Consider the following 111,044-nt stretch of genomic DNA (forward strand, 5'->3'; position numbering starts at 1 on the left):
GATAACTGACCTTTTGGGCCATTTATTGTTTTTCTCTCCCTGTGCTTTAAATCCCTGGTTTTCAGTTCACTAATAAAGAGTGAGCCCGTGAAACCCTAGGTCCTCCCATCCTGAACCCCAATAAAAGCAGAACCTTAGGTCCATGCTTGCCCCTGTATCCCCCCACCTCCACAACCTTGTTATGTGGCCCTGTGTGTGCTGTGTCATTTTTAGGTCCTGTAAACGATAAACCTTTATTTTTTCAAAGTTTCTTGATGGTTATTGCCCAAGGGCTCCTTGCAATCACAGTAAGAACCACAAGCCTGGTTCAACCCGAACATTGGTTATTGAAAGACTATGACTAACACACATTAATAACCTCATGGAGGGGTTTTGAGAGGATTAAAAAAGCTACTAATGTACAGTGTGAAGAAAAATGCCAACCTGGGTATCCAAGTGCTAAAATACATTAGTTAAAAACGGACCTCTCCCCCTGTAGAGGGCAGCATCTGGTTTTAGTCCCCCCACCCCGCCCTGGAAAGATGGCGGTAAACCTCAGAGAGAAGGCGCCAGCCCAGTTTGGCACTGAGAATAAAGAATCAGTGGCCAACAGGGAACCTCCACAGCGACTGGACAGTTCAGCCGAGTCCTGCGTGTCAGCACGGTGCCCAGTGAAGGGGGAAGGGGAATGGGCAGTGCATGCCTGGGCTCTTGCTTCACACCACAGGGACGCCCGCTCTCATCACTGTCGCACAGAAATGTGGAGGGGCTGCGCCTTTCTTCAGGGTGACCGCACCACCCAACAGAACTTTCTCTGATGATGGGAATGTTCTGTATCCGGCCTTTCCAATACTGAGCACTGGAAATGGGGCTAGTGCAGGTGAGGGACAAGCATTTACTTTTAATCTTTTAAAAAAGTAGGCTCTACACTAATGTGGGGGCTAGAAGTCACGGTCCTGAGATCAAGAGTCACATGCTCTACCGATGGATCCAGCCAGGCGTCCCTACTTTTATTTAAAGTACTTTTAAATAGCTTGGGCTGGGGCGTGACTGCGGTGATGGCTAGACACGAACATCTCTGGGGTAACTGGAGAAGTAAATTGTACTGGACGGATGTGGAATCGGGTGGGGATTTGGAAACTAGGGAAGAGCCAGTGTAGACCCAAGAAGGCCACCTGGGTTTCTGGCTGGAGCCACTGGGTGGAAGGGTGCCATTCATGAAAGAGGAAGAAGGGTGGTGAAGGGACAGAGTTCTGGGCAAGGAATGAGCAGCTCTGTTACGGACATCTTAAGCTGTGTTCATGAATACAGCCAAATCTGGTTTGGGCCACGCTGGCCTTTTAACCTCTGGTCTGATCCACATAAATCTCATTTCCTTATTTCCAAATTATAGGAAGATTAAGTATAGTAGGAAAATTCCACATAAAATTCCTATCTGACCGACACATTTTATCTAGAAGATCTTTTAAAGTCTTTGGAAAGTTTGCATAGTTTAAGTCTTAGGAGCAATTTTACAAAGAGAACTCAGCTACGCAGGCAAGTTCTGTAACATCGCGTTCATAACGGTATTAGTTACCACCAGAGAACATCATTTGGGAATATTTCTGTGGGATAAAACTTTAATCGCAAAGTCTAATTAGGGTCTTTCCAGGCTGTGCGATCCCATGTAACAGCCACTAGCTACCTGTGGCTACCTAAATGTAAATTAATGCAAACTGAATTACAAACTCTATCCCTCAGTCACACTGGCTCTACTTCAAGTGCTCAGCGGCCCTATGTGGCTGGCTGGTGGCCACCATATTGGACAAGGCAAATACAGAACATTCCGACCATCACAGCAAGTTTTATTGGGTAGCATGGAAGAAAAAGCCTCGGTGAGTCACTGGGACAGATGGAGGACAGTGTGGCTAGGGCACATGGATGTGGAGAGTAGTAAGAGGGGAGGCTGGAGAACAGAGAGGCCACAGCAGGTGGGCTGTGGGAGCAGACTGGGTTTCGTTTTAGGGCAGGGAGAGGCTGGGAGGGATTTACCTGCAGCAGCAGGAAGACGAGCCACTTACTATGCAAGTGGGAAGCAAGAGTACCATCTGGGGTTAGCAATACAGCCAAGGGAAAGGGGGGCACTGGGGGACAGGGTTTTGTAGGAAGGACAGGAGAGCTGCCTCGCTAATGGACTGCGTTGGGCCTTGAGGAAAAGGGCCGGATCCTGGGTGACATTTGTGGACTAACCCGTGGTCCCCTCTGACACGTTTCAAATTCTCTAGTGGGTAAAGGGACTTTAAAGCCAACAACTAGAAGGCAAATGAGTTACCTGAAGGACCTCTATTGGCAATAGCTGTAGAATCAGTGACCCAAAACGCATGTACACGATTAGACCGACCTGCAGGGTGTTGGGAGCACAGCCTCTCACTCGCATCTGACCTGCGTAGAGATGACCTCGAATGTGAGATTTCCAGTTCTTCATCACGGAGGTGGAGGGGGACAAGGTGGAGGGTATCACACACCTATCAGGAAGGGCCTAACTTGATGCCGTGAAAGCAAAAGGGTAAGTGTAGCTAACGAGACAAAAACGAAACAGATAAACATAACAGTCTTGTTTCCTCAGAAGGGTCAAAAGATTTTGATACGAAATTTTAAGGATAAAAGCAAACCAAATTCTGGTTTTTAAGAAAGGGATTTATGTTCTATAAAAAAAAAAACTTTAGACAGAGAATAACTTGTACGATGGAACTCTGGTTGATTTTTAGGTATAATTTTTCAATTTAATAGCAGAGGTGAGAATGTGAAATATCATGATATAAAAGTGCATTCCAAATTCTTGTGACAAGAGCCCTCAAAGCCGGGAACAGGAGCCCCAGAGGTTAAGAGCCTCTTGGTGACCACACAAAATTGCACATAACACAGTTCAGACCACGGTCAACTTGGCCCAAGAGTTCTGGTACTTGGGGCAGGAGATGGAATGTTTTCCCAAAACATCTTGGAAATTACAGAAGTTAGCATGTCAGTATTTCTTTTTTTTTTTTTTTAATTTTTAACGTTTATTTATTTTTGAGATAGAGACAGAGCACAAGTTGGGGAGGGGCAGAGAGAAAGGGAGACACAGAATCTAAAACAGGCTTCAGGCTCTGAGCTGTCAGCACAGAGCCCGATGTGGGGCTCGAACCCGTGGACCGCAAGATCATGACCTGAGCTGAAGTCGGACGCTTAACCGACTGAACCACCCAGGCGCCCCATCATGTCAGTATTTCTGATGATGTGATAATCACCTTACTTGAAGGAGGGGAACCTGGGCTGTTGAAATAAAAATGGAAAGGGAGGCATATGAGGTTGGTAAACCAGGTTTCAAGAAAGATACCTTCCAATTCTGAGGGTCAGACATATTGTTGCATTTTAGAAAAGCCAGCTAATTTATTTGGACCATTTCCCCCAACTGAAAAACATGTATCCCATGATTCAAAATCTTAAAGGGCTCGTAACAGAGTGAAGGAAAGTCTTTGATAAAAATGAAGAAGTTTGGCTTTGAGAAAATAAGCAAAAAGGGGAGAACAGTTAAAATCCTATGCATTTCCACTTTAACCCCTGCAAATGCCATCCTGCTGTGCAATCCCGCAGAGCATCTCTGAAGGACCACTTTTGTGGTTTCAAAGTCTGCAGGTCGACCAGTTTGCTCAACCAGCATGAAGCTGAGAGTACAAAGAAAAGGGACAAATACATGGGGACTTTGCGTAGTGCCGTGTGACATATCTGCAGAGTTTCGGGAAGAGCCCTCGGACTGAATCTTTGGTCCCAGAGAAGGAGATGGGGCAAGGCCTGCCCTGGGCTGAGCGAGGACCACGGCTTCACCAGCTCCATGTCTTGGAAGAGTCATTCCCCGCCCAGAGCCTCACCTCCCTCCCCTGCGAAATGAGGACAGACACCCTCCGTGAGTGCGATGCTGGCGTCAGGAGAAAACTGACCTGTGAATGCCAAATCTGTTCATGAGATGGGGTGTGCCTGACGACGCAGACCCTTATTCCCTCCCCTCCTGGTGGCCATCAGATGAGACGAGAACGGGAGGCACGCTCAGTGGCTGTTGTGAAGCCCATGTCAGCGTGCGGACCGGCGTGTGTCCAAAGGGCAAGTCACCTCGATCAAACTAACAGCCGTGTTCTACCGAGCGGGGCACATAACTGCTGTGTCTGCATCACTAAGGTCAAGCACCGATGCCTGAGGCCCTGGCGTGCCAGCCCTTACATGAGATTTCAAGACAAGGAGTAAATAGCATGAAGTAGCAAACCGTTTCTCATCTGGAAATGGCAACAATGAACCCACTTTACTCACTGTCGTTTATGCTGTCTTGGAAAAAAAAAAGAAAAAAGAATCAGTCATTTTCTGAATGTTCTTATACCTGAAAGTGAAACTAGCTTGCAGAATAAAAACATACATGATCCAGTGTCAAAAACCGGTGATTGATAGAAACCACCCCGCATTTATTTTTTCCAACACAGAGGAAAAAAAAAAACACACGAAACAAAACATCGTTCTGTAATCCAGTGTTTGGGTCACTGGCAGATATGGCATCATTCACAATAGACAGATGTCCCTGGTGGGGAGTGCTGTGGTCCACAGTGACGGCCCACAAACGGCCCATCTTCAAATAAAATGGGGGTCGCACACGTGAAGGTCATGTGAGGGGAAAACAAGATGTCCTATCGCAATGGCACATGAAGGAGGTCTTCGAAAAATACCCAAATTTCTAAAAGGAATGGAGACGCTCCCGTTCTAGGATTGGTTTTGTTCCTTTTAATGCCTGATTTTTCGTTTGGGAAGTAAACTTTTTTGCTGTGAGGAAGGAGCCGATTGACGCTTGTGAGTGGAGGCCAGCAAGGCCACTGGCCACTGGGCACACTCTCCTGCCCTGATGTGGAGCTTTCTTCCCCGACAAACCCTCTTCCGTGATTTTTGTTATGGTTCAAAAAAGTAAAGAAAATGATTTCAAGTATTTCAATTTCTATCAAAAATTGGTATCAAAAGTAATAAAGGACCTAGTTTCTTTATAATTCCACGTTTTACAAAATAACTTAGGAAGCAAGAGGTCCGGCCCTTTACTTGTATAAATAACACAGCGTGACTAGAGTTTCTTAAGACAACGTGGAGAGGAGTCAGTGTTTAGCACCTCGATCATTGATCTTAACGTTGGGAACATCTCTGACACGGACGGGAGACTCTTATAAGAAGGTGAAATACTGCAAAAGAGAAACAAAGAAGGACTGTGAAAATTAACACAATGTCACCCAAGACGGCAAAGCTTGTATTTATTCCTATAGTAGTAGTACTCTCTTTCCAACAACTGCGCATGTGTAACGTCAGAGGAGCTGTGGACGGAATGGATGGTTCTAGAGTAGTGGGCTGGGATACCCATTGGCTCCCGGAACAAGCTGCTTGCAAAGTTTAGCCAGGATCTTCGGGAAGGAAAATTAAACTGTGACGTGCGCATGACTGTGTTACAAACATGTCCCGTCGCTGTGTGTGCTAGACTTGAATCAGAGACACAGGGCCCAGGGCGGCCTCGACCCTTATTGGCAAGGGTGCTTTCTCCAGCCCCTGCTCATGTCAGTAGCAACAGGCCAGTCTCCTTAACTCAGAATCACCCTGAGCACAGGAGGAGATCAGGAACGCCAAGGGCGCCTGCACATGGGAGGTAGTTGTTTATTCATTCCTTAAAGAACTGTTGAAGCCTTAGCATCGTGAACCCGTGGAAGGGATGGAAGCCAGATCTCTGCCCTTATGGTCCTCTTGCTAAAACACGTGGGAACTAGTAATCCTGAAGCGAGAAGGGCCTGGAACGAGGTGAGACGGTTCGCAGTGATCGTTAGAAAGCTAATAAAATACTTCGAAATTGAACAAGAGTGCACCACAGACGTGGATTTCTCTGAAAAAGAGCGCAAATTATCCAGCAATTTTTTGAGCGGCTGCTAGGTCTGATAGACGGGCAAGGCAAAACTGGAGGTGGTCATGACGTCAAAGACACGGAGAAGGAGCAAAAATAAGTGAGGTCAAACAGTGAGACGTGCTTGTTCTGTATGAACTACTCAAGCACCTAGGAGGTTCATTTTCATGCCAAATTTCCCAGAAACAAGAACCGGGAAAGGCAGGAGTGTGCGGGACTCCTCGCGGTAGTGCCGGAGGTGACGTCCGGTTAGCATTCCCGAGTACTGACTAACCACTCACACGTATTCCTCGCCTACGTTACAATGGAAAGCCGCCTTCTCGGAATCTAAACGCAGTCCAAATGTGGCTGACCAGGCAAAGTGCTCCCACTCAGAGCAAGTCTGAAATGGGTCTAGCTCACAGTCTTCAACCCCCTCCTGAAGACTGAATCTAGGTGTTTGGGATGAACCGGCAATTAGCCAAGAGAGACGGATATCTGGTTACATAAAGAAGACATTTGTAACTTTTCTTTCACCACCAGCTTCCTTGCCTTTTTGTCTGCGGACTCCCCCTTTCAGGGGTCTTACACAACCCCTTGCAACGTGGGTTACATTACACGCAGAGCGAGAACTCACAAAAGGGAGCATGGCTCCAGGCTCATACAGCTCCAAGAGAAGGACATCCCCTCCCCGCCCTGTAGAGGTAACATCCTTTCGTTGACCCCCAAGTAGTTACCTTTTCAGGTTCATCCAGCTTTTGGCTATTTTGCTAAAGGCTTCTGAGCCAGGGGCTGTCATAGCTTCAAAGTCAACTAACTGAAAAAGAAGGAAGTTGAGGAATGGCATTAGTACGGAGGAGAAAGGCTCATGGGGAGATCTGCTTACCTCCCGTACCGTACCGCCCAGACCCAGCCAGCACCTGCCCTTCCAGCCTCAACGCACCTTCCCTTTGGGAATTTTTCCTGCTACTTCTTTTCCACTTGCCATCAATGCTCCCACGATCACGGAGTAAGCTATGACACTGTTTAAACAAAGAACAGGTACCGGTCAGTCCCAGGCTACAAACAGGTATCGTGTGAAAGCTCACCGTGGATTTTCCACCATAAAAGGTGAAATTTTATTTAAGACTTCTTTAGAAATTAAACGTAAAAATATTTCATCTTAGGGGCACCTGGGTCGGGCTCTGTGCTGGAAGGGTGGAGTCTGCTTGACATTCTCTCCCTCTCTCTGCCTCTCCCCTGCTCACTCTCTGTTTCTCTCTCAAAATTAGTAAGTAAATTAAAAAAAAAATTTTTTTTAATTTTCTCTTAAAAGTATTTACTAATTTACTCTAATAAAAATAACTTATAGATTCAGAATTTTAAGAGTAAATGTGACCCAGAATGTTCTTTTTGTTTTTCAATACTTTTTTTTTGTTTTTTTGTTTTTTTTTTGTTTTTTTTTAATGTTTTATTTATTTCTAGGAGAGAGAGAGAGAGAGAGACAGCGTGAGCAGGGGAGGATCAGAGAGAGAGGGAGTCACAGACTGAAACAGGCTCCAGGCTCTGAGCTGGCAGTCAGCACAGAGCCTGACGCGGGGCTCGAACCGTGAGATCATGACCTAAGCGAAAGTCGGACGCTTAACCAAGCCACCCAGGCGCCCCAATACTTTTTTTTTTTGAAAGAGAGAACAAAAGGAAGAGGGCAGAGAGAGGGAGACAGAGAATCTCAAGCAGGCTCCACACTGTCAGCATAGAGCCTGCTGCAGGGCTCGAACCCATGAGCTGTGAGATCATGACCTGAGACAAAATCAAGAGTCGTTCAACCGAGCCACCCAGGCACCCCCAGAATATTCTTTTTCTGAGGAAAAAGTATTTCTTTTAATTATCAGGTTTCTTCCCACCTGGCTTTTCTATTCTGAAATAATGAATTAGGAGATGTGCCTGCTGCGATTTCTAGCAACTGCACCAGCCATGGCTTTTAAAATGTATATCTACAATACACTTTGTAATACACACATATTAATCTTATTGTTTAAGCACTGAAACCTCTGACCCCCAAAGAAGAAAAGCAGAACACATTCTCAGATTGTGCTAACAGCCTGCTTGGAAAATTGATGCGTTATATACATTTCCTTCCTGGCATGTGACAGCCTCACACTTGCTTCTGGCATATTTAGTACACACCGAGCGCATGTGCCCCTGTGCAAGGCGCCCTGGGCGAAGATAACCAGGACAAGGCTCTTGCCTCCAAGAGCGAGCAGCTGGGCTGGGGACACAGCACGAGAACTGCAGAGAAGGCCTCCATGTGCAGAGACTGAGGCCCAGGGGTCACCCACGGGGATGACCCCATGTAGGTCAAGGGCATGCCTGCAGGCTGCACCTTCAAGGCTGGGGCGGGGCAGAGGGGCAGAGAAGAAGGAATGGAACTGGCTGGTGCGGAGGGAGAGCACGTGTGGGCGTGAAGGTGTGAGGCATGGTGGGGGGGCGGCGTGCTGGACACGGCAGCGGGAGGACCACCGAAAAGCTCGGCAGGGCGGTAAAAGGGCAGATGAAGGAGGGCGGTGAGGAGGCTGCGGCAAACCAGGAGCGGACAGGACAGGCACCGTGAACGACCCTGAGTTTGCACCGGAGCCGCGAGGTGTCAGGAACTGGTGTGGAGATGCTGAATCACTGTATTGTTCACCTGAAACCAGGGTAACACTGTAGGTTGTCTGTACTGGAATTAAAAAAAAAAAAAAAAAAAAGAACTGGGGCAGAGAGGGGAAGGTGAAAAGTCTGGAAGCTGGGTGACTAGTCAGAAAGGTACGGGTGATGAGGGTCAGAACTGTGGCAGTAGCTGCGAGCAGAGAGGACAGACCCCATAGAATAAGGGACCTAACACATGCAGGCTCGCACAGCAAGAGCGCAGGTGATTTCAGCCGTATGTCACTCCCTTCCGGTGTCACCATGAACCAGCAGAGCCGCTGTGAGGACAAAAGGGAAAATGCCGAGTATCCGAGTGGAGCCTGTGTAAGTGACTGATAAAAGGGGACAGGTCTGGGGGCGCCTGGGGGGCTCAGTCAGTTAAGTGTCCAACTTCAGCTCAGGTCATGATCTCACAGTTCATGAGTTCCAGCCCCACATCGGGCTCTGTGCTGAGAGCTCGGAGCCTGGAGCCTGCTTCGGATTCTGTGTCTCCTCCTCTCTCTGTCCCCTCCCCCTCCACTTGCGCTGTGTCGCTCTCAAAATAAATAAACATTTAAAAAAGGGGGGGTGGGCGTGGGCACAGCACACACGCAGTGCACACACTGATAACATACGCTGAGGTCACAGTATTTACACTCCTGGTTTGTTTCCTTGCCTTCTCACACAACAAGACTTACTTCCACGTTTAGGAGACCTCTACTTTTAAAGCAGCAAAGATAGGAACATTCAGGTATAGTGTTTTAGCCAACACATCTTAAGTTCAAGAATGTGCCAGCAACAGCACATGCCTCTTCCACAGTCTACTACTGCACAGAGAATATATAAAAAACTCTGTAGACTCATCCTTCATTTTAATGACACCTGAAAAGCTCCTGATGGATTCATAAGTAGTACGAATTCGTTCACAAAAATAATAGTAGTATGGAAGGGTTAGTAGTCCAATGTATAAAACGGATGGACAAGAAGAGGGAGAAAGGGGAGAAGAAGGAAGGGTAACAGTCTGGGCAAATATCAGAAGTTAAAATGCAGTGAGTACAATGCATGCACATGGTAGGCCTTCAGTACATTTGCACTGAATGAGTGAATCTAACCTGTGAGACTTTTTTTAAAGATTTTTTAAAGTTTATTTATTTCGAGAGAGAGAGAGACAAAGAATGAGCAGGGGAGGGGCAGAAAGAGAGGAAGACACAGAATCCTCCCATCCAAGTACTAACCAGGCCCAACCCTGATTAGCTTCCGAGATCAGATGAGATCGGGCGCATTCAGGGTGGTATGGCCACAGACAGGGAGACACAGAATCCTAAGCAGGCTCTGCACTGTAAGCGCAAAGCCCCACGCAGGGCTCGAACTCAGGAACCATGAGATCATGACCTGAGCTGAGATCGAGTCAGACGCTAAACCAACTGAGCCACCCAGATGACCCCCTAACCTGGGTGAAAACTTAAGCAGACTATCTTAGAACAATCTTTCATAATTCTTTTGATGATGTGATAGATCAAGGAGATAATATCTGGGTAGATTTTGGAAAAAAACAAAAGGGAGTTTCTTGCCATTGCCTGGGGTATTTTTGTGCCCACCGTCACAAGCAGCACAAGCAAAAAAGAATATGTTTTTCAATGTAAAAACTTTTATTAAAAAATTTTTTAATTATAGGGTGTCACTCACCTGGATCCTCGAGAGAGTGGCATTAAATTATAAAAGTAATAAACTAAGGATAAGATTAAGTTGCAAACAGCATCGGCTTCCTAGAAAAAAAAAAAAAAGACACACGCTCGTGAATTTAAATACTAGGTTATAGACTAGTTTTTACAAGGCGACAAGACATAAGAATCATTCACGTCAAGGAAAGGATTATTTCATGCCTTCCTACAGGATCTGACTTTCACATTCTTGGATACTTTATACTCTTTGCTACTGCTTTTTCTTTCTTTCTTTTTTAAGTTTTTAAGTTTATTTATTTTGAGTGTGTGTGTGTGTGTGTGTGTGTGTGTGTGAACATGGGAGGGGGAGAAAGAGGGAGAGAGAATCCCAAGCAGGGTCCGTGATGTCAGTGCGGAGCCTGACATGGGGCTCAAATTCATGAACTGCGAGATCATGACCTGAGCCGAACCAAGAGTCAGGCGCTTAACTGACCGAGCCACCCAGGCGCCCACTGCCAATGTTTCCTCACGAAAGGGTATGTACACGGTTTGGTTTAGAGCAATAGTTTCTGGGCTGTTTTTAAATCTGAAACCTTTTCTGATAAACATAAAAATCTCAGCCTCCTTTAATGTTACTTGAAATGCCAAAATATATATTAAGATGAAAACAAAACAAAGTGCTTATTAATACTGAAGATGGTTTCTCCAGATAAGTGCACCCTCTGCGCTGAGATTTAGGCGATAAACACGCTTAATTACGTCAAAACCCGGAGGCTTCACTGTAGGTATGAACTGATTAGATGCACGAGAAATGAACGGACTTCCCAAGGACCACGGGCATCCACTCCAGAATGTGGACCAGGTGCATACAATACTCTCAGCACAGTGGTGGCTGCTGTCACCAAGGGGACAGGCCGCATCCTGCGTCCCAGGAGACCTCTCGAGTTGGGGTGGGGCCCGGAGGGAAGACGTCACAGACCAGGAAAGGCCCACCGAGTCCGGCAAGGGCCACTGTCACTATGGACCAACTTGTTCACTTCAGTCCTGAGAAAGCCCAGACTTACAGTAACTGTAGAAATGTATCATTGCTCTTCCTCAGTTAGCATCATTACTAAATACAGGAATTGTTTCTGTAAGAATATTAAAAAGAAGTATTTATAGGTCGTCAATGAAAACCAATCTCAAGCATAAGGGGCATAATACCAAAGAAAGGTTAGAGGCTTTGAAAAAGTTACAAAGGGCGGAGCCTGGGTGGCTCGGTCGGTTAAGTGTCCCACTTGGACTCAGGTCATGATTGTACAGTTCGTGGGTTCGAGCCCTGCATTGGGCTCTGTGCTGACAGCCCAGAGCCTGGAGCCTGCTTCGGATTCTGTGTCTCCCTCTCTCTCTGCCCTTCCCCAACTCATGCTCTTTCTTTCTGTCTCAAAAAAATAAACATGAAAAATTTTTTTTAAAAAAAGGTTACAAAGGAATCCTGGGACACATGGATAAAACGGAAAAAAACGAAGACCTACCCCAAATTCCGATGAAAGGATGAGTACTTTTCCTTTTGCTGTTAGATCTTTATAAAGCGCATCTATTTCAGCATGATATAATTGTGTCCTTTCTTCTGTGGTTTGTGTTTCCACAGAAAACAGTATGTTGCCAACCCTAAAAATACAACAGTATGTGTCAGAGGCGCCTATTATCTATACAATTCAAAGAGCCAAACACAGAAAGTAAAAAAAAAAAAAAAAAAAAAAAGGAAGGAACCAGTGTGCCAATGTGGCACAAGACATATCTGAGAGTGTATCCTACCTGTCCAACTACAGACAGATTGAGGTATGTTCTGTAAGCATGTGATTTTTTCATAAAATACAGTATTTTGTTCAGTCTAACCATGGGCACACATAAAGGAGCTTAAACTAAGATGGAAGGAAACAACCACACACAGTAAAAATGATTGTATGGCAAATATTTTCTCAGACAGCCAGCCTATTATGACTGAAGATTAGGGGCCAGAACTGTGTGTAGAAGTTCAAGGACTCCATGGTGTCTTTTCAAGCTTTTGCTGCATGCCTGGCTGCACGGCAGGTGCTACAGAGGACAGAAATTTGATGCAACTGGCATTTATTATATAAATAAATAGTTCTTAGATCTTGTAAAGAGGAACGCAGCACAGCTGCTGCATTTACTGGGAAAGGGGCAGAGCCCTGAGGCGGTGAATTATGACCATATGCAGGGCAATCACATAGACATCAGGCTTCAAAAGAGGGAGATTAGGTCTAATTTGGAAGACATGGATGAAAACAGGAAATGCTTCATGGAGGAAGGGGCTTGAATTTGAAAATCAGGACGGGAGTGACAGAGGCTCAGAAGCAGGGGGTGGGAGGTGACTGCAGGGAACAAGCAGCCTAGCTGAATCAGCGGCACAGTTCAAGCAGGAAACGTTGCTCGTTGCTCGAGGCCACATTATGAAAGGCCTCTCACGCCTAGCAGGGGAGCAGGCCATGGAGGGTCTGCACTGGGGAGCTACCAGGAGACAGGGGATGGAGATACCAGTCTTGAGTCTATCTGAGGTGCTGGAGCCCAGAGTGAGAAGTAAATCAATGCGGTAAAAGAACTAAGGAAAGGAGGCCACATTTCTGGTGGGGTGGTGGTGGAGGGGGGGGACCTCATGTGCTCTTTCACACAGCCATTCCGTTTCCGCCTGGAGATTTCATCTGAGGAGATATCTATCTCATGAGTGGGTGGAAAGGCAGGAGAGTGATTCTTGCATTAAGAGCAAACCCTGGAATTCCTTCTGGGGAGGGGAGTGTGATATTTATTGGGAAAGAACTGTGATAAGGGGTTTGGGGTAGATCGAGACTCAAGGATATGGAAAAGACACACTCTGGAAGTTGCTAAATGGGTGTTTGCTCACGAAGACCTGTGCAGGTTTTGACACGGAACCCGACAAAGAGGCTGTGTTGGGTTTGCGACTAAAAGCGATGAGAAAGCAGGAGCCAAGAAGCAGAGGAAGGAAGGTCATAGCCCCATAGCTGAGCTGGCAGAAATCATGCCAGAAGTCTCCATGCAGAAAGCATGGAGGCTTGCAGGCTAAGCAGCTAAGGGATGTGTGCTGTGGGGGAGGGCACGTGGGGCGATGCACCCAAAATTCAAGGGATATGGAGGCTCCTATGTGATGCTTAGAGTTCAGATATAATTAAGACTGGTTAATGACAATGGACACTGCAGTGCTATTTATAAAGTGAAAAATGAGAAATACTCTAAATGGTCAGCAACAAAAAATTAGTAAGAAAACTCAAAAAGATCCACAAGATGGAATCCTGTGCAATCATTACAAATGCTTGTAAGAATATGAGAAAGTGTTCACAATACGGTAATGCTAAGGGTAGAAAAGAAACAGGTTATAAAACAATGTGAAGTACAATCTCAGTTTTTTAAAGAAAACAACCTAATGATCGAAAATCTTACAATGGCCTTCCATCTGCCAATCTCTCATCTTTCTTCATTTTATTACGAAGCGTGTTGCCCACAAGGAACTTTAAGAACCCAGAAGAATGCTTTCCACAAACCACATTAGACGTTACACTTAATATCTAGAAAGTTGTTAGATCCAGCACAGTCAGAATATCTGCTGGCGTAATATTCTAAAAGCCGTGTTAAAAACATAACTGTTACAGCTGCACACTAGAACTTGATAATTCTTATTTCAGGATAAAGCAAAAGTCTGGTAGGTCTGACCTCCCATGTGGCAATATCAGACACACGTGCACTTTCTGACACCAGCCCGCCTTTACACCCACACTTAGGAAGCATACATACTTGTCTCCTGTAATCGTGATTGTGAATCCATCGTATTCCTTCCCTTGATCTTTGAGGCTGGGAACTTTTGTGTTCACGGTGAACCCATCCTTCGTTTTAGTATTAAACTGCTTTCAGGGAAAACAAATTCACATTACTAGGGTATAACTCATTGGAACCCCCTAACTGCTATTCTGGAGCATTGACTCTGACTTCCATGGTTTTTTTTTTTTTAAGTTTATTTATTTACTTATTAGAGAGAGAGAGACAGTGTAAGCAGGGGAGGGGCAGAGAGAGGAGAGAGAATCCCAAGCAGGCTTGGTGCTGTCAGTGCAGAGCCTGATGCGAGGCTCGAATTTATGAACCATGAGATCATGACCTGAGCTGAAACCAAGAGTCAGATGCTTAACCTACTAGCCACCCAGGCACCCCCCACCCCCGGATTACCATGTTTTTAGGAAAGGCCACAGAAGTTCCTGACGCAAGAGACCGTGACCACACACACCTCTCCAGTGACCGAGGATGCCTCTGCCAGTCCCCACGGCCCCACACAAAGCCCAGGGCCAAGCTGCACTGCATAGGACCCCACGAGAGATTCTGTCATTAGAACAGAAAGATGCTTCCCAGATTCAGTTTTTTAGTGTTGCCAACTTTTTTGTTCAGACTGATAGGGAACCAAGGATAAAATAAGAGGAGGCTGTGCTTCACATAAGCCACTACTGGGGGAAAGGTTGTCTAAAATAGGCATACCCAGCAGGTGGTCACCGGTGGTCCAGAGAAGGACCATGGACAAACCGACATGAGGCCCAGGTGATCAGAGCCAGCACTGGGAACGGGAACAGGAATTCTCCCATGAAGAGAGGGCTTTTATTTATTTTTAAGTTTATTTATTTTGAGAAAGCGAGTGTGTGCACTTGAGCAGGGCGGGGCAGAGAGAGACCGAGAGAGAGAATCCCAAGCAGACTCTGTGCTCAGTGCAGAGCCAGGTGTGGGGCTCCATCTCACAGGTGGGGAGATCATGACCTGAGCCAAAATCAAGAGTCAGACGCTGAACCAAATGAGCCACCCAGGCACCCCAAGAATGGGCTTTTAGGGAAGAAGTGTGTTAACATTCACTTCCCAAGGAAGATACAGTAACAGCACTGTACTGCATTTATGGATAAAATAGCCACATACGTGGTCTCATGCAGTTCAAACCCATGTTGTTCAAGGGCCAACTATACTTTAACTTGGTTTGTCACTGAAAGTAGATTTCAGCAGAAGCTGTCAGGGCCTGATGTCGTACCAAGCACTGTAGAACCAAAGGGATTTTATATACTTCTATGCGTGCCCTTAAAAATGCCATATGCCCACCATCCCGGGTGAAAGCTGTGTGTCCAGGGCGGCAGTGGAATGGTCACTTCCAGACCACAGTTAGACAGGCAGGGCCCTTGCACCGGGAGGCTGGCGCCGGGGGGCGAGGCATGGCCTCTCGGCTGCAGCCTGAGTAGCTGAGGCTTGGAGGAGTCCACTAAGCGTTTCTTTTTAAACAAAGAGATACACATAATGTTAAAATCCTGCTAAGTTGATTTGGTATTCTTCCCAAAAGAGTAAACTGAAAAGCCTAAAGTACCAACAAGAAAGAGGAAGATTAAAAACTAAGACATGCGCCTGTTTTCTTTCCCTACAGGACATCCCAGCAGCCCTCAGTGGAGCGGTTCTGCCCTCTGGGGGGCATCTGGGGAATTTATGGGAGAGTCTGGTGGCTACAGCATGGGGGTGGTGGGGAGGCTACCACTGGAACTTAGCGGCGGGGGGGGGGGGGGGGGGGGGGGGGGGGGGGGGGGGAGGCTAAGAACACTAGATGTCCCTCAGTTTAGGGGACAGTCATATGTTATGCACGACTGCCCATGTCCCACTGGACTTTCACATAGATGACTAACCTGTTTATAATTTAATGATTACTGCATGGCTCAGTCGGTAAAGTGCTGGACTTTGGCTCAGGTCATTATCTTGTGGTCTGAGTTCGAGTTCTGCATCGGTATCTGTGCTAACAGCTCAGGGCCTGGAGCCTGCTTCAGACTCTGTGTCTCCCTCTCTCTCTGCCCCTCCCCAACTCTCGCGTGCATGCGCACTCTCTCTCAAAAATAAAATAAACATTTGGGGTGCCTGGGTGGCTCAGTCATTTAAGCGTCCGACTTCAGCTTGGGTCATGATCTCACAGGTCTTGGGTTCGAGCCCGTGTCGGGCTCTGTGCTGACAGCTAGCTCAGAGCCTGGAGCCTGTTTCAGTCTGTGTCTCCCTCTGTCTCTGCCCCTCCCCTGCTCATGCTCTGTCTCTCTCTCTGAAATAAATAAACATCAAAAAAATTTTAAATAAACATTAAAACATTTTTTAATAATAATACAATATTTACTTGAGCCTAGAACCAGACTCCATTTCACACTTAGACACTAAATATTTGTTACATAGTTTTGAATCCATACTGAATTTTCCATGAATGCAAATAGCACACCCAACTGAGGAAAGAGGGTATTAGGCACTGTTTGGAAGTTTACCATTTCAGAAAAACTATGTCACCAGCAACAGTGTAGGTCATGATATTGGAGTTAGCAAATAACACTGATGTGGGATTGCATTCGTAGCCACCATGTTCATCACTTTACCCGCACATGTAAGCGACCGACTACTTCTTCCTGATTCTTGTGAAGACATGCCTGACTCTGACATCCTAAAACACACGCTATTCTATTACAAATGGTTTCCCCTTTACACCTCCTTTGTGGCACTACGTTGACCTTTAAAAAAAAATTTTTAGGAAGGTGTGATCTACTCTCTATGAATCATTTGAATGCAGTGAAGAAGGCATTTAAACATGGTTGCTGGTTACTAAATTAATATTAGAGTACCTTTTTTTAAAGTTTATTTTCAGAGAGAGAGACAGAGAGAGGCAGAGGGAAAAAAGAGAGAGAGAGAATCCGAAGCAGGCTCCAAACTATTAGTGAGGAGTATAGGAGCCTGACGTGGGGCTTGATCCCGCAAACTATGAGGTCATGACCTGAGATGAAATCAAGAGTCGGACGCTTAGAAGACTGAGCCACCCAGGCACCCCGATACTACTGTAGCTTGGAGAAGGTAGGGAACCACTGCATCAGTTCATCAGGCACTTGCAAGAACCCCTGAAATTAGGTCTGGCCAGAATTATTGCTCTTAGCAGACAAGAGCCTGGGGCTTAGTGGAAGAGATGAATGTGGACCCTGGTGTACAGAGTATTAGCTCACTGCTTTGTTCATGACCTGATCCTTCCTGCTCATTCCTTAGAGATGGATAAGGTCAGAGGGCACCTGGGTGGCTCAGTTGGGTGAACATCTGACTTCAGCTCAGGTCATGATATCATGGTTCATGGACATGAGCCCCATGTTGGGCTCTATGCTGTCATGGTGGAACCTGCTTCGAATCCTCTGTCCTCCTCTCTCACTGCCCCTCCCCTCTCACACTCTCTCTCACAAAAATAAACATTAAAAAAAAGAAAGAAAGAAATAGAGGGGCACCTAGATGGCTTAGTCAGTAAAGCACTGGACTCTATTTCTGCTCGGGTCATGATCTCACAGTGCCTGAGTTCAAGCCTGGCATTGGGCTCCACTCTGGTGACATGGAGACTGCTTGGGATTTCTCTCTCTCTCTCTCTCTCTCTCTCTCTCTCCCCCCCTCCCCCATTCACTCTCTGTCTCTCTCTCTCAAAATAATAAACTTAGAAAAAAAAAAGAAATGGATACATTCTGGATCCATATCAAATGGATACATATCAATTTCTTAAATTTTATCTGATGTACATCAAGCCTCTCTACTATAGCTACAAGGAGAACACAGTTTTACATTAAAGTTCGAACCATTAATTGAAAAACAAATCCACCTTCTGTTGCCAAATTTTTGAGTAGTTATATTCTGGGGTAGAGAATATGTTCGTAGAATTGTAACTTCTTAATAGATTACACTTTTAAACAATGATTTCTGGCCCCTTAAGTATACTTCATTTTGAATTACAATGTTCTGATAGTGACGTTGCTACACGCACATTATCTTTTCGTTAGCATTTGCCTGGTATACGGTTCTCCCTGTAAACAGCATAGAGCTGGCCTTTAAAAACCCAATCCCAGATCCTCCGTCTTTCACTAAGGGGATCATGTTGACTTGTCACTGCCATTACATACATTTCCTACCCCACCCTATTTTTTTTATCCCCCTCTTTTTCTAAGCTTTGAGTTGAATTGACTTTGTTATCTTTATGCCATTTCCCAACATTCTACAGGTTTAGATGATATGGTCACATCTCTGTTGTTTCACTGTTGGCCTTTAAATGTTTAGTATGGATATTTAAACATGTATTTTTCTGTCAGTATCATGGGTCAGTCAGTGATTATATTGTCTCACTGAAAAAAACAAACCTTAGTAACAGTTTTACTCTCTTTCTCTACTTTCTTTAATCTCTAATGTTGACAGGATCTAGTATTTTAATTTCAGACATACATGTTTTTAAACATCAGGTGTTACCAATCCATTTCATTGGTTTATTTGTTTACCATGATTTCTTACATCTCATGTTTTCTTCTCTCTTGGGCTTATTTTATGAGAGTATAGATGCCCTTCAATCATTTTGACAAAGAAAATCTATGCTTGATGAAATTCCTAAATAACTGTATGTTTGAAACAGTTCTTATCTTAGCCTCACACCTGAACACTGATAGGTTCAAATAAATTTCCCTTTGTTGTCTTCTAGAATCTACTACTGCTGGAAGAAAGTCAAGCATCAGCGAAATTCTCCTTCTTTAGTTTTTTGTTTGTCTGTTTCTTTACTGGAAGCTTGAGGATGTTCTTTTTACTCTTTGTGTGTTAAAATGTATATAACATAAAATTTACCACTTTAACCATTTGTCAATGAATAGATCAATGGCATTAAGAACATTCTGACCTCATCAAGATAAATAGCTTCTGCACAGTGAAGGGAACAATCAGCAAAACTAAAAGGCAACCGCCAGAATGGGAGAAGATATTTGCAAACAACATATTGGCTAAAGGGTTAGTATCCAAAATCTATAAAGAACTTATCAAACTCAACTTATCAAATTCAACAAATAATCCAGTGAAGAAACAGGCAAAAGACATGAATAGACACTTTTCCAAAGACATCCAGATAGCTAATGGACACATGAAAAAATGTTCATCACTCATCATCAGGCAAATACAAATCAAAACCACAAGGAGATACCACCTCACACCCGTCAGAATGGCTAACATCAACAGCTCAGGCAACAACAGATGTTGGCGAGGATGCGGAGAAAGAGGAACCCTTTTGCACTGCGGGTGGGAATGCAAACTGGTGCGGCCACTCGACAACAGCATGGAGGTTCCTCAAAAAATTAAAAATAGAGCTACCCTATGACCCAGCAATTGCACTACTAGTGGAATGTTACTCGGCGAACAAAAAGAATGAAATCTTGCCATTTGCAATGATGTGAATGGAGCTGGACTGTATTATGCTAAGTGAAATGAGTAAGCCAGAGAAAGACAAATATCATATGACTTCACTCACACGTGGAATTTAAGATGAACATAAGGGAAGGGAAGCAAAAATAATATAAAAACAGAGTGGGAGGCAAACCATAAGAGATTTCTAAATATAAAGAACAAACCGAGGGTTGCTGGAGGGGTGTTGGGTGGGGACGGGCTAAGTGGGGGATGGGCATTAAGGAGGGCACTGGTGATAGGCACTGGGTGTTACATGTAAGTGATGAATCACTAAATTCTATTCCTGAAGTCATTATTACTCTATATGTTAACTAACTTGGATTTAAATAAAATAATAATAATAAAAGAAACCAACATTCACATTGTTCACCACCAACCATCCACAGAACTTCTTTCATCATCCCGAATAGAAACCCTGTCCCTGTTAAACATTAAGTCTCCATTCTACCTTCCTCCCCCAACCCCTGGCAACCACCTTCCTACTTTCTGTCTCTATGAACTTGACTACTCTACACACCTCACAGAAGTGGAATCACAGGGTATTTGTCCTTTTGCGACCGGTTTATTTCACTCTGCATGAGGTCCTCAAGCTTCATCCATGGTGTAGCCTGTGTCAGAATTTCCTTCCTTCTTCAGGCTGAATAATACCCCATCATGTGGCCATGCCACATGTTATTTGTCCATTCACCTGTTAATGGACACTTGGGTTGCTTCCGTCTCTTGGCTACTGTGAACAATGCCACCATCAACATGGGGATACAAATATCTGTTTGAGTGCCTGCTTTCAATTCTTTTGAATATACGCCTAGAAGTGGAGTTTTGGGGTCTTATGGTAATTCTATGTCTAATTTTTTATCTTTATTTTTTTGAGAAGGGGCAAAGAGCAGGGGCAGGGGGAGAGAGAGGGAGAGAGAGGGAGAGAGAAAGACAGCGAGAGAGAGAGAGAATCCTAAGCAGGCTCCATATTCAGCGTGGCAATTATGACTGGAGCCAAAATCAAGAATCAGACTCTCAACTGACTGAGCCACCCAGGCGCCCCTCTACATCTAATTTCTTTGAGGAACTCTCTTTAATCTTAAAGTCCCCAAATTTTATCAGAATGTGTCTAGGTGTCAATATTGAGCATCATGCTGAACATCTAGGAGGCCCTACAATGATCTTTTCATCTCTCCACAAGCTGTCTTTCTATTATTTTGTTGACTAACTAGTCTGTGTCTTTATCTTTCACCTTTCTTCTCTCCTTTCTGATTTCTACTAGATAGGTCCATTCTTCATCTTCTGTGTTCATCATCTCTCTTATTTTATATTCCTTTGTCCTTGAATACTATATTCTGGGAGAATTTATTGATTTGATTTTCCAGCTCACATATATTTGATATTCAACTGTCTTTAATCTGCAAGTCTAACTAGCTGAGGTTTTTTTTTTTTTAATTCATGAGAATTCTATTTCTTTTTTATTGCTACTATCTACCTACCTATCTATCTATCATAAGATACTGGCTCAAGTCTCTTATACATACAAGTATGTATGTTTTATTGAGGTAACAATAAACTTGACACGTGTAATTTGATGCATTTTGACAAATATATCCACCCATGTATATCCACTATTCCAGTCAAGATATAGTGTAGTTTCATCATTCTGGAAAGTTTCCTCCTACTCCTTTCAGGGAAACCTCACTCCGCAGAAGCCATCACTGTTCTATTATTTCCCTAGACCAATGAAACTTCTTATAAATGAAATCATACTCTTTTTATGTGACTTCCTTTGCCCCACACAATGTTTCTAAGGTTCACCCCTGTTGCTGTGTGTTAGCAGTACCCCTTCTCCGTATTATTACTGGGCAGTGTTCCATCTCTGGCCTCCCCTGAGAAACGACAACCGACCCTGGGAAGCCCTCCTGATCTGGAAGACAGCCTGAGCACTGGACACAGGAAAAGCTGAGCACTGGCACACAGACCTCAGGCCATATGCAAAACTCAGTAGTGGCTTCTCTGACACCACTGACTTTCGCAACCTCCAGTTTTCGTTTGGTTCTCTGTACAGCTTCCATGTTCCTGCTCAGATCCTTCATCATTGTGCTCATTTTTTTCTTTAAGTCCTCAAACATGTTTATGAAGCAAAGACTTTAAAAGAGTTAATTGCAACTTCTGGGTCTCCTGGGGTCTGTTCCTGTGAACTGGTTTTGTTTTTCTGGGTTATGGGTCACGTTCTCCTGCTTCTTCATTTATCTAATAATTAAGAAGTCTAGATTACGGTTCCTTCCTTTAAAAGGTGTTGAGTTTTGTTTTGGCAGGCAGGCCAATCACTAGCAGATCCACTTAATCCTTTTAGGTTTGGTTTTATTCTCTGTTAGGGCGATCTATTTAGAAATTGTCCTTCAGGGCACCTGGGTGGCTCAGTCGGTTAAGCATCCAACTTGGGCTCAGGTCATGATCTCGCGGTTTGTGGGTACGAGCACCGCGTGGGGCTCTGTGCTGACGGCTTAGAGCCTGGAGTGTGCTTCGGATTCTGTGTCTCCCTCTCTCTCTGCCTCTCCCCCTGCTCGTACAGCTGTTTCTCTCTCAGGAAATGAATAAATGGAAGGAAGGGAGGGAGGAAGGAAGGGAGGAAGGGAGGAAGGGAGGAAGGAAGGAATTGCCTTTTGCCCTGGAAAGTGGACCTCATTCCAGGTGGTCTTATACCTACAGTGTGTCCTTTCTGGGGTTGTGAGTAAATAAATGCCCAAGGTGCTCGCAGGGTCCCTCCATTCTGGCAAGGCCACAACCCCAAAGCCTCAGTGGAGTAAAACCACTGACAGCTCCGTTCGGCTCTCACGCCCGCAGCAGCCACGGTCTGCGGGGCCTCTCAGAGTCTACTGCGTGCACGGAGCCCAGCTCTAATCCAAGTGTGACGAGGAACTCGAGGAAGTCGCAGGCTGACCTGTGGGTGCTCCTCGCCTTGAGCGGCATCCTCCCCTTCTGTCCTCTGCCCTGAAACTCCAGCCACGTTGGCAGACCCCCACTCCAATCTCTGCCTCTTTCGCTCGGCAGGACCACCACACTCTGTTTAGGCTCCACATACATGGTGGTTTAGTAAATAATCCCAGGTAGGACTCTGGGGTGAACACAGAGCTCACCTAAAGGGTTTCCCGTTTCTCAAAACTCACAGTCTTGTGACACACTTGAAGACAGTGGCCTTGTACTTTGTTGAGTTTTATAACTTATGGTGTGGGAAAGCGGTCAAGTGTCAGGTACTCCACTGTGGACAGAAGCAGAATTCAACAGTGTATACTTTTAAGTGTCCTTCCGTTTCCTAGATCAACTGCTTCCTCACAGATTTGTTTTTATGTTTGAGACTGATGCCTGTGTTTTAGGTGATTTGGGTTATTATTCAGAGTGTGTTTACATTAGTGTTTTCAGGTAGAATGCTTATAATTTTAAAATGCTTCTAGCATAATATTAAGAAACATGCACGTAACAGCTATGAGTTCTTTTTTAAAAAGTGCTCTGGTTCTATTTTTTCCCCCAAAACACCTACCAGGATTCTGATGATAAACTTACCTTCATAATTGGCAGGAGGTCTTCAACTTTGTGCACCTTTTCCAGAGCCTCTCGAACTTCCAACAGTCCTTTAGGATTATTAGCTCTTAAAGAGAGAAACAGATAGAGAAAGAGGGAGACAGCAATTAAAGTGAATGCAGAAATGTAATAATTAAATATATTAATTGCTATTATCTTTAACTTACATAAATCCTCAATATTCAAAATGGTGGGCCAGAACAAAAGTTTCTAAATATTGGGAGGGTTTAATCCTAATGAATTTGGGGCCGCAGATGAGAATTAAGAAAACAGACAGAAGCCCATCTAGAAGGTAAAACAGGGAGAAGCAGACCAGACTGACAGCCAGTGGTCGTATATGCATGCATGCATCTTAGTTTGGTCATGAAGCCTTGATTCTCCTAGGCCAACTCTGAAATTAGAAGTGAATGTTTTTGTTTGTTTTGTTTTTTTCCTTTCTACAGCTGCTCAAATGGAAGTATAAAATCCTGCTAGGTTTTTATACCAATTTTATATTCAGGTGAGAGAGAATGAGCATTACGGCTGAAATCCCTAATAAAGAAATTCAAAGAAACGTCCTGCTTTTCAGAGGAACGAGATGAGAAAAGCCACAATATCGTAAGATTAAAACATTTCAGGGATTCTGTAAAGAAAAAGAAGGATGGTACATCATTACTGAAAGGCTTTATGACTCCAAATACTACGTCAACATTTGATAGACTGTTTGGTCTGTCAAGAGGCTTAGTTTTCAAGTTCACAAATACGACTACCGTACACTCTCAAAGCGAGCAAGTACTGTGAAAAAGAAAATTGAAGGATTACCCGTGATAAACCAGAATTCTATCTTTAATAAAATGAAGGATTTTCTCAAAATATTCCAGGTATCTCATGTTAATCACCTGGCCCCTGAAAGAAAAAAACAATTAAGAATCTTTTTACAAAGGAATGTATTGGAAACAACATCTACCTTCCAAGTTAACTCAAAAGAACAGTAAGAGAGCTATGAGAATAACGTAGCAAAAAAATCTGGAAACTGCTTGTTTGTAACCAGTGAGGGGAAGAAGCAAACAAGTATCTTGGCAGAATCATCTGTCAGCTCTTGCAGCTTTTCCTGGTAGGAGAGGCACCAAACTCAGGCCCGGAGATGCCAAAATGGGAAGAAAACTCCTCAAGTACTTCTATGACGGTCAGACTTATGCCAATTTCCTTCATGAATCCCTGGACTTTTTTCTCCTCTCCTTTGATTCTCCCATAGCATTATCTGCTACTGCTACTTCCTGTGGTCCAGCTCACACGCAGCCTTCATCTTCTCGGCCCACTCTAAATATTATTTTACTCCGAGCGCCTCGGTGGCTCCATTGGTTAAGCGTCCGACTTTGGCTCAGGTCCCGATCTCACGGTTCATGGGTTTGAGCCCCACATTGTGCTCTGTGCTGGCAGCTCAGAGCCTGGAGCCTACTTCAGATTCTGTGTCTCCCTCTCTCTGTCTCTCTCTGCCCCTCTCCTACTAGTGCTTTGTCTCTCTTTCTCTCAAAAAATAAAATTTAAAAAAACTATGAAATATTATTTTACTCACATTTCCGTCCCCACCTCCTAGTTTTCAAACTCTCTCCCAGAACTTCACGTACAGCCAACATGCTGATGTACGCATCCAACTGGCACACGCATGTGCAACACGCTGCACACCCAACCGCTCCCTGGGCATCGCTCCCCAGATTCCCTACAGACCTCTCAAACCTCAGGTTCTTTCATAACTCTGCACAGGAAGTCACTCCCTCCCCCAGCGCCAGCCCCCAAATGTGGCCATCTCCTTTCTGTCCTGTTGTCACCTGGCCTACTGGAAGGACCACGCCCCCGAGCCGGAGAGGAGACTGCCTCCCTGTGGGTCCCTATGCTCTCCCCCATTTCTAGCCCAGCATCAGTGCTCCTGATCCTGCATTCTCAACATCCATCTCTTCCGCTCCCCCTCACTTCCATACTTGTTCACCTGAACTGTTACATGATTTTCCAACCACTTTGCTTCCCTCCAGGGCCACCACCCGCTCTCACCTATTCCACCACCCACGGTCAAAGTGGTCATGTGAGTGTGCAAATCCACTCTGTCATGTCTCTGCTTACAGTCTCTGAATAGTCTCTGAATAGCTCTCCATCATCCTTAGCAGATAAAAGAGAAGCCTTAAAGGGTGTATACAGTTACTTATATTTTGAAAGAAGGTTTTACACTTTGGTCTCTGCCTGCCTGCCTTTCAAGCACCAATTCCTTTTTTTTTTTTTTTTTAATGTTTATTTATTTTTCAGAGAAAGAGAGAGAGAGCACAGGCAGAGGAAGGGCCAAGGGAGAGAAGGAGACACCGAATCCGAAGTAGGCTCCAGGTGCCGAGCCGTCAGCACAGAGCCTGACACGGGACTTGAACTCACAAACCGCAAGATCGTGACCCGAGCTGAGCTCAGACGCTTAACTGCTTAACCAACTGAGCCATCCAGGTGCCCCTCAAGCCTAAATTCCTAATACTCCCTTCATTGCCAACTAATCACCAGTCATAGTGAATTAGTCACACTTTTCTGACCATTCCTGACTCACTCGTGGGTCCATGCCTCACCCACCTCTCTGCTATCCATCTTCCCAACCAGCCCACGCATCACCTAAGGGCCGGACTGGGCACCCCTTTTCTGTGACCCCTGCCATCCTATACACGTGACCACCATTACCCTCAACATACCACATAGCAGTTCATCAGTCTATCTTCACTAAGCTAAGAGCTTCTGTATTTCACTCCTACACCACCATCACGCAGCACAGCACACTCACAGCAGCCATCAATTAAATCTAGTGGAATCTATAAATGTCACAAATTATTTTGTAATAAACAAGAATACCAAGTCCCAAAAGGAAAAGAAATTTATTTTCTAGATAGTAAAAAACATATATATATATAACTGACATTTCCACTAAACTTAAATGTCAGAGTCATACAAAACGATATTTTCTTGATTCGGGCTTCTGGAAGTAGAAGCATTTTACATGTGACCCAACTACCGCAGTTGTTAATTTCATCTGAAAGCAAATTCACAGCTCCCCTTGAAGCCGATGTTCTTTAGCGTTTGTTCATCACTTATTTAGAGGGTGGCTAAGCACACGAAGGTGGCTCGCTACGCCTGTCCCTAACTTGCAGAGCCTCTGCACAAAACACAAGCTCTCCTTTTTCCCTGGCTCACGCTTTCAGGAAGGCTTAGCTACCAGAGTGGTACTGATCCAAACCCTCTGTATGCTGGGGTGTTGGGGATGGGATGGGGGGAGCCCTTCCCCCACCTAATTCCTGTCCAAGAATTATATGAGCCACGCAACACGATCGGGATATTATGGTAAATGTAATGGTCTCTGTACAATTACTTTCTAGAATGTGTTAAGACCCTTTAAAGATGGACATTCTGGGTAAAACTCTGGCAGTCTTCCTGGAGAGGGAAGTATGACATGCCCTGCATTTCTTCCTGTAGCTGGGCTCGCCCTAAAGAGTGCAGGCAGGACCCCGCAGGTGCAGAGCTAATCTGTGCGTGCCCCTGTAAGAAAGTTCCTGGGAGAGGAGCAAGGGTCATTCGTCCACAGTCTCCACAACCTGTTTATTCAGAACAAAGTCCCGAGAAAACAGGAACAATGTACAATGGGTTCCTACCTGATTAAATTGATGTGGTTGTTAAAACCTCTGCTAAGACTCCGTGCTGGCATCTGGTCTAACCACAGCACTGGCTGGTCCGGGTCGGCGATCCTGGAAACCAGAGCTGGTTAAAGATGGACACCTTACAAAACCTAGAAATGTTCAAGAACATGAACAAGAACACATGGGGAGCCTTTGCAAAGGCGGGAGAAAGCAAGTGCTCAGCCCAGTACATCTAACAGTCCCACACCAGCCTGCCGACCCCAGTACATCTAACAGTCCCACGCCAGCCTGCCGACCCCAGTACATCTAACAGTCCCACGCCAACCTGCTAACTTCAAATAAATGTTCCAATTGGACCAAGAAGGAGGTCAGTATGGGTTTACTGGAAGAGCAATAGTTTTCTCACGTCCATGAATATAAGTAGCTCTGCCCAAGCTGTAGCTGGTTAGCTAGGCACACACTTTAACTATCAAGGGACTAGTACACGACAGTTCATTCACAAGTACACCCGAGATAGTAACGTTCTTTCAAAGAAACGAAAATGCTTCGTTTAAAAGTATGCTAGAAAACTTGACAGTAATATTTCGTAAACATCAGCTCAATGTATTTCAACATATGATGATGCCAGCAATTTCTGACAAACTGTAGAGAGGAAAATGTAGCGTACAAGGCGTATTGTTAGTAAACAAAATGGGATGGGAAACCTGTTAACTCGGGGGGAGGTACAGTCTTCCCGTTATGGAATGAATAAGTCATAGGGATGAAAGGGACAGTGTCAGGACCACCGTCGAGGCTCCCGTAATGGTGTTGTGTGGGACAGACAGGAGCCACATCGTGGTGACCAGAGTGTAACAAACAGATCTGCCGAGACTCGTGTAACACGGTACATCGGCTACCCTGTTCATAACCACCTGTTCGCTAGAGGAGGCTTCTCTTACTTTACAATGATGACACTTTTGGTTTATTTTCATTTAGGTGGGAGTTTCATTCGTTACCGTCTCCACTTTACTGCAATGTCAAACATGTCTCTCCATTGCATCAGCCGCGTCTTCCCATTCATCCGCACTTTCGAGTTGGTCCACGTGCGCTGCACAGCTTGCATGACTTCCAGCGCTGCCAAGCCCATGGCTAAAAGAAGGAGGTATTGAGAAGACAGGGGTTTGTCAGTACACTTCCGGGGGCCTGATGTTCACCTACTCTGCAGAGTCTCAGGGATAACCTGAGTCACCATATTGGGAAAGAACTGTGCGTGCTGCTGATTTAACGAGACCAGAGACACGTTACAACCATGACGGTCCTAATAAAATGAACATCTTTCAGAGGAAATTAGAGGCACCCCCCCTGCAAGTTGTCTCCTCCCAGCTCTGCCTCCTAAGCAACTGGAGGTTCAAATTCTCTGTCACTCCCACACTAAGCAAACCGCTCCCGTGGACAAGCTATCAGATCCAGAGCCACTGAAGACCCGTATTCTACATCTACACAGTGGCGACAGCACCACGGCCACACGGGAAGCGGTCTTTCAGAAATTCAGTGTGAATGAGTCTCTACAGTTTTGTCCGGATCAAATGGGGACTTATGAGTTGGCACAATGTTTTGTTTTGTTTTGTTTTTAAAGTGCAACACGGTTTGACAATCCTTGCTCTTATGTCAGAAAGATTTCCGTTTTCGGATGGTGTCAGGATACCTCTGTGGATTCTCTTGTTTGGCAGGAAGCCAGGTGTTTCATACTGCATCAGCGATCCCAAACGATCAGCTACACAGATCAGCTCTTGTACCTCGGGCTTATAACTCTCAAAATTCTGATGTAACACGTCTCTGGAAGAAACACGGCATCTGCAGTTAGGGACTTTACAACAATTTACAATCCAATTTCCCCTGAAGAGCAGTCTCTTCCTCCACTGCAAAACCGATCGAGAACCCTAGGACCACAGAATCTTTAGCTCAGTGCTTGGCACTCAGCCATACACAAATGAGAAGAATCTTTACGAGTGTGTGCGCACAATTACCATCACATGCTTGTGAGCAACACTGATAACTAGAGTGCAATTTAGAAGGCACCTGTGACCCATTATTTGCCTTATATACACTTCCCCAGGATACATAACCTGCATGGCCTGCCTTTATCAATAAGCAACCAAATCTCTGCCCCCATCCCTGCCCCAGGTTGTATTAGACCAAGGATACTCGCAATGGCCTGGGTGACTATTAATTGTTTGGCTGCTAACCTGCCTGAAGTCTGCGTAACAGAGTTTGTAATCTTAGGTTACAGGTTATGTAGAGGAAGCCAGGACCACCCTTAGGTTCCATAATTCACGGGGAGGGCTCACAGGACTCTACAGTTGTACTCATTGCTGTGATTTATCACAGCAGAAGGACACAGGCACAATCCTCAAAGGGGAAAAGCTCATGGGGCGAAGTCTAGAGGAAACCAGGTGCAAGCTTCCAAGGGTCCTGTCCCAGGGGAGACACATGGGCTTAGACCCCCACCCCCCTGCTGTGTGAAATGCTAACCAGGAAGCTCATTAGACAGTCAGTGCCCAGAGTTTTTATCAGAAGCTGATCATGTAAGCAGCCTCTGCCTGGGAATTACTCAAATTCCAAATACCCAGAGGCAAGGCAAGTGTTTACCATAAGTCATATTGTTTGTACAAGCAGCTGTGGTGCATAGTGAGCCTCTCTTATCAATTCTGGGCGTGATGGGAACCCTCCTGAAATCCAAGTTCCCACACGCCACCCCGGGGCAGCCTTGCAAGCAGACTTCTCCAGGGACAGCAGTGCAGGCCTGCTACGGTCGTGCTTCTCTGCACGTAGATATTTCTCTGAAATGGGGTGGTAGAGAATATATATACCCTCTTCAAGCAATCTCTTCTTTCTATTACTTTTGATTATATGATAATTGATATATACAAAAGCATACAACCTCATCACCGAATTTAAGAACTAGAGCAAGGGCGCTTGGGTGGCTCAGTCAGTTAAGTGTCCGACTTCGGCTCAGGTCATGATCTCACGGTTCCTGGGCTCAAGCCCCGCGTCAGGCCCTGTGCTGACAGCTAGCTCAGAGCCTGGAGCCTGCTTCAGATTCTGTATCTCTCTCTCTGCCCCTCCCCTGATCTCTCTCAGAAATAAATAACACATTAAAAAAAAAAAAAAAGAACTAGAGCAATTAGGGGCGCCTAGGTGGCTCACTCAGGGAAGCGTCTGGTTTCATCTCAGGTCATGATCTCATGGTTCGTGAGTTCAAGCCCTGCATTGAGCTCTGTGCCATCAGCATAGAGCTTGGAGCCTGCTTCAGATTCTGTGTCTCCCTCTTTCTCTCCCCCTCCCCCGCTCATGCTCTGTCTCTGTCTCTCTCAAAAATAAACTTAAAAAAGCCAATTAGAACAATTATGTCATTTTATTTGTATGCTACTTTTTCAAATATTTGTTTTTACATTTGCTTATTTTTATTTTGAGAGGGAGAGTGTAAGTGCATGCATGTGAGCAGGGGAGAGGCAGAGAGAGGAGAAAAAGAATCTTGAGCAGGCTCCCTGCTGTCAGTGCAGAAGCTGACTCAGGGCTCCATCTCCTAAACCCTGAGATCATGGCCTGAGCTGAAATCAAGAGTCAGATGTTCAACTGACTGAGTCACCCAGGTGCCCCGTAGGCTACTTTCCCCTCCCATCCTCCTGGCTCCCAGCAACAGAGAACTTATCTTGAAATCTAGGTTCACGATCCCCTTACCTTTTTCTTTTTAAAAAACAGGTTACAGGGATGCCTGAGAGGCTCTGGTTAACTGTCCAACTTATGATTTTAGCTCAGGTCATGATCTCACAGCTGTGAGTTCAAGCCCCACGTCAGGCTTTATGCTGACAGTGCGGAGCCTGCTTGAGATTCTCACTCTCCCTTACCGCCCCTCCCTACGCATGCTCTTTCTCTTCCTCTCAAAATAAATAAACTTAAAAAAAAAATAGGTTACAAACATATGTCTCTAAACAATATATTCTATAGTTTTGCTTTTGAACTTTACGGGAAAAATGATACAACATTGTAGTTTACTGACTTGCTGTTTTTACTCAACACTATACTTTTAAGATTAATCTACACTGTCATACAGGCTACCTGTTTATAAAGTCCTATAATATCCCATTGCATGGCAGTATTGCTTTCATCCATTGTTCTGCTTATGGACATTTAGGCTGATTTCACTCAACAGACACTACTATTGACAGTCTGGTTCAGATCTCCTGTTGGATATGTTCACAACTGAACACACATGGTGGAAGAATTATAAGACTATAGGATATACAAAGTTCAGTTTTATAAGATAATGACAAACTGCTGGCCAAAGTGGTTACAGCAATTTAAACTCTCACCAGGCATATATAAAAATTCTCCTTGACCCCCTATGGGTCAATATTACTACTATCAGACTTCCTGATATTTGTTCACTTAGTGGGTGAGGAATGCAATCTTATGTATTGAGGAACCAAAGCACCTTTTCATATATTCATTTGCCATCCATGCTTCCCCCTTGTTCATGTCTTTTGCACAATTTTTTACTGAGTGTTTGACTTTGACTTTTTAATTTGTAGAAATTTTTCATAAATTCTGCATACTGATTTTGGATAGTCAGTTTACAGGCTGCAAGTGCTTTTTCACAGTTTGAACTTATCTTCTCACTGTTTACGGTATCTTTTGTTGAAGAACATTCCTTAGGTTAGACATAGTCTAATTTATTTATTATTCCTTAGGTTCAACATAGACCAAATTTTCTAACGTCTATGCTTTGTGAGCGTGAAGAAATCCTTTTCTACCTTAAAATCATGAAACTATTCACTTCTATTTTCACTTAAAATTTTAAAAAAATTTACCATTCATATTTAAGACTTTCATCTGTCCAGAACTGGATCATATCTACACCATCATAAAAATCCATTTTATTTTTATCCATATGACAAAACTGACTGTTGCACTCCCACGTGTAGATGAGTTCCTCTCTGATCTGTGGTCTACCTTTGCCATTTATCTAGGCTCTCTAGGGGTGCTTGGGTGGCTCAGCTGGTTGAGTGTCCAACTCTTGATGTTGGCTCAGGTCATGATAGTAGGGCCACGGGACCGAACTCATGTCAGGCTCCATGCTGTGGGTGGAGCCAGCTTAAGATTCTCTCTCTACCCCTCTCCCCTACTTGTGCTTCAAAATTAAAAAAAAAAAAAAAAATCTAGGCTCTCTAGATAAATGCTTCTAAGCTCTCTATTGTACTCCTTTGGTCTACCTGGCCATGCTTGCTCCAATATCACTCTATCTTCATTACTATGTTAAGCCTCGCTGTCTGGTAGAAAGAATCCTCCCCTGAAAGCCTGGGGGCTACCTTCTTCAGGAGTATCCTGAGTACTCTTGGTCCTTTGTTCTCCCATACAATTTATAGAATTAGTTTATCAAGTTCCTCAAAAAACTGTTGGGATTTGGAATGGCATTTTATTGACTCTAAAATTAATTTGTAGAGAACTGACCCATTGGTATTATTGAATATCTTATTCTTGAACCTAGTATTTTTCTTTGTTTTCTCTCCTGTGTTTTGATAATAAACTGAGCTAAAGAAAACATTATTAAGAAAATCATAGAAAGAGAAAATACATTTACAGTACTGTACCAGCATTTATCCCAAAAAATGCACATAAAAGTGGATCTGTGTGGTTCAAACCCATATTGTTCAAGAGTCAACTGTATACATAGGGTTCAGTTCTAGCCACAGTTTCGGGCATCCACTGGGGGTCCTGGGACACATCCCCCCACCTAAGGGGGGAGGACTATTGTCTTTTCGTTTTCCAGGTAAGAGTTTTTATCTTTTTAATAAGTATAGATGGTTATTTTTTCTTCTACTTGTTTTTCTGTATCTGTTGGCATAATTAATGTGGTTTTTCTCCTTTAATCTATTAACTGGAAATTAGTATACATTTTCTGAATTAGATCACCTTTGTACTCCTAGGAAAAACCTAGTTTGGTATGATATTATCTTTCCTATACACAGGTGAGTTTGGTTTACCAATATATTGCGTAGGATTCTTACATCCACACTGAAGAGTAAGAATGGCCCCTAATTTTCCTTTTGTGTACAATCCTTGTCAGGTTTGCTATCATTGTTCTATTAGGCTCACAAAATGATTTGGGCGTATTAACCTTCTATTCTCCTAAAAGTCTGATAGAACACTTTTGTGATATCATTCGGGCTTGGTGATTTTGGTGTTAAGTGGGGATACTTTTTTTTTTTTTAATATTTTTTATTTATTTCTAGGAGAGAGAGAGAGACAGCGTGAGCAGGGGAGGGTCAGAGAGAGAGGGAGATACAGAATCTGAAGCAGGCTCCAGGCTCTGAGCTGGCAGTCAGCACAGAGCCTGACGCGGGGCTCGAACCCACGAACTGCAAGATCATGACCTAAGCAGAAGTCGGACGCTTAACTGACTAAGCCACCCAGGCGCCCCTAGTGGGGATACTTTTAAATACCAATTCAAGGGGCAACTGGGCGGTTCAGTCAGTTAAGCATTTGACTTTGGCTCAGTTCGTGATCTCAGGGTTTATGAGTTTGAGCCCCACATGGGGCAGGCTCTCTGCTGTCAGCTTAGAGCCCGCTTTGGATCCTCTGTCTCCCTCTCTCTCTGCCCCTCCCCAACTTGCAAGTGCACATGCTTCCTCTCTCTCAAAAACAAACATTAAAAAATTTTTAAAAATAAATACCAGTTCAATATCTTTACTAATTATAGAACTCTTCAGGCTTTTTATTTCTCCTCAAGTTAGTTTGATAAATTGTGACTTACTAGGAATCAGTCCATTTATTTTTGGGGTGTTTAAATTTAATTGCATGTAAATTTCCATGGCATCCTTGGCATTTTAATATTGGCACATCTGTGGTTATTTTTCTTTTTATAATTTCTAACAGTTTGAGTTTTTAGTTATTTTCATTAAAGAAATCAATCTCCCCAGAAATTCCTATTAGTAAACAAAGACAAAATTTTAACTTTGACAAAAGTTTATTTTACATTTAGTTTGCACTAATTTCTCTCTTCAGCTTTATATTTCCTTCTTTCTGTTTTCTTTGTTTTTTTTCCTACTCCTTAATTTTTATACTTATCTATTAACTTGCTTTTTCTAGTATGTAATTCTATTCTATTCTGTTTTAGACACTGCGAGAACAGGGGAGGAGCAGAGGGAAAGACAGACAGAGAGAGAATCTGAAGCAGGCTCCACGCTTAGCACGAAGCCCAACATGGGGTTCAATCCCACAACCCTGGGATCAAGACCTGAGCTAAAATCAAGAGTCAGACACTGAACTACTGAGCCACCTAGGCTCCCCTCTACTATAACATCTAAAGATACTGTTTTTTACAAAAACGGTTTCACTGCTTCCACAAGTATTGGTATGTGGAGTTTTCATCTTTTTTTTTTTTAAAGTATATTCAAATCTTCAGTGTGGATTTTATCTTTAAACTGTATTTCAATATGTGTGCTTTTAAACTTCCAAATAATGAGAATTTTTTTCTTTATGTTTAATCATATTGCAGTCAACTATAACACCAATTATCTGAAATGTATTTAAATATGCATAATAAGCAACTGAGGTGTACTTGAAAAGACTATGTATTCTTTGATTATTGGGTACACAGTTTTATAGCAGACGAATAAGTCAAGTCCATTAATCATGATTTTCAGAAAGTCTCAATCTTTACCAGTTTGTGTGTGTGTTTCACTTATCAAAAATTAGAATCTCTCATTAGGATACTAAGTTTGTTGATTTCTCTGTGTATATCTATCAATTTTTAAAGTTCTTGTGTTAGGTGCATATAAGTTTAAATTATTATCTTTCCTGGAGATTTGAACCTCTGTCCTTATGTAATAATAATCTTTGTTCTCAGTAATTAAAAAAAAATTCAAATCCATTAATATAAACATACCTACATCAGGAATCTTTTAGTGTTTCCCATGCAGAATTTTTTCCATTCCTTTATTTTCAATCTTTCTGTGTCCTTATGCATTACACATCTCTTGTAAAAAGCATTTAACTGGATTTTTAAAACATTCAAAGGCACCTGGGTGGCTCAGAGGTTAAGTGTCCGACTTCGGCTCAGGTCATAATCTCGCAGTTTGTGGGTTTGAGCTCCTCATCTGGCTCTGTGCTGACAGCTCAGAGCCCACGGCCTGCTTCAGATTCTGTGTCTTCCTCTCTCTCTCTCTGCCCCTTCCTGACTCAAACTCTGTCTCTCTCTCTCTCTCTCAAAAATAAAAGAAAAAAAAAATTCAAATCCTACTATGTCTATCTTTTGACATTTAAAAATTCATTTATATTTACTGTCATTATTAACATATCTGGATTATGTCAACCTACTCTTACTGTTTTCTTTTTATTTGCCCCACTTTTTTATGCCTCCCTCTCCTTCCCCCCTTTTCTGGTTGATTTTAGATCTTATTCTTCTTTTACTTTTCTACTAATATAGAAGCTATACGCTTTGTTTCTAACTTTTAGTACTTACTCTAGATATTTTAAATATTTATGTATAACTTAAAGCTTCAACATAATATTTAACCCATATTCCCTTAGAATACTTTAATTCTGACTATCTCTCAACTTACTTGCTATTCTGCCCAGTATTTTATTTCTATCCATTTTATAAAGCCCCCAAACCAGATATTATTTTATATAGACAATACTTATTTAGATTTACCAATTTATCATGCTTATCATTTTTTTCTCATTATTCCTTCTTGTATCTCAAATCCTGCCTGACCTCAACTACTTTTCTCTTTGATTACATGCCTGAGAAGATTTTTAGTGAATGGCAGTTGATGGTTAATTCAATTTTTGATTATCCAAGTATATATTTATTTGGTCTTTATTCATAAAAGATAGTTTTGCTGGGTACAGAATTAGGTTGAAAGTTATTTTTTTTCTTGCAGCACTTTGAGGACAGTCTATTATATTCTAGCTGCCATTCTGATGTTAAAAGGTTTATAGTCAGTCCAATTATTGACCGTAAGTAGGTGATAGGATTTTTCTGTTTAAAAATTTTTCTTCTTATGTGTCTGGATATGGATTTGTTTGTCATTTATCCAGCTTTTTAAAATATCTATGGATTTATAGTTCCTTAGTTCTGGGAAATTATTAGCCATTATTTCTTCAAAAACTCTCTCTCCTCCATTCTCTTCTCATAAGATTTCAATTAGACATTCTTACATCTTCCACATCTTCTATCTCTCATGCTTTCTAACACCTGGACTCTCTGTGCCACGGTCTAGATAATTCCTACTGCTCTACCTTCCAATGAAGCAAGTTTCTCTTGACTACGTCGAATTTGCTATTTAGCTTACATACTGAATTCTTCATTTCAGTATTTTCCATTCTTAAAGCTTTCAATTTATTTTTACTCTCCCTGGTCATTTTTGATAGTCTCTTATTTATTGCTCATGTTTCTTATTTCTTCATAATTTTTTTAAATAGTTCATTTGGTATTCAACAATTCCAATACTTGAATTCATTGAGAGGCTAAGTCCGTTATTTGTTATTCCTGTTGATTTTGACATATGGTTTTGGTGATCTTGGTTTTTGACTCTCATTCTAATGATCTTAATCTGTGGGAATACTTGGTCCCCAAGTTGGCACTACTTTCTTTCCATGCAGGATTTGCACTTGCTTTTGTTGAGATCCTGTGAATATGGTGCCCCGATATGGGACCACTTTAGCTCCTTAAAAAAGTTTAGCAAGCCCATCTTGCCTAGACCTCAAGGAATTCTATTGCAGTGGCTGTTAGATGCCTGTACCTCCAGGACACTTTTTGCCTTTCAAATGTGCTTATCATTCACCACTCTAGTCTGAATCTTCCCCCCCCACCCACCCCCTGCTTTTCCTTCTTTTTAGAGTGGGAGGGTATTGATCTTTGCAGATTTTTCTTAATTCTTAAGACATTGCTAGACTTCTAGAAATTAATTTCTATTCTATTTGTTTTTGTAATGAGATACTCCTTTAGCATATATGTTTCACCATAATGCATCAGTAGTTGACCAACAGTGTAATTTCAAACTTTTGGCTTTAAGTAATTTGTTTTAAAAGTAACATGGTGGGGGCGCCTGGTTGGCTCAGTCGATTAAGCATCTGACTTCAGCTCAGGTCATGATCTCACAGCTTGAGGGTTCAAGCCCTGCGTCAGGCTCTGTGCTGACAGCTCAGAGCCTGGAGCCTCCTTCCAATTCTGTGTCTCCCTCTCTCTCTCTCTCTCTCTGGCCTTCTCCCACTCATGATCTCGCTCTCTCGAAAATAAATACAACATAAAAAAAATTTTTTTAAGTAACGTGGTAATAATAATGCATATCAACAACTGCAAGTGCATTTGAAGTTTGAAGGCTGCATACAATTAGCAGGGAAGGTCAGGCTAGCAGCAGAGGTGATGTCCAAAGGTAAGTTTCAAGGTGCCGTATAAACTAAAAGAAATATTTGCAGACACATCAAATACAAAATAAGTACCTGAGAGACATGACTAGAAAGCCATTTACTGAGCATGAGATATCATGATAAGCTCATAGTTCAGTCGTGAGGAAGCAAAAAACAAAAAGTCATTTTTACTGAAAGCACTTACTTTATGTGGGGCTGTAACCCTGGCTGCTCTTCATAGTCTTCTATGAGAAAGGGCAGATTTTTAGCCCAGTGGTCTTTAAAGCTTCCAGGCAGATCCACATCAATGTTATATTCCGTAAGGGGAGTATCAAGGTGTGCGTGAAGATACCGAGAATACTCTGCAGATAGGAGATGAAATTTGACAGATACTGAGAATACTCTGCAGATAGGAGATGAAATCTGACACATCCAAATATTGCTCAGGAAGTATTTTTTATTGCTGGCTATCAGCCCAAATGCTCTGTAACAAACTGTTAATCCCGAGATTTCTAAATGAAGAGTCCAAATTTTAGTAAGTCGCTATTATTACATGATACAGGGTAACTCAGGTTACCAGGGTCAAATAGAGGCCAGCCAAGCAGGGTCCACTTTGGCTACATTTTAATCATCTTTCCATGAACACCACCAAAGGTATCACTTGTTAGCTGCAGAGTCTGAGAATTCAAGTTCAGTGTCAGAGCCTGGTTCCCTGTCAACTGATATGAATCAACTGACTGTGTATATGATTTTACCAACTGACTGCTGCTTATCTCTACAGAAGCAGTGTGGAAAAAGACCAGGATGTGGAGTGGCCCTCCTTTGGTCTACAGCTCCCATGTTCTATTAACCCAGGAAACAAGAGGAAATCATAGAGAGTGAGCAGCTACGCCGTCCAGTAGGTAGCCCCTAGCCACCTAGCTAGTGAACACTTAAAATGTGGCCACTGTAGCCGAGGAACTGCATTTTAAATGTTAATTTAACTCATCTAAACTTAAAAACTGATATGTGATTCAATTATTAGAAAACTTCAGGATATTTGGGACAACACACATGTATGAATCTACTTTTTCAACTTTAAATTCTACAAAGCAGGATTTCAAATTAAGAATTTCCAGCAAAAAATCAGGGTCCCTGGGTGGCTCAATCAGTTAAGCATGACTCTTGATTTTGGCTCAGGTCATGATCTCACAGTTTTCTTGAGTTCTAGCCCCATGTTGAGCTCCATGCTGGTATCATGGAGCCTGCTTGGGATTCTGTCCCTCCCTCCTCCCTTCCCCCTTCCTCTCTAAAAAACTAAAAAGAAGTAAAAAAAAAAAAAAAAAAGAAAGAAAAGAACTTCCAATAAAAATTTTACATCCAATGTAAGTATAAAAAGTTGTACTCTAAGTATAAAATATACACATTTTACAAACTTAGTAAAAAAAATGTAAAATATCTAAGTCTAAGGATTTAGATATTTTAATTAATAATTAATAAATCCTTAGATTTATTAATGAATAGTGTTTTCATAGTAATTATAGGTTGAACTGATATTATGCATGCACTGAATCAAATAAAATGTATTATTAAAATTAATTCCACCTGTTCATTTTTACTTTTTTAATGTGACTACTAAAAACTTAAAACTGTAGGGCTCCTAATTATTTACAGTTGGGTAGCAGTGGTATGAGAGGCTGCATGATGACAAAGGAAAGAGGAAAAAGGGGAGTGAAGATCTGAGCTCTGCATGAACAACAAAAATGTTATTGTGACGAGCACTGACAGTGCAGAGAATTGTCGAATCATTGCACTGTGTGTCTGAAACAAATCTAATGTATGTTAAGCATGCTTCAATTAAAAAAAATCCACTTTAAAATAAAACGAGAGGGGCGCCTGGGTGGCTCAGTCGGTTAAGCATCCGACTTCAGCTCAGGTCATGATCTCACGGTTCGTGGGTTCAAGCCCTGCGTCGGGCTCTGTGCTGACAGCTCAGAGCCTGGAGCCTGTTTCAGATTCTGTATCTCCCTCTCTCTCTGATCTTCCCCCGTTCGCGCTGTCTTTCTCTCAGAAATAAATAAAACATTAAAATTTTTTTAAAAAGCATAAAACAAAACGAGAAAAACAACAAAAGCAAAAATACTGTTGTGTCTAGCAGAAAAACGGTGAGGTTCTGACTAAGCAAAAGATGACATAAAGCTCTGCTTTCTTCCTCACCCCAAATGAATGTCTCCGAAGTAGATGAGAATTCTGACATGAACGAGATACATCAAAGCTACCGAGTTTACACTTCACAGCAAAACCCTCAGAAAACGTTACTTTCCTATTACTCCTGGGTCTCTCAACCAGATGTGATGCGACCCATCAATGCCCAGACGACTGGCACATTTAGCTCCAAACATAGGTTTTTTTTGACTGCAGTAAAAAAAATTTTTTTAACTTTAGAGAGAAAAGAATCCATGGGAAGTGGGGCTGGTCTTTAGAAGACAGGGGCCTTATCCAGTCCACCAAGGGGTGGCTGTGTTCGCGTCACCTAGTGCCTCTGAGACTCAGCCATCTCGTACGAAATAAGAGACACCAGCAATATGATGTACGCAGCTCTGGGCATCAAAAGTCAACGTTTCAGCAACTCTGTGACTTACCTCGGAGATATTTCACTTTCAGATACTCTGGGCTAGCCTTCTGGCCTGGAAGAGGGTCGTTTAGCATAACTTTGGTCTGCGCTTTTATTCCTTCATAAAACTGTCCCATGGCAACATGGCTGAGTCCTTTCATATACTGGCACACCTCGTTATAGGGTTCTAGCTGCAGACACCGCTAAGGCACGGAGGGAGAAAATACCCTGTTAGCATCAATACAGTTGCAGGGAACTCTTACGGGCTTTATTCTTCAATCTGGGGGTAGAAGAGCTTTCCCTCCAGGCTAAATCAGACCAAGTACACTCTCTGTAAATCAGACTATAAGACACAGCAGTGGGTTTTTTTTTCTTTCTTTTTGTTGAGATACAAACATTATTCTTGGCTCTCCTCTCTAGTCATTTCACTACATTTTGTTGAATGATCCCAGGGTACCTGGGTGCCTCAGCCCGTCCAGTATCTGACTCGATTTGAGCACAGATCATGATGTATGCAGATCATGGGATCAAGCTCTCCATCAGCCTCTGCACAGACAGTGTGGAGCCTGCTTGGGATTCCCTCTCTCCCTCTCAAAGTAAATAAACAGTTAAAAAAAAGGGGGCCGGGGGAGACCATTCCAAGAACTGTTTACAGTGCCTCTCACGTATGGCTGCTCACCTTGAAGTTCTTAAGGGCCTCCTGCAGGCTGCCGTGGTGATAGAGCATCATTCCCCGCAGCTGCAGGGTCTGGACGTGATTTTGGTTGAGCAACAGCGCCTTCTGAAAGCTCTCGGTGGCTGCTTCAAAATTGCCCAGTTCTCTAGGTATTTGACAGTAGTTATGAGCACAATGCAGAACGTTTCAGTGAACACACAAAATACATTAGCCTAGAATTACGGTCCCAGATGAGCATCAGATACCTTGATATGGATTCCCTTTTCTGTTTCACCACTTTACACTTTGACACATCCCATCCTACTTACTTTTCCCAACTCTTACTAGACTACAGGATAACCACAAAGCCCTTAATATTCTCTGGGGAAAATGAGTGTATTGATTTCCAAAGGCAAGCGCTTATTCAAATCCTTTTCCCCACTTCATGATGAGCTTCAATCCTTAAAAAACTATGTGTAAATTTTAGGGGTGCCCAGGTGGCTCAGTCAGTTAAGCGTCCAACTTCAGCTCAGGTCATGATCTCGCAGTTCGTGGGTTCGAGTCCCGCATAGGGTTCTGCTCTGGCAGCTCAGAGCCTGGAGCCTGTTTCAGATTCTGTGTCTCCCTCTCTCTCTGCACCTTTCCCCACTCGTGTTCTGTGTCTCTTTGTCTCAAAAATAAATGAACTATAAAAAATTTTTTTTAAAAAACTATGTGTAAATTTTAGTTTTTAGATAAGATCATGTTTCTCAATATGTAGGTTACAATCATATATGGATGTATCATTCTGAAGCAAATTCATAGGCTGAAAATTGTATTTTTCTGTCACAGAAGTTACTTTACTTAAAATCCAGTAAATCATTCTGTAATTTAAAACGTCAGAAAGAAACTGTATTTTAGGATGGTAATCATTTCAGAGTAGAAGTGATTATTTCCAGCCTTCTTTTACCTATTAAATTTTTACAAATAACAAAACCACCTTTAAAACATCCCATGGGTCTATTTTCTGTAAATAATATTTTAAAAATATATAATACCCACTTACATTTATATATCACTTTACTAGCTATTCAAGGTGCTTTCAAATCTGTTTTCCAGGTATGTCCCCAACAATTTTGTGGGACAGCAAGGATAAGTATCATTTAAATCGAAAATGAACACAAAGACACTTTCTTCAAGTCAGCGTTAAGAGAGCTTCTCCGGTGGCCGCATCAGATAAATAAGCTCTTGAATTCAATCCTTCCCGAGTGAGGTGCCTAACAGAGCTCTGAAGGAGATCTCTGTTACTGTCTCTTTCCTGACTTTCACAGAACCTCATAAGGGAGAACCCTGAAGCTCAGGGAAGTGGCGGAGACACAAGTGCAGAATGGGCAATCTGGAACCCATTCTGGATTCCCAAATCCCTTGACCCTGAATCCCGAGGCCTTCTGTCACGCCATGCAATCTCCTTTTCAGGTCAGACTGTAAAACTTTTTGAAAGCCAGAAGTCAAAGTAGCTCTTCTGGTCAGGGTAACACCGGGAGTCAGGACGCCAGGGTCAAAGCACAACCCCTCCCTCCTGATAGAGGGGCACTGTAGCTGTGCCATAATTGATCATCTTGATGATCATCAGTATCACCCTATGGAACATAATTTTCTAGCCTTTTAATCAAGGAGTCTTCACAGTCATGTGGGAATTAATCTTATTTATTGCCTAGAAAAGCAGCAGTATCTATGACCCAACCAGCATCTAATGCCACTTTTCAAAACAATAAACCTTGAAGGACTAACATTTTCTGGACCAACATATACAAAGCAAAGCCGTTTTAAAAGATGGTATATACGTCATATCCTCTGACCCATGGTTCTTTTTATATTCCAGAGAGGCTCTCAGCAAGCACATAAATGCCTATGTGATTTAGAAGGGCAATTTCTTTTGGTGAGGAAATGGAATTTCTTTTAAAATATCACTATTAGGTGAGGCACTCTCATCTCCTCAGTCTACACTCTCCCTCCTACCTTATTACTTTTCTTACCTGTAGGCCTGTCCCAGACTTTTATACGCATCAATAAAATCTACTTTCTGCTTCAAGGCTTCTTTGAAGGACTCAATAGCTTCCTGAAAAAAGTATATAGAAAATTATGTCACTTGCCTAACTAGTAAAATTGAGTTTCACTTAACATCACTAAATATATAATATACATGGTCTTGGAGTGATTTTCTTTTTTTAATATGAGGACTTCAAAGAAAGAACTAGAGAGTCTGACAAACTGAGTCAGGAAGGTTTGATCTCAACAGTAAACAAAGGCTCTGCTGTGGGCAATAACACAGACTGCCAGGTTTCAGAACGGGAAAACGGCTTCCCTCCCCCTATTTCATTAGGTAAGGATAACACCTTCATGACAATATCATTTCTTTGTTAATAAAGGCCTTGCAGAATAAAAATAAGCCTACTAGCTGTATAACATAACTTTAAGTGGTCATAACCAGCAGCATTTAAACAGAACCAGCAAAAGAGACAAAAAAGCAAGCCCAAGGTGAAATTATTCATTAAAAAAAAAAAAAAAAAGGCACCCAGGCTCCTAGATTGACTATGTGAATGACTCCCATGATCTACAGGAAAAAGAAACAGTAAAACAAAACGGAGAACTTGAGGTTGGGGCACCGGGGGCCTAGCTGTGGGCCCCCACAACTCCGGGTCTGGGGCTGAGGGAGTGAGAAGGTGGTAGAGGTGTTGGGCTCTAGGGAGGAGCCTGCCGGGAACGCACAGTGCGCCTGGCCACTGTGGAATCCTCTGGAAACGGTTACTACAACGTACCGGTCTGTTTCCCAATAAACATCCTGGACTTAAACTACTCAATGTGCTTCCCATTGTGACTTGATTATTTACTGTGATAAAAAATGAAGACATTTCACACATTTCCCAAAGAAAAGACGTGTTTACTTAAGTTAATGGCTACAAAGTATCTCTAGAGGCTTTCGTGAGAAAGACTTTAAAACTTCTGTGTATTTCACACCTGATTAGATAATTCATAGCAAAAAAACTACTAACATGTCAAATGCCTTGCACATGGTAGGCACTCAATAAATATTTAGTGATTTGGTAGGCATACAATCCTAATTCTTTTCTTAAAAAAAAAATCATTCATTCCCTGCTTTTTGATTTTCTCTGTAGGAGGCAGCAGGGTGGGAGGGCTGGCTTTCAAACCCTTCTAAGGCGACAATGGGGACAACCTTCTCATTTGGGAGTCCCGCTGACTGCGTACTGTTCAGCGGAAGGATGAGAACAGATCCGTGTTAGCACTTGAATGTTAAAGACTACTCTCCGTTAGGCTTCTGGCCCTAGCACAGCCTAGGTCTTCTGGGATTTTTACAAGGACATTTTCAATTCAACAAACATGTATTGAGCGCCTACTATGTGCCGGGGAGGGGGGGGGGGCGGGCAGGGTGAGGTAGGGTGGACACAAAGCCGAGCAAGTCATTCTCTCTGTCCTTGAAGAACTCAGTCTAGTTAGAAAGTCAATGACTGAACCAGGTTATTAGGATATGAACTAAGAGCTACGAAAGAGATACAAGGAAGAGTCTCTGGGGATAAAGAGGGAGGAACACCTAACTGAGCCTGGGACACCAGGAGGGTGACAACTGAGCTGGGTCTGGGAGAATGAGGAGGAGGGTGGCAGAGGAAGAGGGAATCTTGGGCAGGGGGGCGGTGGTGCGCAGGGGGAGAGGCAAGAGTGCGGGTGCAGAGGGGGGACCCGGGGAAGGGAAAGATGTGGGGGTCAAGCTGCTGTGGCGAGCGGAGTGGAGGAAGGGCCCCCACCATGCTCTGCAGTGGGGGTGTCACCCTGGCAGCAGTGAGGACTGGGGGCTGTGAGTAGGTGAGGGACCTCACAAAACTGACCCTAGAGATGACTGCCACCAGCCACAACAGAGCAGGCGGGCTGGACAGGGGAGGGGACAGAGCCCAGTGATGAGGTGGCTGCAGGAGCCCAGGCAAGAGATAACGAAAGCTCAAACTGAGACGGTGTCTCTGAGGACAGAAAAAAAGGGACAAACTCAGGAGATATTCTGAAAGGCAAACTATGAATCTGGTGGCCATGGGGGGTGAGGGAGAAGGGAGGGTAGGAAGCTTAGGAGCTGAAGAGCCCGGGTGAAAGGTGAGAGCGTTAGCCAATGTGAGGAAGTAGGGGGGCTGGCTGCGGGGTGGAGGTGGAAGGAGGTGATGAGTCCAGCTGGGGCGTGGGAAGTCTGGGGTGTTTGTGGACGTCTGGGGGAGATGCCCGGGCGACATCTGCTGCCCACTGCACTTACAGCACGCTGGGACGCCACAGTTCTTCAAAGTCTGATTTCTCTTCAGCTTTTAAGAGTCTTTGGTTTCGGGGTTCCTGTCTAATCACTGCACAGCTCTCTACCTCATTCTGCCAAAGAGGGGACATAGCAGAATCAAGATTTGAAGCCACTCGGAACAAAGATACTACGTTCGAATGAATCAGTCTCTAAGCACGCGAACTGGCTCGGCGTTTGTTTGCACAGTGAGGGCGGGCAATACCCCATCAAGGCCGCCATCTTCCTCCCTCACCATTGGTGGGTGGCCATCACTCTGGCTTCCCTGCTTCGTTAAAACGAAGAGAACAGTTGCAGGGGCCTCTCAAAGTGAAGGCTGACAAGAAAACAGGTGCTCGGAATATACCACTTTTGAAACGTCCTTACAACACAGATGCGAGGAGAGTTTTTGCTGTTGTTTTCCCCAGGGAAATCCAAAATGCCTGATCCATCCACCAAGCTGGATGGCTACAAAATCTGTCGGGTCACATTGCCTGCATAATTTCTAACATACGACCTCATTAAGGAAATAAGCAACCCACCCACCTAATTAATTTCTAAATTGCCGCTGACCTGGGCTGACCAGCTTTAGGATATAAAGACATCTCTAATTCAGGGGTCCGTTGGATATGTCGCCTCTACGGTTAATAAGAGAAATAAAGAGATCTAGGCTAAGTTCATTAGTTTAAGGAAAGCATGTCACCACTGACCGAGTTTTCCAATCTGTGTAACTGGGACACCCTTTGCTCCTTCTATGCTTAGTGGGGGTGCCATTGGGATGGGTGAGACAATACGCAAACAGTCTGACCTCCTCGGAAGGCAGATCTATAAAAACGCAATTTCCCATCTATCACACACGCTGATGCTCTTTACAATCTCAGGGAAGAGAAGGCGCCACAGACTTTGGCTGGCAAGTCTGGTTCACTGAGGGGCTCATGGGATAGAAGCCCGGCTTCTGGGTTCTCCTCGCGTGGATTTGGAAGAAGCCAAACTGAGTTTTAGACCCTGTGCCGTGTGTAGTGTGTCTCTGTGCTCTTTTCTGACAAATTTTCATGTCCAAGTAGCACAGAGTCCTCCCTGACCACGTTCCTCCACTCGGCTTTCTGGTTCACCGTGAAACCCTCTGTCTGCATCTGTTTCCTTTAGAAAAATATCTTTTCACCTTTCAGTACTGACGGCTGGTGTTTTTTTGCATTTCAGATGTTTCTCTCCTCTGTGAGAGACTCAAGGGATAGCCTTTGCATACGGTATTGTGATGATGAGGTTTTTCTTAATTTAAGGTGACTGAGAGAAGGTAAGAGGAATAGGGACAGATAAAAAATAAAACTGGAAAAGCCCATCTGGCAGTTGCTCAAAGCGCATTTTAAATAACTGCTCTCGATGCCGGGGGCTGCCAGCCTGAGTTGGGGGGGCGGCAGAGGGGGTACGGGAAATCTGTGAGGACCACCCACCACACCCTTGCAGGAAGGACAGGAAGAAAATCTCAACAGTTCCCTCTGGTTTTTGTGGTTTGTGGATAGGAGTTATTTTTTTAAGGCCTCTGACACTTGGATTAAACTAAATGTTCACATGTAACATGATCTGTAATGACTAACACCTGATCGGTGTTCATAGCTCTGAAAGTACTTTTCACCCGTTATTTTACTGAGCCCCTTCAAGAGGCAAACGGGAGAATCATCTCTAGGAGGCAAAGAGGGGAGTGGCTGAAAAGGCGTAAGTAGCTTGTCCCGTGGGACAGTTCGCAGGATTCCGAGCGGAGCTCCGGCCAAGGCCTTCCAACTCCAAATCCAACGCTCTGTCCTTGAAATTCATTTAGTCCACTAGTACTTACTGAGCACCTTCTACGTGACAGGTGCTGCCTGTAACACTGTGGATTTACATGTGGCCTTTTGACAGGTCAACTGCGCCTACCCCCTAAGAGCATGTGCGTGATCCTCGGAACGACTTTCCGTAATAAAGCACATGTTCTTGCTGCCCAACGCACCCTTCCTGCCATGCACTCCTGAATTCTTCACAGCTGTCAAAGTCAAGGTAAAGAGCAACCTTCTCTTTGCTGACTCTCTTGACCTGTGAGTTAGCATGAAGTGTTTTTCACCTACACAGGAGGACTTAAGACAGAAGGCTTGGGCGGGTCCTACCCCAGAGCTCCAACACTGTGCTGGCCAGGGGAGCTGAGGGGGCCACTGTGAGAGATCGGGGCTCCGCTCCCGGCGCCCAGCCAGGTCCGTACCCCAAGATAAGGCCGGTACACCATAGGTCCTCAACACGCTCAGAGAGGGCTGGACCAAGGACAGGAGGCAGGGACAGGCCGGAGGTGACACTGCCTCTCCACACATCAGTTGGCTTGGATGACGCCTTTTCTATTTCCTTCAAGTCCTTCCTCCCCACCCCCAACAGCAATCTCCAGGCGGCAGCAGTGAGGTGCTCATTGTAGAAATGTCTCCAGACCGGCTCCTGGAGCCCCCAGGAGTCCGATCAGGTCTTCAGCTACCAGGGTCTCCCCGTGGTCCTCTGCCCGCAACCTCCCCAGCCACTGGCGTGTCAGAATCCACCCCCAAAATGGCAGATGTGGTCTCAATTACATCCCTTCCCCCAAATCTAGATTTTACAGCACTCTGGGCCCATAAATCAAAGTCAAGATGCTCAGCATAGCACTCTAGACATTTTGGCCACCTCCCCTCGGCCGACTTGCCAGCTCAACTCTCTTATGCTCAAACCTATTTGCTACGCTGCAAAATGGCCATACCTCCATGTTCTACACCAGCGCTCACACTTTCTCTCCACCTGAAGTAGCTGGCTGCCCCCAATCCACTCCTGCAACGCCCAGGACAAAGTCCACTTGCTCTCTGGAACCTTCTCTAACACCGCAGTTTAAGTGAATCCTTCTTCCTATCTCTGTTTCCAAAGCACTTTCCTTATATTAATGTTTTTAGTGTATTTGCCATATGATATATTATACGTGTGTGTGTGGGCGGGGGGGGGGGGGATTGGTGAATTGTATCCTTCCCAAGCATAAAGTGCAAAGAATTCTTTCTCCCTCTTTATCCTTGTCCCGTCTGCACCAGATAGTAGGAGCTCAATAAATACACCGACTCAAACCCCTTCCGAAAATAAACCACTTAGGTGGACACGTGAGATGTCATTTGCAAACAGGCTCAGTGGAATCCCATGAAAGTCTTCCCACCCTCCAGAGGAAACCAGGATCATTATACTGTACACATATTGCGTAATACTTTCACCTTCAAAAGTCCTCTGTGAAAGAAAGTTAGACCTTTGTATAGCATAGCTATAGGCTGGTTTTTGTTCAGTTCTAGGGACTGCTGAAAGTCTTCGTGGGCAGTCGCATAGTCCTACAGAAAGGAGAGCAAGGGAAAAAATATAGTAGGATACATTAGATATTCAGACATTTCCCACTTTTGACAGGTAGGGGGATAAAAACAATCCCATTTCATTCTGTGCCGTCTTTGGCTTTAAAGGGAACATTTCATGCCCATCAATATCAGCTGAATGCTTATCCTGTTTGTTGAAACAGCTGGTTTTCTTAGGAAATTGACAGGGGAAAATCCCGCAAAGGTTTAAATACGCAGTCTCAACTACAAAAAGATGATTTATAGTCTCTCTGCCCCTCCCCTGCTACGTGCTCTCTCTCAAAAATAAATACACATTTTTTAAAAACTATTCATAAAAACAGTATTAAAGTCATAATCTGTTAGAGAAACTTATTTTCTGGTACTAGCATCTTATTACACTGAATACTTTTTAAAAATTTTTTTTAGTGTTTATTAATTTTTGAGAGAGCACAAGCAGGAGAGGGGCAGAGAGAGAGGGAGTCACAGAATCCGAAGCAGGCTCCAGGCTCCGAGCTGTCAGCACAGAGCCCGATGTGGGGCTCGAACCCACGAACCACGAGATCATGACCTGAGCCGAAGTCAGAAGCTTAACCGACTGAACCACCCAGGAGCCCCTACACTGAATACTTCTAAAGGCGATAGGTCAACCTTAACGTGTGTTATGCTGAGACTTTTGTCATACCTATTTTCTTTGGCAATAGAAAATTGTTACTGAAGTTACATAAACCCTCACAAATAACGGTGGAGATCATAAATACCACTATGATGATAAAAGATAACCTTGCCAGATCTGGGTCACTGCCACCGAGAGGCTACAGTCTGAGACGCCATGTTGGTTCCAGTTGTGGCTCTCGCGCCCCAAGGAAGTCAAACTGTGCCTTTCCATTTCACAATCACACCAATAACACGCGCACCTGTTTCCCTGTTCTGACATGTGCAAAAAAGGCTGAAGTACAGTCAAGGAATCAAATCTCTTCATTTTCTCTTTCTTTCTTCCCCGAGTCTAGAATTAGTTACTGCTGACAGTTCAAGCAAGAAAATGTGCTCTCGGTACTTAACATTTCTCCACTGGGCTCAATTTCAGCTAAAGAAAGTGCTTTCCTAACCGTCTATATCACAGGCATATTATTATGCAGCCCCAAACCCAAATCTATCAGAGAGCAGCTTTCTGAAGTGAACAGAAAAGTGAAATCTCTATTATCACAAAAGAAACGTTTCAAGGCAAAAATAACTCACTTCTGATATGAAGTACAGGGTCCCCCGGTGTCTGTACAGCCGTGCTGAGGGCTGCAGCTGAATAGCCTTGGTGAGATCATTCACTGCTTCATTAATTCGTCCCAGAGGGGATAGAATCTATAAACCCAAACATGTAATTAGGGGAGAAATCTTCCAGGGATCAACCCCAAAACTGCCGATGTTTTCGACTTTTCAATGCCACCTCGCCACACTCCACTCACAAAGTTACTTTCCTGGCAGCAAGAATCCTTGACCCCACCTACTACACAGTGAAGTTCAAAGTCATCAGGCTGAGGGGCCCCTGCCTGGTCCTTGTACCGCAGAGGGGGAGGCTGATGAACTAGAACTACAGCAATTGCTCTGTCCTGGTTTCATATTCCGGGTTACAACAGGTGTCGCTCTTCTTGAAATGGGACCCTATTTTTTCCTCAACCTATCTTTATCTTTCAAAACAAAATTTAGCATTTCAAAGTTAATCTGAAGGATAACTTTGAACCATTACAAATAGAGACACTGATGGACACAGATTAGAGTCCTTCATGGTCTTTAGCTAGGTCTTCTGCGGTACGAAGGGCTGATTGACAATCTAATCTAAGATCCCAGGGGTTTGGGGGAGCCCCTTGGTGTTAACTCTTAGCTCATCGGTCAAGATCCGCAAGGCGGAAGAACAGAGGTCTGCAGGCTTGTTTGGGAAGCCCTGGTGATGCAGTGTCAGCTGTGTGCACAGGTGACGATGACAGCACAGAAAACAGCTGAGAATGCAAAAGTCCACCCAGAGGATGTAAGAAAATCCAAAATGGGGTATCAGGACTCATGCAATCAAGCGCAAGCATTTCACCCTGAACTCGGGTTAATTTTGTTCTCATAACATAGGTCATTTCCATCAGCTTCTACTATGGTTTCCTATGGCAGGAACTGAAAACCAGCAAAAGAGAGAGGATTTGGGCAGGCACATCGCCAGAGGCAAGAACAGCAGCTCAGAAGAAGGAAAGGAATAAATTATGGAATATATACCTGAGAATTCAAAAAGCATGGCAGTCTGGGATTGTATTTTGGAAGGAAGAACCATCCCTACCTAGTTTATTAACCCCTAGGTATGTAATTGAACCATCACACCTCAGCACAATAATCGACATTCGTAATAATGGCCGAACTGAAAAAGGTTAAATTATGTTCATGAAATATAGACTATTGTAGCAAGTATGAAAGAGAAAGATTTCTCATAAAATAATTTCAGATGTATGTAAACGGTAAGCTATAATCTAGCTGGAAAAATCACTTTGAAGTGATATTATTGCCTAGTGATGCCAGGAAAGTGGAATATCACTATATATATGTAAGATCATTGAAAATTACTTTTTGGATTACCAATGTCATTTGTGGGTACACGACTAGCTTTTGAGTGGAAATATGGAACTTCTACAGCTGCTGAATAAGTCTTCTTTCTATGTACACTTAATGAATTCATGCTTTATCATGACATTTTAACAAAACGTTGGAGTGATGGAGGGAAAAAGCATCAGCACCCCTCCCCAGAGCAGATATAACCAAATCTCACCCTAAATACCAACAAGGCTCTCGTGCAGTAAAGAACAAATTACAATCCCTTAACCCTTACGGTTACAATCCAAAACAGAGAAGAGGTTATGAATTATATCATTAACTGAGAAAGAATTATATTCAGAAACCCAAATTCCCAATAGGGCATAAAATTCACTGTATGAAACTGAACTGTAACTTTAGACACTGTAACTCTGAGAACAGAATCATCACAAATACAGTTGTTACATTACTAACACCTTTAGTGTTTTCTTTACTTCTAAGTTTTCTCCCCCACAAGAGGAAAGAGGTCATTTTTCCTTTAGTTCAACTATTAAATCCCATTATGTCAGATGATTAAAAGTTAAGTTTTATCCAGTTTGAATATGTTAACAAATTCTAAAGCCTTTGATATGGTTAAACGAATGGTAAAATGAAATCTGGGTAGTTTATGATTATATTATGAAATGGTAAGAGGAACATGTTTTGTGAAAAGGAATGCCTCACCACACACTCCTTTCTCTGACCTGAACACCCTTTCTCCACCTTGTCCCCCAAGCTGTGGGCTCTCTCGGCAGACACTCCTACACTGTGTCCCTGCCGACCTCCCCCATGCCCTGACAAACACGCCCTTCTGTTCCTAAAGAAGCACTTCCTCTTCATGTCTCCTATCACAAACACGACTTGGTATTTTCGCCACGTTACCTCTGTCTCCACTACAAGTCCTAAATTCCTTCAAGGTCTGGTTGTGGTCGCCCTTACCTGCTCTATGTCTCTATGTAGATAAGCACATGTCCCAGGAATTATACATTAGCGTGCACACACACACACACACACACGCCACACACACACACACACGCACATATGCACGTGTAACGGTTATAAATTTCATTCTGACCATATTGTCACACCGTTTTACTAAAGTATGTCATAGATAAACATGAACACTGGCAGTAGTAGTACCTGTTATAACCACATATTTTAATGCTAAATATTACTATTAAATGTTAAATCAGGAGTACTCTCAGTCAGTCCATAATTTTCTAGTAATTTCAACCACGTTTAAAGACATAAAGTACCTATGGAGGAAAATACAATAGAAAAGGGAGCTTTAAAATTTATGTGATAAAATAATAGGAAAAAAAAATCTGAGATTCAACTAATCCAATAATGACAGAGGAAAATAGAAAACCGCACTCACTTCTGCTCGCTGTTCAAATACCTCTGGACGATCTGGTTCCAAGGTAATTACTCGGCTCAGTTCGAACAGAGCAAGTTCAGCATTCTTAATGTCCTTGAAAAGGCATTAGCTTAGTATGAGATACACTGTTACTCAAAACCAGGTTGAATAGTTTTTCTGAAAAAACTAAAAATTTAGTAATGATATAACTACTTATTTAGAAGTAAATATGCGCTTAGCTTCAAGACCAATGATCTGCTGGTTTACATCATTTTATTATAATTACTTAACTCACTCAAACCTACCTACCCATCAGTAGTAGCCCATTAGACCTGGCTATGTATCACAAGTTCCACTGATGGTAGGCTGTTTTCTAAATTGAACCTATTTAAACACTGAATCCATGAATTTCAAGGGATGAGTATGTGGATGGATACCAGCATGCAAAATGATGCTGACCAGGGGCAATGCAGGGGCACCAAGGGGCGGAGTCAGTGTCAGTCAAAACCCTGAAGCCTACATACCTACACCTTGGGAAGTCTAGGTAAGTTCTCTTCTAAATTTGCAGCTTATTTTTATATTAGAAGTAGGAGCATGTTACTTTTACATTAAAAATGCATTAAAGATACAAGCAAATTTCATGTCGAGATGTATAAATAAAAGAGGTGAAAATTAGGAAGAGGCTTATCTCTGACAACTTCCGTCATTTATTGATTTTGAATGTAACACGGTTTCCTTCCAAAACACCTCTATTGTTCCCAAATCTGAGTTTATTCTCAGTCATCTACGACTTGGAAGTATACAAATATTATATAAAATTTCTCCAATAGGCCAGCACCCAAAGGGTACAATTTTTTAAACTGGCAAAGACACAAAAGTGATGCTTCCACCTCAATCATCATTAATTTGAGTATTTCTAATACACAACAGGACAGTAGAATAGTTTGTGTATAATGTTCTAGGCTGAAAATGAGAAGATCTGAATCTTCAACTGTTTACTAATTTACCATATAATCTCAGGAAAATCTTCATTTTTACACCACAATGCCTTTGTTGAGTCAAACAGGTTTATTATAACCCTCCTTCTGCATTCCCCAGAGAAATAAGGGAAAGAGGCTAAAACGATATACTTATCTGGAGGAGAGTATAATATATGATAACAAAATACAAATAATCTTTACCAAAAACAACAAAACCCTTTTGGTCTTTTATTCAACCTTTAAAAATTGTGAAAGAAACTCAAATTCTAAGTCCTACTGCACTATGGATCCCTGGGCTCCACTTCTATGGATGAATATTTCTTGGGAATTCAGTCAAAGTCTCATGCCTCTTCCTTGCTCTATGTCCCGCTCATCGTGAAATCCAGTTTAGGCTGGCAAGGCTGTCCTTTTAGAACAGATGGGAAGATGGACTTCCGGAGCCCTGGGTAGAGAGTCCCGGTCTCCCCCCCCCCCCAGCCTTCCTGGCCGCATGTTGTTGAGTACATTCTCTAAAGCCACGTTCCCAGGCAGGAACTGGCATGCCCCCACTGCGCGTCCATCGGCGCTCAAGGAACAGGGAGCAGTTCTGTCGGAACTCTGGTCCAGGTCAGGTCATGTTAGGCGCTATGGCAAGCGTAGCTATTCCATACTCACATGTAATCCCTTCTTTCCATAGGCTATCCCTCGGCCATAAATTGCACTAACCAGATCAGGCTCCTCCTAGTCAGACCAAAACAGAAACACGTCAAAAACTATAAACAAAACAAAACAAATCAAATCAGTTTCTGCGTAAAGCACGTTAACGCCACAAGTGACAAGCTCTAGTTAAACTACCGCCACACACACGTCCACACGCGGTCCCCAACCAGTACAGTCTGTGTGCTTGAGGCTCATTTGAATGAGACACGTGATTAAGGTTCTTTGCATTAAAAAAAATAACAAAGAGAACCAACATTAACGAGCCCTGTGCTAGTTTCTGTCACACGGTCGTCTCCTTTAAAATGCCATCGTCTCAACAACCCTATGAGCAGCAGCATCCACGATCCTGTCCCCCAGGGAGGGAAACGGAGGCCCGGGGAAATAAACGGTTAGGAGTGAAGCACCAGGCAATGCCTCTTCCTAGTTTGTCCCCCTAGCACAGTCAGGAAATCATCTGAAAAGGGAAGAGCCTCCCAGTGCCAGCCCCATTGAGCAACGAGAAATGAGTCCACTCCACAATCAGCTGGGGTGAATGCAGTCCTTTGTACTATGTGTCAGGATAGGAACCAGCCCCTTTCTGCAAGCCGCCCCAGATGAACTAGATGAAACCCCTCTCGGGCCCAAGGACAAGGTCCTCTGCCTCGCCACCAGGTCCCCACAAACAGGTCAGTGGTATGAATCGTCCCACCTCCTGAGGGAAATGCCTCTCTTCTACATTTAGCCTCTGCAATTTCTACCTCTTCTCAGAATCCTTCCCCTGCATTTAAGAAAGAAGAGTAACAGCTTCTGGCTATAGGGTCCGGGGCAAAACTCTTGACGCTAAAAAGAAATGAGGAGAACTGTACCAGACAAGGCACTTTGTAGACTAATCTATCATTTGGTTTCAAATGTGAGATAGGGGGTCTCCCTGCATTGCAGAAAAAGACACGGCAACTTCAATAAGATTAAGAAAAAAATAAAGGAGAAGATACCATACACTGGAAAACAAAAAAGACTATGGGAAACAGAATCAGGTACACCTGTATCAAGCAGCAAACCGGTGCTTTGGTGGCCTCAGCGGGGTGACTGGCTCACGGTGTATACAAATGGGAAAAATTCAAGTAAATGGTGACAGATCTCCAGCTTCACTTGAAAAATCAAAACATGCAGCAAAGGTAAGTCCACATTTCTGCATTCTCTCATGAAAAAAAAAAAAAAAACTAGAGCTAAATACTGGCCGCTTCTTTAGATGAGGGGTACATATTCATCAGTTTCCCAGAAGCCCACCCATCACCTCTACATCATGGCAATCCACTTCACTCATTTAAACTTCTTCCCAGGCTCTAGACAGTTATGTCTGGATTTATAACTTATATGTGACTGGCATGAAGGGCACCATGCTGTTTGCTAAACGGGAAAAAAACCCAAGTTACAGAACTACGGAGGAATGGCACCTTTTTTTATAAACGGTACTTATAAATGATTTGTGTGGGTCAGTACATGTGCAGAAAAGAATGCTTCAAGATGCTAACAGCAAATTTCTCTTGGGGGTGGGATTACCAGATATGTTTCCACTCTACTTACTATTCCTTTTCATTGTTTAAGACAAATGTGTAAACATTTATAGTCAGAAAAGGATGTTTTAAGGAATATGCATGATAGAAAATAGACATTTTTATTATAAATAAAACATTTTATTCAAATAAATAATTGGAATATTATAAACTACAGAAAATCTAGAAAATGAAGAAAAGCACAAAGAAGGGAGTAAAGGGCATTCCATAATCCAGACACCCAGAGATAACAACACTTGAAACATTTAAATGTCCTCCCTGGCTGGCAAATAAAAGAGGCAGAGGGGTAGTTTGGAGAGAGAGGGATACACGCACAGAGAGAGAGGAAGAGCAGGAAGAACTCCCAATGAGGAGTTAAGGTAAAATTGACTTCATGTGTTTCCATAGCAATACTGCCTGCCAGGAGACAGAACAGTCCACAGAGAAGAGTACCTCATCCAGGCCGGGGCAGGGAGCAGTGAGCTCACAGGGCTCTTCCCCTGTGAGGACATTCTCCAGGGAGAGGAACACCTACTCTCAGATTTGTAATGTCTCAAAATATAATACCTAAGAAGCTTTCCCCCTAAAACTGAAAAAAAAAAAAAATTATGAGGGTCAAATCAGAAAAAACAAAAAGTGTACTTAAATAAATAGTTCTTCTACTTTAGTGGCATCTGCCTGTGGGCAGGGCCAGCCACTCGGGGGCTCATCCTCATCTCCCCGCCACCATGTCCACTCAGGAAATCCCACAGTCTTGCCTCCTGCATACACTCTGCTGTCCCTCACTCCCAATGCACCCGACGCCTTGTCTGACGCCTCCCCAGCTCTCTTACGCAACTGCAACCTACTTAACCATGTTCCTGTTTCTTCCCATCTAGTCTCCGACCCCACACTAAGAATTATCTAGCAGCGAACTCTGATGTCGCCCTAGCTGAAATTATTCATTGGCTCCCCAACACCTACAACAGCCACATTCCAACATATTATTGCTCTAACTCACAGTAAAATGCCTCTTACATTGTAACCCTGTGTACATATATTTTATGTATATAACATGCACACGCACACGCATACACACATTAGAAATAAAAGTTGCACTAAGTCAAACCTAGTCTTCCTATCTGCAATGCAATCTGCTGTTTTCTATCCTAGTGTATTTCATTTTAAAAAAAAGTGCTAGTCTTCACTTGCCATTCAATTTCAGGCCCTACTAAAAGGTAGTGACTCACACTTTGAAAAACAATGAGGTAACATCTAAATGCTTTCGTAGAAAATATCGATCATTTTCATGCCTTACTGTTCAGTCCCATCTCCTTCCACTTTCCACTCATAATTCAAACTCTGTAAATGAGCAGTACTTCATAGTTCTCTAGATAAAAGATGCTCTCCCAAGCTCAGAGTTTTGTAGATGCTAGTCCATCTGCCGGGAACACTCACCTACCACCCCAGCTCAAACACTAACTCTCCTCTGGCTCCTTCCAGACTCCCCTGGAAAATAAATAAGCTCCTTTACCTTGGTTCCTACTATGTGTTGTATAGACATTAGTCATTTGGTCAACAAATACTTACTTAGGACCAGCTTTTAGCCATGTACTAGGAATACTATAGTAACCAAAAACAAAGACAGAAGGCAAGACTTAGAGTTCAGCCAAAGAATCACAAATATAAAGTCACATCTTCAGTAAGAGCTAGAGTAGTAAATGGTGCTTTTAGAAAACACATAAAGACTAGACACAATTAGGAAGGTTTCCCCGAGGAAGAGGTACCTTGGCTGAAATGTGCAGTGGGGGAGGGCATCTCAGAGGAGCTGTTCCAGGCAGAGGGAGCCAAAGGCCCCAAGGCAAGCAGGGAGCATAGTGTCTGCTCCAGGATGAGGTTGGAGAGGAAGGCAGGGACCTTCTTAAGGATTTTAATCTCTAAGCTAAAACCAACAGCAAAGCAGGTGTGTGTTTTAAAGTGCAGACGTGCATACGTATGGACGGTGTGCATGCGTGTGGCACATGTGAGGTGATAAGCTGGGAAACCATGGTGGCTTGGCTGTGGTTTGAACAGAGCAGGGAGAAGCAGAGGGACAAGAGAGGTACTTGGGAGCTATCCAGATAGAGTTGGTGCTGAAGTCAGTAGCACACAGATGTGTGGAGCAGGCGGACTCATGCCATTGATCCAGGCAGCACTGGCACATGACCAGGGATTCTTTCTCACTTATGGGTAGGGGTATGTGGAGGGATCGGGAGAAAGCATGCAGTCAAGTTGGAACCTCTTAATGGATATAATTCCATTGAAATTATTCTATTACTCATTATATTGCATCTGCACATTTGTCACCCAGGGGAACACAATCTCCTCAAGGGAATGTCTTCTCATGCTTGGGTATATGACGCTTAGCACATGGCCTGACACTTGTCTTAATATGTAACAGTTATTAGTTAATAATCAACATTAGCCATTTCTTAGGCAGCTAAGAAGATCTTAATGAATATTAAAGACTATCACATCAAAGTCAGCTTGGCCTGGCCTCCTCTTCTCACAGAGGAAGCAAGCAGATGACCTGGCCTGAAACAATGAGGTACCATGTTTGGGAAAAAAGCCATCCCAGGGTTCTGTAAGCAAAGCAGTGTGACAGATGTGCCATTGGAATAGCTTCAGGTGGGTCAACGGCTATCACAGCTATAATATTTTTATAGCAATAAAAAATTTCAAACCTTTAAAAGATAGCCATTCAACAGTTTCTAACAGTTCAAATATCTGAACACTGACAACTTCCTGAATTTGGTAATCATTATTTTGGACCTCAGGATTTTATGTGTGGCCGCCACTGGCAGAGAGCACTATGGTGACCCTATGTGTGTTGCTTCCCCAGCCCTCACTCTAGGTCACCCACGTGGTCTGATCATGCCTGCAGCAGTGACTTTCAGTTCTGCCAGCGACAGATAACAAGTTGTATCAATCAAGACAAGTAACCAAACATATTATATAACAACAACAATAATTATACATCCTGCTATACTGTCTAAAAAGAAATTCTAGGGGCGCCTGGGTGGGAGAGTCCATTAAACATTTGACTTTTGGTCCCAGCTCAGGTCATGATCTCACAGTTCGTGAGTTTGAGCCCTGCATCAGGTTCTGCGCTGGTGGTGTGGAGCCTGCTTGGGATTCTGTCTTTTTTTCCTCCCTGCCCCTCCCCTGCTTATGCACTCTCTCTCTCTCAAAATAAATGAGAAAACTTAAAAAAAAAAATTCTAGAGGCCACTAGCTGGCCAATGAACTCACAAGTATCAGTAGTGTGCTACATAAAGGGCAGGTCTTTCCCTAACACCATGAGGATCTCTGGCCCAATAAGTGGAGTTTGGTAGTAATTCCTGCTACAAGTGTAAAAAAAAAAAAAAAAGTAATTATAAAAAGAATAAATTGAATACAGAAATCTAAATATTGTATGAATCTGTAAAGGATTATTGTAGTTGTTATTTCAGTTATAATCTTGTATTAAGAGTTCCTAAATTTATTTTTTTTAAGTTTTTTTTTTTTAATTTTTTTTAATGTTTATTTTTGAGAGAGAGAGAGAGAGTGTGTGAGAGGGGGCGGAACAGAGAGAGAAAGAGACATAGAATCTGAAGCAGGCTCTAGGCTCTGAGCTGTCAGCAAAGAGCACAACACAGGCTTGAACTCACAAACCCTGAGATCATGACCTGAGCCAAAGTCAGAGGCTTAACCGACTGGGCCACTCAGGTGCCTCAAGAGTTCCTAAATTTAAACGACAGATTTTCTTATTTTTCTTGATTGATACAAGTTTAATATTTTGTCTATCATGGGCTTCAAATGTTAACAAGAAGTCTAAACTCTTTATGAAATGTCATAATGCACTACATTTTCAGATAAAAACCAGTATTTACTTCTAAAAACAAATTGGGCTCGGAATATTGATTTTTCAAAATATTTTTGAGTCTACAAGTCTAATAATATTTACATTCTACCAAGTATTCAGAATTTTACTTTTTAAAATATTTATTTATTTTGGGGAGAGCTCAAGCAGGGAGGGGCAGAGAGAGGGGGACAGAGGATCTGAAGTGGGTTCTGCACTGTCAGGCAGACAGGAGAGAGTCTGATGTGGGGCTCGGACTCATGAACTGCAAGACCATCACCTGAGCCGAAGTCGGATGTTCAACAGACAGAGCCACCCAGGTGTCCCAAGTGTTCAGAATTTGAAATTACTTCAGTGAAAACTAAGATTTCAATCTTCCAATATTGCTTACTTTTTGCAAATGCACAATCATTGTGTAATAAAATGAGATAGTTACACTACCGGGATCACGTACACTTAGATGTCTTAAGTCCCAAGACATCGATCTTCTTAAATTCAGAAAGGTCTAATTTACTATCCTCATTACACCATTTATATAGCGGCTTTAAATTTTACAAATACTTATATTTCCACCACCAAGGCTGGCTTTCTCATTAAAACTCAAAAGTCGGGGCGCCTGGGTGGCTTAGTCGGTTAAGCGTCCGACTTTCGCTTAGGTCATGATCTCTCGGTTCGTGGGTTCGTGCCCCGCGTCGGGCTCTGTGCTGACTGCCAGCTCAGAGCCTGGAGCCTGTTTCAGTCTGTGACTCCCTCTCTCTCTCTGACCCTCCCCTGCTCACGCTGTCTCTCTCTCTCTCTCCTAGAAATAAATAATAAAAATATTTAAAAAAAAAAAAAAGAAATAAAACTCAAAAGTCACTGGATCAAAGACAAATAAGTAAAAAAGTCAGTGCGCAGCAATGTAACGAGGACTGAGTTTTGCCCAAGCCACAGACCCACATACATAATTACAAGAAGGATGTTCACAAATCACACAGAGAGGCATGTTTCATATTTTGTCAGCTCGTGTAAAATAAGAAACAAACATTTTTATGGATTCCATTCCACCCGAATCAGATGACCTCAAGTCCACACAATTAATAAGCAAGGCCAATGCCTCATAAAACTTCTGCAGCACTCATATTACCAAGCCCTGCCTGGGGACCAAGGCAGCGCCAGAGTTGGGAGGTGGATCTGCTTTTCAAGAACATGGTCATCAATACATGGACACGTGGGCAGGCACTGGTTAGAGACAGCATTAATTAACAAGCTTTTAAACCAGGAGTTTTCAGTGCAGTCTGATAGATCTATTAAGCTTTGAAATTATGCTCAGTTGGAAACCCAGATGCTTAAGGAGTCTTTTTTTTTTTTTCCTTTATCGATGTACCAAGTACCCCCTAGTTAGAGAACTACTCAAATACCTTACGGCAACAGAAACTGGAAACATCTTACAAGTTTGCCCCTTATGGTGCAGCTAAGAAACAAAAGGAAGTTGTTTAAAAGCTTTACGTCAAAAAGTCATTCTGGAATTTAAGTAGCCCAGATTGTACTTTAAAGGATCTTATAAAAATGGGGAATCTCCATACGATTTAAGCCTCAGGGTCCCATTTGTTCTCCACTTTCTATGAAAGGAATCAGGTTGCACATTCCTGCTGCATACCGGAGGAGTTCACAGGCTGTGTCTAAAAGAAAGGTTTTATCAAGTGTTCACGACCTCAAAACCCCTGAAGAGCTTGTGTGCAAACAGTCACCGCTGCGGGTTCACTAGAGGATGTGTGCCGGCTTATGGGTACTGAGCTTCTGGACGCGCAGCGGGTCCTGCAGAGAGCAGGCAAGCGCCCGGTGCACATACTGGCAAGAACGGTCCTGAAGTCGTGCTCAGTCCAGTGCTGCAGTGGTACTCAGTCCTGTCCTGCAGCGGTACTCGGTCCGGTCCTGTAGCGGTACTTGGCCCGGTCCTGCAGCGGTACTCGGTCCGGTCATGCAGCGGTACTCAGTCCGGTCATGCAGCGGTACTCGGTCCGGTCCTGCAGCGGTACTCGGTCTGGCCCTGCAGTGGTACTCGGTCCGGTCATGCAGTGGTACTCGGTCCGGTCCTGCAGTGGTACTCAGTCCGGTCATGCAGCAGTACTTGGTCCTGTCCTGCAGTGGTACTCGGTCCAGTCCTAATGCGGTATTCAGCCCAGTCCTGCAGTGGTACTCAGTCCAGGCCTAACATGATACTCGGTCCTGTCCTAACATGACACTCAGTCCAGTACTAACGTGGTACTTGGTCCAGTCCTAATGTGGTACTCGATCCAGTCCTAACATGACACTCAGTCCAATCCTAACATGGTACTCAGTCCAGTCCTAACGTGGTACTTGGTCCAGTCCTGCAGCGGTACTCGGTCCAGTCCTAACATGGTACTCAGTCCAGTCCTGCAGTGGTGACCAGTCCAGTCCTAACGTGGTACTCAGTCCAGTCCTAACGTGGTACTAGGTCCAGTCCTGCTGTGGTACTCAGTCCAGTCCTAACGTGACACTCAGTCCAGTACTAATGTGGTACTCAGTCCAGTCCTAACGTGGTACTCAGTCCAGTCTTGCAGTGGTACTCGGTCTAGTCCTAACATGATACTCAGTCCAGTCCTGCAGTGGTCCTTGGTCCAGCCCTAATGTGAAGAGGGAAAGGCAAGGGGGCAGCGTCTGTGTGGCAGTGGTGAGCAAATCGCTCTTCGGGACCCCGGATGTGGGCAAGTATCGCTGGGATTAAAAAACCAGTGTGATTATAGCAGGAAACAGTTCTGCTGCATTTGCCAATGTAAGAAAAGAAGAGCAGTTAGATTTAAAGAAGGATAATGCTTTTAAAATAGAATTTAAAGGGGCGCCTGGGTGGCTTAGTCGGTTAAGCGTCCAACTTTCGCTTAGGTCATGATCTCGCGGTTCGTGGGTTCGAGCCCCACATCAGGCTCTGTGCTGACTGCCAGCTCAGAGCCTGGAGCCTGTTTCAGTCTGTGACTCCCTCTCTCTCTGACCCTCCCCTGCTCGCGCTGTCTTTCTCTCTCTCTCCTAGAAATAAATAAAAAACATTAAAAAAAAAAAGAGAGAAAAAAATAAAATAAAATAAAATAGAATTTAAAGTGACCAACTTCTGCAAATCCTGACTCACAGTAAGAAAAGCGGTTCTGGTGAACTGGAGCAATGGCAATAGCTCTTCTTTGGACCCGAGCTACCAGCTGCTCCTGCAGTTTCTTGATAAGACTGCTATCAAGAATTTAAAGAAACCAACAGAAAGCTCGCAAGTAGGAATCCCGGGCATCACTTTTCAGAGACAAAACCCGACACGGAAAAGTTTCGTCTGCAAAGGCAGGACTGAGTTTCTCTTTAAAATTTTTGAGAAGAATTTTAGCATTTTTTTCAATCAGTCTTTATGCCCAGTATTTCTCGTAGTTCTGGAACACGAAGACAACGTAACAAACAGAATCTGGAGAGGCTCTCTCTAGATGCCTCTACATTTGCTCTCGTTTGCTCCGGTGTGTCACGCGAATAGGCTTTTCCACATGTGTCATGATGTGGACAAGGCTGGGAAGCCCCAAGACGAAGGGACAGAAGGCAGAAATCGCCAAGAAGGGCCAGCAGGAAAAGCCAGAGTGCACTCTTGTGCCTACATCAAAGTGTGTTCTAAGCGGTCGCCCGGGTCTGTCCTCTGTGTGCCAGCAGTACTTGAACTTGTGCTGTCCCCCGTCCTCTGTTGCTGCCTCACCAATACCTGCATCACCAGGATGTAGTGCAGACTAATGAAAATGTTACATCAAACATCAATATATTAAGACCTTTTCTTGGCACAAGGAGAGAAAGTTGGATCTACTTTCTGAATGCAGTGGCAAGAGAAATACATTTTACAACAATAGATGGACAACATGATGAATAGTATAGAGCCAATAGAAGCATAAGATTACAGAGACTCACTGAAAAACATCCACAGTATAAAATTCAGTGAAAAAGTAATGTAAAATAGTACATATATTCAGATTATAAAACACAAACGCATACATACTTTGAAAAGGTCATACACAAAAAAACTTCACTAATGGTAAAGTGGCAGAATTAGGAAATTTTTTATTGACTAAAGTTTTTTTTTAATCATTGTTATACTGCCTTCAACTACAATGGTAAAAATGGTTTTCAAAAAGTTGAATGAATTGATAATATGTATGTAAACTCTCACTGTTTTCTGCTATCAGCTACCAGAGATTAACTGACTTCTGCTCCTAGAAAGGTACTAAAACCTCCCTTTCAAACCAGGGCCAAGTGTTAACTGTGTGAAGGGCTTGCTTCCATTTTCCAATAGTGCAAATCTCACTGAAAGGCGATTCTTAATATGACTAATAATCTACCCTCCATACTTCACACTCCACTGACAAATGCTGTTCCATATGAGCACTCAAACACACAACAGCTTGTATCTCAGTGATTTTGAGACTGAAGACACAAGTGTCGATATAATTATTCTATGTATAAAAAAAAAAAAAAACAAAAGTGGTGCAGAAACTTCCAAATTAGCATTTTGAAATTGAGTTTACCTGCTGGATTGTAAATTATCTGTTGGTTCACACTGCATTAGCACAGATCAATGTGCTGGAGTGGTGCTTTGAGTAGCTAAAATTAACTGAGCACTTACTCTGTGCCAGGTACTGAGCACTAAGTACTTTACAGAATGTGTCATTTAAACCTAACAAGAATACTTTTGGAGGTAATGGTTATTATCCTCCTAGGCGAGGAGGTTAAATAACTTGCTAGCGACCAGCAGAGGGGATTAGAACACGGGTATCTTTAATTCTAAAGACCATGCTTCTCCACTGTCCTACTCTGCTGGACATACACACATCAACAATGGTCAGCATCTACAAGAACACTGTTAAAGAAAGATAAGGGTATAAGGCTGGTAATGTGAGGTTGTATTACAGGTCTCCACTGCAACTCTTATACATGTTTGTTCAAGTCTTTTATCTTAACCAGATTTTAATGGAGCCATCAGTGAGGAAAGGCTCAATACTTCCACGGAGGAGTCTCACCATCAAACTTTAAGGGGAGAAACAAAGCCATGAGTAGAACCATGCAGATCGACTCCTGCGTGGAAAGTGAACGTGCCCAAGTCCAAGAATTTCCAGCATCCGTATCTTATGGGAGATGGCACAGTAGAGAGCAAAGTGATGGGAAGCTAATGGTTTTTTTCCTCCGAAACTTGCATTTGAGGCCCATCTCTTCCAGCTGATGGTGAGGGAGAGTGTGAGCAAATGGCCTGACCTCCTTTGATCTCATTTTCCTCATTTAAAATAAAGTAATACTGCAAAGATGAACTGAGAGGAGTGGTTCAAGGCCTGCACCAAGGAAGTGCTCGGTCAGGGCTGATTTCCTTTACTTTCTCACATCATCTTAAAATCAATGTATCCCTGTAGCACTTTATGCATGAGTCCATATTTTTGTCATGACTATAAACTTGAGATTACATAATTAAGAAGAAAAATTACCTGAAGCATTGTTGAAAAATGTCTTATTGCTTCATCATACAGACCGCTGCCAATCAACACATAAGCAATAGCTATGAAACAAAATACAAAAAGATTAAAAGAAAGAACAAAGGATCTCAGAGTAGAACTGGTAACTAAATGCTTTGCTGAATCCTAAAAGGCAGCTCCAAGGGCTAGAAGCAGTTAAAGAAGACCTGGGAGTTAAGAAGATGTAATGGAATTCCTTCCGCCACTCGGCACTTGCTATCAGTCTTCTGGTGCTCTCTAGATTTAAATTATTAAAGCCATCTATAAAACATTACCTATGAGAAGTAATTATCTTTTTCTAAGCCCATTGCTCACTCTCAAATACCAAATAACCTTTATGATGTTTCCCGCCTATACATCAAAAGAGCTAGTAATAAGCCTGAATAAAACCCACGTAACAGGACAATGTGGTTTTACGGTAAAAGTTAAGAAAAATATCAAATAGCAGCACAAATCTCAATTCTGGGGTTGACGGGAGTGGGGGTGGGGTGGGGGGCGGTGGTGTTACTGAACTTACTGCCAGTTACTGAGTAAGAACAAAAACAGAAGCTCAGATTAATATATATTAACAAAATGCTTAATTGTAGCCAATTCACAACAGGGCAGTGCAACAGTTTTTTTCCTACTTCCTGTATTGAAAATACAGCCAAAACACTACTCAAAATATACACTGAAGATGAATCGTTTCCAATCAAGTTCTGTAGGTAAGAGGCATTTTGAAATTAGAGCCATGAAGACCTCTTAAAATACGGCAATATTTGTACTCAATTTTTTTACCTGTCCAAACTGTAAATATATTGTTGATACCCTAGATTACATTTCATCTATAAAACTTTCCCTAACTCCCTGAATCCCCAAATACCCCTCAAAAAACTGTACTCCTCACTCGACACAATACTATTTGGATCACATTTCTTGGCAAATAAAGCTTTACTCCAAAGCTCTGATTCTAGGACCTAACAGGTGTTCAAGGAGACAGGCGACTAAATCTTTTCCTGCAGTGAGGAGCTTAAATTTCCTGACAGTTAATAGTAAAAACATTCAGTGCAGAAAGAGACTTTCTAAGTATCCTTATAATTAACATGAGAAAAGTAAACTTCAAAAGCACTGAATGCTTCAAAAGCACATAATACGACAAAAGCTTCTTCAAAATAAAGAGGGCTGTTCTTGTCATAATTTCTTTGAAAAGATACATTCAGGTGAAACTCATATTCGGAATAAGAATGGATACCATTCAGATGTATCACATGACAAGATGACCAGCTTTGGGGTGGGGGCCAGGAGTATCAGCAGTAAAAACAGCAACAGTAAGAGGTACATGCATGGCACTCTGTACGTTTCCACGTATTAACTCATTTGCTCCTGGAGTGCAATGAGGCAGGTACAAAGATTATCCCCAAAGACAAGGAAACGAAACACGGTGCAGTTAAACAAACTGTCCAAAGAGAATGTACAGCGAGACAGGCCCCAGGGCAGCCAGCTCTGGGACCGGCCCTCCTCCCCTGAAAGAGACCACGGCGGTACCGAAACTGCTGTGTCCTGGGCTGGCCTGCAACATGGTTTGAGGCTCTGGATGGTTACGTGAATGGGGACTGAAATATAAACTTGTACTGTTTTGAATGCAGGAGGATGGTGGTATATTGGAAAGCCGAGATCTGGGCTCAGGCTCTGGCTCTGCCAAACACTGGTGGTGAGATCGCGGGCACCTCAGTCCCTTCTCGTTACTCTGTGAGTCTTGCTTAACAAGTCTGTAGAACATTTTCTCAGATTCCTTTCAGATCTAAGTTTCTCAAATTTCCTATCCATCTCCCCAGAATCAGTAAATGTGTGTTGGATGAACAAATGAATACATGACCCATAAAAACAAATACTGTTTGAGGGGATAAATAATGTACTTGGGGATGTGTTTAATTTGTTCTCCGTGGCGAGACGGCTGAACTCCGCTTAAACAAAATCAAATGCAGCTCTCAAATCTTTCTAAGAGTAAATCTGTTTTGAGAAAAGCCCCAAAGAATCCATTAAAAAAAAAATCCAAAGCTTACATAACTATAAATAAATATTAGGATCTAAATTTTGCTGTGGCAAAGACATAAAGGGAACACTGGAATTCTCACAGAAATCACTACTGACCATAATTCCACATCTCCTGGCAATGCATGTGTTGACAGAAGCTGTTCTTCAAGAAAAAAAAAAAAAAACAAAAAAACACTGTGATATGAAAGATCCTAAGCCATGTCAGGGCCTATACTATCCAGGTCTACAAGGATTAGTCTTAGAGCACAGAACAGGCCTGGTATGTGCCTGGTATGGCCTGTTCAGCCCAGGACACGGCAGTTGTGGTACCGCCGTGGTCTCTTTCAGGGTAGGAGGGCCGGTCCCAGAAGTTTAATTCATCACTTAATATGTGAATAGGGGGCTGAACAGATCCGAAGATTTCAGAAAAGACCAAATCTGATTTCTTAACAGGTAATTAATTCTCAAAGTCTACTCAAGGAATATCACCAAGAAGTGATTAATACTTTCAAAATAATCACTCTTAATTATCTGCACAAATAGAGCAAAGGAGCCAATATAAGAAGTGTTCGGTCTTGACTTTTTTAAGTGCGCTCTAGGCCCAACGTGGGGCTTGAACTCATGACTCCGAAATTAGGAGTCATGTGCTCTCCCGACTGAACCGGCCATGTGCCCAGAAGTGCTCAGTCTTAATATAAAATGCATACGGTCACAGAAAGAATAAAATAACTATGTGTAAATTAGGTAGAAAAGATTCCTGATGGCGCCTCGGGCCGCCAGGTACCAAACAGGCACATGTGCTTATGCGACATTCATCCATCTGCACAGTTCAGTCCCATCTTCAATTTTGTTTCCACTCCTTCAAGTATAAGCTGACTAGGCAATGAGCGAGACACACCCAAAGTGTACCAGACACTGGCGAAACCAGCCTGCTTTATAACATGCCATGAACCAGCCAAATTGCTGGACCCCTTTGCAGATCTGAATGAACTTGGCTTTCCTACACCCACATTCTTAGACACAAGAATAACTGCCTGGCCTCACGGTAAACCTGACTTACACCTAGCTTTTTTATTCCACAGAAGATTCAAGTAGGTGTGAGTCTCCTCTGTTTTCACTTCTGTGCTGTTCCTATGTGATGACAGCCCAAGTGACCTTTTAATGAATGCTAACCGCTCCTAAGGGCTCATAACCATCATTATTACTTTCCAAAGAAACACAGAGGTGGAATGGTCCTCACCGATCATTTCCTCATAACCTTATAGAGTAAAACCTCGGTTTGAGAGCATAATCCATCCCAGAAGCATGCTTGTAATCCAAAGCACTTGTATATCAAAGTGAATTTCAATTAACAATTGGCTCAGTTGTGATCATGTGACATTTGGCATAAGGTACTACTCGTATTGCAAGACGTTGCTTGTTTATCAAGTTAAAATTGATTAGAAATGTTCACTCGTCTTGCATAATACTTGCAGAACAAGTTCCTCGCAATCCAATGTTTTACAGTATTTTCTCTATTTCACATTATTCTGACATGTGATGCACAGACCTGCATGAGGGCTGAACGTCTTGCCCAAGATCACACCACTTTTGGCAGAGCCGGTGTCCGTGTTCTTTCCACTTCACCACATGGCCTACCTGCTCAGCATCGAGCCATACATTCTAGGCAAATACCTCAGGAACACCCCCTCCCCCAGATTCAAATCTCACCTAGCTCTTCATTTGTGCTGTCATTATCCGTAGCAAAAGGGAATCTCTTTTGTTCTGCAATAGACTTGGCCTGGCTCTGAAATAAAAGCAAACACACACGCATTTTAGCTTATCACAAATGAAGACAAGGCTTGCAATGAACACCTGTATGTTTACAAATTAAAGCTACATTTGGTTCATATGGAAGAGAGAAAAGATTCACTCTGAGTCATGCCAATCATGTACTTCAAGCACATAGCTTATCGTATAACTGATTTGCCTCCTCCCTACCATAAGTGGTTCTGTTTCTAAGAACAAGTTTCTTTCCACTCCCATAGGGATTCATCTTGCTGGCTGCTTCACACTCCCTCCACGTTTTCAAAGACTACTCAATGGCCATGATCTAGTCCTCCAATGCGGCTGGATGACAGAATATTGCTTTTTAAACTCTAAAAACACTTTAGAAATAAGAGCTACAAGTTGTCCAGAGATGACAGCGTAAAGGGACTGACAAAACCTGACCAAGAAACAAGACATTCTAGTAGAAAATGCACAGCAGATGACGAACATCTCTACCCTACTGAATGTGGTAAACTGCCTATGGAGAATTTATGCAGACATATGCCTATTCGGCAGGAAAACTACACCAAAAGTGGAAACTAGGGGCAGACAAAATAAATAAGTTAGCTTAGCAACTGGAGTGACTTTACAGGCAGCACAGGTCCACCATATGAAATGATGGCTCTACAGTGTGCTGGAGACAAATCCCGTCTGACACTTCAGTGGCCACTTCCCCGGAAGATTTAACTGTTGATGCTAAGTTGCGATACACTTAGCCTACAGGGTACAAGTTAAAATGATTACTTTATATGAGATGCACCTAAGATACAATTAAAACTTATACACACACAGAGACAGGAGAAGCTAAGGCAGCGAGAGACTAAAGATTCACAGCTTTTGGCAAAACCACAGCGTTAGAACTCAGTGACATCCCAATTAACTGAGTTCCTCTTTTTAAAAAATGCATAGTATGGATGCCTACAGGCATATGTGATGACCAAATAATTTTACACACGAGTCTCTTCTAACTACTGTTTGTGCTGTTCGGCTAATGATTGGTGGTCATTAGCAGATGATGAACTGTGTGGCCCCTTGGGCTTCATGGACTCAACAGAGTAACAAGGCACTTCCGCTTATACTCCCTAGATTCTCAAAATCTAAACTGATATTCAGACACAGCGTGATATTTAGTCTGCCTATAAAACAAGTCAAGAATAAGCTGCCTGTGGTTAAAACACTGGTTGAAAGCTATAGGCCAGAAGGGCATCCGACATCAGGATGAATGCTCACTTTATTCCATTCAGGACTCCAGACAAAATGCAACATTTGAAAATCCTACTACTGTGCGAATGCTTAACACTTAGCTTTTTCTAGTAAAACCCTGATGACTAGAGAGGAAGTCGGTCAGCTCTTTCTCATTTTGCTCTATAGCTGGAACTTCCACACAGCTATGGGGAACCTTACAGTGAGATCTTCATGAGGCTTTTTTTTTTTTAAACATTTATTTATTATTGAGAGACAGAAAGAGACAGAGTATGAGCATGGGAAGGGAAGAGAGGGAGAGACACAGAATCTGAAGGAGGCTCCAGGGTCTGAGCTGTCACCACAGAGCCCGATGCAGGGCTCGAACTCACAAGCCGTGAGATTATGATCTGAGCTGAAGTTATACACTTAACCGACTGAGCCACCCAGGTGCCCCATAAGACTTCTTTAAGAAGCCACAGATTCAACAACATGGGAAGGCATCACAGTACATACAACCGGTATGACCAGATACAAGGCTTTCCTCTTTGTCAGGCGGCCACAGATAAGCACACAGATGTAAAACATTTTTCTGCTCTGTAAATTGCTTACAGCCAAGAAAGAAAAGGAGCCTCTGAATAGAATAATGCTTTTAGTACTTAAAAAGTCTAATTATTTCATCCAGTACTCAATGAGAGTTTCCCATTTACCATGCCTTTGGGCAGAAAGGTAGAGGAAGAAAACACAAATGAAATCCCATAAAAGGATATCGTTTTCTTGGGGTCCCTGGGTGGCTCAGTCAGTTAAGCATCCTACTTTTGATTTCGGCTCAGGTCATGATCTCACAGTCCTGTGTCGACCATGCGGAGCCTGCTTGGGGTTTCCCTCTCTCCCTCTCCCTCTCTCTCTCTCTCTCAAAATAAATAAATAAACTTAAAAACAACAAAAAAGAAATCATTTACCAAGCAACTAGAAATAACATCTAACAGAAGTGGGGCGGCAAAATATAGTATGGACAGATTAACTTCTTGACTAGAAACAGTCTTTCCCACTTCTAATACTGCACCTATAGATATCTTCTGTAGACAGCGGGGAGAAGTTCCAATCAAAGATGTTTATGCACACAGCCCCACGTTTCGCTGGGACACTAACTCCAACCCATCCTTCAGGTCGCTGCTTACACTTCGGGTTCTGAAAGCTGTCCTACCTGATTTAAGGGAGACTATGTTGATCCTCTGGTGTACCTCTATGTTTATTTGGATAATTATCTGGTTAGTGACTAGAAGTCACGAGTGCGGGGACTGAGGCTAGCTGGCTCACTGTGGTATTATTCCCAGTACTTACTTAGCACAACGCCTGGCACATAATAGGTGCAAAATAAATATCTGGAGAATTAATGAAGAAATGAATAGTCGAACTCCCATATTTTCAACCTAGGGAAAATGAAAGGCCAAGATTGATGAGCTTTCTCCCATAGGTTACTAGCTAGTGCCATCTTAAACTAGAAATGCAACACGGAGAAAATACTTGAATTACTGTCAGTAGGACGGTAGGTCCCTGATAATTCTGAGAATCTAATCCCCTACCCAAGGTAAGGATTATCCAATTTCCACTTAAGTGTTTTCAGTGATGGCCAACTCGCTACAAGCTAGCCCATTCTGGTTGCGGACCAGTCTAATTCAAGTTCTTCCATACATCGAGTTGACTGCTATGCAATGAGTTAGGTTACATCTGTTGATCATTCTCTTGCTTGCAAATTCTACCCATTTTCAGTACTTCTCACATGCAAAGGCAAAGCTTTATCTGGAGAAGAAAGAGCGACCGAGAGGGAAATTTTAAACACAAGAAGCAAACAGTATCTACATGGATGTTGAAGGAAAAGGCCTGGAGAAAAAACATGTTCACCTTGAGCAGTGAAAGAACAACTCAGCTTCAGAGAATTAGTGTGAACAAAAAAAAAGAGCCTTGCACCCGAGGCAGCGAGGCTGGAGGGGTGTACGTGCGAACACGGACAGGCAGAGACAGACGTTACATAGTGCCAGGAACTCATTCCTGGAGTGGAAAGGCCTCCTACACAGTTCAGCTCGTACTGATAATTAAAAACATAGATATAAAACATATCCACACAGGCAAAGGCTGGAAAAATATGATATTATACCTTAAAATACATTAGGTTCCTAGAAGTAAGGCTCAGCCATAATCTCCCCTTTATTCCTTGGAACTTAAAAGTACAAAGGCCGAGGTCTAGAATGATCAACCATCCAATCCATAAGTCATAATAATTTAATGTAACTAAATACCAAATGATCTATCTTTATCTTATGCAAATAGAACCAACCGGAACCAACTCCTAGTTGATAAACAGAGGTGACCTGTGCCTTTTGAAACATGTACCACTGTGCTTTAAGTCATAAAAACAGATGCATGTACAGAAGATGCGTACCAGGATCTTTTCAGTGTTGAGGGAAAGCAGTGAGTCACAGGGTGGCGGCCCTTTGGGTTCGCAGTCTGAGTCGTGGAAGTTCAGAAAGGATGACTCTGTAAAGCAAATATTCCTGGTTATTCTCCGAACCTGAAATGTATGGCTTTAGGTGTTTAACTGTTAATTACAATGTTAAGAACACACGCACACACAAAGAATCCACAAAATCAAAATAGGGACAAGAAAAAAAGCACTAAAAGGGAAACCCTACCTTCCACTTTACGGCTGCATAACATTCTACAGTTGCCAAATATCTTGCACAGCTGTCAGTGACTGACCTCACAACCAGTCATTAATACAGTAGTTGTCAAGATCCCTTTTTCAGACATCTCTACCTGGCAGCATTTACCATAGGTTAAAAAAAAAATCACAAAAGGGAGAACAAAGTCAAGCCAGGGAGATCTAATGTTAAATGATACATACTAAGGGTATAGAATCCAGAATATATAAATAACTACTGACTTCAACAACAAAAAAAAAGACAACCCAATAAAAAAATGGACAAAGGACTGGAATAAGCAATTCTCTAAAGATACACAAATGGCCACAGAGTAAATCAAAAGATGCTCTACACCATTATTAAGTAGCGGATGTAAATCCAACCACAGTGAGGTATGCCCAGAAGGATGGCTTTTTTTTTTTTTTAATGGGAAATCATAAGTGTTGGCAAGGATATAGAGAAATTAGAGGCCTTGTACATTGCTGTGTAAAATGGTGTGGCCACTGTGGAAGATAGTTTACTTGTTCATCAAAAAGTTGAACACAGAATTAACATATTGTCCTACTATCCCATCCCTAGGTATACACCCAAAAGAACTAAAAACAGGGAATCAAACAAGTACATGTACATGCATCTTCACAGTAGCAATATTTACAATAATCAAATGGTGGAAACAGCCCAAATGTCCATCAACAGACAATGTGTAAACTGTGGTATATACATGCAGTGGAATATTATTCAGCCTTAAAACAGGATGAAGTACTACAGTCACCATTAGTAAGTAAAACACTTTATTTTTCAAAATAAATCTACATTTATACTTTAACCATTTCAAAATTTGGAGACTTTTTACCCTAAGCTACATCTAAAATGCTTGCCTGTATTTGGAAATATTCAATTAAAGATAAATTTTTAAAAAGAATGAAATACTTTACATGTTCATATAACAACATGTAAAAACCTCCAAAATATGAGTAAGCACCTCCAAAACAAAAACTACATGAAAGAAGCCAGACAAAAAAAGTCACATATTGTGTGAGTCCACTGATACAAAATAGCCAGAAAAGGTAAATCCATAGACAGAATGCACATCGGTGGTTGAAGAAGGGAAGAGGAAGAAACTGCTGAGGGGTGAGGGGGTTTACTTAGGAGTGACAGAAGAGTTTTGGGGTGGCCACACAACATTGTGACTGTACTCAATGTCACAGAACTGCTCATTGCAAAACAGTTAATTTTATGTTATGTGAATTTTGCCTCAACAATTATTTTTAAACCTATGCTGTAATTCAGCAGTCATTAAAGAGCATCAAATTGTGTTCAAGGGACCATAGGAACCGACAGAGATAAATTCTCATTTGTGTCTGTCTTAACAGTTGCAGACTAGAGCTGATATACCAAAGAAGCCCTGGATGGTGAATGATTTCTGAAGCTGGAAGGTTAAATTTCACAAGGCCCAGGCAGAGTTTAAATGGATGGGTGGGTTCTGCTAACATCATCCTCAGTGGGGAAAAACTGAGTGCCTTCCACCTAAGGTCAAGAACACAACAGGGAGATCCATTGTCACCACTGTTATTCAACATAGTATTGGACGTCCTAGCCTCCGCAATCAGCCAACACAAAGAAATAAAAGGCATCCAAGCTGGCAAGGAGGAAGTCAAACTTTCAGTCTTCACAAAAGACATGATACTCTATATGGAAAACCCAAAAGATTCCACCAAAAAACTACTAGAAACTGATTCATGAATTCAACAAAGTTGCAGGATATAAAATCAATGCACAGAAATTGGCTGAATTTCTATACACCAATAATGGGGCAACAGAAAGCAAAATCAAGGGATCAATCCCATTTACAACTGCACCAAAAACCATTAAATATCTAGGAATAAGCCTAAGAGGTGAAAAATCTATACACTGAAAACTACAGAAAGCTTATGAAAGAAACAGAAGAAGACACCAAAAAAATGGAAAAATATTCCATGCTCATGGATTGGAGGAAAAAATATTGTTAAAATGTCGATACTGCCCAAAGTAATCTACATATTCAATGCAATCCCTATCAAAATAACACCGGCATTCTGCACAGAGCTAGAACAAACAATCCTGAAATTTGTATAGAACCAGAAAAGACCCCAAGTAACCAAAGCAATCCTGAAAAAGAAAACCAAAGCTGGAGGCATCACAATTCTGGACTTCAAGATGTATTACAAAGCTGTAATCATCAAGACAGTATGGTACTGGCACAAAAACAGGCACTTAGATCAAGAGAGGACCCAGAAATGGACCCACAAACATATGGCCAACTAATCTTTGACCAACCAGGAAAGAATATCCAACGCAATAAAGACATTCTCTTTGGCAAATGCTGTTGGGAAAACTGGACAGCGACATGCAGAAGAATGAACCTGGACCACTTTCTTACACTCTACACAAAAATAAACTCAAAATGGATAAAAGACCTAAGCATAAGACAGGAAGCCAGCAAAAACCTCGAGGAGAAAGCAGGCAACAGCCTCTTTGACCTTGGCCACAGCTGCTCCTTACTCAATATGTCTCTCAAGGCACGGGAAACAAAAGCAAAAATGAACTATTTTGGGACCTCATCAAGATAAAAAGCTTCTGGATGGTGAAGGAAACAATCAGCAAAACTAAAAGGCAACTGACAGAATAGGAGAAGATATTTGCAAATGATTCATCACATAAAGAGTTAATATCCTAAATCTATAAAGAACTTTTCAAACTCAACACCCAAAAAGCAAATAATCCAGTGAAGAAATAGGCAAAAGACATGAATAGACACTTCTGCAAAGAAGACATCCAGATGGCTAACAGACACATAAAAGATTGCTCAACATCACTCATCATCAGGCAAATACAAATCAAAACCACAGTGAGATACCACCTCACACCTGTCCGAATGACTAAAATTAACAACTCAGGCAACAACAGATGTTGGCGACGATGCAGAGAAAGAGGAACCCTTTTGCACTGCGGGTGGGAATGCAAACTGGTGCAGCCATTCTGGACAACAGCACGGAGGTTCCTCAAAAAAAGTATAAACAGAATTACCTTACAACCCAGCAACTACACCACTAGGTATTTATCCAAAGGATACAAGTGTGCTGTTTAATGGGGCATATGCACCCCAGTGTTTATAGCATTACTATCGACAATAGCTAAAGTTTGGAAAGAACCCAAATGTCCTCTGATGGATGAATGAATAAACAAGATGTGGTATATGGAGTATTACTCGGCAATCAAAAAGAATGAAATCTTGCCATTTGCAACAACACGGACACAGTGTATTATGCTAAGTGAAATTAGTCAGAGAAAGCCAAATATGACTTCACTCATGTGAAATTTAAGATACAAAGCAGATGACCATAAGGGATGGGAAGCAAAAATAATATAAAAACAGGAGGATAAAACATAAGAGACTCTTAAATACAGAGAAGTGAGTGTTGCTGGAGGGGAGGTGGGTGGAGGGATGAGCTAAATGGGCAAGGGGCGTTAGGAGGACACTTGCTGAGATGAGCACTGGGTGCTATATGCAGGGGGTGAATCACTGGATTCTACTCCGGAATCATTATTGCACTACATGCGAATTGACTCGGATATAAATTTAAAAAATAAACAAATAAAAGGATGGGTGGGTCTAGACTGGGGAACAGAGAGGAAATGGGTATTCCCACCACTGTGGGATGAGTGATGTATACAGAAGTACAAAGGCCAGAAAATGCGAAGGAGCAGAAAGCAGACAATCTTAGCCAGAGGGAGCTGCTGTTGGATAATAAAAGATACCAGGTTGGAACGCGAGTGGTCAGACTGGGGAGTCTTGGAGCCAAGAGAAAGGCTTTAGTCTGACAACTGTGAGGAAGCAGTAATGGTTGTTGGTAGGTAGCTGGAAACACTTTATCACCTATTTCTTCCTAAGGCTAACGTTTGAGGGCTTGCGATATGCTACGTGCTGCAGTGAGCATTGCATATACGTGGCCTTACTCTCTTCTAACAATCCCTCCACGTGGTGGGATTCATTTCAGTTTCAATAAATATGCATCTGTAGAATTTTAAGTGGCTGCACACCACTCATCCCCTTACGTGAAGGCTAACCATCTTTGGGTAATTAGGCTGCCCTTTCCCCCTTATGATAAAAAAATGTTTTATAAGTACGCTTGACCTATATTTTTTTAAATTCACCCAACTTGGCAATTGAATTCTAACAAATACAATTGCCGAGGCAAAGGATGTAAACAGCTTTAAGACCTTTCACATATGCTGCCCCATTTCCCTCCCAGGATGTAATATTTTCATTCCCACCCAACAGTGTAGAAGACAGTCTATTTCACTCTGCTCAGAGTATTCTGTTCTTTTTTATCTCTTCCTAATCTGAAAATTGCACAAACTTTTGGTTTACTGCCCATTGGCATCTCTTCTTTTGTAAATCATGTGTTTCCTCTGCTAATTTTTAAGTCATTTTATCTATTCTGGACTAAGATATAGAAGTGAATGTCTGTTTTCCAGTTATCTCAGAATAATTTTGAACACCACCTTTATAATAGTCACCAGGGTCTGTTTCTAGATTTTTAAAAGGATGCTTAGAAATAATTTATATCCAACTATAATAGTTCTCACAGATGACTATCCAATCTATATAAGCACTGAGGTTTAAAAAATTACAGTAATTCATGTTCATTCTAGAAAATATTTTTTAAAAATCACAAAACAAAAGTAAGTCATTTAGAACACTACCACACATTGAGAACCACTGTGAAAACTTTGGTGTGACTAACGTACTTAAGAGTGACAATACTGAGGGGCGCCTGGGTGGCTTAGTCGGTTAAGCGTCCGACTTTCGCTTGGGTCATGATCTCGCAGTTCGTGGGTTCGAGCCCCATGTCGGGCTCTGTGCTGACTGCCAGCTCAGAGCCTGGAGCCTGTTTCAGAGTCTGTCACTCCCTCTCTCTCTGACCCTCCCCGGCTCACGCTGTCTCTCTCTCTCCTAGAAATTAAAAAAAAAAAAAAAGAGTGACAATACTGAAATCAGACAGACTGGGTTTGAATTTCTGTCCTCTGCAACAACTTACTGGCTCTTGATCACTGACTTAATAGCCTCATCAATCTTTGGTTTCTTCATTTGTAAAACAGGGTCGTTGATAGTATCTACTTCTCAGGAGTGGCTGATTTTAACAAGAAGATACAGGGGCACCTGGTGAGTTAAGTGTCTATCTCTTGATTTTGGATCACGTTATCTCCCCATTTAAGGGATTGAGCCCCACATCAGGCTCTTTGATGACAGCACAGAGCCTGCTTGGGATTCTCTCAAAATCAGTAAATAAACTTAACAGAAAATAAGTAAGGAGATATAACTGAAGTATTTGGTACAGTTTCTGGTACAAAAGAAGAGATAGTAGATGTTTGCTGCTATTGTTATCATTAGGTTGTGAGAACGGAGATACATTGTTTTGTAACCTGCCCTTTTCATGTAACAATATAATATAAACACTTCCCCATATGATAAAACTTTCTTCTGCAGTATTTAAACTTAGTGAGATTATATATCATTTTTAGTTAGTATCTTTAAATTTTCAATGCTCTATAAAACAAACCTGTATTTTATTGTTCTTTGACTCATTCCTTTATAATGATCTGCCTATTGACTTCAATACCATCACATTGTTTTCATATTGTATCCTTATAATAAATGCACACATTTTAATGTAAAGGAAAGCTTATCAATTTTTTTTTCAAAAGTTTCTTGGCTATTTGGATCAATATTTTTCCTTGAGATAAACTTGTCATTATGTTAAGGATCCAAAACCTACAAGTCCTTGTATGATTTTTACCAGAATTGTTAAAACTGTAGGGACGCCTGAATGGCTCAGTCGGTTAAGCATCCAACTTCGGCTCAGGTCATGATCTCACGGTTGGTGAGTCCGGGCCCTACGTCCGGCTCTGTGCTGACAGCTCAGAGCCTGGAGCCTGCTTCGGATTCTGTGTCTCCCTCTCTCTCTGCCCCTCCCCAGCTTGCACTCTGTCTCTCTCAAAAATAAATAACATTTTAAAAAGTTTTTTTAAATACATAAAAAAGAAAAAACAAAGAATAGGAGAATCCTTCCTTTACACGGTAAAATACATCAATGTTAACCCATAGCCATGTACAGCATCTTCTCACTGGATGTTCATAAATGTTCAATGGAAAAGTCTTATCAAAAGTTGAAACCCTGGGTCATTCAATGAAGTACTAACGTCAGGAATCAGCAGGAGTACTAGTACTGAGCACTTTTTTGGAGGTTTTATCTAGTTCAATAAGACGCTAGAGGAGTATAAATATTAAAAAGACCTCGATATCATTACATGTAGATGACACAATTACCGACTGAATAAGGAAGCATTAATAGAGCTGTTAGGAATTCAGTAATGCGCATAGATAAAATATTTAGCTCCAGCCAGCTAAGACAGGAGATTTACAATATGCTATTTTTCTGCCTAGACCTCTCTGCCTGTCCTGCCCGTTTTACATATGAGATGCCCTCTGGGTCCCCCTTCACTCTCTCTGGCACAGATCACCAGAACCAGACTGTCTGGGCTCAAATCGCAGCTCCACCACTTTGCTAGAGGGTAGCCATGGGCAAATTACTTAGTCTCTCTGTCTCAGTTTCCTTGTCTTCACAATGGGGATTAGAGGTGTGCCTCTACCCTTTTAAAAATATCAGTGCTAGCTGATGCTAATGTTCACATCCTCCGGAAACTCCCTGAGCAAGCTGTTTCCCCTCACTGTGCTCTAGTTCGTAAGGTCTTTAAGCTGCCGTGATTTCACATTTCTGTGTGATTTCCATTACTGCTGGTTTCCCTCACTGAACTGTAATACTCACATACAAGGACAGGAATCATTTCGGGTTTTGAAGACCACTGAGCAGTGAATGGAACAAGGTAGATGCTCAACAAATATGATTCAACCAATGACTATCCACCAACTTTCTTTTTAATCACAATAAATATGAATGTATAAATTCTATAGAAAATTTGTAAAATTTCACATAGGCTAATAAAAAACTTGAATAGATTAAATTTTGTAAAGTACTCCTCTGCTCATTAATCTACAGTTTTAGCAATTCTTTAAAAAACTTTTTTAACGTTTATTTTTTTTTTATGTTTTATTTATTTCTAGGAGAGAGAGAGAGAGAGAGACAGCGTAAGCAGGGGAGGGTCAGAGAGAGAGGGAGTCACAGACTGAAACAGGCTCCAGGCTCTGAGCTGGCAGTCAGCACAGAGCCCGACGCGGGGCTCGAACCCACGAACCGTGAGATCATGACCTAAGCGAAAGTCAGACGCTTAACCGACTAAGCCACCCAGGCGCCCCTTTAACGTTTATTTTTAAGAGAGACAGTGTGAGCAAGGGAGGGATGAAGAGAGAGGGAGACACAATATCTGAAGCAGGCTCCAGGCTCCGAGCTGTCAGCACAGAGACTGATGTGGGGCTCCAACTCACAAACCGTGAGAGCATGACCTGAGCCAAAGTCGGATGCTTAATCAACTGAGTCACCCAAGTGCCCCTTTCAATTCTTTGTTTTAGCAAAATTTTTATATCAGGAAAGCAGGCTGAACTTTATCAAGTGCTTTTGGAAATTTCTTTAAGGTAATCATGATTTTTCTTTATGACCTACTAAGGTGATTAATTCAATTTTTTAAAAATTGAATCATCTTTGTACTTCTAAAATAAATTCTAATTGGTCAAGGCACATCATTAGTTTCTGGCTTCAACTTATTAATATTTTACTTTGGATTTTTATAACTGTGTTACGGTTTTCTTCCCACCCCCACCACTGTATTAAATTGCTGTCAGCAATGTTTTTCACTGATTTGGGAAGGTCTGTAAGAGAAAAACAGCTTATTATAGTTGTACCTAGGGTTCCCTATGGCTTTTATTGTTTTACCATAACAACCCAACCATCTGTATTGAGATGGTATAGATTTTCACACAATTAGGAAAAGCCTCTGTTTTCTTCCTACTCAGATAATGCAAGTAATATTTAAAGATAATTACTACATGGGACGCCGGGGTGGCTCAGTCAATTAAGTGTCCGACTTCAGCTCAGGTCATAATCTCACAGTTCATGGGTTTTGAGAATATTACAGAATCTCATCTTTTTCTTCCAGATCATCTTCCTGGACATTTATTTATTGCTTCATATTTTTAGCCTTATTGGCAGGGATTTCTTCACATCTGTCTCTTCATTCCAATGGCCTCTACCACTGTCCACACAGCCCCTCATTCCTAATGTATGTTTGCGTCTGCTCACCTATTATGTGTTAGCCTTGTCAGATTTATCTATTTTATTCTTTTTTTAAAAAAACCAACTCTTGGATCTATTTATCAATCCTAACATTGCCCTGTTTCTAACTCACTTATTCTGGATTTGTTCTAGGCAGTGTGCTTCTAATGTCCCAACCCTTTTCTTGCTCAACCTTAGTATGCAGTTCATTTACTCCCATCCGTCTTCAACCCTGAGAAGCCACTGAAGGCTCCAGAAGAAAGGTCACGGACACTTGTGTGATTGTGTGAGGAGAGAAGGGCCGGAAGACGAGAGCAGAGAGGCCATGGCCAACTACAACACGTGAACAGCTCAAACAAAGATGGAGGCCACTGGGTTGAAAATGGAGGGTCAGACTCCAAAGAGATATAGGAGGTTTTTAAAAAAAAAAAAAAAAAAAAAACAAAGGTCTTAGAGAAAAATTAGGCATGGGAAGGAGACAAAGACATGGCTTTAATTTGTGTAGCAATAAANATGGCCAACTACAACACGTGAACAGCTCAAACAAAGATGGAGGCCACTGGGTTGAAAATGGAGGGTCAGACTCCAAAGAGATATAGGAGGTTTTTTTAAAAAAAAAAAAAAAAAAAAGCCAGGGCTTTGAGAGAAATTAGGCATGGGAAGGGGACAAAGACATGGCTTTAATTTGTGTAGCAATAAAAGGGGATGTGCCGTTACCTGAAGTGGTGGGTTTAGAAGAAAGAACGATTTTAGGGACAGTCAAGGGCCAATTCCAGAGAAAGGTAAGAGCTACAGATATGAATCTGATAACCATTAACTTAAGACGGATCAGTAAACATGGGCTGCAGGTAGAGTCTCTTTGACAGCTTGGGAAGCTTAAATGTGAGGAGAAGAAAAGAGCTGACCCTGGTGGGGACAAGATATTTAAGAGGAGGGCAAATCAAGTTGGTAACTAACCCTTTTTCTAAAGAACATTTCTCTGATGGCTCAGTCGGCTGAGCACCTGACTCCTTTCACTCAGGTCATGACCCCAGCCAGGGTCGTGGGATCAACCCCCATGTCGGGCTCCGTGCTGAGCATGGAACTGGCTTAGGATTCTCTCTGTCTCCCTCTGTCCCTCTCCCCTGCTCGTGTACTCTCTAAAAAAAAAGAAAAAAAGAAAAACAGAAAGAATTACTTTCTTTGAATTGTTCTCCATCTTTGCCACAAAACTATACATGGAGTTATTACAATGATTTTCATTCTTCATTATACTCCCTTATTCCCGAAGTCAAATATTTGTTTCTTCTCCTTTTTCTTGATTAGCCTTGCGAGAGAACTGTCTAAACTCGCCAGTATTTTCGAAGAACCAGCTCTTATAGTGAAATGTGATTTAAATCTGAAGTCAGAGAAAGAGGAATTAGTGTGGAGTCAAAGTCTGAAAGCAGTTCAGAGCGTGGGCTATGGACCAGACTGACCCAGATCAGATGCCTAACTGGTTGACTTTGCGCAAGTCCTTCTGTATCTCTCAGCCTCAGTTTCCTCATTTGTAAAACAGGAACAACCAGCACCACATACCCTCACAGGGCTATTGTGAGGAATGGATATGACACCCACAATGCACAGGATATGGTTGTTACAGGTTGGTAGGACCAGCCCTTGAACTACATGGGTTGGAATGGTGTGGGTCCACTTACACGCAGAGTTTTAAAAATAAATATAGTATGATACTGTATATGTATTTTCTCTTCCTTATGATTTTAACTACATTTCCTTTTCTCTACCTTATTTTAAGTACACAGTATATAATATATATACAAAATACGTGCTCATTGACTACTTGTTATTAGTAAGGCTTCCAGTCAACAGTAGGCTATTAGTAGTTAAGTTTTGGGGGAGTCAGAAGTTGTACATGGATTTTTGACGGTGTGGGGGCAGGAAGGAAATGGGTTGGTGCCCCTACCCTCCTGCATTGTTCAAGGGTCCAACATATCCAAATCTTGGAAACGGCCATTTTTTTCTCGTTAATTTCTCCTTCCTTCTTAAGATTATTTTGGTCTTCGCAGAACTTGACAGCTTTCAAAATGCTCTTGCGACACTCTTTTCCCTGGTCCTTCATCCTCTGAGGCAGGGAGAATGTACCTCAGGCGGATTACACATGTGGAGAAATGAGCTCAGTGTTAACAGGCGTGTTTAAGTCACAAGTCAAAGAAATCGCAAAGCTGAGGCCTGCCACATCTGTGCTCTGGGACACCACATCAACAGAGGTGCACGGTCCACTTGCCACCACTCATTCTGCCCATGCTGGGTCCTACCAATGCTATCAGACTTCCTTCCTGTCCTCCCAAACCCCACAGACCAATGATTTTAAGAAGAGCAGTTTTGGTAAAGACACGAGGGGCGGACTGCAGTAGGTTCAGCACAGAATTAGGGATGGGGAGACAGTGCATTGAAGCATCTCCTCTGAGGAATTCTGCTGTAAAGGAAGCAGAGAGAGAGATACAAGAGGTGGATGGAAGGACATGTGGTCCTGTCTAGGCTACTTGTGTTTTCCAGACAGGAGCGATCACAGCCATTTGTATGCTGATGGAGGACAAGAGGGGATGAGACCTCCAGCACAGGGGGTATGCTCCACTCTGCAGAGGCTCCCACAACTCCGCACAGCGCGCACAGCGCCAGGACAAATGGCAGAAGCTACCCTAGGGCTGCAGTGCACTATAGCTGTGATGGTGGGAAAGTTCTCTGCTGATTGCATCTTTCTCAATCAAACTACCTCCTAGGGAGGAGATGACACGGGGTGGGGGGGGGCATTAGAAATACCGCGTATTTGTCATTCAGTCACGTCTGCACGTGAAACCGCCTGAAAGCTTGGCACTCTCGGAGCCAATCCCTGAAGGGAGACTTTTTTTTTTTATTTTTTTTTAATGTTTTATTTATTTCTAGGAGAGAGAGAGAAAGCGCGAGCAGGGGAGGGTCAGAGAGAGAGGGAGACACAGAATCTGAAGCAGGCTCCAGGCTCTGAGCTGGCAGTAAGCACAGAGCCCGACGTGGGGCTCGAACCCACGAACTGCAAGATCATGACCTAAGCGAAAGTCGGACGCTTAACTGACTAAGCCACCCAGGCGCCCCAAGGGAGACATTTTATAAGAAATTCAACCACACTCTAGTTAGAACAGTGTGCCAAGGTCACCTGGAAACCAGGATGACTGGGCTTTTCCCACCGATGAGCCAGGACTTAGAAGTCAGGCGCCAGATACTTACTGGCAATTCTAGTCCTAGGTGTAGGGTGACCTGGGAAGAGCAGAAAGCACTGCTGTGGCTGGAGGCTCGACCTGAAGGCCAGCAGCTGGTCTGCAGCATCAGTTCCGCTGCCTGTTGCTTTGATCAGTTTCTGCATTTGTAAGTCAACCGCCGTTGAGGACCATGTACATCACACTAGTTGATGGTCCCAAATGGTAAATTTCTCTCAGAATGGAATAACAGGAAAAGTAATAGGAGTAGGTGTTCTCCTCTGAATTCATATGCTTCTTTTATTCTAATAAAGTCTCATTCATCAGTACCTAAGATGTGTAAATTATCATAAAACAACTTGAAGCTAGAGGCTGCCCACTGGGAATGAGATTATAAAGTCAACATATAATTAATCCACTAGAACCAAGATCTGCGAAAGCCATCTTAAAGAGACAGAACGGTTTTATAACAAAGCGTGAACATAATCTGATCAAAGCTGTATTAACCCACAGAAAAGTATCAACAAGTGTCAAGAATGTATAAAACCAAATATATATATATATAAACAAAATAAAAGGAGCTGGTCAGCTGCACACAATGGGAAAAGAGGGAGGGAAGTAAATTATGAAGTGCTGATTCAAGAACAAATGGGTGGGGGGGGGGGGCGGCATGCTGGAGCCAGCAAAGTGAGCAGCCAGCCTTAGGCAAAAAGGCTATTCACTTAGCCTGGGGTCGTACATGGATTAAAATGCATCAGATGATCAAAGTGGCACATACTTTTAAGACCTGAAGACTCTGTCTGTAAACACATGCTGTCAAACATCATCAACCCTACTGGGACAGCTGAAGCACAAAGGCAAAGATGTGAAACCACTAGTGAAAAGGGAACAGAGTCGCTTTGAATACCCCACTGCAGGCGGGAAAAGGCCGTGAGAGAATTCAAATGCTCTTTCGTGTAGAAGAGGTGGACCATCTGACCCAGGATTTCTGAGTGTCTACATGAAGGATGCAGGAACCTGAGCAGAGAAAAATCTCACTGTGCTGGTTCTCGAATCAGACATAAAGCCATACCAAATTATCTCTGAACGAAACAAAGGGAACGGGGGGGTGGGGGTGGGGGGTACTTTATTAGCAAGCTTAAAAACAGATATCAGTTACTTATTTGGGGCTCCTTCCAGTTACAGATTGCTCAGTTTCTGAAAACACCTGTGATACATTTTTCTACATAGGCGTCACGTTTCAACAAAAGGGAAAAACAAAAAAGATAACAGAATGAAAATGTTAAGAGAGCATTAACCCGAAGTGAGAAGGATTCAAATTCTGCTACTTCAATAAATTTTGTGTTTATTCTATCTGCAAGATAACGAGTCCAAACAAAAAAGATAAAATGGCCTCTTTAGAACATCACATGGTGAAAAGGGAGAAGCTTCAAAAGTTGGTCAGGCAGCCAAGCATGTAGGGAGTGTAATGAAGCCAAACTGTGTCTACATACTGTAGAACTTCTTAAAAAGTCCGTATACCCAAAGTGCTCTGCTACTTCCTGTAGGCACATTCCACGCAGGGTAGGTTTGAAAACCCAGGCCACATTATCTTTTGCTCTCATCCAGAGAGCAACGACCCCTCATTACCCAAAGCCGAACACATCTATGGGTGTACAGGCTGTTCAAAAGGTAAATGGAGGGGCGCCCGGGTGGCTTAGTCGGTTAAGCGTCCGACTTTCGCTCAGGTCATGATCTCACGGTTCGTGGGTTCGAGCCCCACGTCGGGCTCTGTGCTGACTGCCAGCTCGGAGCCTGGAGCCTATTTCAGAGTCTGTGTCTCCCTCTCTCTCTGACCCTCCCCTGCTCACGCTGTCTCTCTCTCTCTCTCCTAGAAATAAATAAAACATTTAAAAAAAAAAAAAAAAGGTAAATGGAATTTTTAAGAATAGATCTATTTGAGAAAGCTTAATGAGTATGCAAATAGCACAGCTATCATCTTCATAGATCTCATGCTATAAAAGGCAACTCTTAAACCAGAAGGCTTTCTGAAAGATGCAAAAGAGGCAGGCAATTTCCAGGTGATAACCCAGTGGCCAGCGCCAGGGGAGACAAATATATAAATCTCTTTCTCACTCTATGCCTCTGTCTCTGTACTCAAAATAAGCTAGTTATCTTATACGGGAAAATTTACTTCTGTAGACCTTAAAAAAAAAAAAAAAAAGAGTAGAAGAGATTTGCCATGAAACTGTATGTGATAACACGCGCAGAGAATCAGGGCCAAGGGCAAAAATGGATCAAGCAAATATACTAACGGTAAGGGTTACCACAGTTACCATGACTGGGCTTAAAATGTTCTTTACTTCCTCATAGCCAGAACAAAAAAAGGAAATAACTCTCATTATAAAAGTTTCCCTCTACTGATTCCTGGCTACCTCTAAGGCGTAGCAATGATTTAAGTGTTATGAGCAAGAAGACCGATTACATGTATTTAAATAACTGACTCCTTTAGTTAGAAAGATATAGACCATCTTGAGGTCTTACTGACTGTTAAAAACACAGTCAGGCTTATAGCTACTTCCTTATTTTTGTGACGGTTAACAACTCCCAAATCAGATGCAAATTCCCTTTTCTTCACAAAGAACTATGGGAAATAAACTCAAATCTTGGACTAATTTCAATAAACTAAGGAAAATTACTTCAGGTTGTAAATTAACCATTGAACTTGACTGAGACATTACGCATAGATAGTACTAATGCTGCCAGCTGGAGGAAGGTGGCCATTTCCACAGTTCCAGAAAGACATCAAGTACCAGGACCACCTAACTTAGGAGCAGACAAAAGTCTCAAGAAGGCAGGAAAAAAGAAAAGAAAAAAATCACAAAGTTACTGTCCTTATAATTTATAATGTATTACATTTTCAAAGAAGGAAAAGTGAAAGTGTTTTTGAAATGATTAGGAGAGGTGCACACGTTTGAACTATTAAAATACGTCTTGGTCCGTAAAGAACACATAGAGATGTATTTCTCATAGTGAACGGCGCCTTTGAAGAAGATGCAATGTAGCTTTTGCAGGAAAAGCAGAGGGGACAGAGACGAATTCTTAAATCCATGTTACATGTTATAGCTTATCTAGACCTGAACTTGCCTCATCTGTAACACTACAGTATCAACTTAAGGCCTCTCTAAGACCTCTCCCAAGCTCACTCTGCTCTGGTCTCTGTTGATGCCACCCTGGCCCCTCTCAAAGCAGCAAAGCCCTCTTCCTTCTTCAAGGCATTTCTCGGGGGGCCTGCAGAACATTGGTCTCTTCCTGCACCAGAACAAGGTCCACTTGGGGGAAGCCAGCTGGAGCTCCTGGCTCCCGAGGGTCTGAAGCACTGAGCAGCAGCAAGTGGGAGGCACACAAGATAGCTGTCCTGTGAAAGACCAGATCCATTCTAGCTCTACAGTTCAAACTATTCAGCGTAGTGAAGCATCCTTACATATATGAAAATATAAAATTCTAGAAGTTATTTAAGAATGTAACTTTCGACAAACATGAACGCTGTAGGACTTGATCATTAATAATAAAGTATACTAATAAGCAGATATTACGAAGGAAATAATGCATAAACGGTGAAGAGGCCAGGTTCAAATCCTGGCTCTACACTCCACTGCAGGACCTTCCCTAATTACTCTTTGCCTCAGTTTCACCTTAGGTAAAATGGGGATAAAAAAAGTACATGCTGCAGTGTTGAGGATTAAATAACGTACAGTGTTTATACACAGAAAACCACGGGGGGAATAGCAGGGAAACCCTTCTGTTCCTTATTTCTTCCTGCAAATCCAAACTGCAAACGGGGCAAAGGTAACAAGGAAGGGAAAATTATTTTTTTATGTTTATTTATTTATTTTTGAGAGAGAGATACTGCAAGGTGGGGGAGGGTCAGAGAGAAAGGGAGAGACAGAATCTGAAGCAGGCTCTGCACGGTCAGTGCAAAGCTTGACTCGGGGCTCAAACTCACAAGCTGTGAGATCATGACCTGAGCCAAACTTGGACACTTAACCGACTGAGCCACCCAGGTGCCTGTGGAAATTGATTTTTATTTGAAAGATAATGTACATTACAGTGTTCACTTTTTATTATTATTTTTTTTTTTTTTATTTCTAGGAGAGAGAGAGAGAGACAGCGTGAGCAGGGGAGGGTCAGAGAGAAAGGGAGAGACAGAATCTGAAGCAGGCTCTGCACGGTCAGTGCAGAGCCCGACGCGGGGCTCGAACCCACGAACCGCGAGATCATGACCTAAGCGAAAGTCAGACGCTCAACCGACTAAGCCACCCAGGCGCCCCTACAGTGTTCACTTTTTAAAAAGGATTATCTTTCCCACAGGCAAATAGATGATCTGATGTGTGTGGTTATACATGCTTTTCAAATACAATGTAAAAATGTGCCAGAGGAGAAAGCTGAAGGGGGCTCGGGAACAGTAAAGTCAGGCTGAGACCTCTGCTGCCCCGGTCATCCACGCTTACCTCTGCAGCTGGGCCTCGATGGGGCGCAGCCCACTGAGCATGAGGCTGATCCCAGGGTACTGCATTCCCTTTGCTGGTGGGCCCCACAGCATGAACAGGCATTGCCAGCGCGCTGTTCAGACCTGTGGGCTCCTACCGTACAGAGACATACATGATCTTTGGCCCAGTAATCACTGGGCGTTCAGTGTCACCAGAATACACATACAGCTCATTGGAAGGGGTGCAGAGTTAGACCCCCGCAGGTATCAATGCAGCCATTTGAATCCGAAAGCTGAGAGAAGGCTCCTGAAAAGTGGCGGTACTTCTGTGTCTGTCCTCTGCATCGGGACCGGCTTGACATGGACAGGCTCATGGCTGGAAAGGCCGGCAGGTGACGGCGACATGATTAATAGAGGGTAAAGCTCTCAAGGCCTGATTCGTTCTGGATCCTGGCACTTCTCTAGGCCCTTCTGTTGATCAGAAGGGGGTTCTGGATTCAGAACGTGAGCCCCTGGGCTATGATATGATCGGTTGTAAATCCTGAATTTGTTCCCGCATCTGTTCTTCTCAGGACATTGAGGGACCGGGGCAGTTTCACAGGGTCCAGCTTCTACCTACTTGTCCAAGAGGAGGAGGGAGAAATGAGAGACATCTAGGGAGTCTCTACCGTAACAGAGATGGCCTCTGTCACGTCCCGCAGCCGGAGTGCCAAGTAGCATAAGCAGTTGCCTTTGGGAATTATTAACGGGAGAACAGCAATGGCAGCCAAATGACTTCAGCGCCTGTCAGCAAGTACGGGACATTCATGTCAGCTCAGGGGAGGCTAGCTCAGAGACTCACTCATGCCACACACGGAACAGCCGAACTAAGAAACTACATACTACATGGTGAAGATAAATAAAAAGCTGAAACATTTGAAAAACGATGCTTAAAGCCTCATACTATTGCGTTTACCCTCTGACACAAAGAACCCTGAATAATGGTTTTCCCATAGAAGGGAATGGTAGAATGGACAGGAAAACTCCAAACGCCTAGTTCATGAAAAGTTCTATTGCGTAGGGGAAAAGCGGAATACAGGTCAGAGTTGGCCCAAATGAGGACTCAAAGACTGGCATAAGCCTGAAGGCATAGAGAGAAATAAGCTGCCTCAATCAATACTATTAATCCGTTTCATACTATAAATCGATTCCTATATTCCACTGCCTAGAATCTGTGTCTCCTGGAGCCATTGAGCATCACATGACTGTAAGAGGGATGGGGAAACTAAGGTTTACATAATACATTCTATATGCTAGCACACACTACAGATGTGTTTTCCTACCTATAATGACTTTAGTGTCTAAGACAAACCTTTGTCCGGAGCCTGAACACCTGGCCCCGTCCTTTTACAGCTGTGGGCCCGCAGGAAAGTGATGATTTGACTGTGTCTCTGTTTCGTCATGTGAAGAAAAGGAGCCACCATCCAATGAGGTAGTGACTGGTGTTCCGACAGACTGAAGGAAAAATAGGCTAATCAACCTACTCTTACAACAGCACCTGGCATACAGCAAGCACTCTATATATGTTGGCTATTTCTCACTTTCCCCACATCACTCTTGTGAAGAAAATGAAACCCGGTAATTAGGGAACCATGCCTTCAACTTACAGAGGAGGTAATTTTGCAAAGGTAAGCAATTAACATGTTCAGAGTCACAGTAAGCGACCGAGGTAAGAAGCCATTCTTTTCCCACCATACAATGCCGGCCTAAGAAGCCATTCTTTTCCCACCATACAATGCCGGCCCGGGGTTTTTATGCGGTTACCAGCCAAGGCCCACTACAAAACAAAGTCTATGAGTGAGACTTCCTTAAGGGAGTCAGATTGTGCTAAAAGGAAATCAGAGTGTGCTAATCTTGACATCTCCTCGTGACTAGAAAATGCTTATTGTCTTCCCAGTTACACAATGTTCAAGCACACCGCTGTCAAGTCATAAAGGCAACCAGCCAGTTCCTGGTGAGTTAGGTAGACCCAGACCTTTCAGAAGCAAGCCTTGATGGAATTAGGGGGAAGAGGAAAAGGACGGGGAAGGGAGATTGAAGGGTGACAAGACCCGATGGAGGGGCGCCTGGGTGGCTCCGTCGGCTGGGCATCCGACTTCCCGACTTCGGCTCAGGTCATGATCTCCCGGTTCGTGGGTTAGAGTCCCGCATCCGGCTCTGTACTGACAGCTAGCTCAGAGCCTGGGGCCTGTTTCAGATTCTGTATCTCCCTCTCTCTGACCCTCCCCTGCTCATGCTGTCTCTCTCTCTCTCTCTCTCAGAAATAAATAAAAAAACATTTAAAAATTAAAAAAAAAAAAAAAAAGACCTGATGGAAACTCAACACACACACGTATTTACCCCTAAGGCATCTGTCATGACTTATCAAACTGAGCGCAATAGCGCCCATCGTAATGAATGAGCTGGCCTAGTCCTAATACGCACGGCTCTGACTTACACGGGCCCAAGGCCTGCAGGGCCCCCTTACTCTCTGGGAGACACCGGACAGGTCACAGGTCCGCCTTAAATAACTGGAAGCAAGATGTCATCGAACAGATAAAACAGGCTTGCTCTTTGGTTCCCTTCTTTCTTCCGGGGATCGAATTCGGAGAGACTCTGTTTAACACAAGGCATCCAACCCAGGTCAAAAAACCTGATTTCCAGGCCTAAGACGGGCCCGGCGACCGCCCAGGGGACCCGGTCAACCTCTGTCGTTCCGTGTTTCCGTCCTTCGCTCCCCTGGCGCCCGCGGGGCACGGAGCTGGAAGCGGGGCTGCCCCAGGCCACTTGCCATCTCCTCCTCTACCCTCTCAACAATTGCGGGGACTCCGGAGAGACCGCCCTGGTCCCAGGAACATGCTGTCAGCTCTTTTCTGACAGCACCCTGGCCCCGGCAGCTACCAGAGAAGGGCGCGCAGCGGCGTGGGTGCGGGCGGCGGGAAGCGGCCGCGGCAGGACACCTGGCCGAGCCGGCTCCCGCAGGAGCAGACGCCGCGCCGCGGCACATCGGCCCGGGAGCCCGCCCGTTCCCATGGCCCCGCCGCCCCCGGCGACCCGGACGCCCGCCCGCCCGCCGCCCACTCACCGCCGCACTCGACCGAGTACTGGTCTCCCCAGTCCCCTGACTGCGGGCTGCAGCCTCCGCCTGCCTGGGCCTCCTGCTGCTGCTGCCGGTGCTGCAGCTCCTGCTTGAGCAGGGACAGCGGCGAGTAGTGCTCGGTGGCCAGGGCACCCGGGCGCGGCCCGACGGACAGGACCCCCAGCAACAGCAGCACCAGGACTCGCCGGGCGGCGTCCGCGGCGGCCACAGCGCCGCCCCAGCAGCAGTAGCAGCAGCAGCAGCCGGCAGGTGCCATCTTTCCTCACGGCGCATGTGCGGCGGCCCTCGCCGCACGCTGCGGCCTCCCAGCCTTAACCCGCGGCGGGCAGGTGGGCCGCGGCAAGGGGGCGGGAAGGGGCGTGGCATTGCCTGCTGGGAGTTGTAGTCCCGGCGCCGTCAGCCGCGAGCCCCATTTTCCAAGGATGGGACTACGAATCCCATCAAGCACCGCACGGAACAGGGTTTCCGGTCTGACGTCCGACATCTTCCCCCGCCACTGAATCGGAAGTTCTCGGCTGCAGTTGCGTGGAAATGGGCACCGGTGGGCGGAATGGGCTACGGCCGGGCAAGGGGAACGCAGAAGGGGTGGCCGCGGGCAAGGGGAACACGGATGGGGTTGCAGCCACTCCTCCTGCTGCCTCGGCCTCCTGCCAGTACAGGTGTATCGAATGCAACCAAGAGGCCAAGGAGTTGTACCGAGACTATAACCACGGAGTGCTGAAGATAACCATCTGCGTGAGTTGTTAGGCGTGGGTGTCCTTGGGAAGAAAATGGCGTGGCGGGATTCAGGGACCGTGAGAGGCAGTGGGACATGTATGTCAGCTTTTTAGGGCAGTAAACATCAACAGGTCTCAGGATCCTCTGATATAGTCTTCAGTTCAGTACTCGACATTCCTGTCCGGAATCAGCCGAGCCTTTGCGGTTATCTATAGTGTTAGAGAACTCACTACCCTCGAGTGGTTTTCTCATACCCGTCGTGTTTGCCGGTGAGACCTAACGCGGCGGACGGATCCTCGAACCCAGATGGATGTAGGCGTTGTGCAGCGAAATTTAAAAATCGGATTATGTTGACGTTTTGTGTTCACGCCCAAACTATTTAGTTTTTAGCTGTTTTCCCTTTCATGGGTAAATGCTATCATCATTAAACTTCAAAACCCGTATTAAAATTTTCTAGGGCACTTTAATTTGGGTTTCATCCTTCGTGATTATCGAATGTACAGTTTGTGTTGTGTGCAAAGCAGTAAGGCTGAACGTTGGTGACACAAACAACCAAAAATGACAACGTGAAAATTTTGCTTTCAGCGTGTTCATACTCTATAGGGAATGACTTTATATTTAAAAAGTCACAACATTTGAGGTTCTTTTTGCGTTATTAGCAAAGAATCTGCCCCACAGGAGGCAGTCAGTAGGTTCTTATCGCATTTCTGATCTCCTTCCTGATGATTTGCTAATAATCCTCATTAGGGGGCGCCTGAGTGGCTCAGTCGGTTAAGCGTCCGACTTTGGCTCAGGTCATGATTTCACAGTTCGTGGGTTCGAGCCCCGCGTAGGGCTCTGTGCTGACAGCTCAGAGCCTGGAGCCTGTTTCGGATTCTGTGTCTCCCCCTCTCTCTGACCCTCCCCTGCTCACGCTGTCTCTCGCGCTCTCTCTCTCTCTCTCTCTCTCCCTCTCTCTCTCTCAGAAATACATAAAACGTTAAAAAAAATGTTTTTAATAATAATCCTCATTAGGAAAACGTGGCCTGTATGAATGAATATACAAGGGAGCAGACAAAGTAGGAATGTGTACCTATTTAATCTGTTGTCAGTTGCCTTCCCTCACATGGCAAAATTCAACCCTGGTTGAGTCCAGCATATTGTCCAGTCTGTCTCCTTCCCTTGCAGCTGTATTTCACTGAGGAAAAAACACCTAAATTCATGCCCACGAACCTCATGTAGCCCTTGATGCCGTCTGGCCGTCACATTACATTTCACTAATCCATTCACATTCGCATAAACCTTTTCGCTCCTCAAGTTTCCCCACATATGATGCCTTCTTTGCTTAAAAAAAAAAAAAAGATGAGACCTTCCACAAGCTTTTCAACCACATAAATAGCACCCATTATTCATATGCTCTGTCTTCCCTGCTGTTAGAATGGATGAATTGTTCAGTATACCTGACCAAAACCAACGTGCCCATGTGCGCTAGGAACCTACTTTCTACCACTAGGGACATCCCTGTGACAGTTGTCTCTGCTGGATCATGTAGTAGTCTTTCCTTAATTTAAACACACACACACACACACACACACACACACACACACACAACCCTACTTTCTCCTTTGCCTCCGGCTGTCTTTCCACTTCCCTTTGACAGCCAAAGTCCTTTAAGAGCTATTTTGAATTACCATCTTGATTTTCTTTCCTGGTTTCCCTTGGATCTTCTTCAGACACTCTTTCTTCACCCCCCGCCCCCCAGCATTTCACTAGAAACTGTTCTTAAGATCACTGACTTCTACTTTGCTAAACCCAAGAGTCTATTCTCACTTAACTGTCAGCAGCATTTGACCTTATTACTTTCCCCTGGACACACTGTGTGCACCTGCCAGAACACCAGGCTCTTCTAGTTTTATCTTGTTGACTGTTTCCTCTCAATCTCCTTTCTAGTTCTGTGTCCTCTGCCTTACCTCTTACATAAGGCTCAGTTCTTGGGCCTTTATTTGTCTACACACTCTCCTTTCAAGAGTTCATTCTGGTTCCTGGCTTTAAATTCCACCTAAACTTTGACGGCTCCCAAATTTAAACCTGTAGCCTGAAGCTCTTCCCTGAATTCCAGGACACAGATGTCCAAGTAACTACTTGATTTCTCCAGTTGGATATTTGTAGTTCTCTCAGACATTCACAGTGCATGGCAACTCTACCGTGTTAGTTCCTACGACCAAAAAACTTCCAAGTCATCCTTGATTCCTGTCTCCCACATTTTCTTATTCGGTTGCTTGGCAGGTCCCGTTAACTGTCTTCAGATTATGTTCGGAATCCACTGCTTTTCACCACCTCAACCGCTACAACCTTGGTCCATACTGCCATCATGTCTCACCTGGATTATTATCAACTCTTAACCTGTAGCACCCTTGAACCTCTTCAGTCTCTTCGCCTAGCAGCCAAAGTGTTCCTTTTCAAATGTAAGTTAGATGGGGGCGCCTGGGTGGCTCAGCTGATTAAGTGGCTGACTTTGGCTCAGGTTATGGTCTCATGGTTCATGAGTTTGAGCCCCGCATTGGGCTCTGTGCTGACAGCTCAGAGCCTGGAACCTGCTTCAGATTCTATGACTCCCTCTCTCATCCCTGCCCCCCCCCACGCTTAGTCTCTCTTTCTCTCAAAAATAAATAAAAACGTATAAAAAAAATTTAATGTAAGTTAGAGAAGCACCTGGCTGGCTCAGTCAGTAGAGCATGTGACTCTTGATCTCCAGATTGTTTCTTCAAGCCACATGTTGGGCATAGGGCCTACTTTAAAAATAAATAAATAATAAAGTGTAAGTTTTCTCAAACTTTCCAGTGATTTTCCATCTTGGAGTTAAGGCCAAAATTTTTGCACTGGTTTGTCAGACCCATGTAGTCTCTTGCTGCTCTTCTATTATTCTACGGCAGTTCCATTGCTTCCTGATACTCTTGCTTTTGTTTTGTTTTGTTTTTGAGAGGGGGAGAGAGGTAATCCTAAGCAGGCGCCATGCTGTCAGTGTGGAACCCAACACGTGGCTCAAGTCCACAACCATGAGATCACAACCTGAGCCAAAATCAAGAGTTGCATGCTTGGGGCGCCTGGGTGGCTCAGTCAGTTAAGTGTCCGACTTTGGCTCAGGTCATGATCTCACGGTTCATGGGTTCAAGCCCCATGTCGGCCTCTGTGCTGACAGTGAGCTCAGAGCCTGTTTCGGATTCTGTGTCTCCCTCTTTCTCTGACCCTCCCCTGCTCACGCTGTCTCTCTCTCTCTCTCTCTCAGAAATAAAACATTAAAAAATTAAAAAAAAAAAAAAAAAAGTTGTATGCTTAACCAATTGAGCCATGCAGGCACCCCTGCTTCCTGATAGTCCTTAAACCAGGCAGGTTCCTTCCTCAGGGCCCTTGCACTGTACCTGGAACACTCTTCTGTCAGAGGTCTGACAGGGCTAATTCCCTCACCTCCTTCAGGTAGTTTTATTGGCCTTTCAGAGAGGTCTACTCTGACCACTCTATTACAAATTGTGCTTCCCCCTCCCAAGTCCGGGGGGCCTTATCCCCTCTCCCCGTATTCTCTTTCCCATAGCACCTATCATCTTTGAATAGTCTATATAATTAACTTATTTGTTATTTATTGCTTGTCTCTTCCCACTGGAATATAAGCTACACAAGGACTGAGATTATATATAAGTTATTCGTTAATGTAGTTAGTTCACGCAGAACAGTGCCTGATATGTAGAAGTGTGCAATAAATATTTGTTGAATGAATGAACCATTTCTAGGTTTTTAGATAGTCAAATCCTTGGCCATACGGCATAAGGGAGAGAATAGTAAGTTATATGGGGTTTAAACTTAATGATCTTTGATTGGCCCAATTAAATAATCTGTCTTAAAGATGACAACCACATAGCCATCTAACTAAAGTTAGCAATAATAGAATATATCTATAATCTATAAATCTCTTTTAATTATTGGTATTAAAATCCTTTTCTTAATTGTCAGATGCTGGCTTCTCTATATCTTATTTATGGAAAGCAATTTTATGGAAAACAGTTATCGGATAGTTGTTTAGATCAACAGCTATGCCCTCCCCTGGTTCCTCACCCCTTCCCCCAACATTGCCCCCCATCACCTGGGACACAGATTTTGGAATTATATTTGGGATAATGAATGGTGGTACGGTACATGATTGTACACAGTCATTTCCTGAGGACATAAGAGTGTGTAATCTCATTTTTATCATGATAATGCATAGTAGTGCATAATAGCATTATATAGGAAAGATCACTTAGTTGATGCTAGACTCTGAAAATTAAATCACAAAATAATTAATTCTTTAAAGGCTCTCCAAGTCGTGAGAGGAAAAAGTAAACCATTTTTACACATCAGGCTATTGGTTCTGAAAAAATAGCCAGTGTCTAGCTGGTAACTCCCACATACTTTGGTCTCTTAGCTGCTGGCAGTATACTCAGCCTGATCTCCTACCAGTGCTTCTCCTCCCGAGCTCCCTTCCCTTCCCTTTGTTCTTCTTGTTTTTCCACTGCCATTCCTCCCAGCCTGCCTCTCTGTGTCCCTGATTTTCCTCCGTCTCGTGGAAGCATGTCGCTTGCTTTTGGCCACTCCCTCTCCTTTGACTTTGCACAGTTTATTATAATTCTGTTAAAAGATATAGTAGTTTTGATATCTTGTAGTGCCTAGACTCCTGTATGTGCTCAGATATTTGATAAGTTTATGGTGGTAACAAAGCAAGACTCCTTTGAGATTCTCCTAAGTTTCAATTCTGTTCTTCAGCCTCCACCCTTACATGCTGGATGCAGAGATGACTAAGACAGAATCCTGCCCTTGAGCTTCAAGTCTAGTGGGGGGTGGGGGTTCCAGCTTTAAGATACGGGTTGGCTTACTGTGGAGCTAAAATGGAACAGGTTTGAGAATGGGGAAGAAGACGGCCCTAGAGATGATTGGGAGGAAGAAGCAGCGAGAATATTTCTAAAATATTGGCCAGTTTATGTTCTGAAAGAGATGTGATTCCCTAAGGAACTGAAGAACATAGCAGAAGAAAGTAATTCATACCCGTGGTAAGATAGAGGTGGCGGAAGTATTTGAGTTTCCGGAGTGTGCGGAGTCCGCGTGCTTACAGATTAATTCTTAGAGGAGAGCTCTCTCTTTTAGGATATTTGTCCAGTAAGTAGCAAATGGAGGGGAGCAGTTTTGCCAAAATTAGGAAACATATCTAATTGTAGCCATCTTCCACTAAGATGTTTTACTACGTGTGTCCATTCCGTCGCCATGCTTCCTCGTCTTCCTCCGAACTATAAGCTCCTTGAGGATAGGGACTTCCATGTCAAGGTGAATATCTAGCACCTTGGAAGTGCCTGGTCTATAGAAATGGCTAAGAGAGCTGTTGTAATGAATGTTATAGCCACTCCAAACACATCTGTCCGACAAGTGATTGCAAAAGAGCAGACTGGGCTGCCATGTCTGCAGCTCCTGTTTTCTGCCACCGCCTCCTAAAAATCGTCCAAATCCTGGCTTAGATAGACTTGCAATGCTGCCTTAAGATGGGTTTTAGGAAACTTTTTTTTTTTTTAAGTTTTATTTCTTATTGGGAGAGAGAGAGCGAGAACAAGCAGGAGAGGGAGAGGGTCAGAGGGAGAGAATCCCAAGCAGGCTCCGAGCTGTCAGTGCAGAGCCTGATGTGGGGCTCAAACCCACAAACCGTGAGATCATGACCTAAGCGGAAATAAAGAGGCAATCGCTTAACCAACTGAGCCACCCAGGTGGCCCTTAGGGAACTTTTAAAGGATAGCGGTAAGACCCTTGACTAGCCAGCAGATCCATTTTACAATGAAGTAGCATCTTTGTGTTGTGTTGTTTGTAGAGAGGAAGTGCTTTGCCTGTGGGCAGCACAGGGACGGTGTCTAGAACACAGCTCTTTGTCATGACTGTAGGATTTCTGATTCCATGGCTTCTGTCTAGTCACTGGCTTACTCTTTGCCCAGCTGAAAAACTGTGAAATTGTTAACATCTTATGCCTCGGTTTTATTAGGTGTATTTAAATGAGGTATTTAATGAGGTGTATTTAAATGAGGTAATAGCACATCCCCCTTCATTGGTTCACTTGGTGACTTAAAAACATACGCATTCCTTGTAAATAACATGAATGAAGTGGAGAAACTCAATTGGAAGTGATTTTTCTTTACATTTGGAGAGTGGGGTTGATATTTCAGTGCACTTCATTTTTTCCCTAGCACTTTGATGTATATCGGTCATCCCAGTATATTTGCATATCCATCACTTCTATTTCTATTTTGTCTTCTCAGCATCTCAAAATGTTTTATGTTTGAATGCAGCCATTAGAATAGTTGGCTTAGTGCAACTTTGTATCTAAAACTGTTTGAAATGTCACATTTCTAATGAGCTTGTTCTCTTTAATATTTTTTTATTTAAAACAATTTTTTTTAATGTTTATTTTTTAGAGAGAGAGTACACATGGGGGAAGGGCAGAGAGAGGGGTACCGAGGGCCCCCCAGCAGGCTCTGCTGACAGCAGAGAGCCCGATGCAGGGCTCAAACTCACGAACCATGAGCTCATGACCTGACGCTTCACCCACCAAGCCACCCAAGCGCCCCTCTAATGAGCTCATTCTTGTACACCTGTTTTATATGTTCTGATGGTATTGGACTTTGATAACATGGAATCACATGTATCCAAAAACAAAAACTTAGTAGGAATTACTGAGAGCCCAGGTGCCTAGCTTCAGATAACCATGCTGCACCCCCACTTGCTTATGTATATAGCTCAGTATTCTGAGTGTTTTCACTGTGCTCTTCACAGAGAAAGTGCATTTTCCTCCCATATTCTCAATGTTAATGGGGGTGTGGGGAGGAGGGAACCAAGCTTCTCTTGTTATCTGCCACATTCTTTACCTGCTTTTAGCTCTCAGAAGCTCTGGGTGCAGGGTTGCTTTTTTGAACCCCTTTCTCCAAATCATGTTTCAAGAACCGCAAAGTTGGTGGCCATCTAGCCAATACGCAACAATTTATTAATGGAAGTACATTATAAATTGATTTCTTATTTTATAACAGTTGGTACAAATTGAAAGCATTTTCTGGGATACTTTTCTGCCTAGTTCAGTCTTTAAATCAAATATTTTTGGAGTGCCTAGGTGCCTCATTTAGTTAAGTGTTCGATTTCAGCTCAGGTCATGATCTCGCTATTTGTGAGTTTGAATCCCACGTCGAGCTCTGTGCTGACAGCTCAGAGCCTGGAGTCTGCTTCAGATTCTCTCTCTATCTCTCTCTCTCTCTCTCTGCCTCTCCCCCACTCATGCTCTGTCTCTGTCTCTCTTTCTCTCTCTCTCAAAAAAAAAGTTAAAATATTTTTTAAAAAGTCAAATATTTTTAATAAACTATTATAAAAATAAACTATTAAAAAAAGTTCATTAAATAAAAAATAAAATAAAAAAGTCAAATATTTTTTTGCTTCCTTATATATGAGATTAAAAGATTAATATTTCTAGCCTACAAGATTGTATTTAGTCATTTCTGAAACCAGAGCTTATGTGAGTGAACAATTTGTATCTGATAAGAAGTTAGTTTTAATAAATGCTGACATGTCCTTCTTGCTCTACGAGCCCAAGATAGACTCTGCTTGCTCAAAATCCTTCAAGATTTCAGAATGTATGAGTTTGCTTGTTCTAATATTATCTTGCATTATTTCAGAAATCCTGCCAGAAACCTGTAGACAAATACATCGAGTATGATCCTGTTATCATCTTGATTAATGCTATTTTATGCAAAGCCCAGGCCTACAGACATATTCTTTTCAATACTAAAATAAACGTAAGTTGTGCTAATTTTTTTTATTTTCTAATTTTACTCTATAATGCTCTTGCATTTTTAAAGAATAATTTCAACAGAATCAAAGAACATTATTTTAAAAAGAAATTCTAATAAGGATGGGTCTTTTATCTCGGCAACGACTGGAAGTTTCTAGAAATAGCAAGGCATTGATAAACAAGGCACACAATGTTTAGTGAATTTTTAAGAATACAATCACTGGGAGGAAACTGACAAACCATAATCTGTATTGCCTTTTAGTAGGTGTCCTTTGAAACAGATATCAGTTATTTCTAACAGAATAAAATTAAATATATCCAGGTAGGGAGGGAAATATACCTAGAAGAAGTAAGCAAGCATTAAAAGAGAAATATTTTATTTACTTATTTTTTTTAATGTTTATTTATTTTTGAGAGAAAGAGACAGACACACAGAGTGCTAGCAGGGAGGGGGCAGAGAGAGAGGGAGACACAGAATCTGAAGCAGGCTCCAGGCTCTGAGCTATCAGCACAGAGCCCAACGTGGGGCTCAAACCCACAAACCGCAAAATCGTGACCCTAACCGAAGTCAGACACCCAACCGACTGAGCCACCCAGGCCCCCAGACATCAGTATTTCTTAATCACCACCACCACCACCACCCCCAACTAATTCTGAAGTACAGCTGGGAGAACCACTGTGTCAACTAGAACCTCAGAAGCCCACACTGATACCTATCCCAGGGCTGCATCGGGTTTGCACACAGATTCTTTTCCCCACTTTATATTGATAGAGAAAGTCCAACCCATAGAGGTAATGGGTTTTTTATTTTTTAAAGTTTATTTATTTATTTTGAGAGAGAGAGAATGAGGGGCAGAGAGAGCAGGGGAGAGTGATCCCAAGCAGGCTCCTCACTGTCAGCACAGAAACCTGATGCAGGGCTCAAACTGACAAACTGTAAGATCATGGCCTGAACTAAAACCAAGAGTTGGACATTTAACCAACTGAGCCACCCAGGTGCCCCAGGAGTACTGCAGTGTAAAAAGCCAATTCTTGTTACCTGGTATTTTTTATTTTTGCCATAATTTCAGACTCTTTAGAACTTGCAGCTTTAGAACTTTCTATCTTTTAATTGCTGTGTTTTCCATACATTAATTTACACTCATCCAGCATAGGGCCATTTTTTAAAAAATTTATGTTCAGAACAGATGTTGGTGAGGTTGCAGAGAAAGAGTATCTCTTTTGCGCTGCTGGTGGGAATGCAAATTGGTGCAGCCACTCTGGAAAACAGTATGGAGGCTCCTCAAAAAATTAAAAATAGAACTATTATATGACCCGGCAATTGCACCACTAGGTATTTACCCAAGGGATACAGGTGTGCTGTTTCCAAGAGACACATGCACCCCAGTGTTTATAGCAGCACTATCGACAAGTATGGAAAGAGCCAAGTGTCCATCGATGGGTGAATAGATAAAATGTGGTGTATATATATGTGTGTCTGTGTGTGTATATATATGGTATATGTGGTACACACACACACACACACACACACAGTGGGGTATTACTCGGCAATCAAAAAGAATGAAATCTTGCCATTTGCAACTACAGGGATGGAACAAAAAGGTATCATGCTAAGCGAAGTTAGACAAATAAATGATTTCACTCATCTGAAGACTTTAAGATACAAAACAGATGAACATAAGGGAAGGGAAGCAAAAAGAATATAAAAACAGGGAGGGGTCAAAAACATAAGAGACTCTTAAATATGGTGAACAGAGGGTGGCTGGAGGGGTTGTGGGACAGGGGATGGGCTACATGGGTGAGGGGCATGAAGGAATCTACTCCTGAAATCATTGTTGCACTAGATGCGAACTAACTTGGATGTAAATTAAACAATAAATTTTAAAAAATAAAGAACATTTTTTAAAAATTAGTAAAACTTAAAAAACAGTAAAATAAAAATTTATGTTCAGACTAATAGTTTGCTATGTAGCGTGATGGAATCTTCAGGTTAAAACCTCTTCTCATTGCTGCTTCTGCCTGTCCGCGAGTCACATCAATTCTGTGCTTGATTCTGTGTGTAGGACAGACGCTGACACCATAGTGTGAAGGGTGACTACTGTTTAGAGCAGTATTTCTTAGCTAGGCGTATACATCAGGACCCCCCGTGGCCCCCAGAACTGTTTGAAAATTGCATGTGTAGGATCTACTTCCAAAGATTCTGAATCAGGACTAGGGCCGCGACACTTCAAGTCTGAAAAACCTCCCCATGTGATTCTGACGGTCATTGCTGATGAGGAGCTACCGGTTTACGGGCAACACAATTACACACCTAACTGGGCAGGTCTGCTTTTGAAAAGCTGTGGGCTGGGAGGTTCTTCAAAACGACAAGTCCTTGGCCATGTCTGTGCCAACTCAATATTACGTATAATTGGGTGTCTCTCTACCCAGTGAATGGCATTGTCTTTTTCACTCCCAGATGCATGGGAAACTCTGCATATTTTGTTTGCTTTGCGAAGCATACCTGAGGTGGTGGCAGCTCCAAGATTCAAACCAGAACACCGATCCTGACGACTTCATCAGATATGCCAAGGAGTGGGATTTCTATAGAATGTTCGCAATTGCTTCTCTAGGTAGGAAGAAGCCGAGCTTTCTGTTCTCAGCGAACTAGTACCCACTGTTCTGATCAGAAGTGAAGTGGGTGGGGCTTACTCATGGGTGAGAGGAGGGGCTTAACTTAGGACTTGAGACTTAAACATTCAGCTCTACTACTAACCTGCTAGACGAGTTTGTCTAAATTACATGCTTGCTTGCTTTTTATTTGTTACCACACATAGGTTACGGAAACGGTTATGTTTATCAGATTAGAGTTTCATTAAATATGTTGAGGCATAATATTGTAGATAAAAGTCTTTAATTTCTGATTCTCCAATTGAAAGATTTCCCAGGTCCCTTGTTTACTAAAACAGATTGATAATTGCCAGACGTTATCCAATGTGTTGTGCTAAATGCATTGAACGAACACAACCTGTTTAATAGGGAAGACTCGTTCTTCATCTGACTACATTCAGCAAAAGTGACTCCTGCCCCAAATTCCTTAAGTTCAAGGAACTGCTTTTTGTCAGAATCCGAGTTTGTGACTGAGGTCAGAATGTGTTGAATTAATTTATGTCACTGCTTTCTTACTTACTGGCTTTCATGTTCTGCTTCTAAAACTCTTTGATTAGAGTGAAATGTTAGCAATATTGAGTCTCCAGTGCCTTCTTGCAGTGTCATATGCCTGGACTGTGGGTCCTCATTTGTCCCCATTTCTTCTCTTTTTGCTCTCACTTCCTGGGTCCTCTCATCCATTTCTGAGGCTTTAAAATTTATATGCTAAGAAGTCCCAAACGTACATAATAATATTAAACGCATCCTTGAGAACATTGCCTAAGCCAAGAACTCAAACCTCATGTAATTTTAAGCTTTAAAGCAAAGCCTCTTAAAATTTCTAAGGATAAACTCCTGTACGTCCATAATTTTTAATATAAAAAATAAACCCGGCTTATTTTCAGATAGTTCAGAATTCCTGTAGCTCCTGTTCTATAGTGGATATTTTCACACTCAATCAGGAATTTTTCTCTGCTGTTACTTTTTAACCCACTATTAGGGTCTGAACCCCTAAAATAGCTTATAAAAATGTCCTACATAAATATAGCATTTTATAAGTTAAACACTGCTTTTACGGTTTTATCAATTGAATGTTCACAACCATCCCCTTTGGTAAATAGGTTGGGTTCTCCCGTGTCTATACCTAAGATTTCCCCCCAAAATCCCACTGCAGGTTAGTGTCAGCACTGAGACGGATGGTCTGTTGCTTCCCCGTCTGGTATTTTCTCCATGCAGCACGCTGTAGGCCGGTGGCAGGTCCTGAACCCGGCTGATCCATGAAAGCCTCATAGTACCTGCCTTCTGAAAGATGGAGTGGGGCCCAAGGGCTGGTGGGGGTGCCTGAATCTCTCAGCTTCTGAGTTAGAAAGATGTGGGGGTTATCTGGCCCACCCTTCTCTCTAGTGCTAGAAATCCTTCTCTCAGCTTTGCCCAAATGATCTAGCTTTGTTTGAGTGTCTGCAGCGACAAGAGACAGCCCGCTATTGTTAGATCGTTCTTGTTGTTAAGGAAAGTTCTTTGTCGCTTTCATTACTTTGCTGGTCCAAACCTCAGGCTGTAAGATCTGCCTGTTTAAGCAGATCTTTGCAGTTGACAAGCCCTTGAGTTTTATTTTGCAGGAAGATAGGGTGTCCCCCACTCCCGCCCCACCACCAAGGGATAGATCACATTTCATGTAGTCAACCAGCCAAAATTATTTTTACTGATTCTAATCACCTATGTTTGGAACCTCTCTACTTTGGCTCTGTTTGGTTATAAAACATTTTAGGAAGAATACAGTTGTCTCTCCTCTAAGATGTTACATGTGCTCTAGAAAAACCTGATTCTGCAGAAACCTACATAACATAGCTTATGGGGAAAAAATAGAATTAGGGACAGACCACTGGAAACGTATGCAGCTGGGTAATCAGACAGCTAGCAGTCTGAATAAAAATCATAACTGCAGTTAAAAGAACGGTTAAAATCCTAGTTAACGGGGATAGAACACGGGATAGAACAGACCTGGTGGCACTGCGGCTTCTTCTGGACGGGACTCTGAATACTTTCTGGAAGGATAAGGAACTGCACTCAGAAAGCTTGTTAAAATGAATTCAGGAAGCTTTAAATTTATCTAACAGTATTCAAAACATTGTAGATAAGAGGCACTCACTAAATAGTGGAAGAATAAGCAAAGAAAAACATCTTCGTATGTAATTCTTAGGGTGGTTCCCGTCTCTCGGACTTAAAAACCCCCACGCTCCTGTTTTATTCTTTCTGTGGAGGTCTCGAACACTGAAAACATCCAAACAGAGCCTTACTTCCTGGCAAGAACTTCAGAGAGCTGATGATCACAATTCTAACGGACTGGCTTTTACTTGGGGTGAGGAAATACTCCACGAAAAGAATTGTTGAAATATGTTTCTGAAATCATACCAGCACGATTTGACACAAAGGCAGGGGCTTACTTTTTTAAAACAAGGAGGAGCAGGAGGGAGGAAAAAGAAACTTTGATCTTGATAAAGCAGTTCTAATGAAGTCAGCCGATGAGTTTATTTTGGAACTGGGGCTTGTTTGTAGAGAGCCGTGGTTCGGAGGGGGGCATTAACATTCTCGTCCTCTGCTTCCTCCTCAGAACAAACCGCCTTTTTTACTGGCATCCTTACCTTCCTGTGGCTAGAACGACCGATGACGGCGAAAAAGAAACCCAACTTCATTTTGCTGCTGAAAGCGTTACTGTTGTCTAGCTATGGAAAACTCTTGCTGATTCCAGCCGTCATCTGGGAGCATGACTACACCCCTCTGTGCCTCAGACTCATCAAAGTATTTGTCCTCACGTCCAATTTTCAGGCAATTCGAGGTACGTTTGTGTTTCATTCTGTCTTCTCCGCTTCCACCCCACATACGAGCTTAAGGCCTTATTTCTGCACCACGCTGTTGCAAAACCTGTTAAACCCTGGATGGGGTGCCTGGGTGGCTCAGTCGGTTGAGCGTCCGACTTCGGCTCAGGTCATGATCTCATGGTTCGTGGGTTCAAGCCCCGCATCGGGCTCTGTGCTGACAGCTCAGAGCCTGGAGCCTGCTTCAGATTCTGTGTCTCCCTCTCTCTCTGCCTCTCCCCCACTCATGCTGTGTTATTCCCTGTCTCAATAATAAATAAACATTAAACAACTAAAAAAAACAAAAAACACTGGAATCCTTCGTGGGATAATAACAGTGCCTGGCACTCCTCTGATGCCTTATTCAGAGCATATAGCCAGTATTTGTTCACCTGAACCATACAGCATTTTTTAGTTCTCAAACTGCTCTCGTGTGCGTTATCGCAGTGCTGCGGGGTTTGTAGAGAACCATTAATCCCTCTGCTTTGTGAACCCGAATGTGACCTGGCCGGGCACTTGTCATGCCAGGAGGCACCGTTCCTGCCACACCAGAGGAGGGATGAGCAGCCTTGTGCGTCTTCATTTTTCCCATCTGTTGTGAGAAGGGTTATTTTAAATGAGCCTATTACCTTTTATCGTAACCTTTTATCGTAATGCTTATTGTCTTATAAACTGTTAGATTGAGAGTCTCCGTTTTTGTTTGCTTGTTTTTGGTTTTGTTTTTTTGCTGATCTCTTTATAACCCTCAAATCTATTTTGAATTTTCTCCTTTTGTATTCATGGAAGTCGGTGTCTTGATTTCAGGAGGAGAAACGTAGTGGTTTTGTTATCAGCACCTGCTTTGTTGCTCTCCAAAGGTCCGTAGATTAAAAAAACTGGGAGAAGATAACAGCACCAATGAATAAGAACAAATAGAGATTTTTCTTAAAACAGCTTCACAAAACAGTTCCATTCATAATACCACATAGTTTACATGCCGACATCGCTTTGATTAAACTCTCAAGGACTTAATAGTTGCCTTTCTTTTTCTAGTGACCCTGAATATCAGCCGAAAGGTCTCCTTTCTGGCCATCTTGAGTGGCTTACTGATGGAAAGCACCATGGTCTACTTCTTCCAGAGGATGGAATGGGACGTGGGAAGCGATTGCACCATCTACAAATCTCAAGACCTTTGAAGAGGTACAAAAGCCTCTTAGCGTTCACACATTCAGACGGTTGTCCTGCTCAAATGAGACCAATGCCGTTGTAAAATAAGTAAATGCCCTACATGACCCAGCCCCTGATTGCCTCTGGGTCACCTCCGTCCCCGAGGACTTCAGTGCACGTCTCTCAGGATCCTTCACTTCAGGTTCAAGGACATCTGCATCCGTGCCTTGCTGCTTCCTGGGGCCCTGTTCTCTGGCTCTCTAACACCTGTATTCCACGTCACTTGTACAGAGACCTGATTCTGAAATCTGCCCCACTGGCCCGTGGCCGCTCCCCGTCCCCCCGCCGCCCCTGCTCCTCCCTTCCACCATAGCTGCCGTGGGCTGCCTTTTCACCTTCCCTCCACCTCCACTTCCTACCAGCCGCACCTCGCTTTTTACTCACCTGCATGTAGGCAGCTGCCGGTTCATCTCCATTAGTCCCTTGAAACTGTCAGCTTCTGGCCCTTCCGCCAGCCATGCCTCATTAGAGCCGTGTGGGTGAGTCTTGGCAGCTGTCTTCCCACAAGGCCGGCGCTGCGTGCGCACAGGGCCTCAGCCCTACCCCCGTGTCACCCCCCTGCCTTCATGGTCCATCCAGTGAATCTCCCCACGCTCCCTCCCACGTCTCCCCTCGCTTTGCTGAGAGGAGCTGCTTACACGTTGCTGGAGCTTCGTTCCTCCTTCAGCTCCGAACTCGTCTGGTTGCCTGGCTTCTTCCCTCCTGCCATCCGTCTGGTCCTGGACCCGTGCGCTTTTCCTCTCGGGGCTGTCTCCTACCTGTAAGTGTCCTCCTCCCCATGGTCACAGTCAGGCTCCTGGCCCTCCCTGCGGCCTGCGCCAGCTGCAGGGACTGGGAGTAGACGTGGAGGCCGGTCCGGGGCTGGGGGTGCAGGGGCAGGAAAGCATCCCGGCTCCGAACCTTCTCTGCGGCGAAAAGGCCAGACTCATGCCTGGGGCCTCATCTCACCTCATGCTCAGCTAATGCTCTTCCTTTCCAGATCTTCAGACACGGCTCTTTCATTGCCCTGTCCCGTGCACTGGCTCCCTCCCCTCTGCAAACATACGCGCACAACTCTGTTCTAGAACAGTCGGTCAAGCCTACTTCACAGCTTTCCTCTTTGTAAGACACACTTTCTCCCATAGTCTCCTGACTCTACTGAAACTCAGAGGGCAGCCGGCTGCCAGGTGTTTGTCAGACTCCTCCCTCAGCTGTGCTCTGGAAGCTTATCCTGAGCCCCGCCTTCTGAGACGGCTGCCTGGTCCGTCAGTCTTTTGTCCGCTGACTTCCCAGACTGTCCCCGGGCTCGGGCCTCAGCCTCCCTCTTCTCTTTTGCTGTTCACACACTCAGCTACCAGGACGTAGGCCCCCCAGACCCAGCACCTCCAGCCCACCCTCTGCCCGGTCTCAATGCCCATCCACCGCTTCCCAGGCGGTGCCAGCACGGCCCTGCCTTTACCTCTGAAGCTGAACTCCATCTCACCCCCCTCTACCCACCCAACGGAATCCTTCCCTGAAGCTTTTCTCTGCAAATGTCCCTTTTCCCTCAGACCCTGGGGCAGCTCTGGTCTCCTGCCTGAGAGTTTACAACAGCTTCCTCACAGGCCCTCAGCCCAGACCAGGGCCACATAAAGTGTCACAGACGGAGCACGGTTGTGGCGTCCCTCCGAATTTGTCACCATTTCTTACTGCCAACCCAGGAGTTTCTTGTCTCTTCCTGAAGAATGACTTTTTGTTTTCTCCTCGTGGAAGTGTGGTCCTCAGTATTCCCGTCCTAACTCCTTCCCCGCGGGCACGTCCCTACCCACCTTCCCCACTGCAGCCGCCTCATCTCCGCAGACGTCTTCCACTCTGCCCAGGGCCTGGCGCAGCCTCCCCTCTGCCTAACCTGATATAGTCGGTCATCCTGGCCTCACTGTGGGACGAAGACTTTCCAGCACCCCGAGTCTGTGTGCTCACCACCGTTGACCTCCTAGGACCCAGCTCAGCCCCACAGTGTCGTGTCCAGGGTCCCCTGAGACTGTCCTGGTCCTACTTCCTCCAGCACACCCACTTGTCGAGCGATCCATTGTGACTCCCGGTCAGAAAACGAGGTCCCCTGCCTCTCACAACTGTTTGAAAACCACTGTTCTCCTTTTACGTTCCCTCATGTTTTATACTGTGCGTGCCTTCCATTCAGGTTCCACGTGTATAAACACACAACTCCCCCAACCTGGGGCAAAGCATGGTTCCAGGAGAGCCCGAGTGGTTGTACGGAGGAGAGAGCATGGTTCCTGCAGTCCAGGGCCTACCCCGGGGATTTGTGGTGATTTGCAGCAGAATGTGCCACTCTGAATACTCCTTTTATTTTCCACAGTCGTGTCGTCTATTATCTGTGGTACAGCCGACTGCCGACAAAGAGAAGACCTAGGATAGAAACCGAACTCCTCGTTTCTGTTGAGCAAAATGAAGCAAAGATTTGGATACACTTCCCAAAAAAGAAAGCAAAGGTTATAGCATCGAAAACCCCCAAAACTCTACCACAACCCCCTCCGTAAGAAACAACCGAAACACATACAGATACAGACACAGGCAAGCAGAGAGCACAGGGTGCTGCCTGGGGAACGAGGGACACCATGAGGGGAATGGCATGCATTATAGACCACGTCGGGGAGTGGAGGGGACCACGAATCCATGATCCACACGTAATAAAGATGTATGTTTCATTCCTTTGACGTGTTTATATCTTTTTGATTTAAATGGTAAGTTATAGGCTCTAAATAATGTATTTAAAGTAGTATTGTGTTCTGACAACAACAGAAACATTTTTCTCATAATAAAGTTGAAATACACTGAGATTTTGTAAATTTTTCATGAATTCAGTATTTTCCCCTGTAAGTAAGTTACTCCTAAAAATGGCTGATCCAGAGCACCAGGTGGCTCAGTGGGTCACACGTCAGACTCTTGATTTCAGCTCAGGTCATGATCTAACTGTTTGTGATCTTGAGCCCCGTGTTGGGCTCTGCGCTGACAGTGTAGACCCGGCTTGGGATTCTCTCTGCCCCTCCCCTTCTCTCTCTCTCCCTCTCTCTCAAAATAAAAATAAACATTAAGAAAAATATTTTAATGGCTGATCCAAAAACAAATAACTAAAACCACTGAGTCGTATACTTTATAGGGGTGGGTTCTATCTCAATAATACTGGTAACAGATAAAAGCAAGATAACCTTACCTTATATAAAGGTAAACTAGCACCCCCTCTTCTCTCTCCCTGTTTCATTTATTTTATTCATTCACTTACTCATTACGGAGCACCGACTGTGTGTCAGACAGTATGGACGAAGCAGTGAGTAGCCCTCTTAAGGTTGGCAGAAGTGGTGACGGATTTGGAAACATGAGAAGGTAATTGCAGTGGAGCGTGGTAAGTGCTGTAAAGGGCATCTAGGGAAATGCAGAGTAGGGACACCTGTTCCGGTCTTAGAAGTGGAGAAGGTCCTCTGAGAGGAGGGGAAAGGAAAGGAGCTTTCCAGTATCCCTGGAGGGAGAATGAGCACGCGTGCCAAGTCCTGGAGGGCAGAGACTGTGACCCGTGCAGGGAACTGAATAGCCCATACAACTGGGAGTTTTAAAAATGAGCCTAGGAAGCCATATAAGTTCAGATAACGGAAGACCTTTCAAACTGAAATTTATCCCGAGGATGATGAAACCAGCACAGAACGTTAAAAAGAAGAATCCAAAGTAAAAAACAAAACCAATTGGAATGACATCACATAATAGCCATAGGATGGAGCCTGTAAATGTTAAGAGGGAGGAAAACATGGTTTAAAGGTGTACAACCAAAGGAAAAAGTCAATAAGTATTAGAAAAAAGACAATGTAATATGATCACAGCTTTTTGAAGCTTTGACTTAGCTGGCAAGTAAAGCTGAACAGGTCACATCTTTTAATCCATACTTGATACATCCTGTCTTTCTTGAGCACCGTAAAGGTATTTATTAAACTTGTTTTTTTAAACAAGTATTAGAAACACCTTTCCTTAGGGGTGCCTCAGCCGACTGGTTGAGCATCTGACTTTTAATTTCGGCCCAGGTCACGATCTCACGGTTTGTGAGTTCGAGCCCTGCATTGGGCGTTGTGCTGACAGTGCGGAGCCTGCTTGGAATTCTCTCTCCCCTCTCTCTCTCTGTCCCTACCCTGCTTGCTCTCTCTCTCTCAAAATAAATAAACTTAAAAAAAATTTTTTTAATGCTGTCCTTGGGGTCGGTGAGCAGGAGTCAGCTAAAGGCTGTGCGAGGTAGTAGAAGACTCAGAGGAGACCCATCTGATCCAACCTTGAACTACAGTCCATTCAACGTATTGGTTATTACATCCCTCCTTGGGCTGAGCCAAGAAAGGGCAAGACTCCAGGAACAGGGCAGAGAGGTTGCCCGCTGTGCCCAGTAGATGCACTTGAACTAGTGATTAGTTCTCCCCCACCTGGGGACCCCACCCCCCCAGAGTTCATCTTTCTCAACTGTCAGCAGCCCTACATATTTTTCAACATTTTTTAATGAAACATTTCCAAGATACAAAAAAG

At 43.4% G+C, this 111,044-nt stretch overlaps 2 protein-coding genes and 1 non-coding gene across 6 annotated transcripts; 2 read left to right on the forward strand and 1 right to left on the reverse strand.

Annotated features, from left to right (window-relative positions):
- Positions 1-4,406: 4,406 nt before the first annotated feature.
- TTC13 (tetratricopeptide repeat domain 13) lies at positions 4,407-91,586 on the reverse strand. 4 transcript variants are annotated; one of them, XM_039241251.1, is made up of 23 exons: positions 91,272-91,586; positions 71,963-72,057; positions 68,239-68,314; positions 64,489-64,559; positions 53,567-53,632; positions 51,954-52,046; positions 49,214-49,330; positions 47,867-47,977; positions 42,340-42,422; positions 40,349-40,490; positions 39,698-39,872; positions 37,282-37,438; positions 28,366-28,496; positions 27,677-27,809; positions 26,697-26,789; positions 23,848-23,931; positions 23,029-23,113; positions 14,002-14,108; positions 11,709-11,844; positions 10,220-10,299; positions 6,831-6,909; positions 6,625-6,704; positions 4,407-5,204 (listed from the first exon to the last, which is right to left on the reverse strand). In XM_039241251.1, exons 1-23 carry the CDS (start codon positions 91,540-91,542, stop codon positions 5,090-5,092), a joined length of 2,580 nt encoding a protein of 859 aa, XP_039097182.1. In that variant the 5' UTR covers positions 91,543-91,586; the 3' UTR covers positions 4,407-5,089. The 4 variants fall into 4 exon arrangements, with proteins under 4 accessions (XP_039097182.1, XP_039097181.1, XP_039097185.1 ...); XM_039241250.1 differs by having other exon boundaries at positions 14,002-14,111; XM_039241254.1 differs by lacking the exons at positions 51,954-52,046; positions 53,567-53,632.
- Positions 58,359-58,513, forward strand: LOC120237840. Its single transcript, XR_005530056.1, has one exon. It is a non-coding gene; the product is annotated as a small nucleolar RNA SNORA62/SNORA6 family (small nucleolar RNA).
- Positions 91,587-91,817: 231 nt separating the features above from the next.
- Positions 91,818-109,325, forward strand: ARV1 (ARV1 homolog, fatty acid homeostasis modulator). Its single transcript, XM_039241249.1, has 6 exons — positions 91,818-92,021; positions 99,707-99,826; positions 102,281-102,434; positions 105,062-105,286; positions 106,338-106,484; positions 108,847-109,325. The coding sequence occupies exons 1-5, from the start codon at positions 91,818-91,820 to the stop codon at positions 106,478-106,480; spliced, it is 846 nt and encodes a 281-aa protein (XP_039097180.1). The 3' UTR covers positions 106,481-106,484; positions 108,847-109,325.
- Positions 109,326-111,044: the final 1,719 nt, after the last annotated feature.

The sequence above is a fragment of the Hyaena hyaena genome, unplaced genomic scaffold (assembly GCF_003009895.1).
Source record: "Hyaena hyaena isolate Hyena2069 unplaced genomic scaffold, ASM300989v1 scaffold_193, whole genome shotgun sequence".
Classification (NCBI taxonomy): domain Eukaryota; kingdom Metazoa; phylum Chordata; class Mammalia; order Carnivora; family Hyaenidae; genus Hyaena; species Hyaena hyaena.

What these genes read in the sequence shown, in the direction of transcription:
- ARV1 (XM_039241249.1), top strand. Translation starts at nt 91,818, where the DNA reads ATGGGCACCGGTGGGCGGAATGGGCTACGGCCGGGCAAGGGGAACGCA. An exon ending in TGCTGAAGATAACCATCTGC is followed by an intron (nt 92,022 to 99,706) that starts GTGAGTTGTTAG and finishes GCATTATTTCAG; the next exon opens with AAATCCTGCCAGAAACCTGT. An exon ending in CAATTTTCAGGCAATTCGAG is followed by an intron (nt 105,287 to 106,337) that starts GTACGTTTGTGT and finishes TTCTTTTTCTAG; the next exon opens with TGACCCTGAATATCAGCCGA.
- TTC13 (XM_039241250.1), bottom strand. Translation starts at nt 91,542, where the DNA reads ATGGCACCTGCCGGCTGCTGCTGCTGCTACTGCTGCTGGGGCGGCGCT. An exon ending in AGAATTCTGGTTTATCACGG is followed by an intron (nt 23,114 to 23,847) that starts GTAATCCTTCAA and finishes TCTCTCTTTAAG; the next exon opens with AGCTAATAATCCTAAAGGAC. An exon ending in ACCTCCTGCCAATTATGAAG is followed by an intron (nt 14,112 to 23,028) that starts GTAAGTTTATCA and finishes TTTCCCTGAAAG; the next exon opens with CAGTTTAATACTAAAACGAA.